Here is a 122,221-nt window from a genome sequence, read left to right on the forward strand (position 1 = left end):
AGGCTTCCTGTAGTTGCAGATCAGACCTGCACAACGATATGGAGTAATTTTTCACAAAACTCTTTCAGTGTAGCAATATTCTTGGGATGTCTGGTGTGAATGGCTCTCTTAAGGTCATGCCACAGCATTTCAATCGGGTTGAGGTCAAGACTCTGACTGGGCCACTCCAGAAGGTGTAATTTGTTCTGTTGAAGCCATTGTTTGTATGCTTTGGATCATTGTCCTGTTGCATCACCCGTCCTCTGTGGAGCTTCAGTTGGCGGACAGGTGGTCTTACATTTTCCTGCAAAATGTCTTGATAAACTGTGGAATTCATTTTTCCATCAACAACAACAATCCGTCCTGGACCTAAGGCAGCAAAGCGGCCCCAAACCATGCTGCTCCCTCTGCCATGTTTTACAGTGGGGATGAGGTTTTGATGCTGGTGTGCTGTGCCTTTTTTTTCTCCACACATAGTGTTGTGTGTTTTTTCCAAACAACTCAATTTTGGTTTCATCTGTCCATAGAACATCCAGGTGCTCTTTTGCAAACTTCAAACGTGCTGCGATATTTTTTTTGGACAGCAATGGCTTCCTCCGTGTTGTCCTCCCATGTACTCCATTATTGTTTGATGTTTTCCTTATTGTAGATGTGTCAACAAAAATGTTAGCATGTGCCAGAGATTTCTGTAAGTCTTTAGCTGACACTCTAGGATGCTTCTTTACCTCATTCAGCATTCTGCGCTGTGCTCTTGTAGTCATCTTTACAGGACGACCACGCCTAGGGAGAATAGCAACAGTGCTGCAACAGTAAACCCAAAACTGGTGTTTGTTTTTAAAGGGCAGGACAGCTTTCAGCAACACGTCCAATATCATCACACTGATTGGACTCAAGGTTGGCTCACTCCTGGCTCCAATTAGTTCTTGAAGAAGTCATTAGGGTAGGGGTTCACATACTTTTTCCACCCTGCTCTGTGAATGTTAACATGTTATGTTCAATAAAAACATGAAAACATATAATGTTTGTGTACTATTATTTTCAGCAGACTGTGTTTTTGTATTGTTGTGAGTTAGATGAAGATCAGAGCACATTTTATGATCGATTCATGCAAAACTCCACGTAATCCCAAAGGGTGCCCATACTTGCTTTTGCCACTGTAAACTAGTAATTTGAACGATGCTGCGTTTATGGTTTCATGAGGAAGACAGAGAAAACCCTTGTAGCATGAGAAGAACATGCAAACTTGATAGGAAAATTCCTGAAATAAGCCTCTCAGGACCACCATGCTGTTTGACTGATCGATCAGAAACAGTTGCTCATACATTAAACGAGATCTTAACTGAAGACAATTTTGAAAGTTGCTCCTGTGGAGTTTTAGAGTTTAAATAGAGTTTTAAAGCGACTCTCTACTGAGTCAGTCCACATTTACTATGCATACAAGAAAGCACACGATTATACTGGACTGATTATAGTAAAATAATTGTACTTATTGTAACAGACTGTTATATTTATATTTGTCTCTGATCACAGATCACATAATTTCTTCCTCAACAGATGATCCACGTATTTTAAAATGTAATGAATAGAAGCAACAACACAAATAAGAAAAAATAAGAGTGACTCAAAACAAATTCAACATGCAAACCCCACACAAAAATGCACTTGGACGACTTGTGGATTTTAACCCAGGTCCTTCTTGCTGGTTTGTGACAGTGCTCACCACTATACCAATGTGATACTCTCCTCATTAATCTGATTATTGCAATAAAAGTCACTCAGTGAGTGATATGCAAACAAATATGTGTTTCTAATGACTTGATGTTGTTGAATATTATTCACAAATATAGATAATAATAATAATATATTATAGAGAAACAGATCACACACAAATGAAAACTAAAATGTAAAAGGAAATAAAAGACTAAGAGTCATGCAACAGACATCAAGTACTGATCACATTATCTAGAGCATGTGTGTCCGGCTGCTGCAAACAGCAAAAAAAAAAAAAAAAAAGCAAAATTACAGATACCATGTTCACCCAAGTTATCACAAACCAAAACATTTATCAGTGTCTATACATGCAGACATCAAAATAAAATCGATGGATAGCATCTACAGCACCAGGGAGACTGACTGAGTATCTGGTCATGATGATACACCATGTAAGTAAATGTTTAAGTACGTAAACACAAGTGGAATTAGTGGTACTAGTGTTGGGCCTACAAATATGAATTATTGAATTATTGAATTATTCTTATTCATATTTTTAAGCTGGCAAAATGGTAGAATGCCAGGGAATCAGAGATAAGAAGACCATACATTGTGTCTGATGGAAACAGAAGGCTCAGGCTTACGCTCAGGCTCAGGCTTGAAGTCTGCAGCTCACACCAGCAGAGAATCTAGAAACCTGCAAGATTAAACAGAACGGCTCCTTAACGGGAAATGAGGTACCCGAGTCTTGGTTAAGAGTTATTCCTTTAAATGCTGTGTCTTTATTTTACTCTCACTCATTACTTCAACAGTGAGAGTAAGATTGTCGCTGTCACGAGAGGTAGACATTGCCAGTTTAAATTTATCCATAGCTGTTAGTAAATGCAACATAGACCCTTTCTCCCTAGAGAGCGGTGATCAAGCGAGCTAAACTGTGAATGAAGAGAGGGAGCAACATTAAGGAGAACACAGAAATTAATCAGGAATGAGACGTTTTAATAGTTGTTATAATCTTAAGCTGAAATAAACATGAGCACAGCTCAGCACAACCCTGCAAGAAGATTTATTTTTGAATGCAAGTGGTGCACAGGCTCCATCCTGCTATCTGCTCTATAGAGGTGTGTGTATGAGCCTCAGGACATGAAACTGGATGCATGTAATATTTATAATTGAAATCACTGAAGGATCACAGACAGTTTTTAAATATATTCAAGAATGATGCTTGTTGCTGCTGTCAAATAATAGTCAAAGTGGTACATTGGCTGTGGTACAGTAATGTATTGGTTTCCAATACTGGTGCTGTGGTTAATCTGGTTTATTGAGAAAGAATTCAAAGAATTGTTTCATCAAACAAACCACAACAGCCAAAAGGTAACAGGTAAAAAGCATTCGAATCTGCTACTTTACTATTAATACGTTGTATATACAGTGAATGAGGTCCGGAAGGTGCAGAATAAACTAACTCAAGAGTCTGAATGTGTCTTAAATTCTTTTTTATTAAGAAAATTGTACTTATTGTGACAGACTGTTATATAATTTCTCTAACTGATAGAATCTAGATACAAACCATATGATGCAGAGATAGTACAAGTTTCAAACTTAACCTGTGCAAAGCTTGTGGTTGAAAGTCAAGATAAGGTTGATGATCATCATATAAAGCAAACAGCTCTATAAAAAGGTTTACTTCACAATCCTAAGAAGACTAAATCATTGTCTTGTCGGCACCATGAAGGCTCTGCACAAACTTCTGCTCCTTCTTGTTCTGACATGTCACGGACAAAATGGTATGATGCAAAAAACACAAATATGTTCTTCTTCCGTCATTTGATGGGAAAAATTACCTACTATTGTATTTTGCTTATTTCTGCAGGACATGGGAGTGAAATCATTAATGGGGAAAAAGTCCCAGAGAACTCGATGCAGTATATGGTCTCAGTGCAGAACGACCAAGGTCATGTTTGTGGAGGATTTCTCATCAGGGAAGACTTTGTGCTCACTGCAGCGCACTGTGACGACAGAGTGAGTTTTCGGTTAATAAATAAATAAATACAAAAAATGTCAATCAATAAAAAAAAAAACTATTTTTGTTGTTTATTTGTTACAGTTATTAAATAACTAACTACATTTATTTAAATACTGAAAAAACGAGTCAAGTACTTTTGCTTTTTTACTTGTATATTGTAGTTGTTAGTATTACTCTGCTACAAAACTGCTTTGCATGATATTTTTCTATTTTTGTTCACTACTAGGACATTTTCTTTGCTGTACTTTTTACCTGTGCATTTTATGTTTAGAGCACAAATGTAAAGGGATTTTTTTTATTTTAAAAAGTTTGGTTTCTAGTGTGTGAGGATTTTCAAGTGGCTCTCTGAGTAGTTAGGTAAAAGTGCATGTTTACTGAAGTATGGACATGTGTGCACATTTTCCTGCACTACTTCTTTGCACAATATTATAAAAGTACTAAAAACCTGTGATTCATTCCTCACTCAGTAAACCTACCAGTGTTGTTCTTGGCACCCACAATCTCAAAGGGGCTGAAAAAACTGCTATTAAAGAGAAGTACAAACCCGATGCTTATGAGAGTGTTGGAAAAGGTTATGACATCATGCTCCTCAAAGTAAGTAAATATTCTCTGGTGTAATGATTAGTTTTTCTCATCAAACATTTAAAAACCACAATGAATTGAAAATATATACATGGCAGAGACGACGTAAGCTGAAAAGGGGGTGGTGTTTCACAAATTCAGATAAATCTTGACTAGCCTGGAAAAACAGTTTAATGATATATAAAAAGCCCTCTGTAAAGCTAGAACCACGTATTATTCTTCATTAATAGAAGCAAATAAGAACAACCCTGGGCTTGTTTTCAGCACTGTAGTCAGGCTGACAAAGAGTCACAGCTCTGTCGAGCCTAGTATTCACTAAACTCTCAGTAGTAATGAGTTCATAAATTTCTTTACTGATAAAATCATAAATATCAGAAATTAAATGGATCAGATTCTCCCTGCAAAACTCATAAATAGATTTGCAAGTACAACTGCTCTAGATTCATTGGTAATTTCCTTCTCTTAAATTCAAGACATAGGTTATTTTGTTTAAGACATGATACAGTATGTAATCATTGTCTTACCCTAAATGACATACCATTGGCCTCACGTAATACTGTGAGGAATTTATATTTGACCAGTATATCTCCTTCTACTTCATAGATAAAACAAGTAGAACTGCCATTTTTTAACTGGAGAATATTGATAAAATTAGAAGCATCCTGTCTCAAAGTGATGCTGAAAAACTAGTCCATGCATTTGTTACTTCCAGACTGGACTAATGTAATTCACTATTAATAGTTTGTCCCAATAACTCCTTAAAAAGCCTCCAGTGAATCCAAAAGAGAGTCCTGACTGGAATTAACAAGAAAGATTATATTTCTGCTTAGTTATCTTATCTCCCTGTAAAATCCAGAATAGAGTTTAAAACACTTCTCCTCACTTATGAAGCACTTAATAATCAAGCTCCATCATATCTCAAAGACCTCATAGCTCCATATTTTACAAGCAGACACTCTTTCTACATTTAAGAAGGCAACTAGGCTTAAAACATTCCTTTATTATAAATCTTATACGTAGAGATGGCTCAGGTGACTCTGAAGTTCTTTTTCTTTTATCTCCTATCCTCTCATATATTCGTTCTGTAAAGTGCCTTGAGATGACTTCTGCTGTGATTTGGTGCTATACAAATTAAATTGAATTGAAAATTGAATTGAATAGAAGCCTGACCTAATGACGTGAGCTAAACATGTGCAACACATATATAAAAACGTCTGTTCCAGAAATTGTTTGTAGACCTGAAGTCTAACACATGGAAAGAAGTATGTTATGAAACTTTTAATTTCTGTGTGTCTCTAGTTGTCTAGAAAGGCTCCACTGAACAACAGAGTCCCAACAATTCAACTTCCAGAATCTGGGATGAACATTCAAGAAAACCAACAATGTCTTGTAGCTGGATGGGGTAAAACTACAACTTCTGGTCACGTTGAGAATGAGCTCAGAATGGTGGATGTGTCGGTCATTGACCTGGATGTCTGTAAAGAGTATTGGCCTGGTCTTCCTGCTAATGTCATCTGTGCCGGTGGATTAACAAACAAAGGATTCTGTCAGGTGGGTTTATGTTTTTTTTGTCCATTCAGAGAAGTGATATAAGACTTTTTAATAAAATAACCAAAAAAAAAAATATGTTTCTTTCTCACAGGGGGATTCTGGTGGTCCTCTGGTGTGCAATGGGACAGCTGCTGGTGTTGTGTCTTACAACAAGGACATGAACTGCAACTACCCAGATGTCCCAAATGTCTACACCGACGTGTCAAAATACCTTGACTGGATCAACAAGATCATCAAACATACAACGGGCTAAAAGTAGAAATCTTGAGCTATGTTCTGCTTCAGCATGCATTTATTGTAGTGTAGATGTATTGTAGTGTCTCAGTTTACTCTTCTAGTGTGACTAAAAAATAAAAAATAAAAATATTTCAAGCACCACGTTGAATTTCTTTCTGCAATGACCATAACAGAGGATCCAGAGTGTTTTCAAGTGTGATATATATAAGCAACAACAATATAACATTTAATAATATTATATTAATATCTATTGTTGCCAACTTTGAATAGAGAGTAATTAAGTAAAAATAATTTTAAAGGAAAAACAAATAATTTGTATCCTTCTCAGACAGCCAGCATTCACTTGCTACCAGGAATTTACATTCACACCATTTATACACGAGTTAAAACACAACAGCACTGAAACAGTCTCACTGAAACAAATAGTCTCTGTGGAGATTCTCAGTAAACCAGGTTATGGTTCCTCCAAAAGTATTACTCACTGCCAACTGGACTTGCTTGAGATTCTTGAAGAAGTTTTAATGTGAAAGGCCTCAAAGTAAAAGTGGGGAATGATCAGAAATCTTAACTCTCTAAAGTGATTAAGTCATTAACAACTTTAGGATTGTCAAGATCACATGTGGATCAAGTACTTCTAGTCACATATGTTCTGCAACATCAGCTTGCAACTGGGTCTTGTATTTTAGTATAATTTACATTATTAGCTATGCTGGTGTCACCACTCTAACCTACTCACAATGACATTAGTAAGAAAGAAATGGTTACCATGTTCATCATCAGGTGTGTTTGTGTTCTCTTACTCAACATGTGACAACATCGGTCGAAAATGTATGTTTAGGTGTGATCCAGGTGGATGTGTCCAGTTCTTCCAAAAAGACAAATCTGAAATCTGGGTTTTTCACAATTTTTATGAAAGGAATAAAACTACAAGCTAACAGAGACAGAAGGTCAGAGAAGATCCAAAAAGAATAAATAGAAACAATATAAAAATAGAAACTAAATTGCAAAATGAAATTAAAGAAGACAAGAGTCATGTAACTGACTGTGTAAAAGTCATCAGCTACTTCTACATCAGATAATTTGAAGTGTGTAGCAGGTTGCTGAGACAGCAAACCACACACAGAGATACGACATTCACTATGCATACATGAAAGTACACGCAACTGACTACATGTATGATTTTATATTGCATTGAGTCTGTTCCACTACCATCCACTACAGTGAAGAAGAAGACTGTAAACTAGTAAAGATAGACATGAAAGATGATGAGTTTATGGTTTTATGAGGAAGACAGTGAAAACCCTCAAGGCACAAGAAGAACATGCAAACTTGATAGGACAATTCTTTAATAAACCTCTCAGGACCACCATCCTGTCTGACTCCTCAATATAAGAATTCAGGTGAACTATCTCACAAGGTCCAAGTCATGATACAAACTTCTGTTCCTTCTTGTTCTGACATGTCACGGACAAAATGGTATGATGCTAAAAAACAGGTATGTTCTTCTTCAGCTATTTAATGGAAAAATGATCTCATATTGTATTTGGCTCATTTCTGCAGGACATGGGAGTGAAATCATTAATGGGGAAAAAAGTCCCAGAGAACTCGATGCTGTATATGGTCTCAGTGCAGAACGACCATGGTCATGTTTGTGGAGGATTTCTCATCAGTGAAGACTTTGTGCTCACTGCGGCGCACTGTGACGGGGGGTGATTTACCTTTTGATCAATGTAATAAGAAATGAGTATAAAAGCTAAATGTAAATTAAATTTTAAATTCTCTTTGTTGTTGCATTTATGGAAAGTAATTAAGTATGTGTGAAATGAAAATTAATATAGTGTAAAAAAGCACTTTTGCTTTATTTGTGTTTTTCCATTTTGTGCAACAATAACTCTGCCACAGTTCAGAGTTACTGTTCTTCCTACTCCATTACAGTTATTTAACAGCTTTTACACATGCAGACTGTTAATGCAAACTATTTTTCTTTTGATAACTCACTTATTTTGTGATTTTCCTAAATGTTTCGTAGTGAACAACTTTTACTGTTGTGAGTTCTAAAACACATTTTACAATATCTACTTAGAAATACAACATGAGTAAAGAATGTGTGTAGAGGTACTTTTGTGCAAATACTTGCACTTTTACTTAAGTTTACTATGTTTCTTTACTTCCGTCTCGTGTTGAGGGAACAGGTTTAGAAAATGTAGTGACAACATCTTAACTTCTGTATGTCCCTTTCAGTAAACCTACAAGTGTTGTTCTCGGCACCCACAATCTCAAAGTGGCCGGAAAAACAGCTATTAAACAGAAGTACAAACACGAGGCTTATAAGGAAGTTTCAAAAGGTCATGACATCATGCTCCTCAAAGTAAGTATACTGTACATATACTACATACATACCTACATATACAACTACAGATGAAAACACACACATAAAAATCTACAGATATTCCAACATCAGCATTTCAGCAATGCTGATGAATGGAAAGAATCACAATATGAAATTATACATAATAAAAATCGACTTTTTTTTGTGTGTCTCCAGTTGTCTATAAACGTTGAACTAGATAACAGAGTACAAACAGTTAAACTTCCAGAATCTGGAATAAACATGAAAGAAAACCAACAGTGCCTCGTAGCTGGATGAGGCAGACACTCTTTCTACATTTAAGAAGGCAACTAGGCTTAAAACATTCCTGTATTATAAACCTCATAGTTAGAGATGGCTCAAGTGACTCTGAACTATCTCTTAGTTATGCTGCTCTGCTGGGAGACCTCTACTGATACACTGAGTTCCTCCTCTCTTCTCTTCTCTTCTCTTCTCTTCTCTTATTGTATCCATTCAAATGTCACCATTGCATATCACTACCTATTTTGGTGCTATACAAATTAAACTGAATTGAAAATTGAATTGAATAGAAGCCTGACCTAATGACATGAGATAAGCATGTGCCTGCAACACATACATAAACATTGCTAAAAAAAATAAAATGCTGTTCCAGAAATTGTTTGTAGACCTGAAGTCTAACACATGTAAAGAAGTATGTTATGAAACTTTTAATTTCTGTGTGTCTCTAGTTGTCTAAAAAGGTTCCACTGAACAAGAAAATCCAAACAATTCAACTTCCAGAATCTGGGACGAACATTCAAGAAAACCAACAATGTCTTGTAGCTGGATGGGGTATGACTAAATCTCGCGGTCAAATTGTGGATGAGCTGAGAATGGTGGATGTGTCGGTCATTAACCTGGACGTCTGTAAATACCGCTGGTCTGGTCTTCCTGCTAATGTCATCTGTGCTGGTGGATATGGTACAAACAAAGGATTCTGTCAGGTGGGTTTATGTTTTTTTTGTCCATTCAGAGTAGTGATATAAGACTTTTTTAATAAAATAACCAATAAGAAATGATGTTTCTGTCTCACAGGGGGATTCTGGTGGTCCTCTGGTGTGCAATGGGACAGCTGTTGGTGTTGTGTCTTTCAACAACTTCAGGAAGTGCAACTACCCAGATGTCCCAAATGTCTACACTGACGTATCAAAATACCTTGACTGGATCAACAAGATCATCAAACAAACAACGGGCTAAAAGTAGAAATTTTGAGCTATGTTCTGCTTCAGCATGCATTTATTGTAGTGTAGATGTACTGTAGTGTCTCAGTTTACTCTTCTAGTGTGACTGAAAAACGAATAAATAATAAATTTCTTTCTGCAATAACCTCAACAGAGGATCCAAAGTGTTTTCAAGTGTAATAAATATAAGCAACAACAATATAACATTTTATAATATTATAATGTTATTAATATCTATCTTTGCCAAACAGAAAACATTCTGTCGGATCAATTAAGGTCAAATGTGGAAACGTGAGGTGAAGATCCTCACATTCACCAGGTCTGATGACAATGCAGACAAGGTAACGTAATAAATAATAATCAAGGGGATGACCAACCTGTGTTAACATTCATTGTAAAATTATCTCTGTCCTGACACACAAACATACAGTAGTCCACAACACTTTTTCTGTTCCCCCTACAGACACATCTGACCAATAAGAGTAGAGAACGTTCTCGCATGATTTGACGTCACTCATTTGAGTTCACTTGGATTTTTCTCAGTGCGAAAAGAAACTGAACCAAAAGGAATCCGCTCCAAGTTAAAAAACTCATCCACTGATTCAGACCAAAGCAAACGCACTAAGGTGTGAAAGCAAACTAAGTCATGCTGCTTTACACTGAGACTTCCAGAGGACCTCTCTTCATGCACTTAGCTCCTCTCCTTATTTATATGCCAACACTACATGTCAAACTTGCGTGTTGGGTCTTTTTCTTTCAGTAGTTGTGCTTCTTCTTCTTCTCTCTATGTATATTTCCAATGTGCAATTACTACCAACCTCACCAGTATTTTGTCTGTTGCTCTTTTTTTCTCTTTCTGTTCTTCGATGTATGATACAGGAAACGTTTTTGTGGTTTCTTTAGCTTGCTGTTGAATTCAAAGAAATGTTTCAGGTGGATGTGTCCAGTTCTTCTACAAAGACAAATCTGAAATCTAGGTTCTTCACTATTTTTATGTAAGAAATAAATCTACAAGCTAACAGAGACAGAAGGTCAGAGAAGATCCAAAAAGATGAAAAATAAAAACAACATAAGAATAGAAACTAAATTGCAAAATGAAATTAAAGAAGAAGACAAGAGTCATGTAACAGACTGTGTAAAAGTCATCAGCTACTTTTACATCAGATAATTTGAAGTGTGTAGCAGGTTGCTGAGACAGCAAACCACACACAGATACAACATTCACTATGCATACATGAAAGTACACGCAACTGACTACATGTATGATTTTATATTGCATTGAGTCTGTTCCACTACCATCCACTACAGTGAAGAAGAAGACTGTAAACTAGTAAAGATAGACATGAAAGATGATGGGTTTATGGTTTTACAAGGAAGACATCGAAAAACCCTTGAAGCACAAGAAGAACATGCAAACTTAATAGGAAAATTCTTTAATAAACCTCTCAGGACTAACATGCTGTCTGACTCCTCAATATAAGAATTCAGGTGAACTATCTCACAAGGTCAAAGTCATGATCACAAGAGTCGCTTCACGTCCTGCAGTCTCATGAGAAAGAAAAATATAAAAGGATAACCCCCTGTTATATGGAAGACACACAGAAAGGCACCCATAGAAATCTGATTCAAACCGAGGTTCTTCTAACTTTGAGGCAACAGAGCTAAATACTACAGCACAGTGCAACCTGCATCAAGAACTAACAAACCTGCAATGTATTAAATTACCACAAACTAACAGCTACAATATAAGGCCTTACTCTTTATATATAAGATGTCAGAATCATCAACAGTTCCTAACTGTATTTATCTATTGCTGTGATGAACAGGCCACATCAAGTTGGCTTTCTTCAAAAGTCTATAACATTACAATTCTGTTGTTTTTCACTCAAACAATAGTCAAAGTATTACTGTAGTGCATTGGCTTCTTAACTGTGACTCTGCAATTTTTCTGTGGTTTATGTATCTGGTTTATTGTGAAATTCAGAATGTGATATATTTGTTGCTGATAACTGATCACAGCACCTGGATGTTGAGAAACTAGATGCCAAACAAGCTGACGCAGAGATAATATATGTTGCAAATTTGTGGTTAAAGTCAAGATGAAGTTGATGATAATCACACTTTGCAATAAAGCAAACAGCTCTATAAAAACGTCTATTTCACCGTCACAAGAAGACACGTTAACTGACTTGTCGGCACCATGCAAGGCTCTGTACAAACTTCTGCTCCTTCTTGTTCTGACATGTCACGGACAAAATGGTATGATGCAAAAAATAACAGATATGTTCTTCTTCAGCTATTTAATGGAAAAATGATCTAATATTGTATATTGCTCATTTCTACAGGACATGGGAGTGAAATCATTAATGGGGAAAAAGTCCCAGAGAACTCGATGCTGTATATGGTCTCAGTGCAGAACGACTATGGTCATGTTTGTGGAGGATTTCTCATCAGTGAAGACTTTGTGCTCACTGCAGCGCACTGTGACGACAGGTGAGTTACCTTTTGATCAATGTAATAAGAAATCAGTATAAAGCTATATGATTATAAAATTTGAAATTGTCTTTGTTGTGGCATTTATGGAAAGTAACTAAGTACGTGAGCAAAGGAAATTAAAATAGTGTAATAAAGCACTTTTGCTTTATTTGTGTTTTTCCATTTTGTGCAACAATTACTCACACAGTTCACAGTTCAGAGGTACTGTTCCTCCTACTCCATTACATTTATTTAACAGCTTTCACACATGCAGACTGTTAATGCAAACTATTTAGTTTTTTATGTCTGACTTATTTTGTGATTTTCTTAAATGTTTCATAGTGAACAACTTCTACTGTTGTGTGTTCTAAAACACATTTTACAATATCGACTTAGAAATTCAACATGAGTAAAGAATGTGTGTAGTGGTACTTCTACTACTAGTATTTGTGTGCAAATACTTTCACTTTTACTTAAGTTCACTAAGTTTCTTTTCTTCCGTCTCGTGTTGAGGGAACAGGTTTAGAAAATGTAGTGACAACATCTTAACTTCTGTATGTCCCATTCAGAAACCCTACAAGTGTTGTTCTCGGCACCCACAATCTCAAAGAGGCTGGAAAAACTGCTGTTGAACAGAAGTACAAACACGAGGCTTTTAAGGAAGTTTCAAAAGGTCATGACATCATGCTCCTCAAAGTAAGTATACTGTATATTCTATAGTAGTGTACTGTTGTTGTTCAGCAGCACTTTTTCATCAGTAGTCACCTAACTACAGATGAAAATACACACGTGAAAAATTACAGATATTCCAACATCAGAATTTTACAAATGGTGATGAATGGAAAGAATCACACTATGAAATTATACATTATACTTATATATTATACTATATTATAAAATTTCCTTTTTTGTGTGTCTCCAGTTGTCTATAAATGTTGAATTACATAACAGAGTACAAACAGTTAAACTTCCAGAATCTGGAATAAACATGAAAGAAAACCAACAGTGCCTCGTAGCTGGATGGGGCAGACACTCTTTCTACATTTAAGTAGGCAACTAGGCTTAAAACATTCCTGTATTATAAACCTTATAGTTAGGTATGGCTCAGGTGACTCTGAACTATCTCTTAGTTATGCTGCTAAAAATTATTCTGCTGGGAGACCTCTACTGATACACTGAACTCCTCCTCTCTCCTCTCATCTATCCATTCAAATGCCACCACTGAAAGCCATTAACTCTGTATCTTCTCTTTTCTGTAGTTATGCTTCCTCTTTTCTGTCTCTCTCTCTCTCCGTTTTCCTCTGAAGGTATCTTTGGCCTTTGAGCTGTATATCTCCAGAGTGCAATTACTGGCCCTACCAACCTACCCAGTGTTTTTCTGCTCGTTGTTGTTGTTTTTTGTTGCTGTTCTTTTCTCTCTCCTCTTTCCACTCACCCCAACCAGTCGAGGCAGATGGCCGCCCGCCATGAGCCTGGTGCTTGCTCCAATGGGATTGTTGGGTTTTCTATATAATGCATTATACAATTATACTTAGGTCTTATACCTTTCACGGTAAAGTGCCTTGAGATGACTTCTGTTGTCACATTTCCAGCTCCTCCTGTCCATCTGTACCTCATTCACACCATATTTGGTCTGTTTCCGAATTTTTCTCCTCCCTGCCACTTGACCTTACTGATTGACTGCACCTGGTTTGCTCTCTGGCTTTATAAGCACGGCCATTTATCACATTTGCCAGGTAGTCTCACACCAATCTGAGAGCAACACTAACCTGCATTAACTTTGGACTGCCATCCTGTTATGGACCCTGCTTTGGCCCAACCTTCCAGTACTGTGAGTGTCATCCCTCCTGATCTGTTCTCTCCCTCTTCCTCTCCCTGCTCGAAGTACCGGACCTGTACTCCCTCTGACCCGTCTCTTCCTCATTCCCCTTACTGGACCTGTACTCCCCCTGGCCCATCTTTTCCTGATCCTCCGTTGCTGTGAGTTTAGTCCCTCACGCTCTGTTCTCTCCCTCATCTTCTCAGTACCTGTCTCAGGGACCTGTCCCTGCCACTATTCCCCTACTCTTTCTCAGTGTTGAATCTACCTGTGTATGATCTCTGTTCCCTCTCACTCTGTCTTTGGATTGTGGACTTTGTGTTTATTACGGATGGCGTATGAGGATTGGATTTTACATGGACTGTACATGACCAAAAACCATATTTATCACCCTGTTTTTGTTTGAGGATTTAGTGTATCACCAGGATTGGTGACAGGAGCTGGACAGCGATGTTGTGTAGTGCTCTTGAGACCCATGGTGCTTCCCCAGCATCTCTCCACAGAGATTAGCCACGTGCACTCTAGCCACCATTAACCACTCCACGTGCTCTCCCTAATAAATACTTAAACTCAGGTTCTGCTTCAGTGCATCTCTGGCAATGAAGTCTTTTATCAACCTTGTGACAATTGTCACTCTTGTGATTTGGTGCTATACAAATTAAATTGAATTGAAAATTGAATTGAATAGAAGCCTTACTAATGACGTGAGATAAACATGTGCCTGCAACACATACATAAAAATGCCTAAAGAAAAATAAAATACTGTTCCAGAAATTGTTTGTAGACCTGAAGTCTAATACATGGAAAAAAGCATGATATGAAATTGGGCATTACCAATCTTAAACTTTTACTTTCTGTGTGTCTCTAGTTGTCTAGGAAGGCTCCACTGAACAACAGAGTCCAAACAATTCAACTTCCAGAATCTGGGATGAACATTCAAGAAAACCAACAATGTCTTGTAGCTGGATGGGGTATGACCAAAACTTATGGTCACATTGAGAATGAGCTGAGAATGGTGGATGTGTCGGTCATTAACCTGGACGTCTGTAAATACAAATGGCCTGGTCTTCCTGCTAATGTCATCTGTGCTGGTGGATATGGTACAAACAAAGGATTCTGTCAGGTGGGTTTATGCTTTTTGTCCATTCAGAGTAGTGATATAAGACTTTTTAATAAAATAACCAATAAAAAATGATGTTTCTGTCTCACAGGGGGATTCTGGTGGTCCTCTGGTGTGCAACGGGACAGCTGCTGGTGTTGTGTCTTTTAACAACAAAATGAAGTGCAACTATCCAAATGCCCCAAATGTCTACACTGACGTATCAAAATACCTTGACTGGATCAACAACATCATCAAACAAACAACGGGCTAAAAGTAGAAATCTTGAGCTATGTTCTCCTTCAGCATGCATTTATTGTAGTGTAGATGTATTGTAGTGTCTCAGTTTACTTTTCTGGTGTGACTGACAAATAGATAAATAATAAATTTCTTCCTGCCAGAACCTCAACAACAACAATATGATATATTATAATATTCTATTCATATCTTAAATCTGTTGTCAAATTTGAAGAGAGTAATTAAGTAAAAGTAATTATGGAAGAAAATGAAATAGTTTGTGTCCTTTTTAAACAGCCGGCATTCACTTGCTACCAGGAATTTACATTCACATAATTTACACACGAGTTAAAACACTAAAGCAAGGTCTCACTGAAACATATTGTCTCTGTGAAAATTCTCAGTAAACCAGGTTATGGTTTCCCCAAAAGTATAACTCACTCACTGCCAACTGGACTTGCTTGAGATTCTTAAAGACAGTTTTTATGTGAAAGGCCTCAAAGTAAAAGTAGGGAATGATCAGAAATTTTAACTCTCTAAAGTGTTTTAGTCATTGACAACTTTAGGATTGTCAAGATCACATGTGGATCAAGTACTTCTAGTCATATATGTACTGCAACATCAGCTTTAACAATAATAGTTTACACTATTAGTTATCCTGGTGTCACCACTCTAGCATGCTCACAATGACATTAGTAAAAAAAAAAATGGTTACCATGTTCATCATAAGGTTAAATTAGTGGATAATTTACAATACAATTGGCTGTTGTGAGCTATACATTACATTGGTTGTATTGTAATGAAGTCAGAGTAGTCTAATTGTGTAAACATAAATGTGAACAATGCTTGGTTTATGGTTTTATGTGGAAGACAAAACCCTTGACGCATGAGAAGAACATGCAAACTTCATAGGTTATATTCTTGAAACAAACCTCTCAGGTCCACCATGCTGTCTGACTCCCTAATATAAGAATTCAGGTGAACTAGCTCACAAGGACAAAGTCCTCTGTTATATGGAAGACTCCACACAGAAAGGCACCCATAGTGATCTCACATCTCCATAGTGATCTCATTCTACATGTTGTAGCTGAGAGGAGGATGCTGTACAAACTCCTTTCCGTCCTGGACAATCTCTCTCACCCACTACGAAGTATGTTGGCTGGACAGATGAGTGCGTTCAACCAAAGACTGATGAACATTAAGTGGGTTGGTGCGGGTGGAGGAAAGTGTCAGGAGTGTTGTGTAACAGAAGAGTGTCAGCAAGACTCAAAGGAAAGGTGTACAACACAGTGGTGAGACCAGCTCTGCTCTATGGGTTAGAGACGGTAGCAGTGAGAAAGAGACAAGAGGCTGAGATGGAGGTAGCAGAGATGAAGATGTTGAGGTTCTCCTTAGGAGTGACCAGGTTAGACAGAATAAGGAACGAGCACATCAGAGGGACGGCTCACGTTGCCTGTGTTAGCGACAAAGTCAGAGAGGCCAGACTGAGATGGTTTGCTCTTTGGCAATCCTCTTGCCCTCCTGCCTGGCAGCTCCATCTCCAACATCCTTCTACCTAGAAGGATGTTGGAGATACCTTCTATCTAGATATATGGATGTTATAACAGAGGACATGAGGTTGGCTAGTGTGAGGGTAGAAGATGTTCATGATAGAGTGAGGTGAAAAAGGATTATTCGCTGTGGCGACCCCTGATGGGAAAAGCCGAAAGAGAAGAATAATTGTTGTTATTCCACTTTGGACTATAAATAGTGACCCATTTTCATTTCTCTCACATATTCTGTATATGTATTGAGTTCTCTGTATTGATGTTGTTGTGTATTTGTGTTGGTGTGGATATTTACTGGTTTTTGGTTTCTATTCTTTCTGTCTGTGTTGAAAACAGCTGTAATGTGGCAAAACAATTTCCCTCTGGGATAAATAAAGTTTTTGAATCTTGATTCAAACCCAGGTCCATTGAGACAACAGTTTCTCCAGAACCATGGTGCTACATAAGACAGTAACAAGACAGAACATGGACCTGAGGACTGATAAGTAGTCCTAGTCACATAAAGTGCATCCTGTGCAACCTAGTGCAAACAGTGCAAGAACACAAAGAGAAAGTGCAGACAGACGTCTGAAGACAGTGTTAAACAGAACACAAAACACAGTAGCTGAAATGTACAACGTACATCTGATGTACTGTAAAAACAATGGTGTAAATTATGTGCAAGAACAGCAAGATCAAATGATTTGAGCAAAATAAAGACATGTAAACATTATAACAGTTAGGCTGTTAGGCAGTTAGGCAGCATCAAATCCAGTGAGTGTGTGTGTGTGTGTGTGTGTGTGTTGAGGAGCCTGATGGCTTGAGGGAAGAAACTGTTCAACAGTCTGGTTGTGAGGGCCCGAATGCTCTGGAACCTCTTCCCTGATGGCAGAAGTGTGAAGATTGGATGTGAGGGGTGGGTGGGTTCGTCCACAATGCAGGTAGCTTTGTGGATGCAGCATGTAGTGTAAATGTCCATGATGGAGGGGAGAGAGACTCCAATGATCTTCTCAGCTGTCCTCACTATCCGCTGTAGGGCCTTGCGATCCAAAACAGTGCAGTTCCCAAACCAGGCACTGATGCAGCCGCTCAGGATGCTCTCAATGGTCCCCCTGTAAAATGTAGTCAGGAAGGGGGACAGCAGATGGCATTTCCTCATCGTCCTCAGGAAGTAGAGACGCTGTTGGGCCTTGTTGCTGTTGGAGCGCTTGTTGAGTGACCAGGTGAGGTTCTCCTCCAGATGAACACCAAGAAATTTGGTGATCTTGACGATCTCCACTGACGGTCCATCGATGATCAGTGGAGAGTGGCCACTATGTGCTCATCTCTTTAGTTTTCCCAACATTCAGAGACAGGTGGTTGGCCTTGCACCAGGCTGAGAGCTGATGTACCTCCTCTCTGTATGCTGACTCGTCGTTCTTGCTGATAAGACCCACCACAGTTGTGTCATCGGCGAACTTGATGATCTGATTCGAGCTGTGCATCGCTACACAGCACGTCAGCAGAGTAAACAGCAATGGACTGAGCACACTGCCCTGAGGGGCCCCAGTGCTCAGTGTGGTGGTGCTGAAGACGCTGTTCCCAATGCGGACTGACTGTGTCTGACTGTCTATGAACGGGATTTGAACATATGTGTCCTTGTTGTCCAGATGGGTGAGGGCCAGGTGGAGAGTAGTGGTGATGGTGTCGTCCGTGGAACAATTTGGACGATATGCAAACTGCAGAGGTGAGAGTGGAGTGAGGATGGAAGCTGGGGCCTGATGTGCCTTATGACCAGCCTCTCGAAGCACTTCATGATGATGGGTGTGAGTGCAGTAGACGTCTTTGTTACCGCCACGATGGTCGTTGACTTGAGGCTGGTAGGAACAACAGCGCTGCTCAGGGAGCGCTGTTCTGCACATTCCCTGAGCACCCTGCCAGGACCGTTGGGCGGGGCTCCGTTCGGTACACGCCGGGGATGTTGGTGTAAACATGAATCAGCGTGTTCTCCCCTCTTGATGCAAGTCCACATGCTGATGGAGTTTAGGGAGCACTAACTTGAGAACATGGTTGAAATATCCGGGAATGATGACCTGGTTGTTGGTTTATCATCAACAGTTACTGGGGGAAATATCTGGCTCTGAAGCTGATAAGTGCTTCAGTATATTCACCAACTAGTCACTAACTGTATTTGTCTGTTGCTGTGATGAACAGCAACATCAAGTTGGCTTTCTTTTCTGTACAATTACAATTCTGTTGTTTTTATTGTCAGTTTTTATTCATTTTCCATTCTTAGTAAACTTGAAAATGAAGCTTGCTGCTGCTGTCAAACAAAAGTCAAAGTATTACTGTAGTGGATTTGTTTCTTAACCATGACGCTGTGGTTTATCTGGTTTATTGTGAAATTCAATATGTGATGTATTCATTTCAAACTGATCACAGCACCTGGATGTTGAGAAACTAGATACTAAGAAAGCTGATGCAGAAACATCATATGCTGCCAATTGTGGTTAAAGTCAAGATGAGGTTGATGATAATCACACTTTGCATTAAACAACACCTCTATATAAAGGGTCTAGCTTACCATCACAAGAAGACACATTAACTGACTTGTTCCCACCATGAAGGCTCTGTACAAACTTCTGTTCCTTCTTGTTCTGACATGTCACGGACAAAATGGTATGATGCAAAAAAACAGGTATGTTCTTCTTCAGCCATTTAATGGAAAAATGATCTAATATTGTATTTTGCTCATTTCTGCAGGACATGGGAGTGAAATCATTAATGGGGAAAAAGTCTCAGAGAACTCGATGCTGTATATGGTCTCAGTGCAGAATGACTATGGTCATGTTTGTGGAGGATTTCTCATCAGTGAAGACTTTGTGGTCACTGCAGCGCACTGTGACAAAGAGTGAGTTACCTTTTGATCAAAGTAATAAGAAATCAGTGTAAAGCTATATGTTTATTAAACTTTCAATTCTCTTTGTTGTTGCATTTATGGAAAGTAATTAAGTATGTGTGCAATGGAAATTAAAATAGCGTAATAAAGCACTTTATTTGTCTAATTTCCATTTTGTGCAACAATAACTCTGCTACAGTTCAGAGGTACTGTTCCTACTACTCCACTACAGTATTTAACAGCTTTTTGCACATGCAGACTGCAGAAATTCAACATGAGTAAAGAATGTGTGTAGTGGTACTACAAAATACTTGCACAATTACTAAAGTTTCCTATGTTTCTTTACTTCCGTCTCATGTCAAGGGAACAGGTTTAATTCAATTTAATTCAGTTTTATTTGTATAGCGCCAATTCACAACAGAAGTTATCTCAAGGCGCATTTCAGTGTAAGGTTTAAGACCTTACAGAGTATAATTACACAAAAAATTATACAGAAAACCCAACAATCCCATTTGAGCAAGCTTTAGGCAACAGTGGAGAGGAAAGCTCCCTTTAGAGGGAGAAACTACACTTAAAAAATGTATTGTAACATCTTAACTTCTGTATGTCCCATTCAGAAACCCTACAAGTGTTGTTCTCGGCACCCACAATCTCAAAGAGGCTGGAAAAACAGCTATTAAACAGACGTACAAACCCGAGGCTTATCAGCAATTTTCAAAAGGTGATGACATCATGCTCCTCGAAGTAAGTATACTGTATATTCTATGGTAGTGTACTGTTGTTGTTCAGCAGCACTGTCACCTAACTACAGATGAAAATACACACATAAAAATATTACAGATATTCCAATATCAGCATTTTAACAATGATGAATAATGAAAGAATCACACTATGAAATTATACATTTTAAAAATAGATTTTGTTTGTGTCTCCAGTTGTCTATAAAAGTTGAACTGAACAACAGAGTACAAACAGTTAAACTTCCAGAATCTGGAATAAACATGAATGAAAACCAACAGTGCCTCGTAGCTGGATGGGGTAAAACTCATGATGGAGCTCTTAGCATTGAGGATGAGCTGAGAATGGTGGATGTGTCGGTCATTGACAAGGAATTCTGTAAGACGAAGTGGAAGGATCTTCCTCCCAATGTCATCTGTGCAGGTGGAAATGGTACAAAAAAAGGAGTCTGTCAGGTTTGTTTTTGTCCATTTATTCAAATTGTCAACACATTCTTAGTCTAGTAGTGATATAAGACTTTTAAATTAAAATAATGAAGAAACAAAATTATATTTCTGTCTCACAGGGAGATTCTGGTGGTCCTCTAGTGTGCAACGAGACAGCTGTTGGTGTTGTGTCTTTCAGCCAAAAACAGTGTAACTATGCAGAAGCCCCCAATGTCTACACTGATGTATCAAAATACCTTGACTGGATCAACAACGTTACCAAACGCCAAAAACATTATGAGTAAAGACCTTAACTTATTTTTTCCTTCAGCATGCATTCAATGGAGACATTGTTGTGTCTCCGACTGTTCTGCCAGAGTAAGCCCAAGTAAATATTTTTTGGTTTGTTTGTATATCAATTTCACCAGAAGACGCAATGAAACTATAACACATTTCGACCAGGAAAGACACAAATATATAAACATTTACTAATCGTCGTTACCAACATAGAAGCAACACTTATTAGACACAACTGTCAACATAGACTCGGTGATGAACTAATTAGTTTTTGGCAGTCATAGGTCAAAGGTCACACTTCAGTCATCTAGTTCTTGCAGCCCATAATGATAAGCATCCATACAACCAGTCACATCAGACATTCTTAATCCACCCCTCTCCAAAAATGGCCAAATGAAAGATGCCAAGTGAACACTTTGCTATAAAACTCAGCGTACTCTGAACCGAGTTTACCCTGTGATTTGCTGACTTTGAAGCCCACTGTTCAGTAATCCATTTGCGGCTGACATGGAAAGTGCAGCAGCCGACCAGTTTCCAGGTTTCCTCCCCGACATATTATCCCAACTCCGTGCCCAAGCTGCTCAAATGCTCTTAATGTTCGGCAGCACATATCTATGTTGATGACGATGAACAAAACACCACTCAGGACTCGACTCAGTGATAAACACCTTCACTTATTTGCTTCATGCCAGAGTATCCTGTCTGACACCCTGAGATAAAAGTCTGGTGCACTATCTCACAAAGGAAAAAGGCAAAGGCAAGTTTCACAAGTGTCGCTTTAAGTTATAACAAATGGCAGTTTCATGAGACAAAACAAATGTAAAAGCGTAACTGTGTGTACAGTTTTTCTAACAAACATCCCCTTGTACAGTGGCAAGAAAAACTTTGTGAACCTTATGGAATTTCATGCTTTTCTGCATTAATTGGTCATAAAATGTACTCCAATCTTCATCTAACTCACAACAATAGAAAAACACAGTCTGCTTAAAATAATACTACACAAACATTATATGTTTTCATGTTTTTATTGAACATAACATGTAAACATTTACAGTGCAGGGTGTGCAAAAGTATCTGAATTTTTGGACTTAATAACTGGTTGACCCTTCTTTGGCAACAATAACCTCAACCAAACGTTTCCTGTAGTTGCAGATCAGACCTGCACAATGATCCAAAGTAATTTTGGACCACTCCTCTTCACAAAACTGTTTCAGTGTAGCAATATTCTTGGAATGTTTGGTGTGAATGGCTCTCTTAATGTCATGCCACAGCATTTCAATCAGGTTGAGGTCAAGACTCTGACTGGGCCACTCCAGAAGTTGTATTTGTTTTGTTGAAGCTATTCTTTTGTTGAATTACTTGTATGCTTTGGATCATTGTCCTGTTGCATCACCCATCCTCTGTGGAGCTTCAGTTTCATCTATCCACAGAATATTTTGCCATTAGTGCTGTGGAACATCCAGGTGATCTTTTGCAAACTTCAAACATGCTGCAATATTTTTTGGGACAGCAATGGCTTCCTCCGTGGTGTCCTCCTATATACTCCATTCTTGTTTAATGTTTTCCTTATTGTAGGTGTGTCAACAAAAAGTCTTTAGCTGACACTCTTTGACACTTTCTTTCTTTCTTTACCTCATTCAGCATTCTGCGCTGTGCCCTTACAGTCATCTTTACAGGACGACCACGCCTAGGGAGAATTAGCAATAGTGCTGAACTCGTCCATTTGTAGACAGTCTGTCTTACCGTGGACACATGAACATCAAGGCTTTTGGAGATACTTTTATAAACCTTTCCAGCTTCATGCAAGTAAACAATTCTTGATCGTAGATCTTCTGAGAGCTCTTTTCTGCGAGGTATGGTTCACATCAGGCAGTGCTTCTTGAAACCAGTAAACCCAAAAATAGTGTGTGTTTTTAAAGGGCAGGACAGCTTTCAGCAACACATCCAATATAATCACACTGATTGGACTCAAGGCTGCCTCACTCCTGGCTCCAATTAGCTCCCTGCACTGTGAATGTTTACATGTTATGTTCAATAAAAACATGAAAACATATAAAGCTTGTGTAGTATTATTTTAAGCTGACTGTGTTTTTCTATTGTTAGTTAGATTAAGATCAGAGCACATTTTATGACAAATTAATGCAGAAAACCATGAACATGTACATTTGATTAAAGCTGCAGTGTGTAACCTTTGCTGAAGTTATAATCTTCTTTTTAATGTGGAGTTCTACTATCAAAGGCTGCTGACAAGACAGCAACAGCTTCTTTGTAAGGCAAGTTTCCAATATCTGAATTTCTCCTGGGTGTTAATGTTCTCCTGCACGTACTAACTATAATGTGAGTGTAGAGTATTGATGTTTGCATCTCGAAACTGTGGTTTCAGTGGTTCACTTCATTTGCTCATAAAATTCACAGAAATCACTCAGTGGGATGTTTATTTCCACACTGAAGAATCTTGGTCACATCTGTGTTCTTCACTAGTTTAAATGCAACCAACGCTCACTTGATAAGGATGAGTTGTATCTCTCTAGAAGCTTGGAGAAGTTACCAAAGAAACAAAATAAAGTGATGCTAATGTATTGTTTATCACGTGTTGCTATTAAAATAAAGTGCCATAGTTATTTACTTTTTCAAGGAACGGAAAGACGAAAAGAGTGTAAATAGAGTAAAATTAAACAGACATTTGCTGAATAACACAAGTAGAAATGTAAATTTAAAAACATCAGAAATAGATAAATGTGACAGTGTAAAGTCATTAAATGCTGATCACATACTCTAGAGTATGTGAGCCAGGCTGCTGAGAAAGCAAAACCACAAGCAAGATACACTAATCAAACACATTATCACAACTTTAACCACTTATGTGACATCTTTCTGGCTGCAGACTTCAGACGAAAATAGATGCTAAATCAATTTGACAGCACCAGGAAAACCTATTCAATAATTTATTGATAATGACAATATTGTCAAATGCAAACCTGCTAATCTGCCTGTAGACAGACAGACTGGAAGATACAGTTAGATGTGTCAATGTTTTGCCAGAATGATGCATGTTGTGTATGTACATTAGTGTTGTGACATGGTTAGGACAAAATAAATAGGTAAACCCAAATCTATGTAGTCTAAGTAGTCTTATTAGTCTACAAGTAGAACATTAACTGCAGAAATTCTTCTAAACCAGTATCAGGACAACAGAAGTCCAACACTCATCAATTAAAACTCTAGTCTCGTCCTCTCCACGTGTGAATGTCATGATCTGACACAACAACATGAAATGTGCACCCCTTTAGATTTTACACTTTGTTCATTCCTCTTTCTGTGTGTTGTGTGGGTATGTAAATCTCAGGCCTTTACTTGGATTTTGAGCCACTTTAATGAGTTTCAGATAATAATGCAAGCATTCAATGTTTCCCTGTGGAGATCTAGAGATACTCTTTGTTGAGTGGATTAGGATGAGACACACAAGCACACCTCTGACTCTATGCATATGCTATCATTACTTTCACTGTACTCTGCTACCACCATAATGAGAAGGAAGACTATAAACCTGTGAATTGTCATTTCAGTTTCTATTGTGCCAAGGTGAGCCTCACGCCTAGTGTGGCTGAATGCAACAAGATGTTCCATAAATATTAAAAGTCAATTAAAGTAAAATATTTAAAAAGCAGAAAAACAGGAAGAACATTTTGTGAAGCAGAATACTGATATATTCACCTCACTTCTCCAGGATGCTGAGACATTAGATACCGTAAAAAAACAAGATGAATTTTTGATAACTTCCTTGCGTAAAGATTGTGGTTATATGTCAAGATAGAGATGACGACAACTCCTCTTCTCAACAAAGCAAACTTCTCTATAAAAGACTCTACTCTACAATCCCAAGAGGACAGGTTCATTGTCTTGCAGGCATCATGCAGGGTCTGCAAAAACTTCTGCTTCTTCATGTTCTGACGTGTCTCGGACAACATGGTAAGAGGCAGACATCAGATTGTTATACTGATTGCTTTAAACAATTTCATGGTACATTAACCTTGTTTTGAATTTAATATTTGCAGGACATGGGAATCAAATCATTCATGGGGAAAAAGTCCCAGAGAACTTGATGCTGTATATGGTCTCACTGCAGAACAACAATGGTCATGTATGTGGAGGATTTCTCATCAGTGAAAAGTTTGTGCTCACTGCTGCAAGCTGTGACGACAAGTGAGTTATCTTTAATTAATGTTATAAAAAGATCTATTTAAAATAATATCTGATATAAAACAAATGTGTATGAAAAATACAAAATAATTAAATAATACTCATTTCAAAAAATATACTGACGTCATCCAAATTATTCTCTGTTTAGGAAACCTGAAATTGTTGTTCTGGGCTCCCACAATCTCAATGAGTTTGAAAGGCATTTATATATCGAAACGACTCACAAACTCCAAAACTTATGTCAGTGCTGAAAGTGGTAATGACATCATGCTCCTTGAAGTACGTATCTAATCTCTGGTTACATCAGGCATTTTTGTAATCAAATTATTTGTGTTAATATTCTGGAAGTGTTTTGTTATCTCTACGTTTTTCATTTATAATTTGCTTTTGTGTCTCATCAGTTGTCGAGAAAAGTTCAACTGGATAACAAAATCCAAAAAATTCGACTTCCAGAACATGGAATAAACGTAAAAGAAAACCAACAGTGCCAGGTAGCTGGATGGGGTAAGACTGCAACTGATGGTAAATTTGTGGATGAGCTGAGAATGGTGGATGTGTCTGTCATTAAGCTGGAGGTCTGTAAATACAAATGGCCTGGTCTTCCTGTCGATGTCATCTGTGCAGGTGGATATGGTACAAACAAAGGATTCTGTCAGGTGGGTTTTCTACTATTCAAATATCAACTAGTTACTTATATATAAGTCATACGGGACTTTTAAATTAAATCATGAATAAACAAAATGATGTTTCTGTCTCACAGGGGGATTTTGGTGGTCCTCTGGTGTGCAACGGGACAGCTTTTGGTGTTGTGTCTTTCAACAACATGAAGTGTGACTACCCAGATGTACCCAATGTCTACACCGACATAACAAAACATCTTGACTGGATCGACCGCACCATCAAACAAACAAAACATTAAAAGTTGCTTTAGCACGCACTCATTGTAGTGTTGAGGTAATATTGTGTTGTGGTGTCTTAGATTAATGTGTAATAAAGATATCATTTTGCACACCATGTTTATTTTCCTTCTGTGTTGACTTACTGTATATGTTCATACTAATATTTATATCTCAGTAAAACAGCTGCAGCGAGGGGGGGCTGTTCACACACGTGTTTGCTTCTCTTTGGCTGTGTTCTGTAACTCAGAGCAGCCCTTGTGCAGCATTTCATCTATCAATTTTTCAAAAACTATGAAGGGTGACCAGAGGGATAAATGTCCATATTACAAGATAGGTTTGCTTCTACTAGAGCATTTGCTACAAGAACATGTAAAATTTTTGATATTAACAAAATCTAAAAGCAACTGAAACCCAAGAATCCACCACTACCCTATTGGTTTAAATAGTATTGTCACAACACAAAAACACTAAAGATGTAAACAGGAAATCTATGTGAGTTATTATGGTTTTGTTTCATTAACATATATATAATTTATTATTATTGTCAAAATGTAAACCTTCTAATCTGCCTGTAGACAGACAGACAGGAACATACAGTTAGAGAGTATGAAAACTAATGAAATAATTCAATTATAAAACAAGGGAACAAAGTCCAAACAGGAAAATGTTGAAATCAAGACAAACAAAATAAAGTGGTAAAAAAATGCGAAGGGGAACAACATATTGATCTGTTAGATTTTTTGCTGCAGACTACTACTATCTGCCCTACCCACCGATTACCTGGATCACGTGTGCTCAACCAATCAGAACCTGGAAGTGCAGGGCTGGTTGCAAAACAAGCCAGACAGCTCTCGAGGACCAGGATTGGACACCCCTGCTCTAGAGTATGTGAGCCAAGCTGCTAAGAAAGCACAACCACAAGCAAAGATACACTATCAAGCAAATTATCACAACTTTAACTTCCTTTATTTGACATGTTTCTGGCTGCAGACTTCAAAATAAAATTGATGCAAAATCGATTTGACAGCACCAGGAAGACTTGTTTAATGATTTACTGATAATGACAATACTGTCAAATGCAAACCTGCTAATCTGCCTGTAGACAGAGAGACTGGTAGATACAGTTAGAGAATATAGTCAAGGGAGACAGATTTACCAAGTATCATGTTATTTACATCACATTTACAGAACTATAGATTTGCTATTATCAAAAACTGTACAGGAAGGCAGCAAGAGAGACTGAACTGCTGGAACCTCAGGAAGATAAGCAGGGGGTGGTGGTAAAGGTCTCACGCTCACCCTAGAGTTGACTAGAGGAGCCGACTCAGGGAGAAAATCCAGAACAGACGGAAACTGGACCAACATTATTGACCCAGGAACAAGGAAGCAGGCTCGAGAAGCAAGTCGTAATACAGGAAATAAACACGTGTTGTGTCAGGGAATCTGCTAATAACATACAATATCACAGAAAGAGGACTACAACAAAATGAGAAGGAGGAGTCAGTAGGAGCTCAAAGCAGCTGGGCAACTGCTGGACAGGCACTACTTGTAACACTTTATCTATAAGCATGAGAGTGTGTTTCAAAAGAACAGAAGACTAACACATTAAAAAACACTGAAGTATTTTGTATTTTTGGATTAATATCATTATTATACCAATTCTGTAAAAAACAATGCCACAAGTAACAAGATATTCCTACAGATAATAGAAGTAACCATCTTGCAACACAGAGAGGCTGGCTCAAATACTAAATACATACTAAACCACATGATGTATAAAATGATCCACTTGATGCATGAAAGATGAGATGACACTGAACTTTCTGCTGAAATGATGCATGATCTGAACAGACAGCTTCTTCAGGTTCTGATATGTCTGAGAGGAATTGGTAAGATCGACAAATATAATGTCATGGTACGTACAATGTAATATCATTAACTCTGGTATTTTTGAAAAACTTTCCAGAGTGTGCCTACGTGTGCCACAGTGTGCCTATCCAAATGCTCCAAATGTCTACACCAGCGTATCAAAATACCTTGACTGGATCAACAGCATTGTCAAACATACAACAAGCTAAAAGTAGAAATCTTAAGCTATGTTCTGCTTCAGCATGCATTTATTGTAGTGTAGATGTATTGTAGTGTCTCAGTTTACTCTTCTAGTGTGACTGAAAAATAAAAAACAATAGTTCAAGCACCACTTAGAATTTCTTTCTGCATAACCTCAACAGAGGATCCAAAGTGATTTCAAGTGTGATGAATATAAGTAACAACAATATGATATTTTATATTATAATATTATTTATTTCTATTATTACCAAACTATAATAGAGAAAAATTCAAAGTAATTATAAAGGAAAAACAAATAATTTGTATCCTTCTCAAACAGCCAGCATTCACTTGCTACCAGGAATTTAAATTCACACCATTTATATACAAGTTAAAACACAACAGCACTGAAACAGTCTCACTGAAACAATTCGTCTCTGTGGAGATTCTCAGTAAACCAGGTTATGGTTCCTCCAAAAGTATTACTCACTGCCAACTGGACTTGTTTGAGATTCTTGAAGAAGTTTTAATGTGAAAGGCCTCAAAGTAAAAGTGGGGAATGATCAGAAATCTTAACTCTCTAAAGTGATTAAGTCATTGACAACTTTAGGTTTGTCAAGATCACATGTGGATCAAGTACTTCTAGTCATATATGTTCTGAAACATCAGCTTGCAACCGGGTCTTGTATTTTAGTATAATTTACATTATTAGCTATGCTGGTGTCACCACTCTAACCTACTCACAATGACAATAGTAAGAAAAATTGGTTTCCATGTTCATCATCAGGTTAAATAAGTGGATAATGTACAATACATTTAGCTGCTGTGAGCTAAACATTACATTGGTTGTATTGGAATGAAGTCAGAGTAGTCTAATTGTGCAGACACACACACAGATACCACATTTACACATACATGAAAGTAAACACAACTGATTACATGTACGGTTTTATATTGTGTTGAGTCTGTTCCACTACAGTGAAGAAGAAGACTGTAAACTAGTAAACATAGATGTGAACAACTGTAATGAGTCAAAACAACTTCCCTCTGGGATTAATAACATTTTTTGAATCTTGAATCTTGATTCAAACCCAGCTCCCTCTAACTTGGAGGCAACAGAGCTAACTACTACAGCACAGTGCAACCTGCATCAAGAACTAACAAACCTGCAACGTATTAAATTACCACAAACTAACAGCTGCACAATATGGTCTTACCTTTTATATCTATGTCAGAATCATCAACAGTTCCTGAGGGAAATATCTGGCTCTGAAACTGATAAATGCTTCAGTATGTTCACTAACTAGTTGCTAACTAGTTTCTAAAATCTATACAATTACAATTCTGTTGATTTTCACTCCGTTTTTATTTATTTTCCATTCTTAATAAACTTGAAAATTATGTTTGTTGCTGCTGTCAATGAATAGTCAGAGTATTACTGTAATGCATTGGTATCTTAACCGTGAATCTGTTTTTTTTGTGAAATTCAATATGTGATATATTCGTTGCTGATAACTGATCACAGCTCCTAGATGTTGAGAAACTAGATACCAAATACGCTGACGCAGACATAATATATGTTGCAAATTTGCGGTATGTTGCAAAGTTGATGATAATCACACTTTGCATTAAAGCAAACAGCTCTATAAAAACGTCTATTTCACCATCACAAGAAGACACGTTAACTGACTTGTTGGCACCATGAAGGCTCTGCACAAACTTCTGCTTCTTTTTGTTCTGACATGTCACGGACAAAATGGTATGATGCAAAAAAAACAGATGTGTTCTTCTTAAGTTATTTAATGGGAAAATTATCTAATATTGTATTTTGCTCATTTCTGCAGGACATGGGAGTGAAATCATTAATGGGGAAAAAGTCCCAGAGGACTCGATGCTGTATATGGTCTCAGTGCAGAACGACCATGGTCATGTTTGTGGAGGATTTCTCATCAGTGAAGACTTTGTGCTCACTGCAGCGCACTGTGACGACAAGTGAGTTACCTTTTGATCAAAGTAATTACAAATAAAATCTATATGTTAATAAAACTTTTGTGGAAAGTAACTAAGTGTTGTGTATTTCCATTTTGTGCAACAGTTCTGAGGTACTGTTCCTACTACTCCACTACATTTATTTAACAGCTTTTGCACATGCAGACTAACAAAAACTAATTTTACAAAATCTACTTAGAAACTCAACATGAGAGAATGTGTGTAGTGGTACTTCTACTTTTGAGTATTTCTTTACTTCTGTCTCGTGTTAAGGGAACAGCTTTAGAAGATGTAGTGACAACATCTTAACTTCTGTATGTCCCATTCAGTAAACCTACAAGTGTTGTTCTCGGCACCCACAATCTCAAAGAGGCTGGAAAAACAGCTATTAAACAGACGTACAAACCCAAGGCTTATAAGAAATTTTCAAAAGGTGATGACATCATGCTCCTCAAAGTAAGTATACTGTATATTCTATGGTAGTGTGCTGTTTTTGTTCAGCAGCACTGTCAACTAACTACAGATGAAAATACACACATAAAAATTTACAGATATTCCAACATCAGCATTTTAACAATGATGAATAATGAAAGAATCACACTATGAAAATATACATTTTAAAAATAGATTTTGGTTTTGTCTCCAGTTGTCTATGAAAGTTGAGCTGAACAACAGAGTACAAACAGTTAAACTTCCAGAATCTGGAATAAACTTAAAAGAAAACCAACAGTGCCTCGTAGCTGGATGGGGTAAAACTCATGATGGAGCTCTTAGCATTGAGAATGAGCTGAGAATGGTGGATGTGTCGGTCATTGACAAGGAATTCTGTAAGACGAAGTGGAAGAATCTTCCTCCCAAAGTCATCTGTGCAGGTGGAAATGGTACAAAAAAAGGATTTTGTGAGGTTTGTTTTTGTCATTCATTCAAATTGTCAACACATTCTTAATCTAGTAATGATATAAGACTTTTAAATTAAAATAATGAAGAAACAAAATGATATTTCTGTCTCACAGGGGGATTCTGGTGGTCCTCTAGTGTGCAACGAGACAGCTGTTGGTGTTGTGTCTTTCAGCCAAAAACAGTGTAACTACGCAGAAGCCCCCGATGTCTACACTGATGTATCAAAATACCTTGACTGGATCTACGACATTACCAAACCCCAAAAACATTATGAGTAAAAACCTTGCATTATGTTTTACTTCAGCATTCTTTGCCAATTTACTGTCGGGGCTGGAGACATTGTTTTCAGACTGTTCTGCTAGTGTAACAAAAAAGCAAGAGTAAATATTTTTTTTGTTTTGTTTGTATATCAATTTTACCAGAAGACCCAATAAACTTATAACACATTTTAACCAAGAGAAACGCAAACAAATAAGAATTCACTAATGTCATTATTAACATGGTGCATGATAGAAGCAACACTTATTGGACACAACTGTCAACTTAGACTCAATGATGATCTAATTAGTTTTTGGCAGCCATAGGTCAAAGGTCACACTTACTTCAGTCATCCAGTTCTTGCAGCCTATTCTTGTGAACATGATATGTGAGGAGCTCTTGGAGGGACTTCCTTTAAATATGGTACAATTATCCAGTTGATTGATTTAATTAGATTATGATAGTCAAAGGTCAAAGGTCAAGTTCACTTGGACCTCATGTATGTCCCATTCTGGTCAATGCTATGTCTCAGACATGGATGGAAGGATTCTCATTACATTTGCCTCAAATATTGAAAAACATTTTCTGTAACAAACTTCCCAGGTAGTAGTTTATTTTCTCTTGAGCAAGGGAGCATGTATACATCAGAACAGAACTGACAGAAACATACTCAAAGAATCTAACACATACAGTACAGTTCTTTCTATGGATTTCAGATGGGAGGGAGATGTTTTTCTGTTTGTAAGACATAACAATGGCAGTTGTGACATTGCAGTTGGTTCTCGTCTCGAGGTGAATTCCATGCCAGAGCATCCTGTCTGACTCCCTAAGTTAAAAGTCTGGTATGCTATCTCAAATAGTCAAAGGCAAGTTTCACAAGGGTCGCTTTAAGTTATATATTTAAGTTAATAAACACTTGTACTCATGCATAAACTTATAAGAATGTGAGTGTGGACAGACATGCATGTCGACTAAACGACAATGGTTAGTGGAGGCACATAACCAAAATTTATATTCCCACCTCATCAAAGTCTGACTTTTTTGCTTTTAATAGTAGAGACAGCAAGACCTGCAGAGAGGTTATATTTACATATATATTATTATATATATTACATTTTTTACATTAATGTGACATTTTTCACTTCTTAACACAACAATAAACTACACAATCACATGTCTTCTTGTAATGCAGCATTTCAACACTTGGGTGTTGCTAAAGTTAGCAAACACATGAGGACGAGCATGGCATTTTTAATCATTTCAGAGATAATAATGTTATTTTACAAATACATTTGAAAGTAATTCTCTAGTCTCATGTAGACTTTGCTGCCATTTACATGTCGTCATCTACCAGACATTTGTATCCAAAGCAACTTACGAGGGACAAGGCAAAGGTGGGGTAATCTAAAGGAGGTCTTGCCTAAGGACCACTACTGGGGATAAATCACTATGTGACCATGGTGGCTTAAAGAAGGGTTAATGAAAAAAGGCACAGCAACATTATTATAATCATATAATGACTTTGATTAAAGCTGCAGTATGTAACCTTTGCTAAAGTTATAATCTTCTTTTTAATGTGGAGTTCTACTATCAAAGGCTGCTGACAAGACAGCAACAGCTTCTATGTAAAGCAAGTTTCCTATATCTGAATTTCTCCTGGGTGTTAATGCTCTCCTGCACGTAATAACTATAATGTGACTGTGGAGTATTGATGTTTGACTCTGAATCTCAAAACTGTGGTTTCTGTGGTTCATTTCATTTGCTCATGAAATTCACAGAAATCACTCAGTGGGATGTTTATTTCCACACTGAAGAATCTTGGTAACATCTGTGTTCTTCACTAGTTTTAATGCAACCAACACTCACTTGATAAGGATGAGTTATATCTGAGAAGCTTTGAGTAGTTACCAAAGAAACAAATTAAAGTGATGCTAATGTATTTTTTACCATGTGTTGCTATTAAAAAAGGAAAGAAGAAAAATTCAACAGATTAGAATGAAACAGATGCTGAATCATACAACCAGTAGAAATGTAAATTTAAAAACATCAGAAATAGATAAATGTGACAGTGTAAAGTCATTAAATGCTGATCACATACCTGTGAGCCAGGCTGCTGAGAAAGCAAAACCACAAGCAAAGATACACTAATCAAACAAATTATCACAACTTTAACCACTTATGTGACATCTTTCTGGCTGCAGACTTCAAAAGAAAATAGATGCTAAATCGATTTGAAAGCACCAGGAAAACATCTTTAATAATTTATTGATAATGACAATATTATCAAATGCAAACCTGCTAATCTGCCTGTAGACAGACAGACTGGAAGATACAGTTAGATGTGTCAATGTTTTGCCAGAATGATGCATGTTGTGTATGTACATTAGGTAAACCCAAATCTATGTAGTCTTATTAGTCTACAAGTAGAACTTAATTGCTGTAATTTTTCTAAACCAGTATCAGGACAACAGAAGTCCAACACTCATCAATTAAAACTCTAGTCTCGTCCTCTCCACACGTGTGAATTTCATGATGTGACATAACAACATGAGATGTGCACCCCTTTAGATTTTACACTATGTTCATTCCTCTTTCTGTGTGTTGTGTGGGTATGTAAATCTCAGGCCTTTACTTGGATTTTGAGCCATTTTAATGAGTTTCAGATAATAATGCAAGCATTCAATGTTTCCCTGTGGAGATCTATAGATACTCTTTGTTGAGTGGATTAGGATGAGACACACAAGCACACCTCTGACTCTACACACATGCTATCATTACTTTCACTGTACTCTGCTACCACCATAATGAGAAGGAAGACTATAAACCTGTGAATTGTCATTTCAGTTTCTATTGTGCCAAGGTGAGCCTCACGCCTAGTGTGGCTGAATGCAACAAGATGTTCCATAAATATTAAAAGTCAATTAAAGTAAAATATTTAAAAAGTAGAAAAACAGGAAGAACATTTTGTGAAGCAGACTGATATATTCACCTCACTTCTCCAGGATGCTGAGACATTAGATACCGTAAAAAAACAAGATGAATTTTTGATAACTTCCTTGCGTAAAGGTTGTGGTTTTACGTCAAGATAAAGATGATGACAACTCCTCTTCTCAACAAAGCAAACTTCTCTATAAAATACTCTACTCTACAATCCCAAGAGGACAGGTTCATTGTCTTGCAGGCATCATGCAGGGTCTGCAAAAACTTCTGCTTCTTCATGTTCTGACGTGTCTCGGACAACATGGTAAGAGGCAGAAATCAGATTGTTATACTGATTGCTTTAAACAATTTCATGGGACCTTAACCTAAGTTTGAATTTAATATTTGCAGGACATGGGAATCAAATCATTCATGGGGAAAAAGTCCCAGAGAACTTGATGCTGTATATGGTCTCACTGCAGAATAACAATGGTCATGTATGTGGAGGATTTCTCATCAGTGAAAAGTTTGTGCTCACTGCTGCAAGCTGTGACGACAAGTGAGTTATCTTTAATTAATGTTATAAAAATAATCTATTTAAAATAATATCTGATATAAAACAAATGTGTATGAAAAATACAAAATAATTAAATAATACTCATTTCAAAAAATATACTGACGTCATCCAAATTATTCTCTGTTTAGGAAACCTGAAATTGTTGTTCTGGGCTCCCACAATCTCAATGAGTTTGAAAGGCATTTATATATCGAAAGGATTTACAAACCCAAAACTTTTGTCAGTGTTGAAAGTCGTAATGACATCATGCTCCTTGAAGTACGTATCTAATCTCTGGTTACATCAGGCATTTTTGTAATCAAATTATTTGTGTTAATATTCTGGAAGTGTTTTGTTATCTCTACGTTTTTCATTTATAATTTGCTTTTGTGTCTCATCAGTTGTCGAGAAAAGTTCAACTGGATAACAAAATCCAAAAAATTCGACTTCCAGAACATGGAATAAACGTAAAAGAAAACCAACAGTGCCAGGTAGCCGGATGGGGTAAGACTGCAACTGATGGTAAATTTGTGGATGAGCTGAGAATGGTGGATGTGTCTGTCATTAAGCTGGAAATCTGTAAAGAGAAATGGCCTGGTCTTCCTGCCGATGTCATCTGTGCAGGTGGATATGGTACAAACAAAGGATTCTGTCAGGTGGGTTTTCTACTATTCAAATATCAACTAGTTACTTATATATAAGTCATATGGGACTTTTAAATGAAATCATGAATAAACAAAATGATGTTTCTGTCTCACAGGGGGATTTTGGTGGTCCTCTGGTGTGCAACGGGACAGCTTTTGGTGTTGCGTCTTTCAACAACATGAAGTGTGACTACCCAGATGTACCCAATGTCTACACCGACATAACAAAACATCTTGACTGGATCAACGACATCATCAAACTCGCAAAACATTAAAAGTTGCTTCAGCACACACTCATTGTAGTGTTGAGGTAATATTGTGTTGTGGTGTCTTAGATTAATGTGTAATAAAGATATCATTTTGCACACCATGTTTATTTTCCTTCTGTGTTGACTTTATTAGAAGACAACAACAGTAACAATAGGGACTAATTAGAGAGCCAGGGTTTACTTTCCAGTGAATGCAGTAATAGCACAATTGGAGTGAACAGCCCACTTATTACTGTATATGTTCATACTAATATTTATATCTCAGTAAAACAGCTGCAGCGAGGGGGGGCTGTTCACACACGTGTTTGCTTCTCTTTGGCTGTGTTCTGTAACTCAGAGCAGCCCTTGTGCAGCATTTCATCGATCAATTTTTCACAAAATATGAAGGGTGACCAGAGGGTTAAATGTCCATATTGCAAGACAGGTTTGCTTCTACTAGAGCATTTGCTACAAGAAAATGTAAAATATTTGATATTAACAAAATCTAAAAGCAACTGAAACCCAAGAATCCACCACTACCCTTTTGGTTTAAATAGTATTGTTAACACAAAAACACTAAAGATGTAAACAGGAAATCTATGTGAGTTATTATGGTTTTGTTTCATTAACATATATATAATTTGTTATTATTGTCAAAATGTAAACCTTCTAATCTGCCTGTAGTCAGACAGACAGGAACATACAGTTAGAAAGTATGAAAACTAATGAAATAATTCAATTATAAAACAAGGGAACAAAGTCCAAACAGGAAAATGTTGAAATCAAGAAAAACAAAATAAAGTGGTAAAAAAATACGAAGGGGAACAACATATTGATCTGTTAGATTTTTTGCTGCAGACTACTACTATCTGCCCTACCCACCGATTACTTGGATCACGTGTGCTCAACCAATCAGAACCTGGAAGTGCAGGGCTGGTTGCAAAACAAGCCAGACAGTGGCTCTCGAGGACCAGGATTGGACACCCCTGCTCTAGAGTATGTGAGCCAAGCTGCTGAGAAAGCACAACCACAAGCAAAGATACACTAATCAAGCAAATTATCACAACTTTAACTTCCTTTATGTGACATCTTTCTGGCTGCAGACTTCAAAATAAAATTGATGCAAAATCGATTTGACAGCACCCGGAAGACCTGTTAATAATTTATTGATAATGACAATATTGTCAAATGCAAACCTGCTAATCCGCCAAATATAGAATATATAAAAACAAATGAAACTAACTAAATTATCAAACAAGGGGCCAAACAGGCAAGTGTTGAAATCCAACAAACAAAGAGGGCAACCAGCCCCAACAGTAAACTGGCAGCCGGATCAATCAGAAACAGGTAAGCTGTCAAAAACAGGAGGGTGGATGGATTCCAGAGAAAGGCTTAAGGCCTCAGTTAATCGTGGGCAGGGACCTTGTGACTGGGGTACAAGGGAGACCTCTAATGGAGAATTCACACATAGAAATACACAAGCATGGGTCATCGATAGCCACCCATTCACTGTAAATAACAAGTCGAGTGAGACAGATTTACCAAGTGTCCAGGTACATGGAAGGGAAAGAAGGAAGTAGAGAAACTTAGGCTTAACTTTTTGCAAAGTCAGGCAAGAGTTGACGGATACAACAGACATCAACATGCTCAGCACAATTACATGCTGAGCTGTGTGTGAGCATGTTATTTACATGACATTTACAGAACTATAGATTTGCCAGAGTTTAGCTATTATCAAAAACTGTACAGGAAGGCAGCAAGAGAGACTGAACTGCTGGAGCCTCTGGAAGATGAGCAGGAGGCGGTGATAAAGGTCTCACACTCACCCTAAAGTTGACTAGAGAAGCCAACTCAGGGAGAAAATCCAGAACAGAAAAAAACTTGACCAACATTACTGACCCAGGAACAAGGAAGCAGGCTGGAGAAGCAAGTCGTAACACAGGAAATAAACACGTGTTGTGTCAGGGAATCTGCTAATAACATACAATATCACAGAAAGAAGACTACAACAAAATGAGAAGGAGGAGTCAGTAGGAGCTCAAAGCAGGTGGGCAACTGCTGGACAGGCACTACTTGTAACACTTTATCTATACGCATGAGAGTGTTTCAAAAGAACAAAACACATTAAAAAAGACTCAAGTATTTTGTATGATTATTATCATTATTATACCAATTCTGTGAACAACAATGCCACAAGTAACAAGATATTCCTACAGATAATAGAAGTAACCATCTTGCAACACAGAGAGGCTGGCTCAAATACTAAATACATACTAAACCACATGATGTATAAAATGATCCACTTGATGCATGAAAGATGAGATGACACTGAACTTTCTGCTGAAATGATGCATGATCTGAACAGGCAGCTTCTTAAGGTTCTGATGTGTCTGAGAGGAATTGGTAAGATCGACAAATATAATGTCATGGTACGTACAATGTAATATCATTAACTCTGGTATTTTTGAAAAACTTTCCAGAGTGTGCCTACGTGTGCCACAGTGTGCCTATCCAAATGCTCCAAATGTCTACACCAACGTATCAAAATACCTTGACTGGATCAACAGCATTGTCAAACATACAACAAGCTAAAAGTAGAAATCTTAAGCTATGTTCTGCTTCAGCATGCATTTATTGTAGTGTAGATGTATTGTAGTGTCTCAGTTTACTCTTTTAGTGTGACTGAAAAATAAAAAACAATAGTTCAAGCACCACTTAGAATTTCTTTCTGCATAACCTTAACAGAGGATCCAAAGTGATTTCAAGTGTGATGAATATAAGTAACAACAATATGATATTTTATAGTATAATATTATTTATTTCCATTATTACCAAACTATAATAGAGAATAATTCAAAGTAATTATATAGGAAAACAAATAATTTGTATCCTTCTCAAACAGCCAGCATTCACTTGCTACCAGGAATTTAAATTCACACCATTTATATACGAGTTAAAACACAACAGCACTGAAACAGTCTGACTGAAACAAATAGTCTCTGTGGAGATTCTCAGTAAACCAGGTTATGGTTCCTCCAAAAGTATTACTCACTGCCAACTGGACTTGCTTGAGATTCTTGAAGAAGTTTTCATTTGAAAGGCCTCAAAGTAAAAGTGGGGAATGATCAGAAATCTTAACTCTCTAAAGTGATTAAGTCATTAACAACTTTAGGATTGTCAAGATCACATGTGGATCAAGTACTTCTAGTCATATATGTTCTGAAACATCAGCTTGCAACTGGGTCTTGTATTTTAGTATAATTTACATTATTAGCTATGTATTAACGTATTAAATTACCACAAACTAACATCTACAAAATAAGGTCTTACTCTTGATATATAAGATCTCAGAATCATCAACAGTTTCTGAGGGAAATATCTGGCTCTCAAGCTGATAAGTGCTTTAGTATGTTCACTAACTAGTTGCTAACTGTATTTATCTGTTACTGTGATGAACAGGCCACATCAAGTTGGCTTTCTTCAAAATTCTGTACAATTACAATTCTGTTGTTTTTCACTCAAACAATAGTCAAAGTATTACTGTAGTACATTGGTATCTTAACTGTGACTCTGCATTTTTACTGTGGTTTATCTTTTTTTCATGAAATTCAATATGTGATATATTCGTTGCTGATAACTGGTCACAGCTCCTGGATGTTGAGAAACTAGATACTAAATACGCTGACGCAGAGATAATATATGTTGCAAATTTGTGGTTAAAGTCAAGATGAAGTTGATGATAATCGCACTTTGCATTAAAGCAAACAGCTCTATAAAAACGTCTATTTCACCATCACAAGAAGACACGTTAACTGACTTGTCTGCACCATGAAGGCTCTGCACAAACTTCTGCTTCTTTTTGTTCTGACATGTCACGGACAAAATGGTATGATGCAAAAAATAACAGATATGTTCTTGTTAAGCCATTTAATGGGAATAAATTTTTATTTATTTTGCTAATTTCTGCAGGACATGGGAGTGAAATCATTAATGGGGAAAAAGTCCCAGAGGACTCGATGCTGTATATGGTCTCAGTGCAGAACGACCATGGTCATGTTTGTGGAGGATTTCTCATCAGTAAAGACTTTGTGCTCACTGCAGCGCACTGTGACGACAAGTGAGTTATCTTTTGATCAAAGTAATTATAAATAAAATCTATATGTTAATAAAACTTTTGTGGAAAGTAACTAAGTGTTGTGTATTTCCATTTTGTGCAACAATAACTCTGCCAGAGTTTAGAGGTACTGTTCCTACTACTCCACTACATTTATTTAACAGCTTTTGCACATGCTAAATTTTTATATTTTACAATATCTACTTCTACTTTTGAGTATTTATCTGCAAATACTTTTTACTTAAGTTTCTTTACTTCAGTCTTGTGTTAAGGGAACAGGTTTAGAAAATATAATGCCAAATCCTAACCACTGTATGTCCCATTCAGAAACCCTACAAGTGTTGTTCTCGGCACCCACAATCTCAAAGAGGCTGAAAAAACAGCTATTAAACAGAAGTACAAACACGAGGCTTATCAGCAATTTTCAAAAGGTGATGACATCATGCTCCTCAAAGTAAGTATACTGTATATTCTATGGTAGTGTACTGTTTTTGTTCAGCAGCACTGTCACCTAACTACAGATGAACATACACACATAAAAATTTGCAGATATTCCAACAGAAAAGAATCACACTATGAAATTATAAATTTAAAAAAATCTTTATTTGTGTCTCCAGTTGTCTATAAAAGTTGAGCTGAACAACAGAGTGCAAACAGTTAAACTTCCAGAATCTGGTATAAACTTAAAAGAAAACCAACAGTGCCTCGTAGCTGGATGGGGTAAAACTCATGATGGAGCTCTTAGCATTGAGAATGAGCTGAGAATGGTGGATGTGTCGGTCATTAACAAGGAATTCTGTAAGACGATGTGGAAGGATCTTCCTCCCAAAGTCATCTGTGCAGGTGGAAATGGTACAAAAAAAGGAGTCTGTGAGGTTTGTTTTTGTCATTCATTCAAATTGTCAACCAATTCTTAGTCTAGTAATGATATAAGACTTTTAAATTAAAATAATGAATAAACAAAATGATATTTCTGTCTCACAGGGGGATTCTGGTGGTCCTCTAGTGTGCAACGAGACAGCTGTTGGTGTTGTGTCTTTCGGCCAAAAAGAGTGTAACTATGCAGAAGCGCCCAATGTCTACACTGATGTATCAAAATACCTTGACTGGATCTATGACATTACCAAACCCCAAAAACATTATGAGTAAAAACCTTGCATTATGTTTTCTTTCATCATGCTTTCAATGGAGACTGTTCTGCCAGTGTAACAAAAAAGCAAGAGTAAATCTTTTTTTTTTTGTTTCTACATCAATTTTTAAGACTCAATAAACTTATAACACATTTTAACCAGGACAGACACAAATAAATAAGAATTCACTAATGTTGTCATTAACATGGTGCATGATAGAAGCAACACTTATTGGACACAACTGTCAACTTAAACTCAATGATGAGCTAATTTTTTTTTTGGTGGTCATAGGTCAAAGGTCACACTTACTTCAGTCATCCAGTTCTTGCAGCCTATTCTTGTGAACATGATATGTGAGGAGCTCTTGGAGGGACTTCCTTTAAATATGGTACAAGTATCCAGTTGATTGATTTAATTAGATTTTGATAGTCAAAGGTCAACGGTCAAGTTCACTTGGACCTCATGTATATCCCATTCTGGTCAGTGCTATGTCTGCTGGAAGGATTCTCATTACATTTGGCTCAAATATCGAAAAAAAATTTCTGTAACAAACTTCTCAGGACCACCCATGAGATTAAGGTAGTAGTTTGTTTTCTCTTGAGCAAGGGAGCATGTATACATCAGCACAGAACTGACAGAAACATACTCAAAGAATCTAACACATACAGTACAGTTCTTTTTTTTTTGGATTTCTGATGGGAGGGAGATGTTTTTCTATTTGTAAGACATAACAATGGCAGTTGTGACATTGCAATTGGTTCTCGTCTCGAGGTGAATTCCATGCCGGAGCACCCTTTCTGACTTCCTAAAATAAAGACTCACAAGGGCATATGCAAGTTTCACTAGGGTTACTTTTCTAGTCTCATGTAGACTTTGCTGCCATTTACATGTCGTCATCTACCAGACGCTTTTATCCAAAGCAACTTACAAAGTACAAGGCAAAGGTGGGGTAATCTAAAGGAGGTCTTGCCTAAGGACCCCTACCGGAGGTAAATAACTATATTCAATTCAATTCAATTTTATTTGTATAGCGCTTTTTACAATTGACATTGTCACAAAGCAGCTTTAGACAACCAAAGAAACTATGGAAGTTTAGATGAACAGCAAATGTGTATGAGTCATAATAATCAGATTGTCCCTGATGAGCAAGCCAAGGGCGACAGTGGCAAGGACACACTCCCTGGGAAGGTAACAGGAAGAAACCTTGAGAGGAACCAGACTCAACAGGGAACCCATGCTCATATGGGTGATTACATGCTATGTGTTAGGCAGCAGGCAGTTCAGTATAACAATTAATGTCTTCAAGTTCATGTGGAGTCCAGTTAGTTATTGCAGGCTCTGTTAGACTTGTTCCAGTCCTGGACTATTGAGCGTTGAGTCAAGACCTCAGAGAAACAGCTTCTGACGTCCGACGAGGCCAGGAACGACTTCATGGTAACGTGTAACCAACCCCAGTCACCCACGCATCGCATAGGGGCCATATGGTAGATCCAAGCGACGAGATCTCCGACCAGAAGTTGGGCACCAGGACGAGTCAGACAGGTCCCAAAGGCAAAGGGTGGAAAAACGTGTAGCTCGACAGAGAGACAGGAAGAGGGAAAGAGAGAGAAGAGGAGAGATAACAGTTAGAATAACTATATGACCATGGTGGCTTAAAGAAGGGTTAATGAAAAAAGGCACAGCAACATTATTATAATCATATAATGACTTTGATTAAAGCTGCAGTATGTAACCTTTGCTAAAGTTATAATCTTATTTTTAATGTGGAGTTCTACTATCAAAGGCTGCTGACAAGACAGCAACAGCTTCTATGTAAAGCAAGTTTCCTATATCTGAATTTCTCCTGGGTGTTAATGCTCTCCTGCACGTAATAACTATAATGTGACTGTGGAGTATTGATGTTTGACTCTGAATCTCAAAACTGTGGTTTCTGTGGTTCATTTCATTTGCTCATGAAATTCATAGAAATCACTCAGTGGGATGTTTATTTCAACACTGAAGAATCTTCTTCACTAGTTTTAATGCAACCAACGCTCACTTGATAAGGATGAGTTGTATCTGAGAAGCTTTGAGAAGTTACCAAAGAAACAAATTAAAGTGATGCTAATGTATTTTTTACCATGTGTTGCTATTAAAAAAGGAAAGAAGAAAATGAATGATTAGAATGAAACAGATGCTGAATCATACAACAAGTAGAAATGTAAATTTAAAAACATCAGAAATAGATAAATGTGACAGTGTAAAGTCATTAAATAATGATCACATACCTGTGAGCCAGGCTGCTGAGAAAGCAAAACCACAAGCAAAGATACACTAATCAAACAAATTATCACAACTTTAACCATTTATGTGACATCTTTCTGGCTGCAGACTTCAAAAGAAAATATATGCAAAATTGATTTGACAGCACCAGGAAAACATCTGTTAATAATTTATTGATAATGACAATATTACCAAATGCAAACCTGCTAATCTGCCTGGAAGAATCAGACTAGAAGATACAGTTAGAGAATATATAAAAACAAATGAAATTAGATAAATTATCAAACAAGGGAAAAAAGTCCAAACAGGTGTGTGTTTGAATTTGCATTTACATTTAGTCATTTAGCAGACGCTTTTATCCAAAGCGACTTACAAGTGAGGAACAAGGCAAGCAAACAAAATCTAAGTCGAGAAGAAACATCAAAGCAGAGTGCTATTGAAAAAGTGTTTCTGTTTAAAGAGATGGGAGAACGAAAGGGTAGAAAAGTTTTTTTTTTGTTTGTTTTTTTTTTAAGTGCAAAGGAAGATGCGGAAGAGTTCTGTTTTCAGCAGTTTTTTAAAGATTGCAAGTGAGGTGGCTGAGCGTACAGAGACAGGCAGCTCATTCCACCATAGTGGGATCACTGAGCTGAACAGTTTTCCTTGGTATCGACTGTGTGGTGCTGGTACCACACGATGACGTTCCCTGGTTGAGCGCAGTGGACGGGACGGGATGTAGACCTGAATGATTGAATTGAGATAAGATGGAGCTGTGGAGTTAACCACTCTGTAGGCAAGAAACAGAGCTTTGAACTTGATCCTTGCAGCCACATGAAGCCAGTACAAAGATCTGAAGAGCGGTGTGACATGAGACCTTTTTGGTTAATTAAAAATGAGGTGTGCTGCTGCATTTTGGATCATCTGGAGGGGTTTGGTCGTGGATGCCGGTAAACCGATCAGTAGTGCATTGCAGTAATCCAGGCGAGATAAGATCAACGCCTGTACAATGAGTTGGGTTGTGTACTCCGTCAGATAGGGTCTGATCTTAAATCCAACAAACAAAGGGGGCAACCAGCCCCAACAGTAAACTGGCAGCCGGATCAAATAAGAAACAGGTAAGCTGTCAAAAACAGGTGAGTGGATGGATTCCTGAGAAAGGCTTAAGGCCTCAGTTAATCGTGGGCAGGGAACTTGTGACTGGGGTACAAGGGAGACCTCTAATGGAGCATTCACACATAGAAATACACAAGCATGGGTCATCGATAGCCACCCATTCACTGTAAATAACAAGTCAAGTCAGACAGATTTATCAAGTGTCCAGGTACCAGAAAGGGGAAAGTAGAGAAACTTAGGCTTAACTTTTTGCAAAGCCAGGCAAGAGTTGACGGATACATCAGACATCAACATCAACAACATGCTCAGCACAATTACACATTCAGTAAGTTCTGCTGAGAATGTTATTTACATGACATTTACAGAACTATAGATTTTGCCAGAGTTTAGCTATTATCACAAACTGCAACATACTGTACTGTAATTTTGTATGATTATTATCATTATTATACCAATTCTGTGAACAACAAAACCACAAGTAACAAGATATTCCTACAGATAATAGAAGTAACCATCTTGCAACACAGAGAGGCTGGCTCAAATACTAAATACATACTAAACCACATGATGTATAAAATGATCCACTTGATGCATGAAAGATGAGATGACACTGAACTTTCTGCCGAAATGATGCATGATCTGAACAGACAGCTTCTTCAGGTTCTGATATGTCTGAGAGGAATTGGTAAGATCGACAAATATAATGTCATGGTACGTACAATGTAATATCATTAACTCTGGTATTTTTGAAAAACTTTCCAGAGTTTGTTGTTGGAATCATTAATGGGGGAAAAGTCCCAGAGAACTTGATGCTGTATATGGTCTCAGTGCAGGACGACTATGGTCATGTTTGTGGAGGAATTCTCATCAGTGAAGACTTTGTGCTCACTGCAGCGCAAAGTGACGGGGTGTGAGTTACCTTTTGACCAAATCATTATAAATCAATATGAACGCTATTATGTAAATAAAATGTTAAATTTTCTGTTGTTGCATTTGTGAAAAGTAACTAAACACACGTGCAATGGAAATTAAAATAGTGTAAAAAGGCACTTTTGCTTTATTTGTATATTTCCATTTTGTGCAACAATAATTCTGCCACAGTTCAGAGGTACTGTTCCTACTACTCCACTACATTTATTTAACAGCTTTCACACATGCAGACTGTTAATGCGAACAACTTATCTTTTTATGACTCACTTTATTTTGTGATTTTCTTAAATGTTTCATAGTGGACAACTTCTACTGTTGTTCTACTGTGTGTTCGAAAACACATTTTACAATATCTACTTAAAAATTCAACATGGGTAAAGAATGTGTGTAGTAATACTTCTACTTATATTGTATTGTATTGTATGTATTTTTGTGCATATACTTGAACTTTTACTTAAGTTTACTGTTTCTTTTCTTCCGTCTCGTGTTAAGGGAACAGTTTTAGGAAATATAATACCAAATCCTAACCACCGTTTGTCCCTTTCAGAAAACTTAAAAGTGTTGTTCTCGGCACCCACAATCTCAAAGAGGGTGTAAAAACAGCTATTAAAAAGAAGTACAAACCTGAGGCTTATGAGAGTTTTGATAAAGGTCATGACATCATGCTCCTCAAAGTAAGTATACTGTACATTCTATGGTAGTGTACTGTTTTTGTTCAGCAGCACTGTCAACTAACTACAGATGAAAATACACACATAAACATTTACAGATATTCCAACATCAGCATTTTAGCAATGATGATGAGTAGAAGAATCACAATATGAAATTATATATTTTAAAAGTTGACTGTTTTCTATAAAAGTTAAACTAGACAAACAGTTAGACTTTTTACATTTAAGGCTAGGCTTAAAACATTCCTGTCTTATAAAGCATATACTTAGAAATGGTGATCCCAGGTGACTCTAAACTATCTCTTCCTATAGGTTAGTCTGCTCTGAAACCTCTACTGATGCACTGAGGTCTTCCTCTCTTCTCTCCTCTCATATATCCATTCAAATGCCACCATTGCATATCATTACCTATTTTCTATATAATGCATTATACAATCATACTTTGTAAGGTCTTAAACCTTTCACTGTAAAGTGCCTTGAGATGACTTCTGTTGTGATTTGGTGAGAATTGAATTGAATAGAAGCCTAACCTACTGACGTGAGCTAAACATGTGCAAGACATATATAAAAATGTCAAAAAAAAAATACTGTTCCAGAAATTGTTTGTAGACCTGAAGTCTAACACATGCAAAGAAGTATGTTATGAAATTAGGCATTACCAATCTTAAACGTTTACTTTCTGTGTATCTCTAGTTGTCTAGAAAGGTTCCACTGAACAACAGAGTCCAAACAATTCGACTTCCAGAATCTGGGATGAACATTAAAGAAAACCAACGATGTTATGTAGCTGGATGGGGTAAAACTTCAACTCAGGGTCTCGGTGTGAATGAGCTGAGAATGGTGGATGTGTCGGTCATTAACCTGGACATCTGTAAAGCGCAATGGTATGATCTTCCTGCTAATGTCATCTGTGCTGGTGGATATGGTACAAACAAAGGATTCTGTCAGGTGGGTTTATGTTTTTTTTTTTTTTTTGTCCATTCAGAGAAGTGATATAAGACTTTTTAATAAAATAACTAATAAAAAATGATGTTTCTGTCTCACAGGGGGATTCTGGCGGTCCTCTGGTGTGCAATGGGATAGCTGTTGGTATTGTGTCTTTCAACAGAAACTTCATGTGCACCTACCCAGATGTCCCAAACGGCTACACCGACGTATCAAAATATCTTTGCTGGATCAACAGCAAAAAGGTTGTTTAATGATTTTCTGTGACAACTTCTTCCAAAGGTAATCATTTTTATGTTAATAAAACAAGGCAGCAGAATGTGCACAGAACATCTTCGTGTACATGCAAGTTTGATGTCACTTATGATTACGTTGGATAATTGTTTCTAATTTTCTACTAAAACTATTTTCCTAACTTTGTTGAACCCTTTGCCGGAGGTAAATAGTAAACAAACTCCACAAATATAGCATGTTTCTACTTTATTAAATAAAGAGACTGACCCAACAACAGCCGTTCTTTTTCCTTCATACTTATCAAAGACAAAACAAACAGTAATATAAACTAATAAAATATAAAACCAAAAATAGGAAGTGTTGACTTCTTTAAAGTAACACACCTAAATCATCACTGCAGTGAATGTGTTTCAGGAGTTGTACAATACATTCCCCTCCAAAAGTATTGGAACAGTGAGACCAGTTCCTCTTTCACTTTTGCTATAGACTAAAAACATACGGGTAAGATCAATATTTCAATATTTCAACTTCGAAGATAGAAAGTTTAGTTTGAACCCATCTATTTTTCATGTGAGCAAAAGTATTGGAACATATTACTGATAGATGTATCTTGTTGCCCTGACGTGTCCTATTATATTAAGTATTAAAACAACAAATGGCACTAAGACCTACGCTCAGTTTCAGATTTGGGTTTTGCCTTTCAGACTAGTTAAAAGGTGTAAACAACATGAAACCAGAGAGCTCTATGAGTAGACAAAGTGTGAACATCAACACTCAAATATGAGGTTGGAAACTGTGGTTTCTGTAGCTTATCGAGTTTGTTACATGTGACTTTTGTTAATATGTATTTTATACTTGCATGCTACAGATGCATAACAGTTAAAAAAAAAAAGCATGTCATGTTATGGATTAGTACAAACACAATTATCAGATTTAAACCAATTTAGCATGATACCTATAAAGCCAAAAATCAACTAAAAAGTAAACATAGTACTAAAAAATAAAGAAGACTGAGTGTACAGTCACGGTTTAAGCTCTGTTGGTACTTAGGAGTATGTCAAACTGAAGAATGGCAGGAATAATATTCATCATCATCATCATTTCAACTATATCTATAACATTAGCACTAAAGTTAAAGAACAGCTGGAGGTGCATGGAGTAAAACTTTTAGTAAAAACAGGGGATCATAAATATTTTCTCATCAAAGATCATAAATCAACACACTAGTATTTATCCAGAGAACACATAGATCTCTGTTCTTCTCTGCTGAGTGTTATGTACTTGATGCTGTTTATAATGTACGTTTGATGGAGAATAGGCAAATTTAAAATACTTTCAGTCCCTCACTGCTAAGAAACTCAGCTGAAGGCTGCGGTTGGTTGCATTACAGGAAACCACATTCTTTCTTAACAACATTTGTGATGAAAACTTGATCAAAAACAGGGAAGTGCAATAACTCATAAGACTCTGCAAGATTTAAATCTAAGCAGCAAATTTTGAAAGTATCTAGCCCAAAAAAACACACAAAATAACGTTTTTAAATCACTTTTCTATATTTTAAAATATTTTGAAATATGTACCTTTGCTTAACAAGTGCATGACTTCCTTCACTGCGAAACTATGATTTTGGTGGATGCACATAAACCTCACCTTTTTGTGTGTCTGTTAAGTTTTGTGTGCCTCTTGAAACAACTCTAATGCCTACGAGAATACTGCTGTTTTTCCTCAACAAATTATGAAACTCTGTTTTGAAAATCTATAACTATGTCTTTTGCAACTCAATGGGTAACTTCACAAACACCCAACACTGTGTTAGCAAATTCACTGATGCAACAATTACTGCAAAATGTTCCTCCAGAAATGATAAAAACAACACTGCACAGTGTGCATCTGAATAGAGACCATGGCAATCAGCATCGTACTCCTGCTTGTCTTTGTCCTAAATGGTAAGCTACACCGCCTTCAGGATGAAACCACAAAAGAGGCATTACAGAGAATTATTTATTACATTTACCTCAAATTTAAATTCATTTTATATTTTGTGTTTCAGGAGCTGATGGTTCTCATATAGTTGGAGGACGAGATGCTGCCCCCCACTCGCGCCCCTACATGGCCTCGTTGCAAGTTCGAGGTCAGCATAACTGTGGAGGAGCACTGGTGAGAGAGGACTTTGTGCTTACAGCGGCACATTGTCAGATACCAGTGTAAGAACAATTTTTTGTTTTGAAACCATTTAAAGGCTGATGTACTGTAAACTTCTCTTGACACAGTTTATTTCTGTACTTTAGTAAAATGAATGAAAACCAATAATCTGAAAATAGGAAATTGATCTAAAAACCTGCGTCATGTTTAGAAACTGTCAGCATGTGTACACGGTCTAAGACTGATGTGGAAAATGATTTCTGTCAACAGATACAATTAGCAGCTTTGACTTTGTCACATCTAATGTTCAGTCACCTTCCTCTGTAATTTCTAGACCTTATAGAGTTGTTCTTGGAGCTGATTCCCTATCAGTTAACGAGCCTACAAACCAGGAATTCACTTCTGTCAAATCATTTCCACACCCAAACTACGATGGACATGCAAATGACATCATGCTCCTAAAGGTGAGAAAGAATTGTAGAATATCTCTAGTTTGCAAAAAACAAACTAAACATAAAATCTCTCCTCGTCTCAGCTCAACCGCAGAGCCGAGCTGAATGAAGCAGTGCAGCTGATCTCTATGAAAGCAGGCAGGCTGAGGACAAGGAGCCTGTGCATCACGGTCGGCTGGGGGGACATAGGGGACAACAACACCTTACCAAGCACACTCCAAGAAGTCAACGTAACCACTCTACCACAGCAGACGTGTCGTAGGAGATGGGGATTAGTACCCATCACCACCTCCATGGTTTGTGGTGTTGGGGCAAGAGTCTTTCAAGGTTTCTGCTCGGTGAGAAACTCCACTAGCTGGACAGCATCCTCTATATGGTATTTTAAATGAAGTACACCTACTGTTAACTGAACTGCATAAACTTTCTTTAAGGGGGATTCGGGTGGTCCGTTGGTGTGTGATGGAGCTGCAGCCGGCGTTGTCTCCTTCTCTGGCCGGCGATGTGGAGACCCCAAGACCCCCGATGTGTACACACGTACGTCGTCCTTCACAGAATGGATTACAACTGTGTTAAGCAACAATTAGGAAAATTATAATAAAAGGCTACATGCTTGATTGGGTTATATTTGTCATAACAAGGATCTTAAAAATGTGGAAACATGCTGCTACTGTATGCTTTTTAATAGCTGTGGTGAATAAGATGAGGTGACAAATAATTTTCGTTGAGCTGGGCTGGCTGTCTCCTTTTTTGTCACATATCTGAAATGGTTTCATGCTGTCTGTACTGTTTCAAATGTACATTTTGGTCAAACAAAACATTTCAGGTAAATTCCCATGTCCCCTTTTTTGCCGTAATATATACATCAGACAGCGACATCAGGTTAACATAATGTATAAAAGCACAATTTCCTTCATTTCTAAATGTCTTGTTGGTGTTTGTATATTTGGGTAGCTTGATTCTTGTAAAGTAAATTACTGCTCATTTAATAAATGCAGTGTGTCTAATTGGGTGTGAATTACATTTTGTAACTTGTGAGATATTGTGTAATATTTGCTAACATAATTAGTAACTTCAAGTAATATAGATTAAAGTTAACAGTGGGTAGTGATAGTATATTGTCAGGTCTGTCATACATTTCTTAGGTAGGCATTGGGACAAAGTGTGAAAGCTTCACTTTGAAACATAAGTGAAGGCAGGAGTCCAACTCATATCGATATGTATTCGCCAAAATAAACATAATTAAGAGGGAGCCAGACATTTCACAAAATGAACAAATACAGTTTTTAAAATATATTTTAAAGACCAGATGCTCTTTGTAAGACATCATCTCATTTTCGTATTATATATTTAATTTTCTGAAATACTGTCAAATCTCTTTAGGCCACCACTTATAATTACATATATCGTCTATGTTATGCCAGCTGCACTCTCTGTGCAGCCTTTACTGTTACTTCACGCATCTTCAATACCGTAATTACGCTAATTCGTCAAATATAAATAAAGTGAAACGCCACCAAAAGCCTGCTGTCGTATCACTATCATTCAAACATCATTTCCCAGTATCCATTGCGCTCGTGTTCGTGTCGTTCTCTACGGTCTTAGCCACCAAAGGCTCTCTGGGAGCTGGAGTCCTATCCCTACAAACTCCCTATTTGTGCTTATATCCACTGTAGTTGTGCTCCTATAACTTAAACAAACAAGATTCTTCTCATCTATCAAATCTTCTATTACTTTATGTTATTGTCAGGTTTGTCACACAACACTCTCCATTTCCAGCCCTTCAATCCCATGAAGCCTAGTTAACACTAACCTCTTATAAAGGTTATAAAAGTTTATGACTACCACACTCTTCTTTCCCATCTACACCCATACCACAACATACTCCATATCAGATCCATTCCCAAAACTCTACACAGACCCCCCTTTTCACAAGTGTTATGGACCCTCCACCTACTCCATCCTTTCTGTCACACTTGACAGTGACGTATCCACCAACAACAAAATCAACAACAATGCAACATCATGCGGATTTATTTAAGATTCAATAATACATATAATATCTGCCGTTTCATTTTTGTCAAAAATAAACTTCTTAAACTCAAGATCGTTTGCAATCAAACTCCTTGCATACACATTTGTTCTTTCATTTTAACTTACTGAATCTCCACCTCACTTCTCATCGCTTCACAGCCCCAATATGCTGCACTACTCCACATCCACAGTTGAAGCACTTGGATTTGGTTCCAACTTCACATTTACCATACTCATGTTCATTCCCACATCTCGTGCACCTCCTTTACGTTTACACACCTTTGCTGTATGCCTAAACTCTTTACAGGTAAAACCTCAGTGGCTTCTGCACATACTCTCTCATGTTGTACTTCATAAATCCAAAAAACTGTTCCTTTGGTAGTTCCTCCTCCTCAAATTCAATTATGACCGATTCGGTTTCCCTCTTCTCAATTCCTCTTGTGAACCTCTGTCCACCTTTAACGCCTCTGTTCCTCACTCTAAGATTGCCAATCAAATCTTTCATGCTAACATTAAGGGGAACTCTAATAATCACACCCTTTCTGCCAACATATCTTCTTTCACCCATTTTCACCATTCTCACAACCTTAACTTTCCCAACAGAATCCAACTTCGTTGCCTTCCCCTTCACTCCTGTACCTTTCCCCTTCGCTGAACTTCATACTATTGAGGTGTTTAGCCCTGGACTTAAGTTCCCCATTGTAGCTGGTACTTAGTAGGAATGAGAATATCATCGGCCACCACTACCCCGACTACTTCTTCGTCTTCTACCCCTCTCTGCTTTTCTGAATTTCAAATATCGGGCTCCTCCTGACTAAAATGTGATGCTTGATCGACATCGAGATAAGGACCATCAATGACCTAGCTAGCCCACTCCAGCATCATCCTTGACTACATGTACAGTTTTATATTGTATGGATTGTATGGTTCCACTACTATGCACTACAGTGAAGAAGAAGACTGTAAACTAGCAAACATAGAAATGAACAATGCTGGGTTTATGGTTTTATGAGGAAGACAGTGAAAAACCCTAAAGGCACGAGAAGAACATGCAAACTTGATAGGAAAATTCTTGAAATAAACCTCTCAGGACCACCATGCTGTCTGACTCCTCAATATAAGAATTCAGGTGAACTATCTCACAAGGATAAGGTCATGCTCACAAGAGTCACTTCAAGTTAGGCAGTCTCATAAGAAAAATATAAAAGAATAACCCTCTGTTATATGGAAGACTCCACACAGAAAGGTAAGGTCCCTATGATGACCTGATTCAAACCCAGCTCCTTGTAACTTTGAGGCAACAGAGCTAACTACTACAGTACCGTCTGCATCAAGAACTAACAAACCTGCAATGTATTAAATTACCACAAACTAAAAGCCACAAGATAAGGTCTTACTTTTTATATCTAAGATCTCAGAATCATCGACAGTTCCTGAGGGAAATATCTGGCTCTGAAGCTGATAAGTTCAGTATGTTCACTAACTAGTTTCTAACTGTATTTGTCTGTTGCTGTGATGAACTGGCAACATCTAGTTGGCTTTCTCTGCAAATTAAAGGCTATTTTCTAAATTCTATACAATCACAATTCTGTTGTTTTTCACTCAGTTTTTATTCATTTTCCCTTCTTAATATACTCGAATGATGCTTGTTGCTGCTGTCAAACAAGTATTACTGTAGTGCATTGGCTTCTTAACTGTGACTCTACACTTTTTCTGTGGTTTATCTGATTTATTGTGAAATTCAATATGTGATATATTTGTTGCTGATAACTGGTCACAGCTCCTGGATGTTGAGAAACTAGATACCAAGCAAGCTGACGCAGAGATAATACATGTTGCAAATTTGTCAAGATGAAGTTGATGATAATCACACTTTGCATTAAAGCAAACATCTCTATAAAAAGGTCTATTTCACCGTCACAGGAACTGACTTGTTGCCACCATGCAGGCTCTGGACAAACTTCTGCTCCTTCTTGTTCTGACATGTCACGGAGAAAATGGTACGATGCAAAAAAACATATGTTCTTCTTCAGCTATTTATTGGGAAAATTATCTAATATTGTATTTTGCTCATTTCTGCAGGACATGGGAGTGAAATCATGGGAAAAGTCCCAGAGGACTCGATGCTGTATATGGTCTCAGTACAGAACAACCGGGGTCATATTTGTGGAGGATTTCTCATCAGTGAAGATTTTGTGGTCACTGCAGCGCACTGTGACAGGGGGTGATTTACCTTTTGACCAAATCATTATAAATCAATATAAACGCTATATGTTAATAAAACTTTTCTCTTTGTTGTTGCATTTGTGGAAAGTAACTAAGTATGTGTGCAATGGAAATTAAAATAGTGTAAAAAGGCGCTTTTGTTTTATTTGTGCCTTTCCATTTTGTGCAACAATATCTCTGCCACAGTTCAGAGTTACTGTTACTACTACTCCACTACATTTATTTAACAGCTTTTACACATGCAGATTGTTAATGCAAACTATTTTTCTTTTTATAACTCACTTATTTTGTGATTTTCTTAAATGTTTCATAGTGAACAACTTCTACTGTTGTGTGTTCTAAAACACATTTTACAACATCGACTTAGAAATTCAACTGAGTAAAGAATGTGTGTAGTGGTACTTCTACTTTTGTTGTAGAGTAGTTTTGTATATATACTTTATTGTATAATACTTGCACTTTTACTTTTACTAAGTTTCTTTACTTTTGTCTTGTGACGAGGGAACAGGTTTAGAAAATGTAGTGACAACATCTTAACTTCTGTATGTCCCATTCAGTAAACCTACAAGTGTTGTTCTCGGCACCCACAATCTCAAAGAGGCTGAAAAAACAGCTATTAAACAGAAGTACAAACCTGAGGCTTATGAGAACGCTGGAAAAGGTGATGACATCATGCTCCTTGAAGTAAGTATACTGTATATTATTTGGTAGTGTACTGTTTTTGTTCAGTAGCACTGTCACCTTAATTCAGATGAAAATACACACATGGAAATTTACAGATTCCAACATTAGCATTTCAGCAATGATGAATAATGGAAAGCATGAATAATAAATTATACATTTTAAAAATAGATTTTGTTTGTGTCTTCAGTTGTCTATAAAAGTTGAACTGAACAACAGAGTACAAACAGTTAAACTTCCAGAATCTAGAATAAACATAAAAGAAAACCAACAGTGCCTCGTAGCTGGATGGGGTAAAACTACAACTTATGGTCACGTTGAGAATGAGCTGAGAATGGTGGATGTGTCGGTCGTTGACAAGGAAATATGTAAGACGGAGTGGAAGAATCTTCCTCCCAATGTCATCTGTGCAGGTGGATATGGTACAGAAGCCGGATTCTGTCAGGTTTGTTTTTTGTCTATTCATTGAAATTGTCAACCAATTCTTAGTCTAGTAGTGATATAAGACTTTTAAATTAAAATATAGAATTAACAAAATGATATTTCTGTCTCACAGGGGGATTGTGGTGGCCCTCTGGTGTGCAGCGGGATAGCTGTTGGTATTGTGTCTTTCAACAAGTACATGAATTGCAACTACCCAGATGTCCCAAATGTCTACACTGATGTATCAAAATATGTTCACTGGATCAACAACATTATCCAAAGTCCAAGGCTTAGAGACTCACAATCTTGCAAGTTTTGTGTCAGAAAACTTTTACTGTGATACAGAGGTATTGTTTGTCTGAAATTGAGAATCCTTTGCTGTTAAAACTAATTTAAAAAAGGAAAAGGAAAAACGTATTCCTCCATGTTTAATGATTTTATATCCACAAATATAGCATTTTTCTACCTTATTAAATAAAGAGACTTACCCAACAACAGCCGTTCTTCTCCCTTCATACTTATCAAAGACAAAACAAATAATATAAACTAATAAAATATAAAACTGAAAATAGGAAGTATTGACTCCTTTAAAGTAACAGACCTAAATCATCACTGCAGTGAATGTGTTTCAGGTGTTGTGTTTACACTCCCCTACAAAAGTATTGGAACAGTGGCGCCACTTCTACTTTTGCTGTAGAAACATGTGGATTTTACATCAAAAGATAAAAAGATCAGCATTTTAGTTTTTATTTCCAGGTGTTTACGCCTGGATCTGATACACAACTTAGACGATAGCAGCTTTTATTTGAACCCACCCATTTTTCATGTGAGCAAAAGTATTGGAACATATGAGTAACAGATGTGTCAACATGAAACCAGAGCGCTGTCTATGGGCCGATAAAGTGTGAACATCAACACTAAAATATGAAGTTGGAAACTGTGGTTTCTGCAGCTTATCAAGTTTGTTACATGTGACTTTACTTTACTTCCCAACAACAGAATGAAATCAGTTAGTAAAATGTGAACCTAACCTATGAAACAGATCACAAAAACAAGTATGTCCCCAAATTATAGCAAAATTCATTATATAAAAGAGAAAATAAATAAAAGTACTTTTGTTGAGCCAAATAAAATATCACCAGATTGCTGTCTATCTTACTTTCTTCAACCTTTGAAAATAGGGTTACAATACTTAATATATCTCACAGTCAAGAAACACAGTATCAAAACTTTGTATTCAAATAAAAGAAAACATTAATTGGTATGACCTTCTCAATTTAGCTCAATTTTGAGGGCCCTCACACGTCAGCTGGCGACCAAATAGAAAACAGATAAGCAAAAATAAAAATACCTTACCCCCTGTTGCAGGCCTGGTCGACGCTTGGGAAGGTGGTGGTAAAAAAGCGTTGAAGTCCTTTTACTCTAGCTGCAGAAATCAAAGTTGGAAACTCACATACAGCCAGTGTCAATATCAATGTCCATGTCCATGCAACTCCACACTGTCGGGACTATCCAGCAGCAGTCCCCAGCTTAGCTCACAGCTAACCACGATAGGGGGTTCAGTTCATCAGTGAGGTGAACCATGCCACAAACCACAAGCACGTTGTACATAGTACATTGCAACCAAACTACAATATACACTTTAACAACAATGTGAATTATTTCTATTGACCTAAACACCAAATGAAGAAATAAAGAAGCTGAACACATCTGTAACATTTTTACAAAACAAAAGAACTGGTTATGCATAGCTTCCTAAACTTCCTAAAGTAATGTGATTTAGGTGCCTAAGGTATTATTCTAGGGGCTACACTTGCAAACAAAAGATGCATAACAGTTAAAAGACAAGCACGTCATGTTATGAATGAGTAAAAACACAAATCATCAGATTTAAACCAATTTAGCATGGTACCTATAAAGCCAAAAAATCAACTAAAATGCAAAAATAGTGCTTAAAGAAAAAATAAAAAAGACTGAGTGTAAAGACATGTGTGTGTTTGTGTGTATGTCAAATTGAAAAAATGGCAGCAATAATATTTATCATGTCATCTCAGCATGCTAATATTAGCACTAAAGTTAAAGAACAGCTGGAGTTGACAGAGGTGATGGAAATACCTTTAGGAAAGAGCACGTATAGTAAAACATTTAGTAAAAACTATCACTTGATCTTTACTCATTTAGCAGCAAAAAAAAAAACATGTATGTTAAAGGTTTTAAGAAATATTTTCTCATCAAAGATCATAAATCAACACATTAGTATTTATCCAGGGAACACATAGATCTCTGTTCTTCTCTGCTGAGTGTTATGTACTTGATGCTGTTTATACTGTACGTTTGATGGAGAATAGGCAAATTTAAAAAATATCCTTTCAGTCCCACAACTAAGAAACTCTGCTGAACGCTGAGGTATGTTGCATTACAGGAAGCCACAAGTGCATGACTTCTGTCACTGTGAACACATGATTTTGGTGGACATAAACATCAGCTTTCTAAGTTTTGTGTGCCTCTTGAAACAACAAGGAGGAACCTGAGGTTTTTCCTCAACAAATTATGAAACTCTTGTTTTCCCAGCACTGTGTTAGCAAATTCACTTATGCAACAATTACTGCAAAATGTTCCTCCAGAAATGGTAAAAATAACACTGCACAGTGTGCATCTGAATAGAGACCATGGCAATCAGCATCGTACTCCTGCTTGTCTTTGTCCTAAATGGTAAGCTACACCGCCTTCAGGATGAAACCACAAAAGAGGCATTACAGAGAATTATTTATTACATTTACCTCAAATTTAAATTCATTTTATATTTTGTGTTTCAGGAGCTGATGGTTCTCATATAGTTGGTGGACGAGATGCTGCCCCCCACTCGCACCCCTACATGGCCTCATTGCAAGTTCGAGGTCAGCATAACTGTGGAGGAGCTCTGGTGAGAGAGGACTTTGTGCTTACAGCGGCACATTGTCAGATATCGGTGTAAGAAAAATTTTTTGTTTTGAAACCATTTAAAGGCTGATGTATTGTAAACCTCTCGTGACACAGTTTATTTCTGTACTTTAGTAAAATGAATGAAAACCAATAATCTGAAAATAGGAAATTGATCTAAAAACCTGCGTCATGTTTAGAAACTGTCAGCATGTGTACATGGTCTAAGACTGATGTGGAAAATTATTCCTGTCAACAGATACAATTGACTTTGTCATCTAATGTCACCTTCCATTGTAATTTCTAGACCTTATAGAGTTGTTCTTGGAGCTGATTCCCTGTCAGGTAATGAGCCTACAAAGCAGGAATTCACTTCTGTCAGATCATTTCCACACCCAAACTACGATGGACATGCAAATGACATCATGCTCCTAAAGGTGAGAAAGAATTGTAGAATATCTCTAGTTTGCAAAAAACAAACTAAACATAAAATCTCTCCTTGTCTTAGCTCAACCGCAGAGCCGAGCTGAATGAAGCAGTGCAGCTGATCTCTCTAAAAGCAGGCAGGCTGAGGACAAGGAGCCTGTGCATCACGGTCGGCTGGGGGGACATAGGGGACAACAACACCTTACCAAGCACACTCCAAGAAGTCAACGTAACCACTCTACCACAGCAGACGTGTCGTAGGAGATGGGGATTAGTACCCATCACCACCTCCATGGTTTGTGGTGTTGGGGCAAGAGTCTTTCAAGGTTTCTGTTCGGTGAGAAACTCCACTAGCTGGACAGCATCCTCTATATGGTATTTTAAATGAAGTACACCTACTGTTAACTGAACTGCATAAACTTTCTTTAAGGGGGATTCGGGTGGTCCGTTGGTGTGTGATGGAGCTGCAGCCGGCGTTGTCTATTTCTCTGGCTGGCGATGTGGAGACATCAAAACCCCCGATGTGTACACACGTACGTCGTCCTTCACAGAATGGATTACAACTGTGTTAAGCAACAATTAGGAAAATTATAATAAAAGGCTACATGCTTGATTGGGTTATATTTGTCATAACAAGGACCTTAATAATGTCGAAACATGCTGCTACTGTATGCTTTTTAATAGCTGTGGTGAATAAGATGAGGTGATAAATAATTTTGGTGGTTTCATGCTGTCTGTATTGTTTCAAATGCACATTTTGGTCAAACAAAACATTTCAGGTAAATTCCCATGCCGTAAAATATACATCAGACAGCGACATCAGGTTAACATAATGTATAAAAGCACAATTTCCTTCATGGCTAAATGTCTTGTTGGTGTTTGCATATTTAGGTAGCTTGATTCTTGTAAAGTAAATTACTGCTCATTTAAGAAATGCAGTGTGTCCATTTGAGTGTGAATTACATTTTGTAACTTGTGAGATATTGTGTAACTTTGATAACATAATTAGTAACTTCAAGTAATATAGATTAAAGTTAACAGTGGGTAGTGATAGTATATTGTCAGGTCTGTCATATATTCCTTAGGTAGGTATTGGGACAAAGTGTTAAAGCTTCACTTTGACACATAAGTGAAGGCAGGAGTCCAACTCATATTGATATGTATTTGCCCAAATAAACATAATTAAGAGGGAGCCAGACATTTTACAAAATGAACAAATACAGTTTTTAAAATATATTGTATAGACCAGATGCACTTTGTAAGACATCATCTCACTTTCGTATTATATATTTAATTTTCTGAAATACTGTCAAATCTCTTTAGGCCACCACCTATAATTACATATATCGTCTATGTTATGCCAGCTGAAGTATTCACACTGTGCAGCCTTTACTTTCACGTTGCGCATCTTCAATACCGTAATTACGCTAATTCATCAAATATAAATAAAGTGAAACGCCACCAAAAGCCTGCTGTCGTATCACTATCATTCAAACATCATTTCCCAGTATCCATTGCGCTCGTGTTCGTGTCGTTCTCTACGGTCTTAGCCACCAAAGGCTCTCTGGGAGCTGGAGTCCTATCCCTACAAACTCCCTATTTGTGCTTATATCCACTGTAGTTGTGCTCCTATAACTTAAACAAACAAGATTCTTCTCATCTATCAAATCTTCTATTACTTTATGTTATTGTCAGGTTTGTCACACAACACTCACCATTTCCAGCCCTTCAATCCCATGAAGCCTAGTTAACACTAACCTCTTATAAAGGTTATAAAAGTTTATGACTACCACACTCTTCTTTCCCATCTACACCCATACCACAACATACTCCATATCAGATCCATTCCCAAAACTCTACACAGACCCCCCTTTTCACAAGTGTTATGGACCCACCACCTACTCCATCCTTTCTGTCACACTTAACAGTGACGTATCCACCAACAACAAAATCAACAACATGCAACAACATGCAGATTTATTTAAGATTCAATAATACATATAATATCTGCCGTTTCATTTTTGTCAAAAATAAACTTGTTAAACTCAAGATAGTTTGCAATCAAACTCCTTGCATACACATTTGTTCTTTCATTTTAACTTACTGAATCTCCACCTCACTTCTCATACTCCACATCCACAGTTGAAGCACTTGGGTTTGGTTCCAAATTCACATTTACCATACTCATGTTCATTCCCACATCTCGTGCACCTCCTTTACCTTTACACACCTTTGCTGTATGCCTAAACTCTTTACAGGTAAAACTTCAGTGGCTTCTGCACATACTCTCTCATGTTGTACTTCATAAATCCAAAAAACAGTTCCTTTGGTAGTTCCTCCTCCTCAAATTCAATTATGACCGATTCGGTTTCCCTCTTCTCAATTCCTCTTGTGAACCTCTGTCCACCTTTAACGCCTCTGTTCCTCACTCTAAGATTGCCAATCAAATCTTTCATGCTAACATTAAGGGGAACTCTAATAATCACACCCTTTCTGCCAACATATCTTCTTTCACCCATTTTCACCACTCTCACAACCTTAACTTTCCCAACAGAATCCAACTTCGTTGCCTTCCCCTGTAGCCGGTACTTAGTAGGAATGAGAATATCATCGGCCAATACCCGCATACACCACTACCCCGACTACTTCTTCGTCTTCTACCCCTCTCTGCTTTTCTGAATTTCAAATATTGCGCTCCTCCTGACTAAAATGTGATGCTTGATCGACATCGAGATAAGGACCATCAATGACCTAGCTAGCCCAATCCAGCATCATCCTTGACTACATGTACAGTTTTATATTGTATGGATTGTATGGTTCCACTACTATGCACTACAGTGAAGAAGAAGACTAAACTAGTAAACTAGTAAAGATAGACATGAACAATGCTGGGTTTATGGTTTTATGAGGAAGACAGTGAAAAACCCTAAAGGCACGAGAAGAACATGCAAACTTGATAGGAAAATTCTTGAAATAAACCTCTCAGGACCACCATGCTGTCTGACTCCTCAATATAAGAATTCAGGTGAACTATCTCACAAGGATAAGGTCATGCTCACAAGAGTCACTTCAAGTTAGGCAGTCTCATAAGAAAAATATAAAAGAATAACCCTCTGTTATATGGAAGACTCCACACAGAAAGGTAAGGTCCCTATGATGACCTGATTCAAACCCAGCTCCTTGTAACTTTGAGGCAACAGAGCTAACTACTACAGTACCGTCTGCATCAAGAACTAACAAACCTGCAATGTATTAAATTACCACAAACTAAAAGCCACAAGATAAGGTCTTACTTTTTATATCTAAGATCTCAGAATCATCGACAGTTCCTGAGGGAAATATCTGGCTCTGAAGCTGATAAGTTCAGTATGTTCACTAACTAGTTTCTAACTGTATTTGTCTGTTGCTGTGATGAACTGGCCACATCTAGTTGGCTTTCTCTGCAAATTAAAGGCTATTTTCTAAATTCTATACAATCACAATTCTGTTGTTTTTCACTCAGTTTTTATTCATTTTCCCTTCTTAATATACTCGAATGATGCTTGTTGCTGCTGTCAAACAAGTATTACTGTAGTGCATTGGCTTCTTAACTGTGACTCTACAATTTTTCTGTGGTTTATCTGATTTATTGTGAAATTCAATATGTGATATATTTGTTGCTGATAACTGATCACAGCTCCTGGATGTTGAGAAACTAGATACCAAGCAAGCTGACGCAGAGATAATACATGTTGCAAATTTGTCAAGATGAAGTTGATGATAATCACACTTTGCATTAAAGCAAACATCTCTATAAAAAGGTCTATTTCACCGTCACAGGAACTGACTTGTTGCCACCATGCAGGCTCTGCAAAAACTTCTGCTCCTTCTTGTTCTGACATGTCACGGAGAAAATGGTACGATGCAAAAAAACATATGTTCTTCTTCAGCTATTTATTGGGAAAATTATCTAATATTGTATTTTGCTCATTTCTGCAGGACATGGGAGTGAAATCATGGGAAAAGTCCCAGAGGACTCGATGCTGTATATGGTCTCAGTACAGAACAACCGGGGTCATATTTGTGGAGGATTTCTCATCAGTGAAGACTTTGTGGTTACTGCAGCGCACTGTGACGACAGGTGAGTTACCTTTTGATCAAAGTAATTATAAATCAATATAAACGCTATATGTTAATAAAACTTTTCTCTTTGTTGTTGCATTTGTGGAAAGTAACTAAGTATGTGTGCAATGGAAATTAAAATAGTGTAAAAAGGCGCTTTTGTTTTATTTGTGTATTTCCATTTTGTGCAACAATATCTCTGCCACAGTTCAGAGTTACTGTTACTACTACTCCACTACATTTATTTAACAGCTTTTACACATGCAGATTGTTAATGCAAACTATTTTTCTTTTTATAACTCACTTATTTTGTGATTTTCTTAAAATGTTTCATAGTGAACAACTTCTACTGTTGTGTGTGTTCTAAAACACATTTTACAACATCAACTTAGAAATTCAACTGAGTAAAGAATGTGTGTAGTGGTACTTCTACTTTTGTTGTAGAGTAGTTTTGTATATATACTTTATTGTATAATACTTGCACTTTTACTTTTACTAAGTTTCTTTACTTTTGTCTTGTGACGAGGGAACAGGTTTAGAAAATGTAGTGACAACATCTTAACTTCTGTATGTCCCATTCAGTAAACCTACAAGTGTTGTTCTCGGCACCCACAATCTCAAAGAGGCTGAAAAAACAGCTATTAAACAGAAGTACAAACCCAAGGCTTATGAGGACGTTGGAAAAGGTGATGACATCATGCTCCTTGAAGTAAGTATACTGTATATTATTTGGTAGTGTACTGTTTTTGTTCAGTAGCACTGTCACCTTAATTCAGATGAAAATACACACATGGAAATTTACAGATTCCAACATTAGCATTTCAGCAATGATGATTAATGGAAAGCATGAATAATAAATTATACATTTTAAAAATAGATTTTGTTTGTGTCTTCAGTTGTCTATAAAAGTTGAACTGAACAACAGAGTACAAACAGTTAAACTTCCAGAATCTGGAATAAACATAAAAGAAAACCAACAGTGCCTCGTAGCTGGATGGGGTAAAACTACAACTTATGGTCACGTTGAGAATGAGCTGAGAATGGTGGATGTGTCGGTCGTTGACAAGGAAATATGTAAGACGGAGTGGAAGAATCTTCCTCCCAATGTCATCTGTGCAGGTGGATATGGTACAGAAGCCGGATTCTGTCAGGTTTGTTTTTGTCTATTTGTTGAAATTGTCAACCAATTCTTAGTCTAGAAGTGATAGAAGACTTTTAAATTAAAATAAAGAATTAAACTAAATGATATTTCTGTCTCACAGGGGGATGGTGGTGGCCCTCTAGTGTGCAACGAGACAGCTGTTGGTATTGTGTCTTTCAACAAAAACATGGCGTGCACCTACCCAGATGCCCCAAATGTCTACACTGACGTATCAAAATATATTCACTGGATCAACAACATTATCCAAAGTCCAAGGCTTAGAGACTCACAATCTTGCAAGTTTTGTGTCAGAAAACTTTTACTGTGATACACAGGTATTGTTTGTCTGAAATTGAGAATCCTTTGCTGTTAAAACTAATTTAAAAAAGGAAAAGGAAAAACGTATTCCTCCATGTTTAATGATTTTATATCCACAAATATAGCATTTTTCTACCTTATTAAATAAAGAGACTTACCCAACAACAGCCGTTCTTCTCCCTTCATACTTATCAAAGACAAAACAAATAATATAAACTAATAAAATATAAAACTGAAAATAGGAAGTATTGACTCCTTTAAAGTAACAGGCCTAAATCATCACTGCAGTGAATGTGTTTCAGGTGTTGTGTTTACACTCCCCTACAAAAGTATTGGAACAGTGGCGCCACTTCTACTTTTGCTGTAGAAACATGTGGATTTTACATCAAAAGATAAAAAGATCAGCATTTTAGTTTTTATTTCCAGGTGTTTACGCCTGGATCTGATACACAACTTAGACGATAGCAGCTTTTTATTTGAACCCACCCATTTTTCATGTGAGCAAAAGTATTGGAACATATGAGTAACAGATGTGTCAACATGAAACCAGAGCGCTGTCTATGGGCAGATAAAGTGTGAACATCAACACTAAAATATGAGGTTGGAAACTGTGGTTTCTGCAGCTTATCAAGTTTGTTACATGTGACTTTTTTAAATGTATATTTTATACTTGTGTAGTGCTTCCTTCAACATCTAAAAGAAGAACAGCGCCATGAGCTCATAAACTTTACTTTCCAACAACAGAATGAAATCAGTTAGTAAAATGTGAAACTAAGTTCCCAAATTATAGCAAAATTCATTATATAAAAAAGAAAATGAGTAAAAGTACTTTTGTTGAGCCAAATAAAATATCACCAGATTGCTGTCTATCTTACTTTGTTCAACCTTTGAAAATAGGGTTACAATACTTAATATATCTCACAGTCAAGAAACACAGTATCAAAACTTTGTATTCAAATAAAAGAAAACATTAATTGGTATGACCTTCTCAATTTAGCTCAATTTTGAGGGCCCACACACGTCAGCTGGCGACCAAATAGAAAACAGATAAGCAAAAATAAAAATACCTTACCCCCTGTTGCAGGCCTGGTCGACGCTTGGGAAGGTGGTGGTAAAAAAGCGTTAACGTCCTTTTACTCTAGCTGCAGAAATCAAAGTTGGAAACTCACATACAGCCAGTGTCAATATCAATGTCCATGTCCATGCACCTCCACACTGTCGGGACTATCCAGCAGCAGTCCCTAGCTTAGCTCACAGCTAACCGCGATAGGGGGTTCAGTTCATCAGTGAGGTGAACTGTGCCCTCCTCTCTTGTTGTCAGAGGAGCTGTCAGGCTTTCTCCTGATCACATGGAGCGATATCTGGGAAGTCTGGAAAAGTCTCTTCTCAGGCTAGCTAGTTGTTAGCCCGCAATGCTAATCAAACAAGCTGACCTCTTCCTAGTTGTTTGCAGAGCCAGTGTAGGTTGGAACGGCTACTCAACGTACTTTAGTCCACTGTACTGTAGCGCGTACAACAGCCGGAGTAACAAGCACAATATTCAAAAACTGTACTTATCCTTTATAATGTCTGTTTCCCTCGTCTACATTGTCTTTTCGAGCGCAGCGTGCCGCTGACCCCTTGACCTCCCTCGCTCCTTCAGTGTCGTCACACTTTATTTTCCAATCACAATAAAAAGAATTAAACATGGTTGGTTGTTCAAACCAGAAGCACATTGTACATAGTACACTGCAACCAAACTACAATATACACTTTAACAACAATGTGAATTATTTCTATTGACCTAAACACCAAATGAAGAAATAAAGAAGCTGAACACATCTGCAACATTTTTACAAAACAAAAGAACTGGTTATGCATAGTTTCCTAAATTTAAGTAATGTGATTTAGGTGCCTAAGGTATTATTCTAGGGGCTACACTTGCAAACAACAGATGCATAACGGTTAAAAGACAAGCACGTCATGTTATGAATCATCAGATTTAAACCAATTTAGCATGGTACCTATAAAGCCAAAAAATCAACTAAAATGCAAAAATAGTACTTAAAGAAAACATAAAAAAAAAAAAAAAAAAAAAGAATGAGTGTAAAGACATGTAGGTGTTTATGTGCATGTCAAACTGAAAAAAATGGCAGCAATAATATTTATCATTTCATCTCAGCATGCTAATATTAGCACTAAAGTTAAAGAACAGCTGGAGTTGAGAGGTGATGGAAATACCTTTAGGGAAGAGCATGTGTAGTAAAACATTTAAAAACTCACATCACTTGATCGTTACTCATTTAGCAGCAAACAAACATGTACGTTAAAGGTTTTCAGAAATATTTTCTCATCAAAAGATGATAAATCAAACTAAACATAAAATCTCTCCTTGTCTCAGCTCAACCGCAGAGCCGAGCTGAATGAAGCAGTGCAGCTGATCTCTATGAAAGCAGGCAGGCTGAGGACAAGGAGCCTGTGCATCACGGTCGGCTGGGGGGACATAGGGGACAACAACACCTTACCAAGCACACTCCAAGAAGTCAACGTAACCACTCTACCACAGCAGACGTGGTGACAGACAGCGACATTAGGTTAACATAATATATAAAAGCACAACTTCCTTCATTGCTAAATGTCTTGTTGGCGTTTGTATATTTAGGTAGCTTGATTCTTGTAAAGTAAATTAATGCTCATTGTTTCATTTAATAAATGAAACAATTACAACAATTATGTGGGTGTTATTCACACCCAATTATTTGGGTGTGAATAACATTTTGAGAGATATTTTGCAACTTTGCTAACATAATTAGTGTCACAAGTTAGGAGGGGGAACGAGGCAGGAATTAACTTAAAACAGGATTTATTAGGCAACACAACAAAAACAGAGAACTAAGGGGGTTGTCAACCGACACTACAAAAACAGACAGGAAAACGCAAAGACAAAGTGACAACGTAAAACCACCAACATGGAGGAGGACAAAGTAACAAAACAAGAAACCAAAGTACAAATCAAAACCACTGCACAATGGCAGGAAAAAACTCACTGGAAATACACAAATAATGGGGGGTAGGAGACAGGGCTGAGGAGGACGAGCAGGAGCAGGCCGGTTTCAGGCATGGGGAAACAGGCTGGAAACAGGTTGAGGGACGACGAACTGACAGAGGGAAAAGGGCTGAGGAGAGTTTTGTAGGGAAAAGTGGAAACAGGTGAGTCCAATGTTCAGCTGACTGCTGGGAGCAGAGGGAGCGAAGTGGCTGGTGGGCGGAGTCCAGAGGGAGAGTGAGAGGAAGAACTGAGGGAAATCCCAGGCTGGCCTGGTGCCAGGCCGAAACCATGACACTTTTTGGATAACCCTGGACTCTCCGTTTGTGTTACGCTGGACTGCTCGTCAATTTGTTGGACCTTGTTCTCATTTGTGTGTTTGTTTGTTTTTTCCTGCCCTTGCAGTGTTCTTTTGGTTGATACTTTGCACGTCTAGTTTGTCTCTTGGTTTCTTGTCCGCAATAGTGCATGGTTTTTCGTTGTTACTTATTATTCCGTTAGTAAATTTGTTCTTGTTTTACTGCCTTCAGTAGTGATTTTTGTTTGTCAGGACCACCATGCTGTCTGACTCCCTAATATAAGAATTATATTAACTGAACTATCTCACAAGGACAAAGTCATGCTCACAGGAGTCGCTTCACGTTCTGCAGTCTCATGAGAAAAATATAAAAGTATGACCTTATGTTATATGGAAGACTCCACACAGAAAGGCCCCTAAGGTGACCTGATTCAAACCCAGCTCCTTCAAATTTTGAGGCAACAGAGCTAAATACTACAGTACAGTGCCGTCTGCATCAAGAAATAACAAACCTGCAATGTATATGTAACTAAAAGCCACAAGATAAGGTCTTAATTTTTATATCAAAGATGTCAGCATCATCAACAGTTCCTGAGGGAAATATTTGGCTCTGAAGCTGATAAATGGTTCAGTATGTTCACAAACTAGTTTCTAACTGTATTTGTCTGTTGCTGTGATGAACAGGCGATCTCAAGTTGGCGTTCTCTGCAAATAAAGGCTATTTTCTAAATTCTATACAATTACAATTCTGTTGTTTTTCACTCATTTTTTATTCATTTTCCATCTTAATAAACTTGAAAAATATGCTTGTTGCTGCTGTCAAACAATAGTCAAAATAGTACTGTAGTGCATTGGCTTCTTAACCATGACTCTACAATTTTTCTGTGGTTTATCTGATTTATTGTGAAATTCAATATGTGATATATTTGTTGCTGATAACTGGTCACAGCTCCTGGATGTTGAGAAACTAGATACCAAGCAAGCTGACGCAGAGATAATACATGTTGCAAATTTGTCAAGATGAAGTTGATGATAATCACACTTTGCATTAAAGCAAACATCTCTATAAAAAGGTCTATTTCACCGTCACAGGAACTGACTTGTTGCCACCATGCAGGCTCTGCAAAAACTTCTGCTCCTTCTTGTTCTGACATGTCACGGAGAAAATGGTACGATGCAAAAAAACATATGTTCTTCTTCAGCTATTTTTTGGGAAAATTATCTAATATTGTATTTTGCTTATTTCTACAGGACATGGAAGGGAAATCATGGGAAAAGTCTCAGAGAACTCGATGCTGTATATGGTCTCAGTGCAGAACGACTATGGTCATGTTTGTGGAGGATTTCTCATCAGTGAAGACTTTGTGGTCACTGCAGCGCACTGTGACGGGGGGTGATTTACCTTTTGACCAAATCATTTTAAATCAGTATAAAAGCTATATGTTAATAAAACTTTTCTCTTTTTTGTTGCATTTGTGGAAAGTAACTAAGTATGTGTGCAAGTCAAGTGAGACAGATTTACCAAGTGTCCAGGTACACGAAGGGGAAAGTAGAGAAACTTAGCTTAACTTTTGCAAAGTCAGGCAAGAGTTGACATATACATCAGATGTCAACATGCTCAGCACAATTACATGCTCAATAAGTTCCGCTGAACTTTTGTTTAAATGACATTTACAGAACTATAGATTTGCCAGAGTTTAGCTATTATCAAAAACTGTACAGGAAGGCAGCAAGAGAGACTGAACTGCTGGAACCTCTGGAAGATGAGCAGGAGGCGGTGATAAAGGTCTCACGCTCACCCTAGAGTTGACTAGAGGAGCCAACTCAGGGAGAAAAGACAAAAACTGGACCAACATTATTGACCCAGGAACAAGGAAACAGGCTGGAGAAGCAAGTCGTAGTACAGGAAATACCCGGACATAAAATATACAAGATATTCCTACAGATAATAGAAGTAACCATCTTGCAACACAGAGAGGCTGGCTCGAATACATCAAAACTGCGTCATACTAAACCACATAATGTATAAAATGATCCACTTGATGCATGAAAGATGAGATGATACTGAACTTTCTGCTGAAATGATGCATGACCTGAACAGGCAGCTTCTTCATGTTCTGATGTGTCTGGGAGGAATTGGTAAGATCGACAAATATAATGTTATGGTACGTACAATGTAATATCATTAACTCAGTGGTATTTTAACTTTCCAGAGTTTGTTGTTGGAATCATTAATGGGCAAAAAGTCCCAGAGAACTCGATGCTGTATATGGTCTCAGTGCAGAATGACTATGGTCATGTTTGTGGAGGATTTCTCATCAGTGAAGACTTGGTGCTCACTGCAGCGCACTGTGACAACAAGTGAGTTACCTTTTGATCAAAGTGATTATAAATCAGTATAAAAGTAAATGTTAAATAAATTTTAAATTCACTTTGTTGTTGCATTTGTGAAAAGTAACTAAGTTTGTGTGCAATAGATATTAAAATAGTGTAATAAAGTACTTTTGTTTTATTTGTGTATTTCCATTCTGTGCAACAAATACTCTGCCACAGTTCAGAGGTACTGTTCTTCCTACTCCATTACATTTATTTAACAGCTTTCACACATGCAGACCGCAAACTATTTTTCTTTTTATGACTCACTTATTTTGTGACTTTCTTAAATGTTTCGTAGTGAACAACTTCTACTGTTGTGTGTGTTCTAAAACACATTTTACAATATCGACTTAGAAATTCAACATAAGTAAAGAATTTGTGTAGTGGTACTTCTACTTTTGTTGTAGAGTATTTTTGCGCAAATATTTTCACTTTTACTTAAGTTTACTAAGTTTTTTTTCTTTTGTCTTGTGACGAGGGAACAGGTTTAGAAAATGTAGTGACAACATCTTAACTTCTGTATGTCCCTTTCAGTGAACCTACAAGTGTTGTTCTCGGCACCCACAATCTCAAAGGGGCTGAAAAAACAGCTATTAAACAGAAGTACAAACACGAGGCTTATGAGGAAGTTTTTAAAGGTGATGACATCATGCTCCTCAAAGTAAGTATACTGTATATTCTATGGTAGCGTACTGTTTTTGTTCAGTAGCACTGTCAACTAACTACAGATGAAAATACACATGTGAAAAATTACAGATATTCCAACATCAGCATTTCAGCAATGATGATGAGTAGAAGAATCACAATATGAAATCATATATTTTAAAAATTGACTGTTTTCTGTGTCTCCAGTTGTCTAAAAAAGTTGAACTGAACAAAAGATTACAAACAGTTAAACTTCCAGAATCTGGAATAAACATAAAAGAAACTCAAAAGTGCCTCGTAGCTGGATGGAGAAGACACCCTTTCTACATTTAAGTAGACAACTAGGCTTAAAACATTCCTGTATCATTAAGCTTATACTTGGAAATGGTGATCTCAGGTGACTCTGAACTATCTCTTGCTATAGGTTAGTCTGCTGGGGGACCTCTACTGATGCACTGAGGTCTTCCTCTCTTCTCTCCTCTCATGTATCTATTCAAATGCCACCATTGCATATCATTACCTATTTTCTATATAATGCATTATGCAATTATACTAACCCTTGAGATGACTGCTGTTGTGATTTGGTGAGAATTGAATTGAATACAAGCCTAACCTACTGACGTGAGCTAAACATGTGCAAGACATATATAAAAATGTCTAAAAAAAATACTGTTCCAGAAATTGTTTGTAGACCTGAAGTCTAACACATGCAAAGAAGTATGTTATGAAATTAGTCATTATCAATCTTAAACATTTACTTTCTGTGTGTTTCTAGTTGTCTAGAAAGGTTCGCCTGAACAACAGAGTCCAAACAATTCAACTTCCAGACTGTGGAATGAACATTAAAGAAAACCAACAATGTCTTGTAGCTGGATGGGGTAAAACTCATGATGGAGCTCTTAGCATTGAGGATGAGCTGAGAATGGTGAATGTGTCGGTCATTAACCTGGACGTCTGTAAATACAAATGGCCTGGTCTTCCTGCTAATGTCATCTGTGCTGGTGGATATGGTACAAACAAAGGATTCTGTCAGGTGGGTTTATGTTTTTTGTCCATTCAGAGTAGTGATATAAGACTTTTTAATAAAATAACCAATAAAAAATGATGTTTCTGTCTCACAGGGGGATACTGGTGGTCCTCTGGTGTGCAACGGGATAGCTGTTGGTTTTGTGTCTTTCAACAACTTCAGGAAGTGCGACTACCCAGATGTCCCAAACGTCTACACCGACATATCAAAACATCTTTACTGGATAAACAACATTGTCCGAAATGCAAGGCTTAGAGACTCACAATCATGCATGTTTTGTGTCAGAAAACTTTTACCGTGATGCACAGGTTTTGTTTGTCTGAAATTGAGAATGCTTTGCTGTTTAGTCTAATTAAAAAAAAAGGAAAAGGAAAAACATTATTCCTCCACATTTATTGATTTTCTGTAACAACTTCATCCAAAGGTAATCATTTTTATGTTAATAAAACAAGGCAGCAGAATGTGCACGGAACATCTTCATGTACATGCAAGTTTGATGTCACATGTGCAACTTATGATTACGTTGGATAATTATTTCAAATTTTCTACAAAAACTATTTTCCTAACTTTGTTGAACCCTTTGCTGGAGGTAAATAGTAAACAAACTCCACAAATATAGCATTTTTTTAACCTTAATAAATAAAAAGACTGGCCCAACAACAGCCGTTCTTTTTCCTTCATACTTATCAAAGACAAAACAAACAGTAATATAAACTAATAAAATATAAAACCAAAAATAGGAAGTGTTGACTTCTTTAAAGTAGCACACCTAAATCATCACTACAGTGAATGTGTTTCAGGAGTTGTACAATACATTCCCCTCCAAAAGTATTGGAAGAGTGAGACCAGTTCCTCTTTCACTTTTGCTATAGACTAAAAACATAGGGGTTTGGCATTGAAAGATAAAAAGATTAATATTTCAATATTTCAACTTCAAAGATAGAAAGTTTTGTTTGAACCCATCTATTTTTCATGTGAGCAAAAGTATTGGAACATATTACTGATAGATGTATCTTGTTGCCCTGACGTGTCCTATTACATTAAGTATTAAAACAACAAATGGCACTAATATCTACGCTCAGTTTCAGATTTGGGTTTTGCCTTTGAGACTAGTTAAAAGGTGTAAACAACATGAAACCAGAGAGCTCTATGAGTAGACAAAGTGTGAACATCAACACTGAAATATGAGGTTGGAAACTGTGGTTTCTGTAGCTTATCGAGTTTGTTACACGTGACTTTTTTTAATATGTATTTTATACTCGCATGCTACAGATGAATAACAGTTAAAAAAAAAAAGCATGTTATGTTATGGATTATTACAAACACAATTATCAGATTTAAACCAATTTAGCATGATACCTATAAAGCCAAAAATCAACTAAAAAGTAAACATAGTACTAAAAAATAAAGAAGACTGAGTGTACAGTCACGCTCTAAGCTCTGTTGGTACTTAGGAGTATGTCAAACTGAAGAATGGCAGGAATAATATTTATCATTTCAACTATATCTATAACATTAGCACTAAAGTTAAAGAACAGCTGGAGGTGCATGGAGTAAAACTTTTAGTAAAAACAGGTGATCATTACGCATTTTGTAGCAAACAAACATGTGTGTTAAAGGTTTTGATAAATATTTTCTCATCAAAGATCATAAATCAACACACTAGTATTTATCCAGAGAACACATAGATCTCTGTTCTTCTCTGCTGAGTGTTATGTACTTGATGCTGTTTATACTGTACGTTTGATGGAGAATAGGCAAATTTAAAATACTTTCAGTCCCTCACTACTAAGAAACTCAGCTGAAGGCTGCGGTATGTTGCATTACAGGAAACCACATTCTTTCTTAACATTTGTGATGAAAACTTGATCAAAAACAGGGAAGTGCAATAACTCATAAGACTCTGCAAGATTTAAATCTAAGCAGCAAATTTTGAAAGTATCTAGCCCAAAAAAACACACAAAATAACATAACGTTTTTTTCTCATAGCCGTTTTAAAATCACTTTTCTATATTTTAAAATATTTTGAAATATGTACCTTTGCTGAACAAGTGCATGACTTCCTTCACTGCGAAACTATGATTTTGGTGGATGCACATAAACCTCACCTTTTTGTGTGTCTGTTAAGTTTTGTGTGCCTCTTGAAACAACTCTAATGCCTACGAGAATACTGCTGTTTTTCCTCAACAAATAATGAAACTCTGTTTTGAAAATCTATAGCTATGTCTTTTGCAACTCAACACCGTGTTAGCAAATTCACTGATGCAACAATTACTGCAAAATGTTCCTCCACAAACGATAAAAACAACACTGCACAGTGTGCATCTGAATAGAGACCATGGCAATCAGCTTCGTACTCCTGCTTGTCTTTGTCCTATATGGTAAGCTAAACCGCCTTCATGATGAAACCACAAAAGAGGCATTAACCAGAATTATTTATTACATTTACCTCAAATTTAAATTCATTTTATATTTTGTGTTTCAGGAGCTGATGGTTCTCATATTGTTGGTGGACGAGATGCTGCCCCCCACTCGCGCCCCTACATGGCCTCATTGCAAGTTCGAGGTCAACATAACTGTGGAGGAGCACTGGTGAGAGAGGACTTTGTGCTTACAGCGGCACATTGTCAGATATCGGTGTAAGAACAATTTTTTTGTTTTGAAACCATTTAAAGGCTGATGTACTGTAAACTTCTCTTGACACAGTTTATTTCTGTACTTTAGTAAAATGAATGAAAACCAATAATCTGAAAATAGGAAATTGATCTAAAAACCTGCATCATGTTTAGAAACTGTCAGCATGTGTACATGGTCTAAGACTGATGTGGAAAATTATTCCTGTCCACAGATACAATTGACTTTGTCATCTAATGTCACCTTCCATTGTAATTTCTAGACCATATAGAGTTGTTCTTGGAGCTGATTCCCTGTCAGGTAATGAGCCTACAAAGCAGGAATTCACTTCTGTCAAATCATTTCCACACCCAAACTACGATGGACATGCAAATGACATCATGCTCCTAAAGGTGAGAAAGAATTGTAGAATATCTCTCCTTACTGCTTCTAGTATGCTAAAAACAAACTAAACATAAAATCTCTCCTTGTCTCAGCTCAACCGCAGAGCCGAGCTGAATGAAGCAGTGCAGCTGATCTCTATGAAAGCAGGCAGGCTGAGGACAAGGAGCCTGTGCATCACGGTCGGCTGGGGGGACATAGGGGACAACAACACCTTACCAAGCACACTCCAAGAAGTCAACGTAACCACTCTACCACAAGAGACGTGGTGACAGACAGCGACATTAGGTTAACATAATATATAAAAGCACAACTTCCTTCATTGCTAAATGTCTTGTTGGCGTTTGTATATTTAGGTAGCTTGATTCTTGTAAAGCAAATTAATGCTCATTGTTTCATTTAATAAATGAAACAATTACAACAATTATTTGGGTGTTATTCACACCCAATTATTTGGGTGTGAATAACATTTTGAGAGATATTTTGCAACTTTGCTAACATAATTAGTGTCACAAGTTAGGAGGGGGAACGAGGCAGGAATTAACTTAAAACAGGATTTATTAGGCAACACAACAAAAACAGAGAACTAAGGGGGTTGTCAACCGACACTACAAAAACAGACAGGAAAACGCAAAGACAAAGTGACAACGTAAAACCACCAACATGGAGGAGGACAAAGTAACAAAACAAGAAACCAAAATACAAATCAAAACCACTGCTCAATGGCAGGAAAACACTCACTGAAAAACAGGTAACAATGTCCAAAGTTCAGAGGGGGGAAACCAAGTCCAGAGAATCCAGGGGGGAAGAAGGGCTGAGGAGGACGAGCAGGAGCAGGCAGGGTTGAGCAGGCATGTTCAGTAACAAGCAGGGAACACAGGCTGCAAACAAGTTGGGGAATGAAGACGATCTGACAGGGGGAGAAGGACTGAGGAGAGTTTTAGCAGCCTTAGGGGAACACAGGTGAGGCCTAATCTGGTGATGGTTGTGGCATGCTCCAGGTTTCCTGGTGTGTTCAGGCATTTAAACAGATATTCAGCTACACTACGCAGGTCTTGGTGTTCCTCCCTCAGAGCGCCAGAAAAAAGCCTGTAGAGCTTGAAACAGGGACAGGGGAGGAGTTTGGGTCGGCCATTAAAGGGATCAGAGAGATCCATGGCTGCGGTCTGGTCAGTTCACTCTGTCATAAGAAAGGAGGGGGACGAGGCAAAGTGACAACAGAAAACTACCAATGTGGCGGAGGACAAAGTAACAAATCCAGAAACCAGAGTACAAATCAAAACCACTGCACAATGGCAGGAAAAAACTCACTGGAAATACACAAATAATGGGGGGTAGGAGACAGGGCTGAGGAGGACGAGCAGGAGCAGGCCGGTTTCAGGCATGGGGAAACAGGTTGAGGGACGACGAACTGACAGAAGGAAAAGGGCTGAGGAGAGTTTTGTAGGGAAAAGTGGAAACAGGTGAGTCCAATGTTCAGCTGACTGCTGGGAGCAGAGGGAGCGAAGTGGCTGGTGGGCGGAGTCCAGAGGGAGAGTGAGAGGAAGAACTGAGGGAAATCCCAGGCTGGCCTGGTGCCAGGCCGAAACCATGACACTTTTTGGATAACCCTGGACTCTCCGTTTGTGTTACGCTGGACTGCTCGTCAATTTGTTGGACCTTGTTCTCATTTGTGTGTTTGTTTGTTTTTTCCTGCCCTTGCAGTGTTCTTTTGGTTGATACTTTGCACGTCTAGTTTGTCTCTTGGTTTCTTGTCCGCAATAGTGCATGGTTTTTCGTTGTTACTTATTATTCCGTTAGTAAATTTGTTCTTGTTTTACTGCCTTCAGTAGTGATTTTTGTTTGTCAGGACCACCATGCTGTCTGACTCCCTAATATAAGAATTCAGGTGAACTATCTCACAAGGACAAAGTCATGCTCACAGGAGTCGCTTCACGTTAGGCAGTCTCATGAGAAAAATATAAAAGTATGACCTTATGTTATATGGAAGACTCCACACAGAAAGGCCCCTAAGGTGACCTGATTCAAACCCAGCTCCTTCAAATTTTGAGGCAACAGAGCTAAATACTACAGTACAGTGCCGTCTGCATCAAGAACTAACAAACCTGCAATGTATATGTAACTAAAAGCCACAAGATAAGGTCTTACTTTTTATATCAAAGATGTCAGCATCATCAACAGTTCCTGAGGGAAATATTTGGCTCTGAAGCTGATAAATGGTTCAGTATGTTCACTAACTAGTTTCTAACTGTATTTGTCTGTTGCTGTGATGAACAGGCGATCTCAAGTTGGCGTTCTCTGCAAATAAAGGCTATTTTCTAAATTCTATACAATTACAATTCTGTTGTTTTTCACTCATTTTTTATTCATTTTCCATCTTAATAAACTTGAAAATTATGCTTGTTGCTGCTGTCAAACAATAGTCAAAATATTACTGTAGTGCATTGGCTTCTTAACCATGACTCTACAATTTTTCTGTGGTTTATCTGATTTATTGTCCATCCATCCATCCATCCATTTTCTTCCGCTTATCCGGGGCCGGGTCGCGGGGGGAGCAGCTTTAGCAGAGATGCCCAGACTTCCCTCTCCCTAGACACCTCCTCCAGCTCTTCCGGGGGGACACCGAGGCGTTCCCAGGCCAGCCGAGAGACATAGTCCCTCCAGCGTGTCCTGGGTCTTCCCCGGGGCCTCCTCCCGGTGGGACAGGACCGGAAAACCTCCCCTACGAGGCGTCCCGGGGGCATCCGAAACAGATACCCAAGCCACCTCAACTGGCCCCTCTCAATGCAGAGGAGCAGCGGCTCTACTCCGAGCTCCTCCCGGGTGACTGAGCTCCTCACCCTATCTCTAAGGGTGCGCCCAGCCACTCTGCGGAGGAAACTCATTTCGGCCGCTTGTATCCGCGACCTTGTCCTTTCGGTCATGACCCAAAGCTCATGACCATAGGTGAGGGTAGGAACGTAGACTGACCGGTAAATCGAGAGCTTTGCCTTTCGGCTCAGCTCCTTTTTCACCACGACGGACCGGTACACCGACCGCATTACTGCTGCCGATGCACCAATCCGTCTGTCAATCTCACGCTCCCTATTTCCCTCACTCGTGAACAAGACCCCAAGATACTTAAACTCCTCCACTTGAGGGAGGATCTCCCCCCCAACCTGGAGGGTGCAAGCCACCTTTTTCCGGTTGAGAACCATGGCCTCGGACTTGGAGGTGCTGATTCTCATCCCAGCCCCTTCACACTCGGCTGCAAACCGCCCCAGTGCCTGCTGGAGGTCCCGGTCTGATGAAGCCAACAGGACAACATCATCTGCAAAAAGCAGAGATGAAATCCTGTGATTCCCAAACCGGATTCCCTCCGACCCCTGGCTGCGCCTAGAAATCCTGTCCATAAAGGTAATGAACAGGATCGGTGACAAAGGGCAGCCCTGTCGGAGTCCAACATGCACCGGGAACAAGTCTGACTTACTACCGGCAATGCGAACCAAGCTCCTACTCCGGTCATACAAGGACCGAATGGCCCTTAACAAAGGGTCCCGAATCCCGTATTCCCGGAGTACCCCCCACAGGATGCCACGAGGGACACGGTCAAACGCCTTCTCCAAGTCTACAAAACACATGTAGACTGGATGGGCGAACTCCCATGAACCCTCGAGCACCCTAGCGAGAGTATGGAGCTGGTCCAGTGTTCCACGGCCAGGACGAAAACCGCATTGTTCCTCCTGGATCCGAGGTTCGACTAGCGGCCTAACTCTCCTCTCCAGCACTCTGGAATAGACTTTCCCAGGGAGGCTGAGGAGTGTGATCCCCCTATAGTTGGAACACACCCTCCGGTCCCCCTTTTTAAAAAGAGGAACCACCACCCCGGTCTGCCAGTCCAGAGGTACTGTCCCCGATCTCCACGCGATGCTGCAAAGGCGTGTCAGCCAAGACAGCCCTACAACATCCAGAGACTTAAGGTACTCGGGGCGAATTTCATCCACCCCTGGTGCCTTGCCACCGAGGAGCTTACTGACTACCTCAGTGACTTCGACCAGGGAAATGGACGAATCAACCTCCGAGTCCCCAGCCTCTGCTTCCTCAACAGAAGCCGTGTCAACGGGGTTGAGGAGATCCTCAAAGTATTCCTTCCACCGTCCTACAACGTCCCCAGTCGAAGTCAGCAACTCCCCACCTCCACTGTAAACAGTGTTGGCGGGAAACTGCTTTCCCCTTCTGAGGCGCCGGACGGTTTGCCAGAATTTCCTTGAGGCAGACCGATAGTCCTCCTCCATGGCCTCGCCGAACTTTTCCCAGGTCCAAGTTTTTGCCTCTGCGACCGCGCGGGCTGCGGCACGTTTGGCCTGCCGATACCCATCAGCTGCATCAGGAGTCCCACAGGCCAACCAGGCCTGATAAGACTCCTTCTTCAGCTTGACGGCTTCCCTTACTTCCGGTGTCCACCACCGGGTTCGGGGATTGCCGCCACGACAGGCACCAGAGACCCTACGGCCACAGCTCCGAACAGCCGCATTGACAATGGAGGTGGAAAACATGGTCCACTCGGACTCAATGTCTCCAGACTCCCTCGGGACCTGATTGTAGCTCTCCCGGAGGTGGGAGTTGAAGACCTCTCTGACAGAGGGTTCCACCAGACGTTCCCAACAGACCCTCACAATACGTTTGGGTCTGCCAGGTCTATCCCGCTCCCTCCTCCGCCATCGGATCCAACTTACCACCAGGTGGTGATCAGTTGACAGCTCAGCCCCTCTCTTCACCCGAGTGTCCAAGACATATGGTCGGAGGTCAGATGACACAACCACAAAGTCGATCATAGACCTCCGACCTAGGGTGTCCTGGTGCCACGTGCACTGATGGACACCCTTATGCTTGAACATGGTGTTCGTTATGGACAAGCTGTGACTAGCACAGAAGTCCAATAACAAAACACCACTCGGGTTCAGATCAGGGAGGCCGTTCCTCCCAATCACGCCCCTCCAGGTATCACTGTCATTGCCCACGTGGGCGTTGAAATCCCCCAGTAGGACGACAGAGTCCCCAGTCGGAGCACCTTCCAGTACCCTTTCCAGAGACCCTATGAAAGCTGGGTACTCTACACCGCTATTTGGCCCGTAGGCACAAACAACGGTGAGAGACCTATCCCCTACCCGAAGGCGCAGGGAAACAACTCTCTCGTCCACCGGGGAAAACTCCAACACATGGCAGCTGAGCTGGGGGGCTATAAGCAAGCCCACCCCTGCCCGCCGCCTCTCACCATGGGCAACTCCAGAGTAGAAGAGAGTCCAACCTCTCTCAAGGAGTTGTGTTCCAGAGCCCAGACTGTGTGTGGAAGTGAGCCCGACTATCTCTAGCCGGTACCGCTCAACCTCCAGCACAAGTTCAGGCTCCTTTCCACCCAGTGAGGTGACATTCCATGTCCCAATTGCCAGATTCTTTGTCCAGGGATTGGGTTGTCGAGGCACCTCCACACGGCTGCCACCCAATCCACACTGCACCGACCCCTTATGCGCCTTCCTGCGGGTGGTGGGCCTACGGGAAGGCGGTCCCACGTCGCTCCTTCGGGCTGCGCCCGGCCGGGTCCCGTGGGAGAGATCCCAGCCACCAGGCGCTCGTCTACGTGCCCCAACCCCAGGCCTGGCTCCAGAGTGGGGCCCCGGTGACGCCAATCCGGGCGACGTATCCGACCTTGATCTTTCACTCGTCATAAGGGGTTTATGAACTGCTCTTAGTCTGGCCCGTCGCCTAGGACCTGTTTGCCTTGGGAGACCCTACCAGGGGCTTAAGCCCCCGGCAACATAGCTCCTAGGGTCATTCGTAGGAGCTATGTTGCCGGGGGCTTAAGGCTGATTTATTGTGAAATTCAATATGTGATATATTCATTGCTGATAACTGGTCACAGCTCCTGGATGTTGAGAAACTAGATATCAAACAAGCTGACGCAGAGATAATACATGTTGCAAATTAGTCAAGATGAAATTTATGATAATCACACTTTGCATTAAAGCAAACATCTCTATAAAAAGGTCTATTTCACCGTCACAGGAACTGACTTGTCGCTACCATGAAGGCTCTGCACAAACTTCTGCTCCTTCTTGTTCTGACATGTCACGGAGAAAATGGTACGATGCAAAAAAACATATGTTCTTCTTCAGCTATTTATTGGGAAAATTATCTAATATTGTATTTTGCTTATTTCTACAGGACATGGGAGGGAAATCATGGGAAAAGTCTCAGAGGACCCGATGCTGTATATGGTCTCAGTGCAGAACGACCATGGTCATGTTTGTGGAGGATTTCTCATCAGTGAAGACTTTGTGGTCACTGCAGCGCACTGTGACGGGGGGTGATTTACCTTTTGACCAAATCATTTTAAATCAGTATAAAAGCTATATGTTAATAAAACTTTTCTCTTTTTTGTTGCATTTGTGGAAAGTAACTAAGTATGCGTGCAAGTAAAGTGAGACAGATTTACCAAGTGTCCAGGTACACGAAGGGGAAAGTAGAGAAACTTAGCTTAACTTTTGCAAAGTCAGGCAAGAGTTGACATATACATCAGATGTCAACATGCTCAGCACAATTACATGCTCAATAAGTTCAGCTGAACTTTTGTTTAAATGACATTTACAGAACTATAGATTTGCCAGAGTTTAGCTATTATCAAAAACTGTACAGGAAGGCAGCAAGAGAGACTGAACTGCTGGAGCCTCTGGAAGATGAGCAGGAGGCGGTGATAAAGGTCTCACGCTCACCCTAGAGTTGACTAGAGGAGCCAACTCAGGGAGAAAAGACAAAAACTGGACCAACATTATTGACCCAGGAACAAGGAAACAGGCTGGAGAAGCAAGTCGTAGTACATAAAATATACAAGATATTCCTACAGATAATAGAAGTAACCATCTTGCAACACAGAGAGGCTGGCTCGAATACATCAAAACTGCGTCATACTAAACCACATAATGTATAAAATGATCCACTTGATGCATGAAAGATGAGATGATACTGAACTTTCTGCTGAAATGATGCATGATCTGAACAGACAGCTTCTTAAGGTTCTGATATGTCTGGGAGGAATTGGTAAGATCGACAAATATAATGTTATGGTACGTACAATGTAAAATCATTAACTCAGTGGTATTTTAACTTTCCAGAGTTTGTTGTTGGAATCATTAATGGGCAAAAAGTCTCAGAGAACTCGATGCTGTATATAGTCTCAGTGCAGAACGACTATGGTCATGTTTGTGGAGGATTTCTCATCAGTGAAGACTTTGTGCTCACTGCAGCGCAATGTGACGACAGGTGAGTTACCTTTTGATCAAAGTGATTATAAATCAGTATAAAAGTAAATGTTAAATAAATTTTAAATTCACTTTGTTGTTGCATTTGTAAAAAGTAACTAAGTTTGTGTGCAATAGATATTAAAATAGTGTAATAAAGTACTTTTGTTTTATTTGTGTATTTCCATTCTGTGCAACAATAACTCTGCCATAGTTCAGAGTTACTGTTCTTCCTACTCCACTACATTTATTTAACAGCTTTCACACATGCAGACTGTTAATGCAAACTATTTTTCTTTTTATGACTCACTTATTTTGTGATTTTCTTAAATGTTTCGTAGTGAACAACTTCTACTGCTGTGTGTGTTCTAAAACACATTTTACAATATCTACTTAGAAATTCAACATAAGTAAAGAATTTGTGTAGTGGTACTTCTACTTTTGTTGTAGAGTATTTTTGCGCAAATATTTTCACTTTTACTTAAGTTTACTAAGTTTTTTTTCTTTTGTCTTGTGACGAGGGAACAGGTTTAGAAAATGTAGTGACAACATCTTAACTTCTGTGTGTCCCTTTCAGTAAACCTACAAGTGTTGTTCTCGGCACCCACTATCTCCATGAGGGTGTAAAAACAGCTATTAAACAGAAGTACAAACCCGAGGCTTATGAGAACGTTGGAAAAGGTGATGACATCATGCTCCTCAAAGTAAGTATACTGTATATTTTATGGTAGTGTACTGTTTTTGTTTAGTAGCACTGTCAACTAACTACAGATGAACATATACACATGACAATTTACAGATATTCCAAAATCAGCATTTCAGCAATGATGATGAGTAGAAGAATCACAATATGAAATTATATATTTTAAAAATTGACTGTTTTCTGTGTCTCCAGTTGTCTAAAAAAGTTGAACTGAACAAAAGATTACAAACAGTTAAACTTCCAGAATCTGGAATAAACATAAAAGAAACTCAAAAGTTCCTCGTAGCTGGATGGAGAAGACACCCTTTCTACATTTAAGTAGACAACTAGGCTTAAAACATTCCTGTATCATAAAGCTTATACTTGGAAATGGTGATCTCAGGTGACTCTGAACTATCTCTTGCTATAGGTTAGTCTGCTGGGGGACCTCTACTGATGCACTGAGGTCTTCCTCTCTTCTCTCCTCTCATGTATCTATTCAAATGCCACCATTGCATATCATTACCTATTTTCTATATAATGCATTATGCAATTATACTAACCCTTGAGATGACTGCTGTTGTGATTTGGTGAGAATTGAATTGAATAGAAGCCTAACCTACGGACGTGAGCTAAACATGTGCAAGACATAAAAATGTCACAAAAGAAAAAAAAATACTGTTCCAGAAATTGTTTGTAGACCCGAGGTCTAACACATGGAAAGGAGGATGTTATGAAATTAGTCATTATCAATCTTAAACATTTACTTTCTGTGTGTTTCTAGTTGTCTAGAAAGGTTCGCCTGAACAACAGAGTCCAAACAATTCAACTTCCAGACTGTGGAATGAACATTAAAGAAAACCAACAATGTCTTGTAGCTGGATGGGGTAAAACTCATGATGGAGCTCTTAGCATTGAGGATGAGCTGAGAATGGTGAATGTGTCGGTCATTAACCTGGACGTCTGTAAATACCACTGGTCTGGTCTTCCTGCTAATGTCATCTGTGCTGGTGGATATGGTACAAACAAAGGATTCTGTCAGGTGGGTTTATGTTTTTTGTCCATTCAGAGTAGTGATATAAGACTTTTTAATAAAATAACCAATAAAAAATGATGTTTCTGTCTCACAGCGGGATTCTGGTGGTCCTCTGGTGTGCAACGGGATAGCTGTTGGTGTTGTGTCTTTCAACAACTTCAGGAAGTGCGACTACCCAGATGTCCCAAACGTCTACACCGACATATCAAAACATCTTTACTGGATAAACAACATTGTCCGAAATGCAAGGCTTAGAGACTCACAATCATGCATGTTTTGTGTCAGAAAACTTTTACCGTGATGCACAGGTTTTGTTTATCTGAAATTGAGAATGCTTTGCTGTTTAGTCTAATTAAAAAAAAAGGAAAAGGAAAAACATTATTCCTCCACATTTATTGATTTTCTGTAACAACTTCATCCAAAGGTAATCATTTTTATGTTAATAAAACAAGGCAGCAGAATGTGCACGGAACATCTTCATGTACATGCAAGTTTGATGTCACATGTGCAACTTATGATTACGTTGGATAATTATTTCAAATTTTCTACAAAAACTATTTTCCTAACTTTGTTGAACCCTTTGCTGGAGGTAAATAGTAAACAAACTCCACAAATATAGCATTTTTTTAACCTTAATAAATAAAAAGACTGGCCCAACAACAGCCGTTCTTTTTCCTTCATACTTATCAAAGACAAAACAAACAGTAATATAAACTAATAAAATATAAAACCAAAAATAGGAAGTGTTGACTTCTTTAAAGTAGCACACCTAAATCATCACTACAGTGAATGTGTTTCAGGAGTTGTACAATACATTCCCCTCCAAAAGTATTGGAACAGTGAGACCAGTTCCTCTTTCACTTTTGCTATAGACTAAAAACATAGGGGTTTGGCATTGAAAGATAAAAAGATTAATATTTCAATATTTCAACTTCAAAGATAGAAAGTTTTGTTTGAACCCATCTATTTTTCATGTGAGCAAAAGTATTGGAACATATTACTGATAGATGTATCTTGTTGCCCTGACGTGTCCTATTACATTAAGTATTAAAACAACAAATGGCACTACTATCTACGCTCAGTTTCAGATTTGGATTTTGCCTTTGAGACTAGTTAAAAGGTGTAAACAACATGAAACCAGAGAGCTCTATGAGTAGACAAAGTGTGAACATCAACACTGAAATATGAGGTTGGAAACTGTGGTTTCTGTAGCTTATCGAGTTTGTTACACGTGACTTTTTTAATATGTATTTTATACTCGCATGCTACAGATGAATAACAGTTAAAAAAAAAAGCATGTTATGTTATGGATTATTACAAACACAATTATCAGATTTAAACCAATTTAGCATGATACCTATAAAGCCAAAAATCAACTAAAAAGTAAACATAGTACTAAAAAATAAAGAAGACTGAGTGTACAGTCACGCTCTAAGCTCTGTTGGTACTTAGGAGTATGTCAAACTGAAGAATGGCAGGAATAATATTTATCATTTCAACTATATCTATAACATTAGCACTAAAGTTAAAGAACAGCTGGAGGTGCATGGAGTAAAACTTTTAGTAAAAACAGGTGATCATTACGCATTTTGTAGCAAACAAACATGTGTGTTAAAGGTTTTGATAAATATTTTCTCATCAAAGATCATAAATCAACACACTAGTATTTATCCAGAGAACACATAGATCTCTGTTCTTCTCTGCTGAGTGTTATGTACTTGATGCTGTTTATACTGTACGTTTGATGGAGAATAGGCAAATTTAAAATACTTTCAGTCCCTCACTACTAAGAAACTCAGCTGAAGGCTGCGGTATGTTGCATTACAGGAAACCACATTCTTTCTTAACATTTGTGATGAAAACTTGATCAAAAACAGGGAAGTGCAATAACTCATAAGACTCTGCAAGATTTAAATCTAAGCAGCAAATTTTGAAAGTATCTAGCCCAAAAAAACACACAAAATAACATAACGTTTTTTTCTCATAGCCGTTTTAAAATCACTTTTCTATATTTTAAAATATTTTGAAATATGTACCTTTGCTGAACAAGTGCATGACTTCCTTCACTGCGAAACTATGATTTTGGTGGATGCACATAAACCTCACCTTTTTGTGTGTCTGTTAAGTTTTGTGTGCCTCTTGAAACAACTCTAATGCCTACGAGAATACTGCTGTTTTTCCTCAACAAATAATGAAACTCTGTTTTGAAAATCTATAGCTATGTCTTTTGCAACTCAACACCGTGTTAGCAAATTCACTGATGCAACAATTACTGCAAAATGTTCCTCCACAAACGATAAAAACAACACTGCACAGTGTGCATCTGAATAGAGACCATGGCAATCAGCATCGTACTCCTGCTTGTCTTTGTCCTAAATGGTAAGCTAAACCGCCTTCATGATGAAACCACAAAAGAGGCATTACACAGAATTATTTATTACATTTACCTCAAATTTAAATTCATTTTATATTTTGTGTTTCAGGAGCTGATGGTTCTCATATTGTTGGTGGACGAGATGCTGCCCCCCACTCGCGCCCCTACATGGCCTCATTGCAAGTTCGAGGTCAACATAACTGTGGAGGAGCTCTGGTGAGAGAGGACTTTGTGCTTACAGCGGCACATTGTCAGATACCGGTGTAAGAACAATTTTTTTGTTTTGAAACCATTTAAAGGCTGATGTGCTGTAAACTTCTCTTGACACAGTTTATTTCTGTACTTTAGTAAAATGAATGAAAACCAATAATCTGAAAATAGGAAATTGATCTAAAAACCTGCATCATGTTTAGAAACTGTCAGCATGTGTACACGGTCTAAGACTGATGTGGAAAATGATTTCTGTAAACAGATACAATTGACTTTGTCATCTAATATCACCTTCCATTGTAATTTCTAGACCATATAGAGTTGTTCTTGGAGCTGATTCCCTGTCAGGTAATGAGCCTACAAAGCAGGAATTCACTTCTGTCAAATCATTTCCACACCCAAACTACGATGGACATGCAAATGACATCATGCTCCTAAAGGTGAGAAAGAATTGTAGAATATCTCTCCTTACTGCTTCTAGTATGCTAAAAACAAACTAAACATAAAATCTCTCCTTGTCTCAGCTCAACCGCAGAGCCGAGCTGAATGAAGCAGTGCAGCTGATCTCTATGAAAGCAGGCAGGCTGAGGACAAGGAGCCTGTGCATCACGGTCGGCTGGGGGGACATAGGGGACAACAACACCTTACCAAGCACACTCCAAGAAGTCAACGTAACCACTCTACCACAAGAGACGTGGTGACAGACAGCGACATTAGGTTAACATAATATATAAAAGCACAACTTCCTTCATTGCTAAATGTCTTGTTGGCGTTTGTATATTTAGGTAGCTTGATTCTTGTAAAGCAAATTAATGCTCATTGTTTCATTTAATAAATGAAACAATTACAACAATTATTTGGGTGTTATTCACACCCAATTATTTGGGTGTGAATAACATTTTGAGAGATATTTTGCAACTTTGCTAACATAATTAGTGTCACAAGTTAGGAGGGGGAACGAGGCAGGAATTAACTTAAAACAGGATTTATTAGGCAACACAACAAAAACAGAGAACTAAGGGGGTTGTCAACCGACACTACAAAAACAGACAGGAAAACGCAAAGACAAAGTGACAACGTAAAACCACCAACATGGAGGAGGACAAAGTAACAAAACAAGAAACCAAAGTACAAATCAAAACCACTGCTCAATGGCAGGAAAACACTCACTGAAAAACAGGTAACAATGTCCAAAGTTCAGAGGGGGGAAACCAAGTCCAGAGAATCCAGGGGGGAAGAAGGGCTGAGGAGGACGAGCAGGAGCAGGCAGGGTTGAGCAGGCATGTTCAGTAACAAGCAGGGAACACAGGCTGCAAACAAGTTGGGGAATGAAGACGATCTGACAGGGGGAGAAGGACTGAGGAGAGTTTTAGCAGCCTTAGGGGAACACAGGTGAGGCCTAATCTGGTGATGGTTGTGGCATGCTCCAGGTTTCCTGGTGTGTTCAGGCATTTAAACAGATATTCAGCTACACTACGCAGGTCTTGGTGTTCCTCCCTCAGAGCGCCAGAAAAAAGCCTGTAGAGCTTGAAACAGGGACAGGGGAGGAGTTTGGGTCGGCCATTAAAGGGATCAGAGAGATCCATGGCTGCGGTCTGGTCAGTTCACTCTGTCATAAGAAAGGAGGGGGACGAGGCAAAGTGACAACAGAAAACTACCAATGTGGCGGAGGACAAAGTAACAAATCCAGAAACCAGAGTACAAATCAAAACCACTGCACAATGGCAGGAAAAAACTCACTGGAAATACACAAATAATGGGGGGTAGGAGACAGGGCTGAGGAGGACGAGCAGGAGCAGGCAGGTTTCAGGCATGGGGAAACAGGTTGAGGGACGACGAACTGACAGAAGGAAAAGGGCTGAGGAGAGTTTTGTAGGGAAAAGTGGAAACAGGTGAGTCCAATGTTCAGCTGACTGCTGGGAGCAGAGGGAGCGAAGTGGCTGGTGGGCGGAGTCCAGAGGGAGAGTGAGAGGAAGAACTGAGGGAAATCCCAGGCTGGCCTGGTGCCAGGCCGAAACCATGACACTTTTTGGATAACCCTGGACTCTCCGTTTGTGTTACGCTGGACTGCTCGTCAATTTGTTGGACCTTGTTCTCATTTGTGTGTTTGTTTGTTTTTTCCTGCCCTTGCAGTGTTCTTTTGGTTGATACTTTGCACGTCTAGTTTGTCTCTTGGTTTCTTGTCCGCAATAGTGCATGGTTTTTCGTTGTTACTTATTATTCCGTTAGTAAATTTGTTCTTGTTTTACTGCCTTCAGTAGTGATTTTTGTTTGTCAGGACCACCATGCTGTCTGACTCCCTAATATAAGAATTCAGCTGAACTATCTCACAAGGACAAAGTCATGCTCACAGGAGTCGCTTCACGTTAGGCAGTCTCATGAGAAAAATATAAAAGTATGACCTTATGTTATATGGAAGACTCCACACAGAAAGGCCCCTAAGGTGACCTGATTCAAACCCAGCTCCTTCAAATTTTGAGGCAACAGAGCTAAATACTACAGTACAGTGCCGTCTGCATCAAGAACTAACAAACCTGCAATGTATATGTAACTAAAAGCCACAAGATAAGGTCTTACTTTTTATATCAAAGATGTCAGCATCATCAACAGTTCCTGAGGGAAATATTTGGCTCTGAAGCTGATAAATGGTTCAGTATGTTCACTAACTAGTTTCTAACTGTATTTGTCTGTTGCTGTGATGAACAGGCGATCTCAAGTTGGCGTTCTCTGCAAATAAAGGCTATTTTCTAAATTCTATACAATTACAATTCTGTTGTTTTTCACTCATTTTTTATTCATTTTCCATCTTAATAAACTTGAAAATTATGCTTGTTGCTGCTGTCAAACAATAGTCAAAATATTACTGTAGTGCATTGGCTTCTTAACCATGACTCTACAATTTTTCTGTGGTTTATCTGATTTATTGTCCATCCATCCATCCATCCATTTTCTTCCGCTTATCCGGGGCCGGGTCGCGGGGGGAGCAGCTTTAGCAGAGATGCCCAGACTTCCCTCTCCCTAGACACCTCCTCCAGCTCTTCCGGGGGACACCGAGGCGTTCCCAGGCCAGCCGAGAGACATAGTCCCTCCAGCGTGTCCTGGGTCTTCCCCGGGGCCTCCTCCCGGTGGGACAGGACCGGAAAACCTCCCCTACGAGGCGTCCCGGGGGCATCCGAAACAGATACCCAAGCCACCTCAACTGGCCCCTCTCAATGCAGAGGAGCAGCGGCTCTACTCCGAGCTCCTCCCGGGTGACTGAGCTCCTCACCCTATCTCTAAGGGTGCGCCCAGCCACTCTGCGGAGGAAACTCATTTCGGCCGCTTGTATCCGCGACCTTGTCCTTTCGGTCATGACCCAAAGCTCATGACCATAGGTGAGGGTAGGAACGTAGACTGACCGGTAAACCGAGAGCTTTGCCTTTCGGCTCAGCTCCTTTTTCACCACGACGGACCGGTACACCGACCGCATTACTGCTGCCGATGCACCAATCCGTCTGTCAATCTCACGCTCCCTATTTCCCTCACTCGTGAACAAGACCCCAAGATACTTAAACTCCTCCACTTGAGGGAGGATCTCCCCCCAACCTGGAGGGTGCAAGCCACCTTTTTCCGGTTGAGAACCATGGCCTCGGACTTGGAGGTGCTGATTCTCATCCCAGCCCCTTCACACTCGGCTGCAAACCGCCCCAGTGCCTGCTGGAGGTCCCGGTCTGATGAAGCCAACAGGACAACATCATCTGCAAAAAGCAGAGATGAAATCCTGTGATTCCCAAACCGGATTCCCTCCGACCCCTGGCTGCGCCTAGAAATCCTGTCCATAAAGGTAATGAACAGGATCGGTGACAAAGGGCAGCCCTGTCGGAGTCCAACATGCACCGGGAACAAGTCTGACTTACTACCGGCAATGCGAACCAAGCTCCTACTCCGGTCATACAAGGACCGAATGGCCCTTAACAAAGGGTCCCGAATCCCGTATTCCCGGAGTACCCCCCACAGGATGCCACGAGGGACACGGTCAAACGCCTTCTCCAAGTCTACAAAACACATGTAGACTGGATGGGCGAACTCCCATGAACCCTCGAGCACCCTAGCGAGAGTATGGAGCTGGTCCAGTGTTCCACGGCCAGGACGAAAACCGCATTGTTCCTCCTGGATCCGAGGTTCGACTAGCGGCCTAACTCTCCTCTCCAGCACTCTGGAATAGACTTTCCCAGGGAGGCTGAGGAGTGTGATCCCCCTATAGTTGGAACACACCCTCCGGTCCCCCTTTTTAAAAAGAGGAACCACCACCCCGGTCTGCCAGTCCAGAGGTACTGTCCCCGATCTCCACGCGATGCTGCAAAGGCGTGTCAGCCAAGACAGCCCTACAACATCCAGAGACTTAAGGTACTCGGGGCGAATTTCATCCACCCCTGGTGCCTTGCCACCGAGGAGCTTACTGACTACCTCAGTGACTTCGACCAGGGAAATGGACGAATCAACCTCCGAGTCCCCAGCCTCTGCTTCCTCAACAGAAGCCGTGTCAACGGGGTTGAGGAGATCCTCAAAGTATTCCTTCCACCGTCCTACAACGTCCCCAGTCGAAGTCAGCAACTCCCCACCTCCACTGTAAACAGTGTTGGCGGGAAACTGCTTTCCCCTTCTGAGGCGCCGGACGGTTTGCCAGAATTTCCTTGAGGCAGACCGATAGTCCTCCTCCATGGCCTCGCCGAACTTTTCCCAGGTCCAAGTTTTTGCCTCTGCGACCGCGCGGGCTGCGGCACGTTTGGCCTGCCGATACCCATCAGCTGCATCAGGAGTCCCACAGGCCAACCAGGCCTGATAAGACTCCTTCTTCAGCTTGACGGCTTCCCTTACTTCCGGTGTCCACCACCGGGTTCGGGGATTGCCGCCACGACAGGCACCAGAGACCCTACGGCCACAGCTCCGAACAGCCGCATTGACAATGGAGGTGGAAAACATGGTCCACTCGGACTCAATGTCTCCAGACTCCCTCGGGACCTGATTGTAGCTCTCCCGGAGGTGGGAGTTGAAGACCTCTCTGACAGAGGGTTCCACCAGACGTTCCCAACAGACCCTCACAATACGTTTGGGTCTGCCAGGTCTATCCCGCTCCCTCCTCCGCCATCGGATCCAACTTACCACCAGGTGGTGATCAGTTGACAGCTCAGCCCCTCTCTTCACCCGAGTGTCCAAGACATATGGTCGGAGGTCAAATGACACAACCACAAAGTCGATCATAGACCTCCGACCTAGGGTGTCCTGGTGCCACGTGCACTGATGGACACCCTTATGCTTGAACATGGTGTTCGTTATGGACAAGCTGTGACTAGCACAGAAGTCCAATAACAAAACACCACTCGGGTTCAGATCAGGGAGGCCGTTCCTCCCAATCACGCCCCTCCAGGTATCACTGTCATTGCCCACGTGGGCGTTGAAATCCCCCAGTAGGACGACAGAGTCCCCAGTCGGAGCACCTTCCAGTACCCTTTCCAGAGACCCTATGAAAGCTGGGTACTCTACACCGCTATTTGGCCCGTAGGCACAAACAACGGTGAGAGACCTATCCCCTACCCGAAGGCGCAGGGAAACAACTCTCTCGTCCACCGGGGAAAACTCCAACACATGGCAGCTGAGCTGGGGGGCTATAAGCAAGCCCACCCCTGCCCGCCGCCTCTCACCATGGGCAACTCCAGAGTAGAAGAGAGTCCAACCTCTCTCAAGGAGTTGTGTTCCAGAGCCCAGACTGTGTGTGGAAGTGAGCCCGACTATCTCTAGCCGGTACCGCTCAACCTCCAGCACAAGTTCAGGCTCCTTTCCACCCAGTGAGGTGACATTCCATGTCCCAATTGCCAGATTCTTTGTCCAGGGATTGGGTTGTCGAGGCACCTCCACACGGCTGCCACCCAATCCACACTGCACCGACCCCTTATGCGCCTTCCTGCGGGTGGTGGGCCTACGGGAAGGCGGTCCCACGTCGCTCCTTCGGGCTGCGCCCGGCCGGGTCCCGTGGGAGAGATCCCAGCCACCAGGCGCTCGTCTACGTGCCCCAACCCCAGGCCTGGCTCCAGAGTGGGGCCCCGGTGACGCCAATCCGGGCGACGTATCCGACCTTGATCTTTCACTCGTCATAAGGGGTTTATGAACTGCTCTTAGTCTGGCCCGTCGCCTAGGACCTGTTTGCCTTGGGAGACCCTACCAGGGGCTTAAGCCCCCGGCAACATAGCTCCTAGGGTCATTCGTAGGAGCTATGTTGCCGGGGGCTTAAGGCTGATTTATTGTGAAATTCAATATGTGATATATTCATTGCTGATAACTGGTCACAGCTCCTGGATGTTGAGAAACTAGATATCAAACAAGCTGACGCAGAGATAATACATGTTGCAAATTAGTCAAGATGAAATTTATGATAATCACACTTTGCATTAAAGCAAACATCTCTATAAAAAGGTCTATTTCACCGTCACAGGAACTGACTTGTCGCTACCATGAAGGCTCTGCACAAACTTCTGCTCCTTCTTGTTCTGACATGTCACGGAGAAAATGGTACGATGCAAAAAAACATATGTTCTTCTTCAGCTATTTATTGGGAAAATTATCTAATATTGTATTTTGCTTATTTCTACAGGACATGGGAGGGAAATCATGGGAAAAGTCTCAGAGGACTCGATGCTGTATATGGTCTCAGTGCAGAACGACCATGGTCATGTTTGTGGAGGATTTCTCATCAGTGAAGACTTTGTGGTCACTGCAGCGCACTGTGACGGGGGGTGATTTACCTTTTGACCAAATCATTTTAAATCAGTATAAAAGCTATATGTTAATAAAACTTTTCTCTTTTTTGTTGCATTTGTGGAAAGTAACTAAGTACGCGTGCAAGTAAAGTGAGACAGATTTACCAAGTGTCCAGGTACACGAAGGGGAAAGTAGAGAAACTTAGCTTAACTTTTGCAAAGTCAGGCAAGAGTTGACATATACATCAGATGTCAACATGCTCAGCACAATTACATGCTCAATAAGTTCAGCTGAACTTTTGTTTAAATGACATTTACAGAACTATAGATTTGCCAGAGTTTAGCTATTATCAAAAACTGTACAGGAAGGCAGCAAGAGAGACTGAACTGCTGGAGCCTCTGGAAGATGAGCAGGAGGCGGTGATAAAGGTCTCACGCTCACCCTAGAGTTGACTAGAGGAGCCAACTCAGGGAGAAAAGACAAAAACTGGACCAACATTATTGACCCAGGAACAAGGAAACAGGCTGGAGAAGCAAGTCGTAGTACATAAAATATACAAGATATTCCTACAGATAATAGAAGTAACCATCTTGCAACACAGAGAGGCTGGCTCGAATACATCAAAACTGCGTCATACTAAACCACATAATGTATAAAATGATCCACTTGATGCATGAAAGATGAGATGATACTGAACTTTCTGCTGAAATGATGCATGATCTGAACAGACAGCTTCTTAAGGTTCTGATATGTCTGGGAGGAATTGGTAAGATCGACAAATATAATGTTATGGTACGTACAATGTAAAATCATTAACTCAGTGGTATTTTAACTTTCCAGAGTTTGTTGTTGGAATCATTAATGGGCAAAAAGTCTCAGAGAACTCGATGCTGTATATGGTCTCAGTGCAGAACGACTATGGTCATGTTTGTGGAGGATTTCTCATCAGTGAAGACTTTGTGCTCACTGCAGTGCAATGTGACGACAGGTGAGTTACCTTTTGATCAAAGTGATTATAAATCAGTATAAAAGTAAATGTTAAATAAATTTTAAATTCACTTTGTTGTTGCATTTGTGAAAAGTAACTAAGTTTGTGTGCAATAGATATTAAAATAGTGTAATAAAGTACTTTTGTTTTATTTGTGTATTTCCATTCTGTGCAACAATAACTCTGCCATAGTTCAGAGTTACTGTTCTTCCTACTCCACTACATTTATTTAACAGCTTTCACACATGCAGACTGTTAATGCAAACTATTTTTCTTTTTATGACTCACTTATTTTGTGATTTTCTTAAATGTTTCGTAGTGAACAACTTCTACTGCTGTGTGTGTTCTAAAACACATTTTACAATATCTACTTAGAAATTCAACATAAGTAAAGAATTTGTGTAGTGGTACTTCTACTTTTGTTGTAGAGTATTTTTGCGCAAATATTTTCACTTTTACTTAAGTTTACTAAGTTTTTTTTCTTTTGTCTTGTGACGAGGGAACAGGTTTAGAAAATGTAGTGACAACATCTTAACTTCTGTGTGTCCCTTTCAGTAAACCTACAAGTGTTGTTCTCGGCACCCACTATCTCCATGAGGGTGTAAAAACAGCTATTAAACAGAAGTACAAACACGAGGCTTATAAGAACGTTGGAAAAGGTGATGACATCATGCTCCTCAAAGTAAGTATACTGTATATTTTATGGTAGTGTACTGTTTTTGTTTAGTAGCACTGTCAACTAACTACAGATGAACATATACACATGACAATTTACAGATATTCCAAAATCAGCATTTCAGCAATGATGATGAGTAGAAGAATCACAATATGAAATTATATATTTTAAAAATTGACTGTTTTCTGTGTCTCCAGTTGTCTAAAAAAGTTGAACTGAACAAAAGATTACAAACAGTTAAACTTCCAGAATCTGGAATAAACATAAAAGAAACTCAAAAGTTCCTCGTAGCTGGATGGAGAAGACACCCTTTCTACATTTAAGTAGACAACTAGGCTTAAAACATTCCTGTATCATAAAGCTTATACTTGGAAATGGTGATCTCAGGTGACTCTGAACTATCTCTTGCTATAGGTTAGTCTGCTGGGGGACCTCTACTGATGCACTGAGGTCTTCCTCTCTTCTCTCCTCTCATGTATCTATTCAAATGCCACCATTGCATATCATTACCTATTTTCTATATAATGGATTATGCAATTATACTAACCCTTGAGATGACTGCTGTTGTGATTTGGTGAGAATTGAATTGAATAGAAGCCTAACCTACTGACGTGAGCTAAACATGTGCAAGACATATATAAAAATGTCTAAAGAAAATACTGTTCCAGAAATTGTTTGTAGACCTGAAGTCTAACACATGCAAAGAAGTATGTTATGAAATTAGTCATTATCAATCTTAAACATTTACTTTCTGTGTGTCTCTAGTTGTCTAGAAAGGTTCGCCTGAACAACAGAGTCCAAACAATTGGACTTCCAGACTGTGGAATGAACATTAAAGAAAACCAACAATGTCTTGTAGCTGGATGGGGTATGACTACAACTCTTGGTCACATTGTGGATGAGCTGAGAATGGTGAATGTGTCGGTCATTAACCTGGACGTCTGTAAATACAAATGGCCTGGTCTTCCTGCTAATGTCATCTGTGCTGGTGGATATGGTACAAACAAAGGATTCTGTCAGGTGGGTTTATGTTTTTTGTCCATTCAGAGTAGTGATATAAGACTTTTTAATAAAATAACCAATAAAAAATGATGTTTCTGTCTCACAGGGGGATTCTGGTGGTCCTCTGGTGTGCAACGGGATAGCTGTTGGTGTTGTGTCTTTCAACAGGCACATGAATTGCAACTACCCTGATGTCCCAAACGTCTACACCAACATATCAAAACATCTTTACTGGATAAACTACATTGTCCGAAATGCAAGGCTTAGAGACTCACAATCATGCATGTTTTGTGTCAAAAAACTTTTACTGTGACACAGAGGTTTTGTTTGTCTGAAATTGAGAATGCTTTGCTGTTTAGTCAAATAAATGATGTTTAATGATTTTCTGTGACAACTTCATCCAAAGGTAATAATTTCTATGTTAATAAAACAAGGCAGCAGAATGTGCACGGAACATCTTCATGTACATGCAAGTTTGATGTCACATGTGCAACTTATGATTACGTTGGATAATTATTTCTAATTTTCTACTAAAACTGTTTTCCTACCTTTCTTGAACCCTTTGCTGGAGGTAAATAGTAAACAAACTCCACAAATATAGCATGTTTCTACTTTATTAAATAAAGAGGCTGACCCAACAACAGCCGTTCTTTTTCCTTCATACTCATCAAAGACAAAACAAACAGTAATATAAACTAATAAAATATAAAACCAAAAATAGGAAGTGTTGACTTCTTTAAAGTAACACAACTAAATCATCACTGCAGTGAATGTGTTTCAGGGGTTGTCGATACACTCCCCTCCAAAAGTATTGGAACAGTGAGACCAGTTCCTCTTTCTCTTTTGCTATAGACTAAAAACATAGGGGTTTGGCATTGAAAGATAAAAAGATTAATATTTCAATATTTCAACTTCAAAGATAGAAAGTTTTGTTTGAACCCATCTATTTTTCATGTGAGCAAAAGTATTGGAACATATTACTGATAGATGTATCTTGTTGCCCTGACGTGTCCTATTACATTAAGTATTAAAACAACAAATGGCACTACTATCTACGCTCAGTTTCAGATTTGGATTTTGCCTTTGAGACTAGTTAAAAGGTGTAAACAACATGAAACCAGAGAGCTCTATGAGTAGACAAAGTGTGAACATCAACACTGAAATATGAGGTTGGAAACTGTGGTTTCTGTAGCTTATCGAGTTTGTTACATGTGACTTTTTTTTTATATATATATATTTTATACTTGTATACTACAGATGAATAACAGTTAAAGAACAAGCATGTTATGTTATGGATTATTACAAACACAAATATAAATAAAGTGAAACGCCACCAAAAGCCTGCTGTCGTATCACTATCATTCAAACATCATTTCCCAGTATCCATTGCGCTCGTGTTCGTGTCGTTCTCGACGGTCTTAGCCACCAAAGGCTCTCTGGGAGCTGGAGTCCTCTCCCTCCAAATCTCCCATTTTCCTCAGGTTTCGCGAGATTTACACAGGCGGATTGGTGTGTGGCAACATTTCTGTGCAAGACAAACTGAACAGTGCTGATGTGAAATCTGCATAAAGGTAATGCGAATATACTGTAAAGGGCGAACTAGGCTGTTAATACTCAGTTGTTTGTGGTGTCTGTTAGCGCCCTCGGAGGATCTGGAGGCGGCTGATGTGGTTAGCTAACCGCCTCCACTCACCTACAGTAACATCTGCAGTGAGGTAGAGCAGTCAGGCGATAACCTACAACCAGAGGAACATGTGTTGGATTTAGTCCAGGTGGAGTACAGCACCACCCACAGCGTGCTTTACTGCATGCTACATGTGACGTTAGCACTGTTGCTAATGGTAATGTTGAAACGAACCGGCTAACGTTTGCATACTGTTATTAGCCAGAGACGGTGACATTGCCTGCGTTTGCTTCTTCAAGTTGTGTGAGCCACGTTTGTATTCGCTTTGAATTTTGTAAGGGACACGACAAGCGGCACGGGGGTCGTCTTCGTATGCTGTCTCCCACAGACGCTGACCTCCATGGCTGTGTGGTTAAAGTAAATAGCCAGGAAGTTGGCCGTCGGGCTAATCCATTGGTCGCTGCAAATGTCGGTCTGTGCTGAGCAAGCTGCAGCCTCTTCATGTTGCAACAGAGTGTACATGTGAAGTTTGACAGCTGTCCTACTCAGTGTCATAAGATCTGAACATTGCCCTGTCTTTCTCTTAACCTGTAGCCTTTGAATTTCTCGAGGCATGTCCAAGAAAAGGGGCAGGTATGTAGAAACAAAGCTATTGTACAGCACATGTCATCATATGATGCCATATATATTCAAGCATTACAAACTATAGGCACATGCAGCTACACAAAACCCTGTTCCTTAACGGCCATTGACCTGATGGTTTTCCAACTACCTCTACCTGACTAGATGCATCAGGTGTATTCAGTCAATCAGACCCTAGAAAGATACCATTTCACTTTATCTTACCTCACTCCAGCCTCATCTAGGATGAAATGCTCTCTAACCTCTAATCAACAGTGTGTAAGACAGGGATAGTAAACAGGTCAGTGTCCCACAAGGACCAGGGTTACCCACCTCAGCTGTGGACTTATGTCTGGAACAAAAATACATTTTGCTTTGTGCTTTAAATAATCATCTGCATTTAAAATTAAGTGGGTTTTGACAGTGGTAATATTTCAAATAGACCATTAAAGGAAATAGGTTATTTCACTATAAGTATTCACATGTGGTTGAGTGTATTTTTCCTAAAAGACAGAGCCTGATATTTTGTATATGTGTTAGGCATAATCGTCATTTTAATCCTTAACCACAGATCTGCATGTTCATCCTGTTTTATCCAGAAAGCGGAGCAGCGGGGAACTGAGTGACACAGTGACCCCAGACCCCAACAGCATTCTGGGAGTCCGTATTCAGCATAACTGGCGTGAGAAGGGGAACCAGAGCAAATGGAAGGGAACAGTTCTGGACAGGCTTAGTGTAAATCCTTCTCTCTTCATGGTGAAGTATGATGGCTTCGACTGCGTCTATGGCATTGAGCTGTTCACGGATGACAGAGTGTCCAACCTGCAAGTGCTGTCGGAAAAAGTCGGTGAGAAACTTCTCCTCACGTGTGGCTGCTGCTTTGACATTTGAGGTGATTTCAGGTTATATATCGCCATGATATATATATATTTCTTTACTTTCATCCTTTGTGCTTCAACAGTAAACAACAAAATCAAGATACCTCCAGGAGCGGAGGAGCTCGTGGGCAAAGCTGTGGAGCATCTGTTTGAAAAAGAGGATGGCGAGAAGAATGAGTGGAGAGGCATGGTCCTCTCCAGAGCTCCGATCATGACCAACTGGTATTATATAACTTATGAAAAGGACCCAGTTCTTTATATGTACCAGCTGTGGGATGACTACGCTGACGGAGACCTCAGGATTCTGCCTGAAGCAGGTACTGATAATTTGTGTTTATCAGACAGATTAATACTTCAGAAAGTTTTATTCTGTCATAATCCTGCCTGAGGCTTTAGAGATGAAATCAAATGCAACCACTATGTGACATAAAACAATTTTCCGCTGTGGAACACAGTTAAATTGTTTTTGGCTTTGACGCCATGTGACTTCACCACAGCAGTCGTGTTGGTCATGGAAGTCTGGATTTTTCAGTCTTCATCAAGGGACTTTCTTGACGTACACTAGCATTGTGAAGTAGTGGAAGTTAAATCAGACAAAGTCCTCTAAAACAGTCTTAATAAGAGCCATGTGTCTTTATCAGACTGTTTCTGGAGCTGTTGCAGATGTTGTGGAAATGTTTAAACATGCTCGATGCACAGGGTTTTTGAGAGTATTTGAATTATTTGTCACACATAAACATTCACAGTAACTCCTAATGAAATATAATGAGAACATTGAGAAGTCTTTGTAAAATATCAGGATATCAAGACATTATCCAAATTATTGAGATATTAGCACAAAATAAAAAGACAGCTCATCAAAAGAATGCACACAGAACCCATCCATCCATTATCTATACCTAGTGATGGAGAAACCAAAGTTTTGTGAAGCATTGAATCATCACAAAGCTATAGTGAGGAAGAGATTTACTGCATAGAAACATTTGACGCAGTCACAAAATGGTGACCTCTGCTGGCCAAATCATTTATTACATTTTAAAAAGTAAAATAAAGGATGAAACAGTAAGTCTGTATGACACAATACAGTCTATATTATGAAATGAAAGACTTTCAAATAGACTCTAAAAGTCTCAATAAGCTGATATTCAGAACCAGCCCAACACCTCTCTGATACGAGCGTGGTGTAAATGTAGTGTAATGTAACTTCATTTTGGATGGACATGATATTTCACGCGGTGAAGTGTGTCGAGCTGTAACATTACTATCTAGACCACTTAATCATGTTAGAGTCACTGCGGATTATGCTGCAAATTCAAGCTGGGGTTAATACAGAAGCCTTGATGTGAATACTTTTCACTGATTTTCAGAAAATAAACCAGACATTACTCGATACCCACTGTGTGACAGTTTACGTAGGTGGTGTTTTGGCACGTTTCAAACTAACTCTTGCCAACATCGCGTATAATACTAATGTTAATGTGACGTTTCACTCCTCAGAAAACAAGCACCTGTTGCCTGCAGACAGGAAGCCAGGAGAAGAGACAGAGAGTCTGGTGGGGAAACAAGTGGAATATGTTACTGACAAGGGTGTGAAGAGAACAGGCCTGGTCATCTACCAGGTCCCAGCCAAGCCCTCTGTCTACTATATCAAATACGATGATGACTTTCATATCCATGTCTATGACCTGGTCAAAACTACCTAGAGATAGTGGACACTTTTATCTCACTTTTCAGCCTCCCTCCATCTGCTTCTGTTCCACTCATTGTTATGACCTGTTGTTCAAAGCCATGGCAGAGTTGAATAGTTGATATGCTTTATTATTCAGAAGAAAGTGCAATCTCTTTTTTTTGTAAGCACAGCAGAACTGTAGCACTGCTATGCTTGGCTATTTTGAGACAAAGGAGTCAACTTGTTTTAATGTTGCTGCTCTACTTTATACTTTTATGTTTGGACAGTCCAAGGCTGCAGTGGCCAACAGCTACAAAGTGCAGTTGATACTGCATTTGCATTGTTATTCCTGAGATACAGACACGGATCTGTCCTTCAAGTGAATATCTTAAATAAATCCCAGTATGACTAAAAAAAAGCTGTTGAAAAAACATTTCTTTGGATAAGAAAAATAGCTAATAAGATGTGGATACACCTCTTCTTCTGCATAGATGCCTTCCACAGACAATTCAATAAGCACATTTACATGTGTACTGTACTTATCTAAGAATAATTTCCTTTATTGTTATCACTGGAAGGGTAACACTTGTTGAGGCCCTTAGATTTTCAAGTGGAATTCAGATGAATTGTGTTCTTGTGGAAATATGCTCCTGCTCCTTTGCACTATATATAATATTGTAACATCTCTGCTTGTATTAATTGGCCACATTTTCATGCTGGGCATCTTTTAACCTTGAGGAAATGTTTCAGCACAGGCCTAACAGAGCAGCACAAGGACCATCAGATCCTTTGTACTGGCAATTTAGACGCTAAATTCCCCTTTTGAATTTGATCCAAGACGAATCATCAAGTGCCTTCCGGCTTGTCATTTTGCAATATTGTACATACTCTCAATGAATTATTGCGTATGCAGACTGCTATTTGGTTTTCATTCAGAAGTGGCAACACTGACAGCTTAAGGAAAGTTATTGCTGTTTTGCTTTAACACAGTATAAAAATGTTCTTTAAATGTAAAACACACCATCATTGGTTGTATAATGTCATTGTTTATATAGCGGGGAGCACTTTAATCGTTTACAGTTTACATGTTGAGCTTACGGTATGCTTTATAGTTTCCCCAAAATGCTTCTGCCTTAAGAGCAAATGTGGCAAAATTATACTTTCTATATCACACGCATGAAGAAAAAAGGAAAAAAAAACATTCAGATGACAGTATTTAACGTGTACAACCTGCCTTGTAATGTTGCCTGTTGTGATTATTCTCATTTTTATGAATATTTAATTAAAACACCACCAGCTTTTAGTGAAAGGGTTATTACTACACATAAATTATAACTAAATGTCTACCCGGTATAACCAGCTGACAAACCAGTAACTAACTCCATCTCTTCCGCTCGCAAACGTGACACAGGCTTGCAGTATGGATTTTGTCTCTATATTGTAGTTGCTGTATTGGTTTCACCTTTCTCACACTATCATTGACTAATCATTGAGTATCGATCAGTAAAAACAGTGAATCAGTAGGTGTATTGCTATTATTATTTTAGTTTGTTAAAACTCTGCATGGATCATCTGAACAGAACGCTCGAATATTTTCAGACATGTTAACAGTGGAGAAGAGACTGTGTGGAAGAATCAGTACCATTTGTTTTATCCACATAAAAACAAACTAAAAAAACTAAACAAAAACAGTTTAACACTGTACATCACCATAAGTGGTGCTGTGGAGTGTTTCTGTTGTGTACAGTTGCAAATGGTTGTGCGCGCTCTTCTTCGTGCTTTCAATGACCTACTACTGTTCTGAAGTTGTAGCGACATCAACACGCAATTTGTGTTATTATTCTGTAATGAGTAATAAAGATTTTTGCACATTTGTCTGGTCTTCAAACACACTGCCATAATCGACATGCAAGATATATATTTTGTCTCAATAAATCAAACTCAAGACTGGACTCGTTTTAAGATTGATGTATTACTTATAGTCACAAAAGGTGTAGCTGCATATATACACTGACATTTTCTTCATAATATTTGGATGGTTTGAGAACGAGGGGGCGTAGAATTTGTCTGTATACACAAATTACCTTTTTAAAAGACATTTTACTTTTCTGTATTACACGCGACAAACGATGCCACTGTCCTTCAGAAAACCACAGTACGCCTTGAGGAGAGTACACTCCTTCCAGATGAATTTCATTTACCAGTTTTCTTACATGTTTCTTCTGTGTCGTGAAGGGATATAACTTTTGAAGAAGTAATGTCAATTCTCAAGTGCAAAAGTCAGAAAGGTGGATAATAAAGTCAGGCTGAGTTCCTATTTACTTGGTGAGGTCTTTCAGGTACTGCACACCCTGACTTGTGTAATCAGTTGCTTTTGTTGGAGCCTCCGAAAGAGCTGAAATTGTCCACCGAACTCCTGCAAAAAAAATACACACAAAAACCCTACAATGTTTTGAATTTGAGACATGAAAAAAAAATACAAACTCTCAACCAAAGCAATAATACTGATCTTTTCTCTCACAAATCTTGTAATGGTAAAGGTTAAATTAATTATTCTCCCATTTAAATGATAACAACAATACTGTTTCTAACTAGGGAATTAGACAACTACATTTTCCCACCTGGCAGTAATAAACAAAAACACATGACATTAGAAAATTTGTACTCTCTTTGACATAAAAGATAAAGAAAGAAAAGAACAAGCTTTTTATTTAGTTCTTACCAGAGTTCCACGCTTGAACAGGTGAAAATTCAACCTTGGGCATAGTCGGAATCTGAGCCTGAGAGAGATTGTTCATTTGAAACAGATCAGTTCAAAGCTTTTCAGTCGTACAGATTATACTGCATTCGCATATATTCCAACAAGATAAGTGAAATATGACATTATGGATGACCACTCTTCGCTCATCATGTTACTCAACACTATGCGGTGACACTCATCAGTCACAACATTGCATTTTATAAAATAACAATAAGACCATTTTTATCTTTAACTAGTGCAACTTTACCGTGATTACTCATCTTTCCATAATTGAGAACGCAGCAGAATGAAAGTAAGTGGATATGTGAACAATAACTATCTTTGTGTCACTTTGCATTGCAGCTGGAGCTGACTGCGTAAAGTGTCTTGTACATCTGACTTGGACAGTGTCATCAGACGAGTCATTCTGTATGTGCTTCTTACAGGATTTGCATGTTCAAATGGACCCATGCAAATGATTGTTTAAAAAAGTAAATGACGTTTAGTTGTTTTAGACGGGGGACTGTGATCGAGGTTGACTGTCGAAAATCTGATTTTGAATTTAACTAAAGCTTTGTCAATAAATAATTAAAGCCAAAGTTTTCATTGACAAAATTAAATTCAATTAGTTCAAGAAGAAAATCGATTACTGCAAGCAGTGGATGATTAGATTGTTGTTACTTTCTGTTATTAAATTATCTGCACTGATTTGTGACTGACATAGCTGAGGGCTGATGACTGGCGTACTGTGAATATTTATGTCATAGGTAAAATGCTGTGAGATGGCAGTTTGTTTAAAAAAAATCCATTAACTGATTGCATGAATCATTAAAAGCATTCTCAAGGGGGCTTACTGCCTACTGTAAGTTGACTGTCTGATATATTATCCTTCTTTGTGTTGTATTGTGATGCCAACTAGCTGTGATTCAGAGCCATCCACTTTGTTAGTGTTAAAGCAGTAAGTGTATTTGTACCTCCACACCAAAGTACTTTGTCCATTCCTCTATAGCAGGGGGTATAACAGCCTTGGCCTTTTCCAGGGCTTTTGATCCCTGCTCACTGCTTCCCAACAGACCAGAGTCACAGGCAACGTAGACAGCTCCTCCTGCAATCGCCACCTTGGTAGCCAGTCTGGAAATGAAAATTAAATGGAGTCAGGCTTATAGCCAGAAATCACCTCATTTGCATCTAGTCAAAAACACCCGACATCGATACGGTTACATGTTTCTATTACGTACACCCCCTAAATGTACAATTTAATGCTAGAAAGTGACAGTATTTATATAGCAGTAACTTCTGATAAAACATAGCCTTAACTAACGTTAGCGACGTAATGAATTAGGTATATTGGACCGTCCAAATTCAATAGATAGGAACAGCATAAAATATTGTTACACGCGATTATTGAACTAATTATTTAAAGTGGCAGAAATGACAGCTGGACAGACTGAATGCTAACTAGCATCATTTAGCTAATATTATCAAGCAGCTAGTACCTAGCTACAATGACGTAAGGACAATTATCAGTGAATTTGTAAATACTTACTTTACCACAGGCAGAATCCTTGCCGCCATGATCTCCAGCCGTGCAGCTTCTCTTTATGCACTTTCACTTTAACTAAGCACAGCAAGAATAAGGAGAAGTGAAGGTTAGCCTGTTAGCTACACTGAAGGACAACCCAGCACACAGAAGCCTTGTCAATAAAGTTTCTTTCTTCTTCATTGTAGCTTTTATTGGCGGTTGGTAAAACAACCAATGTGCGCATTACCGCCACCAACCGGTAAGGAGTGAGGCTCAAGAATAATATGTACAATATTCTAACACAAATAAACAAAACCAATGCAAAACCCACATTAAAAAAAAAAAACATTTCCCTTCAATCATGTAAACTCTAGACCGTAAATGTAAATTAAAATGTGATTACTTGTAAATAAAATTGCTACCCCCCCCTCCACACTCTTATATGGAACCGCCCATTAGCCAATAATCCACTTTATTTTGAGCCCTAAAACTGAGGAGCTTTAATTCCTAAACTAATCTTTTTGTCACTGGTTACTGAGGGTATTGAGTTTAATATAACCTTTGAGGACTGTTGCTGTTCGTTTATTGCCTCACTTCACGAACATGTGTCTTCCTGTTTTCCAGACGCAGAGATGCGGAGCGACTGCTGGAGGCGGTATATCCAGTATTTATAGGAAGAGCTAAAGTTACATAAAGTGCATTGAGCCACTAGTTTCTGAGACGCTGCGACTTGCAAATAAGTTTCCAAGATGAGAGCTTTTACTAAAGTCCTGGTAGCGAGTGTGTGTGTTGCTTACGTAGCTGTGAAGTGGACTGCACCCAGGTTCAACGCAGGTAAGACAGATGCACCTGCAACAGCAAAGTGGTTATGGATTGTTCTTGTTGTTTTAACTTATTCAGAAAGTTAAAATCTAGGCTAATTTAGCTGTAAGTAACACTCCATACATGCTCCTGCATCATCGGACTCATTCTGCAGTATGCAGCCTTGGACCTGGACCTTGTAAACCTCTGTCACTATCCAGGTGGTGGGTGCTATTTATATGTGGTCAGATAGTAAACCTTAATTTAACCTTTAACATGCATGCATGAGAAGTATTGACAAAAATACAGTACACATACAGCATACCCATAATTAATTCACAATCAAAAGATTTATTAGTATCTTGAACTAACCTTCAGGTGTCTGAGACAAATGAATGTGTCTTGTGTAGGTTACAGCTTATTTCAACAGTAAACTGCATTCCCCAGCACAAAGTTAGTATGAGGGACTTTTAAAGTCCGCCTTTCCTGTCACATATTGGATCCGTACTGTAGAGAAGACTTATTCATGGAGATGTATGCTGATGCCTTTGAGATGCCAGTGAAGACCAGCTCACCTTAACTCACAGTGATGAGTTTGGTGTGAGTGACAGAGCGGTAAACAGCCTCCAGGGGTTTAAGAATAGTAACAGCAGCACGAGCACACAGGATATCTCAGGAACGCAGAAACAGGCAGTGTTTCTGTATAATTTGAATTTTTAGTTTTCCATGTTATTTATAATCATGCACTGTATCAAATATATCTCAGTTTACAGTATAGATGGGATTCAGTACTCCACTAGTTTGTGCCCTTGTGAAATGTACACATTTTGGCCTTTTGGAGTTTAGCACAAGCTGTACAAGTACAATTTATGTATTTATGAATCAGTAGTTATTAACGTCACCAGTGTAACCAGTGGAAGCACCTGACCAGTCTTCTATATTGAGGGCATTTTGCCTAAAAGTAGAATTAAAAATGCATATTAGTGCTGTAGTAATAACAGGAGCGCTAAGGTGAAGGAGCCTTAGGGCATCATCTTAGTTGTCACCACAAAGAGACTTTCTTATGTTTAACTTTTTTAAGTTAAACATAGAGAGAGCTACTAAGAAGGCAGAGCTGGAGCAATGACAGTAGCTATGGATCAATTATCAAACATTTTCCATGATGTGAGGCAGTGAATATTAAAAACTTCAACCATGTCACTTTTCTTAACAATAGGCCCATTTTCACATTTAATTGCTGATGGGAGCAGTGTGAGGTAGTGAGGTAAACAGCGATGGCACAGCCCCTCTTCTCTCTGTTAGTCAGTGTCTGTGCCAGACTTTCTTACAATGGATCAAAGTTTACTTCTGTTAGATGTTGGCTAAAGATCAGGTGAAAACCAGCAACTGGATCCTGAATGTTTTGTAGTGTAAGTAAAATATTAGAAACATATAAATGGAATCATGTCTGTGTCTTGGTTGAAGTGTGTTAATCCAGGTGATATAAATCACCTATTACTTATTATAATTAATTGTTTATTCATGAGAATTACATCAATTCATGGAGGACTGGACAAGATTTTTTTCAACTTTGGTGTGGTTAGTTTGGACACCAGCTGACTCAAGACAGGCATCTTTTGGATAACCAATCTAAACTAAAGTTGCCAGTGATAAGTGCCTCAGCTGATGCGTAGGATTACTCCATGTTCTTTCCTGTAGTGTTTCACCAGCTGCAGGTGGGAGCTTACAACAGTGGCCTCACCACTTGTGGGAACATTTTTTTATTGACTTTGTTTTAGTTTGGGTTATCATTCTGATCTTTCATGTATGTATTGAAAACAACCATAAAAATCTCATAGTGCTAGTGGAAAAAGTATGTGAACCCTTGGAATGAATAACTGGTTGTACCCCCCCCCCAGCAGCAGTAAGTTCCACCATGCGCTTCCTGTAGCTGTAGCTTTTTTGTGTGTGATTATTTTAGGCACATCATATTAATACTCCTGACTTAGAAGATCAAAGATCGAATCATGTTTTATGACAAATTAATGCAGAAAACCACAACATTTCAAAAAGTTCACCTACTTTTTCTTCCCACTGTAAATGTTTATATAAAATGAACCTGCACATGTAACTTGTTGTAATTGTCTAATGTTATCAATCACCAGTATTGTTCACACTTATATAAATGAGCCTTTATGTTTGTGCGTTTAGTATATCTATGAATGTGTTTCAAAATAAAACTGTATGAATTTGTTTCAGAATCTCTCAGAGGTGCCAGGGTGTTGGTGACGGGGGCCAGTTCGGGGATTGGAGAACAAATGGCCTATCATTATGCTCGCTTTGGAGCCCAGATAGTTATAACAGCGAGGAGAGAGAAGGTGTTGCAGCAGGTCAGGGAACTTTCATAACATGGACTGTAAATGGTATCAGACCTCATACTTATTTTTTAACTACAAATGTGTCATTTATTTGAGGAGTTTTGTGTTCATCATTTCACATTCACAGAAATTGAGTATGACAGAAAACAGCATTAAAAAAATGGATTTATATTATATTGTATTGATAGCAGTGTTGCAGTATTCATCTTTGGTTGTATTGCAGGTGGCAGAGAAGTGCCTGAGTTTGGGAGCCCAGAAAGCTCTTTACATAGCGGCAAACATGGGCAACGAGTCAGATCCTGATAAAGTGGTAGATTTTGCTGTGGAAAAGCTTGGAGGCCTGGATTATCTGGTTCTCAACCACATTGGCTCAACTTCCTTTGGCATGTGGGATGAAGATGTAGAACACATTAGGTCGCTTTTTAAGGTATGAAGGTTTAATGTAGCGTCCTGGTGGTCTGTCAGTACTTATGATAAGGGCAGTGCACTGATCTCTGTATATCTGTGTCCTTTACAAAGGTCAACTTCTTCAGCTATGTTCAGATGGCTAAAAGAGCTTTGAACGCCCTTGAACAAAGTAAAGGCTCAGTGGTGGTTGTGTCGTCACTTGCAGGTACATTTGTTACAAACTTTTTATTTGATTGTTGTTGACAGCAAACTGTAAAACATATATTTATGTACAGTATGTACACATGTATACATCCACAGATTATTAGAGTAATAGCAGCAATAGTATTAGTTTGGCTTCTTTCCTTTCAGATTTAAAAAATGTAAAGAATACTTGGCTGCAGTTAAGTAGCATTTCTAGGACTCTCCGTCTTATCACATCTGTTACCTTCATTAGCAGTTTTAACACATCAGACAGGATGCTCCTAATTTTAGCAATATTTCTCAGGTGGAAGAAGGCAGTTCTAGAGATTTCTTTTATGTATGAAGTAAGGGTGATAGCCTGGTCAAATATAAATCCAAGATTCTTCACAGTATGACTTGAGGGCAATGTTATGTCGTCTAGGGTGAGAATATGAATAGACATCGTGTCTCTGAAGTTTTTAGGACCAAACAAAATAACCTCTGTCTGAATTTAGGAGTAGAACATCAGAGGACATCCAGGTCCTTGTGTCTTTTAAGCATGCTTCAAGTTTGACTAATTGATTTGTTTCTTCCGGTTTCATAGATACATTTAGCTGGGTGTCAGCTGAGTGATCAGATGAGTTTAATCCTAAAGTATAATCTTGAGAAGTTCCTAGTATGTATGCACACAGTAGTTAAGAAAAGATTTGTGTGAGTGTAGGCATTTTTAAATTAACCCCAAAAAAGTAATAATGGAGTCTTATATTTCACACCTGACAACAATGATCTGGAAGACGTAATAATATAAATTCATTTGTGCTTCACAGGTAAGATGCCCAATCCTTTCACGGCACCGTATACCTCAACAAAATTCGCTTTGAATGGCTTCTTTGGGGTCCTTCAGCATGAGCTATCCATGAAGAAGAGTAATGTGTCCATCTCTATATGCACACTGGGGCTCATTGACACTGAGTCAGCTATGAGGAAAGTCAGGTCTGTGAAGTCGACTGTAAATGCAAAAGCTCAGTTTGATAGGATTTATAGTGTTGGTTTATGATTGATCTTTCTGTGCTACCCACAGTTGTTAAGTATAGTATTTTCCTGCATTCTAGGGGAGTCATTGATGCACCAGCTTACCCTGCCACAGAAGCAGCCTTGAACATTATCATTACAGGAGCAACAAGACAGCCGGAGCTCTACTACCCCTGGTTCACTTACATTATGACTCTCACTAAAGACTGGTTTCCCTCTGTCACAAACTACGTCGTCCAGAGCACCTACAAATATAAGCCCTAAAAAGGTTTAGCTGTAGTACCATGATACAGTACATGTTCCCAATTAATGACATGGATATTGGGCCCCAAGGGATATTATATTTATGTGCAATTCCAATAAAATAAATTACATAAAAACAGAATGCAGTGGTATAATGAGGGGGGATTTATCATCTTTTGTACATGTGGATTGAGAGAGGGGTAAGGGAAGGTTTGCATCTGCAAATAAATACCCCCCTTACACTACAGTGTCACAGTTCTTTTGGCATTGGGGTTGTATAATGTATTGAAACACACTGGGAATGATGTTATTGTAGACAGCCCTGCCTGTAATTTCCTTCATATTATGGTTCACTCGGACCTTTTGAGCTAATCCTTAACTTTTTACTTGGTAAATCATGTTCCTCACAAAAACTGAACCTTGTTCACTTTCCCTCATCTTGCTTTTGGGAGAGGTCCAGTAATAAATTCCACAGGGGAGAAAAGCTCTTCACTTTTATTTGTTTCATTTTTACCGACCTGAAATGGATTCAAGGGTTGAAAGGTGAATAAGAATGACATGCAAGAGTAGTAATCTGACTGGAATGGTAAATGGCACTTATATAGCTCTTTTCTACCTACAGTAACTGTCACTCAAAGTGCTTTTACACTGCGTCTTATTCATCCATTCGCACACACAAGCACTCACACACCGATGGCAGAGCTGCCATGCAGCTGACCTGACTGCAGGGGCAACTTAGGGTTCAGTATCTTGCCCAGGGGACACTTCGACATGTGACCGGAGGAGCTGGGAATCGAACTGCTACGACTACTCTACCTTCTGATCCACAACCACCCCAAGAAGAAGCCTTTATTTGTCATATATTACATGTACATGTTACAATGAAATGTGTCCTCTGCAATTAACCCATCATGCATTTAAGCCACATACAGCACCCACTGCAGTCATATACTCCAACCAGTCATAACCAAAAAACTATTATTACTTACTTAAGTCAAAAGTGTTGGAAATTGTCTCTCTAACCAAATACTTGTGGGCCTGCCTATATCTGTGATCTGTGCATTTCTTATTCACATTAATCATCTAGTCAGCAAATATTATGGAAATTTAACCCAATCAATTATTCTGTGTTTGACTTGTTTAGCAATGTGTCACTCATTCATTTTAATGTTTTCTTGAATTTGCATATTGACATATTGGTAATCATACAAATATATAAATAAAAACTATTTTTAAAGTTCTGCTTTCTAGTATCTAATTGGTATTTAATGAATTTGAATGCTTCTGTTTTGGTGTTTACCACACGCTGGGCGTAGTAGCCGCAAACCGGAAGTATTTGTGTTTGGACTACAAAACGCAGGACGGAGTCAGGAAGGATTAACCTATAATCTATAATCTATATGTTTATGGGAAGGGTTAACCTATAATCTATACATTTATGGTCTATGGGAAGGGTTAACGACTGTTAAATAGCACTTGATCCACTAATCACCTCTCAGTGAGCTTCTAGGTCTGTGTCGCACTTTTATAAAACCACAACTACCGTCAAGTTTCCAAGATGAGAACTTTTACTAAAGTCCTGTTAGCGAGTGTGTGTGTTGCTTACACAGCTGTGAAGTGGACTGCACCCGGTTTTAACCCAGGTAAGAGCTGCAAGACCGAAGTCACGGTGATCTGTGCCGGAGTTAGTGGCTGCTCATAGTCATATGACGACTTATTGTTAAAGAGCCTTTAAAACAGTTCAACCCGGTTTCGTGGGAACTAAGACGCCATATCATATCATAATATATCATATCTTAATATATCATATCATAATATATCATATCATAATATATCATATCTTAATATATAAAATCATTCCAAGATCCATATTGCATTGACGTGTGGCCAGGATTGTGCAACCATGAATGCATGTGGCACTGACACTGTTACACAACTCAGTGTTAGTGTTATAAAATCCACAGCATGTTCATTATCCTGGCAACGACGTTACTGAACATGATCAAATGCAGGCGTCACACCATGGGTTTGAACAGTGAAACGATGATGGACCAAGTGTTGTTTATGCCTTCTGCTCTGTGCTGAACAACATATCTGTGTGTATTAATGGGAGCGATGTGCATTTAGGAAAGAAGGGGCAGAGTGTGCAAAGTATCAGCTGTAATCTGGCATGTTTTCTGCTTGTTACCAGAGAAATTAAAGGATTTGTCCGTGTTGTCAGAGTGGATATAGCCTAGTTTCCACAAGGAATGAATTCACCTAGTTTTAGTCCACTGATTAATCTGCCTGTGCCTGGAGTTCTCCTCATGTCTCGTTATTTCTGCATGTTCGCATGGTTGATCACACCACATTTATGTGAATTCATGAAAAGCAAAAAAAAAAAAAAAGCTGATTTTATGTGTCTCCTGCAATATGCGCCAACTCCTCCAAGGATAAGAGGCTGAGCTGGAAAAGTGTCTTCATGCCCTTTCACCGGAATCAGCCTATGAAGGACTTTGATTGGGTTATCTTTTTATGGTAAAGGTTCTACATGCTGAATGGTTCTTGATAAAATAGGTAGATAACAAGTCCGGTATCCAAGCCTGTATCAGCGCCAAACTAATGTGAATGTTTGACAACTGTGCTGACAGCAAATTTGCCCTTTCAGTACAAAATGAATATACCTTTATGTTTGTGCGTTTAGTTTATCTATGAATGTGTGTCAAAATATAAACTAATAAAACTGTATGCCTTTGTTTCAGAATCGCTCAGAGGTGCCAGGGTGTTGGTGACGGGGGCCAGTACGGGGATTGGGGAACAAATGGCCTATCATTATGCTCGCTTTGGAGCCCAGATAGTTATAACAGCGAGGAGAGAGAAGGTGTTGCAGCAGGTCAGGGAACTTTCATAACATGGACTGTAAATGGTATCAGACCTCATACTGTGATGCTAATGAAACAATAAGTAGCATTTCGACATATGTATTTTCTATTTTGTCACTTAGTTGAGGACTTATTATTTCATAGAAATCTGGTAAAACAGAAAACAGCATCCGCTATTAAATGTAAAAAGTTTTTTTTTTGTGTTGAAGTAGCAGTATGAGGTTAAAAGTGCTTGTTTGTATTGCAGGTGGCAGAGAAGTGCCTGAGTTTGGGAGCCCAGAAAGCTCTTTACATAGCGGCAGACATGGGCAACGAGTCAGATCCTGATAAAGTGGTAGATTTTGCTGTGGAAAAGCTTGGAGGCCTGGATTATCTGGTTCTCAACCACATTGGCCCAACTCCTTTCAGTATGTGGGATGGAGATCTAGAACACACCAGGTGGCTGTTCAAGGTATGAAGGTTTAATGTAGCGTCCTGGTGGTCTGTCAGTACTTATGATAAGGGCAGTGCACTGATCTCTGTATATCTGTGTCCTTTACAAAGGTCAACTTCTTCAGCTATGTTCAGATGGCTAAAAGAGCTTTGAACGCCCTTGAACAAAGTAAAGGCTCACTGGTGGCTGTGTCGTCACTTTTAGGTAACTTTCTCTAAATGCCAATAATGTGTAGTTAGCCATCTTTATTTTCTGTTTTAATAAAAAAAAAAAAAGAATAATTGATTGTACAAAACATTTTTAACAATGATAAAAAGTAGTGGAATCTGTTCTGGGACTTTCAATCATATCACATTTCTTATCCTAACTAGTTTCCTTTTAAGGACTAGTGGAGTTTTTACTATTGTCTAAGTCCTCAGACTGAATTGACTCAACATTAAGTTAAGCCTCCATCTGCTACGGATCACATTGTGTGATTGGAAGCTCCAGAATAGCTATTTAATGGACCTCTAGGCAAGTCTATTTTTTTTTCAAATGGAGTCTGACAAAGATGATCTGCAAAACCTGACTGTTAATATGTATTTGTGCTTCACAGGTAAGATGCCCACTCCCTTTACGGCACCGTATACCTCAACAAAATTCGCTTTGAATGGCTTCTTTGGGGTCCTTCAGCATGAGCTATCCATGAAGAAGAGTAATGTGTCCATCTCTATATGCACACTGGGGCTCATTGATACTGAGTCAGCTATGGAGAAAGTCAGGTCTGTGAAGTCTACTGTAAATGCAAAAACTCCGTTTGATAGGATTTATAGTGTTGGTTTAGATTCTACAATGTATGTATTTTTCTGTATTTCAGGGGAGTCATTGATGCACCCGCATATCCTGCAGCAGAAGCAGGTTTGAACATTATCATTACAGGAGCAACAAGACAGCCGGAGCTCTACTACCCCTGGTTCACTTACATTCTGACTCTCACTAAAGACTGGTTTCCCTCTGTCACAAACTACATCATCCAGAACACCTACAAATATGTCCCATGATATCAGCCACTATGCACTATGATAAATTCGTTTATTACATGGGTATGTAATAGGGTCAGCGCGTTATAATGTATAGAAATACACAGGCCCATGAAGATTCATATTTTAGAGAACTCTATAATTGATGTAGTCTTTTATCTTCATATTGTGATTTACACAGACATTGTTGATCAGGTCTTAAACATTCCAGGTTGAAAATCATGTCTTTAACTAAACTCGACCTTGTTCTCTTATTGCCATCTTGCTTTTGGGAAAGGTCCAGTTATAAAAGTTTACAGGGGAGAAAAGCTCATCACTTGGGTTTGTTTCATTTTTACCTACCTCAAAGAGATTTAAAAGGGGGCTGTATACGTTACACATTGTTGGAACTGTGTGGTAGGAATGACAGCCTTTGTAAAGGTGAGAATTAAATATTTTTCCCTAGTCATAAAGTTTTTTTTGTTCTTTCTTTACTGTAAATATAACAAGAAATAACAGGTACAGAACAATTATGAACTCATTTAATCTTGCATTTACCGATTACTGCAGAATTATTTGAAGTATCTTATTATTCATTACTAAATCTTTTTGATACATGCGATTTATTTCAAATCCTCGTCCATCCAAACTTCCTGTACATATTTAGTTCTGTTGAAGATGCATTAATCTGAATAGAACAGTAGCCTTAATACTCGTACTCATAGTAGTAGAATAGTAATGTCCACTTGAGGGCAACAGTGCCGAAGCTGCCGAGTGAGATTACTCCATCAGATCTACAGGATACAAACCGACACAAATACAAATATAGAAAACTTTAAGTAGAGAGATTTAAATATACAAACAAACAAACATGGTTAAATAAAACCAGATCCTCCAGGTGAAGAAATCTTCTCTAATTTTGAACACAACGCTGGATTTAACTACAAAACTGACATTTAGTAGTAACTGACGTAATTTTAATTTGAAATAAATTATTCCTCTCATACAACTATAGCATGCTTTAGAGTGTTGGCCCCCGCATTTATAGATAGGATAGCCAAAAAACACCCAATATGGTGCAATATGACTCCACCCCCCACTATGATCCCCATAATAAACATATAGTAAAATTATCTTTTTGACAGTTGATGAAATACGTCGACCTGGAACACACAAGAAGCTGTGTTCTGTGTTCATGTGAAGTGTTAAATATCTCAGGCCAATCATAAACAACTTTATGGTAATAAAAATGTCATATCATAAATTTCCAATATGATCAAGATCTTTTGCATTGATGTTTGGCCAGAATTATACAACAATGAATTGCTGCAATGTGTCATAGAAAATGTTACAAAACTTGTTACAGCTTTCTGTCATTGCAGAGTGAAGCTTGATGATTTGTTTCAGATCCATTCTGCATCTTTAGATCTACAAAGTGGCATGATCCTGGAAGGATGGCTGATGTGGGGGCAGGGAATAGTTATTACATTTGTATCCTACTGAAATCTCAATGACAGAAGGCAGCAAGTTAAAGCACCAAATACTAAAAAACCTCAAGAACAATTCAGATATGATAATCAAAATACACTAAAACAAATAGATGATAACTGATAAGCAGATAACTGCTTTATTATAGGTATATGAATAAGTAACAGTATATGAATATGCATTTGTTTGCATCCATTTATGTATTCCAATTTAGTTTCTCTCACAGGTTGGGTTGTATTAGTGACTGGAAATGGTGGAAATAGAGAGGACAAATTACATATTATATTTCCCTTGGAGCCCAGATAGTATCTACATTAAATTTTTTTTTTTTTTTACTTTAAGTCATGCAGACTTCAACTATACACATTCAACACCATATAGTTGGAGAAAAAGCAGGACTCTGAATGGATTAGTACTTTGAATGTCCACTTGAGGGCACTGGTGCCAAAGTTGGGAAGTGAGATTGCTCTTTTCTCATTTCACAGGAACCAAAGAAGTCCATTTCTGGTTTGGAAAAAAATATATATATTTGCAGGGCATCATATATGTGACAGTGAAGTAGCAAACTGCATTGAAAGTTTTTGTAGACTACGAGCTGGAGTAGGTTGTTCAACAACTGCAGGGTCAGTGGTTCTGTCCCTGACTGTTCTCCATTTTGATGTGTCCATGGGAAGATACTGAGCCTACATGAGACCCAATGACTAAATGCATTGTCTAAAAGAATGAAGCCTATCCTGGAACAAATGAAATAACTGGGTTGTGTGTATTCACAGATCAAATTATATTATTTAAAAAAAAAAAAATCTCCATTACTGCATCAATCCTTGGCCTCTTTGTTCCTTTCCCTGTCTTCACTGTCTTCCACCCCTGGATTCCTCCCCATCTCCATTCTCCCCTATTTCATTTACTTTCGTCTTTGCAAAGCTGGCCACAGTAGGTGTTGCAGACTTCCTACAGAGCAGGACTTTCTCAGTGGGTTTCTTTGTGTCTTTGTTCATCACCACCAAAAGCACCACAGGCTTCCTGTGAAGCCGTTGGCTCAATCCATACTGGTGGATCTTTTCTTTATTGTAATACACCCCATAGGTTGTATCCTTCCTGCTGATAGAGTGGTTTGCCACTGTATACCCGGAGTGAGTTGTCTTGAAAAGTAAGTCTCACTAAAACTTATAGTGTGGTTTGAAAGACTGAGAAATGAAAAAAGGGAAGCTATTTCTCCAGGATGCATATAAATGACTCTCCAAAAGCCACATAAAGTGTCCTTGAATATGTAATCTAAAAGTTTTATCAGGGGGACTGCACAGTTCTCTTGTACTTTGCTGTCTTCTTGTGGTCTTTTAGCTGATGTGACTGATAGGGAGACCATCCACTGGACTACACGTTGTTTTTGTCCTTATCTCGACACTCTTGATGATTTGAGAGGATCGTCGTGATGGCATAATCTCCCTGAAGATGCCAGGGAAAGACGAAAAGCCGCTCTCTCTTCCTCTTACTCCTGTCTCTTTCTCTGTCACACGCACACAATTATTGTGGGGCCTCCCAGGGAGGAAAGCAGGCATAGCAGAGGAGAACACCAGAAACACCTGCAACAGATTAGTGCTCCTAATGCTAAGTAATAAATCCTCTCACCCTTCTCCAGCATCTCCATCTCCACCGAGCTTGGCTCCTATAGGCTGGGGAGCATCCACCCACACGGAACAACACTGAAACCTTGGTGCATCTATGGATACGTTTATATTGTTCTTCTCATTAAATACTGCCATGCATGCTGGAAATTAAAGTACACGCTACTTACATAATAGCTATCATATTCTTTAGTGGTGTGTTGTCCCCAGGGTTTAGACTGAGCTCTATATCAAGATCAAACATTTTCATTATGACTGCAAACAGTCAAGGCCAAGACCAAAGCTGGGGCTGGCTGCTTTACTGACTACACATAAAACTTGAAAGGTGGTAGACTGATTGGCCATTTGGACTCACGGAGGTTTGAAATGGACGTTGAATTCTGTTTTAATATCCGTGATACAACACATTATTTAATCTCAGCGCTGACAGATGAAGACAATCTGTATGCGTGCTACAGTGGTAAAAATCAAACGGCATGCAAACAGAAGTGTGTAACCTTTTCTCCACACATATTAATAACGTGTGTCCTCGGTTTTATTTTGGGCCACGAGATTTGCTGACGCTGCAGAAATGTCATTTTCAGACCATAAACAGTCACCTAGCCATTGAAGTAATACAGGGCACATGGATCCCAATTTATGATTCTCACCTGTGCTGCTTCTTTGAGCAAAAAGGACACTGCTCCACAGATCTCTGTTCAGCTTCATCCATCAGTTACTCTGAGGGCTATGGAAAGGATGGCCTTGGTGTACGTACACGTCATGCATGTTCACTTGCTGCACGTGTGTGTGTGTGTGTGTGTGTGTGACATTTATCATCGACTGGCGAGAGAATTTGTTGCCAACTCTTTTGAATGACCGACTTGAACGCTTAGAGGCCTGTGTAAAGGTGGAAGTTAGAATTAAACCTCATCTCCACATTAAAACTTGAAAGAATACATTTGAAGTAAGGGTTGAAAAATACTTCACACACATATGATACAATTACTATATTTATTTAAAATTTGCTATGATTGTGTACGTATCAGTTGTACCACTAAATGTGTTCAAAAAAAAATTGCCCATAATAAGAATAGTTTTGAATTTTGGGGAAAATATTTTTTATGTCTGTGCAGTGTATATGTTACTGGGGGCATCCATCAGTTAGCTTAGCTTAGCATAAAGATCAACAACTTCATAGTGCCAACCCCCCTGAATAGTGCACAGTACCAGGCTAACTGTTTCACCCAGCCTGCAGTGTTTATGCTTAGTGTAGATAATCTAACTTCTGGTTCGAGCTACATATTTCAATGTATATATGTATTTTATAAATGTATATATAAATATTTTGTATGTTCCACTAATGTCAAAACTTTTTCTTTAGGTACTGTCACAATATTTTGAAGTACGGAGTAGAAGTATTGAAGCATGTAATTGCATATTTTTAAATGCACTCTATCAGCTTCCAGCATGTTAAAGACAAAAGCAGAGCAAGCTATAAATAAGACCAAACAAACAAGAAAAGACAGAAAGCAACCTAGAATTAAGACCAGTAAATAAATGTGTGAAGATATGATGCAGCTAAAGACCCAAATATTTAGTAATTTGTCAGTGGTGATAATCTTACCCAAAGTTCCTTTGAAATCGGCCGTTAGTTGTGTGAGCCGATTAATTTAGAAAAGAATGTTAATCTGAGCTTGTCCATGATGTCTGAAGTTTTGACAAAACACTGAGCTATGATAACAAAAGGAGCGAGAAAAGGGGGAGACTGGGGTGTAGGAGGGAGCACCAGTGTGAATAAAAACTGTGGGTGTGAGCGGAGGCTGAGGTGGCCCTCTGACCCCTGACCTCTTTCCCCCAGGACCATTCAGAGCAGTACAATAGTTGACACCTGTGTCCTTTCAGTACTGGCACTATTATTATTTACATCAGTCAGTGGGAGAGAGAGGGAAAGACAGAAAGAGGCCAGAGGTGCTGCAAAGAAGAGTGCGCCAGCCTCATGCCAACAACCCCCTCTCAAAGACAGGTGCCTTCCTATCTTTTTCTCTCTTTGCCAAACCCTTCCTCTCTAATTATTTCAGATAACTGCAAACACATCGGCGGAAGGAGAGGATCCAAGAGGAGGAGGACAGAGACTGTGTTTTTACATCCTGTGTTCCTGCTCTTCTGTATCACCATTAACACAGGGGGCATCAGATTAGTTGGAGGGGAAAAGCTGAAAGTCTTTATGCACGCTTGTGTTCACAGGAATACACGTTTTAGCTTCTAACGGCGGATGCAGGGGACTTCTGACTTGGATCTTTTTTAGCACCTATTTTAGCAAAAAAAGCACACCAGCCCGCTGCGATATCCGTCACCAAAAACAATTCCTGCTTATATGCATGTGTTTTTCCAAATTCAGCACGTCAACAGCAGAGCTTGCATCTCATGTGATGGGAAACGGAGTGTTTATGCAGACATTTGAATGGGTTCGCAGGACACTCCTTTTGTTATGTACTTGTCATTTATCCCTCTCTCTCTCGCGCGCTGATCAGGCTGGTGGGGAGAGTCACAGGGAACATGGGTGGCAGGCTGGGGGTTACATGAATTCTTCTTTTTTTTTTTTTTCGCTGGTGGAGAGAAAGCCCAATTAACAAAGGATAAGAAGTGAACCGTAAACACCCTCAACAAGGCCCAACAAACCTACAGGAACAAGAGCTATCTCTCTCTCTCTCTCGCTCTCTCTCACCCCCTTTGGTTGACCACCCTCCCTCCTCCCCTTTGCTCACTCACTCTCTCTTCCACTTCCCTCACAAAAGGAAGGCTCAGAACTTACAAAGTGCCAATTAACACTGAATGTTTGTCCCTCGCACCTCCCTCTCTGAACTGCTGACAGCTCTGGTGTTTGGGTTAATACCAAAGGCCTGCAAAGAATTATAATTCTCCTCCTTGCCCCATCCCCCCTTCTTTCCCTCTCCTATCCTTTTATTTTGTTTCCAATGGGGTGGTTTTACAGTTCAATGCACAGTCAAAGGGTGATATAAAATGACTTTCCAAAGAATTTCATTTAGGGAGAAGAGGGCCTGTGTTGCTTAGGGGCAGCCAGGGGCAGGACCAGGGATAGGGGGACCCTGGTGAGACAGAGAAAAAGAGACAACATTAAATTCATTATAAAAGACAGTGAAAAGCTTTTCATCAGAACATTTACGTCACGTGTTTACTGCTTTTTATTTATGTCTATTTTTTTTTTTTTTTTTACAATTTTCATGACATTATCATTCACTCTAATTTCAATCGGTATTTATATGAGCTCTCCTTTTAGGCTTTGGTTTCTTCCTTTATCATCAGCAAACTATGCAAAAAGTAATGCAAATATGTCCCCCAGTTCACACACACACATCCTTTCTCACCCATTGGAACTTAAGGTCCCACTTGAGATGAAGATAGCAGTGTGGGTCATTTATCACAGGCAAGGTTGATGGCTATGCTATGCTCATTTTTCTCCCTTGTGAACTCCAATAAATCAGCCTACTGAATAAAAGTGCAGCCAATGAGAAGAGGTGAGAGGGTTAAACCCTGGGAGAAACGGAGACCACTAGACTCTTTAAGGAAGCTTCTGCCTACACTCTATTCCCTGCCCGAACTGGGTCTGCTTCAACAATTTATGACCTCTTGGGACCAGGTCTATACTCTCCTCTTTCTTTACATTGCAATGAGGTCCCCAGTTATAATGGATTATTGCTAGGGATGGAACAAAGCTTGAAATGGATTTTGTTTGTGTCAAGAGAAGACCTCATAGATCCTACTGGATGGCAATGTCGTGTGGAAACAATATGTACTTACATGTAAAGTAATAGTTCAACATGGGGGAAATACAGTTATTATTGGAGAGGGACATGATACGATGGGCTGCACTGCTGTGTCTTTACATTTAATAAAAGGCTACACCCAGTTAGTTGGTTCACTTACAAACCTCATAAAGGCCAGAAGCAGAGGGAAATCACATCAAACAAATAGGATATAGGATGTGAGGTCTAGAGGTCCTGTGGACGTTTTGTAACCCTTTCGAAACGAGAAGCAAATACTTTCCTTTTGGGATGTCACCTATTAGGCCTGACAAAAGAGGCTGAGTAGTACTGGTGGTGTGGAACCAAGCCGATCTGGCTTTATTTACATTCAAGTAGGGGATATCTGAGCACACAACTGACGTGACCTGACACGGTTCATGGTTTCACCAGTGAGGGCCGGCTGGGCCTCCACCTCAACCTTGGGACCCTGGAGTCAAAATGCGTGCAGCCTCTTTTGGCATGAAGAAACATGTGACTCTGGCTTCTTCTGCTTTAAATCCTGAATTCTAGGATTTAATCTAGATAAGGGGAGCACAAAATGGGAACTAGGTGAAGAATTCACGTGGGAGTTAAAAAAAAAAAACAGTATGCATGCGGAAGGAATCAGATTTCCACATTTCAGACATATGATCGAGCTACAGTATATCATTTTTATCTAAAGATTTATTCGGAAACAGGTGCTCCTCCTCTGGCTGAGCTGCAAGGCAATGAAAGACCACTCAGTCTCCTCTCTGTAACATCTGATTCACATGAACGATAATTTCTGCTTGCCAAATGACAGATGCAAAGGTCAGTGATGTAGCTGTGTCAAATCAGGGTCATGAGAAAAACCGAAAGAAGCACGTGCTTAAAATTAGATGAATGTCAAAAATGGCTTCTTTCTCAAGAACAGACACATGTGAGAGGAGACGGGTTGGCCTGCATGCAACTGCAGGGCCCTCTCAGTGCCTCCTTTTCGACATTCTTCTGTCTTTATTCCTTCTGAACCCATAGGAATTTCCTTCGATGGGACTGTGATCTGAGTGGTGTGTGCATGTCTGGAGTTTGTTTGACCCCCATCAACAGAGCTGAGCAGAACAGAGCAGACCAGCCACAGGGACCAGAAGCCCTGTGGGACCCAGATTCTGGCCAAGGATCGAGGGCCATTCTGCACCCCATTGGATGTCAGGCTGTAACTCACCCACTGTCTGTGCTTCAGGATGGTGTGGAAGCAGGGGTGAATTGCAGGTCAGCCATGGAAAAGCTTGCTTTATTGTCTGTCTCAAAGAATGAAGGATAGAGGGAAGAGAGAGAGAGAGAGAGAGAGGGATGGTCGGAGATGAGGGTGGGAGGCTGGTTGGTTGAGCGATGGGGAAGAGGAGCCAGGAGAAAAGGGAATGAATCTAAAAAATAGGATGGACAATGAGATTTTAACATGAGGGGAGATGGAGGAAAAAATAGATGCCGTCTGAAGGTAAAGAGATGTGTCTGTGTCTCTGATGCTATATGTCAGTCTCCCTCATCTGGGATTTTCAGTTTTTCCATATGGCAGACTGAAAGACAGT

At 39.0% G+C, this 122,221-nt stretch overlaps 17 protein-coding genes and 1 pseudogene across 23 annotated transcripts; 17 read left to right on the top strand and 1 right to left on the bottom strand.

The window, feature by feature from the left end:
• Nucleotides 1–3,396: 3,396 nt before the first annotated feature.
• On the top strand, nucleotides 3,397–16,518 carry LOC113152001 (chymotrypsin-like elastase family member 1). 2 transcript variants are annotated; one of them, XM_026344890.2, is made up of 5 exons: nucleotides 3,397–3,473; nucleotides 11,998–12,145; nucleotides 12,697–12,823; nucleotides 14,815–15,069; nucleotides 15,158–16,518. In XM_026344890.2, the coding sequence occupies exons 1-5, from the start codon at nucleotides 3,416–3,418 to the stop codon at nucleotides 15,317–15,319; spliced, it is 750 nt and encodes a 249-aa protein (XP_026200675.1). In that variant the 5' UTR covers nucleotides 3,397–3,415; the 3' UTR covers nucleotides 15,320–16,518. The 2 variants fall into 2 exon arrangements, with proteins under 2 accessions (XP_026200675.1, XP_026200676.1); XM_026344891.2 differs by lacking the exon at nucleotides 3,397–3,473 and adding an exon at nucleotides 11,863–11,911.
• A 2,869-nt stretch (nucleotides 16,519–19,387) lies between these two features.
• LOC113151996 (duodenase-1-like) lies at nucleotides 19,388–22,936 on the top strand. Of its 2 annotated transcripts, none has more exons than XM_026344882.1 (6): nucleotides 19,388–19,466; nucleotides 19,551–19,698; nucleotides 20,304–20,430; nucleotides 20,622–20,879; nucleotides 20,990–21,150; nucleotides 22,788–22,936. In XM_026344882.1, the coding sequence occupies exons 1-6, from the start codon at nucleotides 19,409–19,411 to the stop codon at nucleotides 22,873–22,875; spliced, it is 840 nt and encodes a 279-aa protein (XP_026200667.1). In that variant the 5' UTR covers nucleotides 19,388–19,408; the 3' UTR covers nucleotides 22,876–22,936. The 2 variants fall into 2 exon arrangements, with proteins under 2 accessions (XP_026200667.1, XP_026200668.1); XM_026344883.1 differs by having other exon boundaries at nucleotides 20,706–20,879.
• Nucleotides 22,937–24,858: 1,922 nt separating this feature from the next.
• On the top strand, nucleotides 24,859–26,315 carry LOC113152003 (annotated as a pseudogene).
• Nucleotides 26,316–29,963: 3,648 nt separating this feature from the next.
• LOC113152000 (duodenase-1-like) lies at nucleotides 29,964–31,640 on the top strand. Its single transcript, XM_026344889.1, has 5 exons — nucleotides 29,964–30,053; nucleotides 30,139–30,286; nucleotides 30,613–30,739; nucleotides 30,930–31,187; nucleotides 31,297–31,640. The coding sequence occupies exons 1-5, from the start codon at nucleotides 29,996–29,998 to the stop codon at nucleotides 31,459–31,461; spliced, it is 756 nt and encodes a 251-aa protein (XP_026200674.1). The 5' UTR covers nucleotides 29,964–29,995; the 3' UTR covers nucleotides 31,462–31,640.
• A 2,952-nt stretch (nucleotides 31,641–34,592) lies between these two features.
• Nucleotides 34,593–35,835, top strand: LOC113152445 (duodenase-1-like). Its single transcript, XM_026345703.1, has 5 exons — nucleotides 34,593–34,685; nucleotides 34,772–34,919; nucleotides 35,066–35,195; nucleotides 35,318–35,572; nucleotides 35,677–35,835. Exons 1-5 carry the CDS (start codon nucleotides 34,628–34,630, stop codon nucleotides 35,833–35,835), a joined length of 750 nt encoding a protein of 249 aa, XP_026201488.1. The 5' UTR covers nucleotides 34,593–34,627.
• A 3,769-nt stretch (nucleotides 35,836–39,604) lies between these two features.
• On the top strand, nucleotides 39,605–41,244 carry LOC113151999 (duodenase-1-like). The gene is made up of 5 exons (XM_026344888.1): nucleotides 39,605–39,694; nucleotides 39,778–39,925; nucleotides 40,250–40,376; nucleotides 40,540–40,797; nucleotides 40,907–41,244. The coding sequence occupies exons 1-5, from the start codon at nucleotides 39,637–39,639 to the stop codon at nucleotides 41,069–41,071; spliced, it is 756 nt and encodes a 251-aa protein (XP_026200673.1). The 5' UTR covers nucleotides 39,605–39,636; the 3' UTR covers nucleotides 41,072–41,244.
• Nucleotides 41,245–44,938: 3,694 nt separating this feature from the next.
• LOC113152005 (duodenase-1-like) lies at nucleotides 44,939–48,257 on the top strand. Its single transcript, XM_026344895.1, has 5 exons — nucleotides 44,939–45,091; nucleotides 45,169–45,316; nucleotides 45,884–46,010; nucleotides 46,701–46,955; nucleotides 47,054–48,257. Exons 1-5 carry the CDS (start codon nucleotides 45,034–45,036, stop codon nucleotides 47,204–47,206), a joined length of 741 nt encoding a protein of 246 aa, XP_026200680.1. The 5' UTR covers nucleotides 44,939–45,033; the 3' UTR covers nucleotides 47,207–48,257.
• A 496-nt stretch (nucleotides 48,258–48,753) lies between these two features.
• Nucleotides 48,754–55,496, top strand: LOC113152446 (transmembrane protease serine 9-like). The gene is made up of 10 exons (XM_026345704.1): nucleotides 48,754–49,132; nucleotides 49,237–49,390; nucleotides 49,663–49,792; nucleotides 49,864–50,118; nucleotides 50,212–50,361; nucleotides 53,745–53,811; nucleotides 53,894–54,035; nucleotides 54,595–54,721; nucleotides 54,909–55,163; nucleotides 55,275–55,496. Exons 1-10 carry the CDS (start codon nucleotides 49,090–49,092, stop codon nucleotides 55,479–55,481), a joined length of 1,530 nt encoding a protein of 509 aa, XP_026201489.1. The 5' UTR covers nucleotides 48,754–49,089; the 3' UTR covers nucleotides 55,482–55,496.
• A 2,211-nt stretch (nucleotides 55,497–57,707) lies between these two features.
• Nucleotides 57,708–59,431, top strand: LOC113152006 (serine protease 57-like). Its single transcript, XM_026344896.1, has 5 exons — nucleotides 57,708–57,853; nucleotides 57,958–58,111; nucleotides 58,368–58,497; nucleotides 58,569–58,823; nucleotides 58,917–59,431. The coding sequence occupies exons 1-5, from the start codon at nucleotides 57,811–57,813 to the stop codon at nucleotides 59,067–59,069; spliced, it is 735 nt and encodes a 244-aa protein (XP_026200681.1). The 5' UTR covers nucleotides 57,708–57,810; the 3' UTR covers nucleotides 59,070–59,431.
• Nucleotides 59,432–62,289: 2,858 nt separating this feature from the next.
• On the top strand, nucleotides 62,290–64,387 carry LOC113151998 (granzyme-like protein 1). The gene is made up of 5 exons (XM_026344887.1): nucleotides 62,290–62,382; nucleotides 62,465–62,606; nucleotides 63,170–63,296; nucleotides 63,484–63,738; nucleotides 63,850–64,387. The coding sequence occupies exons 1-5, from the start codon at nucleotides 62,325–62,327 to the stop codon at nucleotides 64,054–64,056; spliced, it is 789 nt and encodes a 262-aa protein (XP_026200672.1). The 5' UTR covers nucleotides 62,290–62,324; the 3' UTR covers nucleotides 64,057–64,387.
• Nucleotides 64,388–66,479: 2,092 nt separating this feature from the next.
• LOC113151994 (granzyme A-like) lies at nucleotides 66,480–71,995 on the top strand. The gene is made up of 7 exons (XM_026344881.2): nucleotides 66,480–66,619; nucleotides 68,462–68,538; nucleotides 68,621–68,762; nucleotides 69,583–69,730; nucleotides 70,280–70,406; nucleotides 71,166–71,423; nucleotides 71,512–71,995. Exons 2-7 carry the CDS (start codon nucleotides 68,536–68,538, stop codon nucleotides 71,716–71,718), a joined length of 885 nt encoding a protein of 294 aa, XP_026200666.1. The 5' UTR covers nucleotides 66,480–66,619; nucleotides 68,462–68,535; the 3' UTR covers nucleotides 71,719–71,995.
• Nucleotides 71,996–73,752: 1,757 nt separating this feature from the next.
• Nucleotides 73,753–75,171, top strand: LOC113152011 (mast cell protease 3-like). Its single transcript, XM_026344903.2, has 4 exons — nucleotides 73,753–73,798; nucleotides 73,903–74,056; nucleotides 74,314–74,443; nucleotides 74,528–75,171. The coding sequence occupies exons 1-4, from the start codon at nucleotides 73,756–73,758 to the stop codon at nucleotides 74,702–74,704; spliced, it is 504 nt and encodes a 167-aa protein (XP_026200688.1). The 5' UTR covers nucleotides 73,753–73,755; the 3' UTR covers nucleotides 74,705–75,171.
• LOC113151997 (granzyme A-like) lies at nucleotides 74,634–84,002 on the top strand. 2 transcript variants are annotated; one of them, XM_026344884.2, is made up of 6 exons: nucleotides 74,634–74,720; nucleotides 80,475–80,551; nucleotides 80,634–80,775; nucleotides 82,284–82,410; nucleotides 83,173–83,430; nucleotides 83,519–84,002. In XM_026344884.2, exons 2-6 carry the CDS (start codon nucleotides 80,494–80,496, stop codon nucleotides 83,723–83,725), a joined length of 792 nt encoding a protein of 263 aa, XP_026200669.1. In that variant the 5' UTR covers nucleotides 74,634–74,720; nucleotides 80,475–80,493; the 3' UTR covers nucleotides 83,726–84,002. The 2 variants fall into 2 exon arrangements, with proteins under 2 accessions (XP_026200669.1, XP_026200671.1); XM_026344886.2 differs by lacking the exons at nucleotides 74,634–74,720; nucleotides 80,475–80,551; nucleotides 80,634–80,775 and adding an exon at nucleotides 80,896–81,728.
• A 1,698-nt stretch (nucleotides 84,003–85,700) lies between these two features.
• LOC113152449 (granzyme-like protein 1) lies at nucleotides 85,701–95,777 on the top strand. Its single transcript, XM_026345707.1, has 10 exons — nucleotides 85,701–85,803; nucleotides 85,908–86,061; nucleotides 86,319–86,448; nucleotides 86,533–86,705; nucleotides 87,477–87,606; nucleotides 92,485–92,554; nucleotides 92,637–92,778; nucleotides 94,287–94,413; nucleotides 95,173–95,427; nucleotides 95,516–95,777. The coding sequence occupies exons 1-10, from the start codon at nucleotides 85,761–85,763 to the stop codon at nucleotides 95,720–95,722; spliced, it is 1,431 nt and encodes a 476-aa protein (XP_026201492.1). The 5' UTR covers nucleotides 85,701–85,760; the 3' UTR covers nucleotides 95,723–95,777.
• Nucleotides 95,778–96,829: 1,052 nt separating this feature from the next.
• On the top strand, nucleotides 96,830–102,074 carry LOC113152007 (spindlin-1-like). Of its 4 annotated transcripts, none has more exons than XM_026344900.1 (5): nucleotides 96,830–96,980; nucleotides 97,628–97,666; nucleotides 98,254–98,501; nucleotides 98,616–98,849; nucleotides 100,030–102,074. In XM_026344900.1, exons 2-5 carry the CDS (start codon nucleotides 97,647–97,649, stop codon nucleotides 100,233–100,235), a joined length of 708 nt encoding a protein of 235 aa, XP_026200685.1. In that variant the 5' UTR covers nucleotides 96,830–96,980; nucleotides 97,628–97,646; the 3' UTR covers nucleotides 100,236–102,074. The 4 variants fall into 4 exon arrangements, with proteins under 4 accessions (XP_026200685.1, XP_026200682.1, XP_026200683.1 ...); XM_026344897.1 differs by lacking the exon at nucleotides 96,830–96,980 and adding an exon at nucleotides 96,993–97,181 and having other exon boundaries at nucleotides 100,030–100,235; XM_026344898.1 differs by lacking the exon at nucleotides 96,830–96,980 and adding an exon at nucleotides 96,993–97,124 and having other exon boundaries at nucleotides 100,030–100,235.
• An 80-nt stretch (nucleotides 102,075–102,154) lies between these two features.
• Nucleotides 102,155–104,652, bottom strand: micos13 (mitochondrial contact site and cristae organizing system subunit 13). The gene is made up of 4 exons (XM_026344902.1): nucleotides 104,488–104,652; nucleotides 103,916–104,072; nucleotides 102,924–102,981; nucleotides 102,155–102,617 (listed from the first exon to the last, which is right to left on the bottom strand). Exons 1-4 carry the CDS (start codon nucleotides 104,514–104,516, stop codon nucleotides 102,520–102,522), a joined length of 342 nt encoding a protein of 113 aa, XP_026200687.1. The 5' UTR covers nucleotides 104,517–104,652; the 3' UTR covers nucleotides 102,155–102,519.
• A 281-nt stretch (nucleotides 104,653–104,933) lies between these two features.
• On the top strand, nucleotides 104,934–110,166 carry LOC113151847 (hydroxysteroid 11-beta-dehydrogenase 1-like protein). Its single transcript, XM_026344733.1, has 6 exons — nucleotides 104,934–105,297; nucleotides 107,503–107,633; nucleotides 107,845–108,048; nucleotides 108,141–108,234; nucleotides 109,019–109,184; nucleotides 109,304–110,166. The coding sequence occupies exons 1-6, from the start codon at nucleotides 105,213–105,215 to the stop codon at nucleotides 109,485–109,487; spliced, it is 864 nt and encodes a 287-aa protein (XP_026200518.1). The 5' UTR covers nucleotides 104,934–105,212; the 3' UTR covers nucleotides 109,488–110,166.
• A 626-nt stretch (nucleotides 110,167–110,792) lies between these two features.
• Nucleotides 110,793–114,227, top strand: LOC113150652 (hydroxysteroid 11-beta-dehydrogenase 1-like protein). The gene is made up of 6 exons (XM_026343264.1): nucleotides 110,793–111,109; nucleotides 112,208–112,338; nucleotides 112,575–112,778; nucleotides 112,871–112,964; nucleotides 113,356–113,521; nucleotides 113,617–114,227. The coding sequence occupies exons 1-6, from the start codon at nucleotides 111,025–111,027 to the stop codon at nucleotides 113,798–113,800; spliced, it is 864 nt and encodes a 287-aa protein (XP_026199049.1). The 5' UTR covers nucleotides 110,793–111,024; the 3' UTR covers nucleotides 113,801–114,227.
• Nucleotides 114,228–122,221: the final 7,994 nt, after the last annotated feature.

This window comes from Anabas testudineus, chromosome 4 (assembly GCF_900324465.2).
Source record: "Anabas testudineus chromosome 4, fAnaTes1.2, whole genome shotgun sequence".
NCBI lineage: Eukaryota > Metazoa > Chordata > Actinopteri > Anabantiformes > Anabantidae > Anabas > Anabas testudineus.

Bases quoted from the DNA above. Each gene is read 5' to 3' on its own strand.
- LOC113152000 (XM_026344889.1), top strand. From the start codon at position 29,996: ATGAAGGCTCTGCACAAACTTCTGCTTCTTTTTGTTCTGACATGTCAC. The intron at 30,740-30,929 runs GTAAGTATACTG...TTTTGTCTCCAG, and splicing joins ATGACATCATGCTCCTCAAA to TTGTCTATGAAAGTTGAGCT. The intron at 31,188-31,296 runs GTTTGTTTTTGT...TCTGTCTCACAG, and splicing joins CAAAAAAAGGATTTTGTGAG to GGGGATTCTGGTGGTCCTCT.
- LOC113152011 (XM_026344903.2), top strand. From the start codon at position 73,756: ATGGCAATCAGCTTCGTACTCCTGCTTGTCTTTGTCCTATATG. The intron at 74,057-74,313 runs GTAAGAACAATT...TGTAATTTCTAG, and splicing joins GCACATTGTCAGATATCGGT to ACCATATAGAGTTGTTCTTG. The intron at 74,444-74,527 runs GTGAGAAAGAAT...TCCTTGTCTCAG, and splicing joins ATGACATCATGCTCCTAAAG to CTCAACCGCAGAGCCGAGCT.
- LOC113152445 (XM_026345703.1), top strand. From the start codon at position 34,628: ATGCAGGGTCTGCAAAAACTTCTGCTTCTTCATGTTCTGACGTGTCTC. The intron at 34,686-34,771 runs GTAAGAGGCAGA...TAATATTTGCAG, and splicing joins GACGTGTCTCGGACAACATG to GACATGGGAATCAAATCATT. The intron at 34,920-35,065 runs GTGAGTTATCTT...TTCTCTGTTTAG, and splicing joins GCTGCAAGCTGTGACGACAA to GAAACCTGAAATTGTTGTTC.
- LOC113152446 (XM_026345704.1), top strand. From the start codon at position 49,090: ATGGCAATCAGCATCGTACTCCTGCTTGTCTTTGTCCTAAATG. The intron at 49,793-49,863 runs GTGAGAAAGAAT...TCCTCGTCTCAG, and splicing joins ATGACATCATGCTCCTAAAG to CTCAACCGCAGAGCCGAGCT. The intron at 53,812-53,893 runs GTACGATGCAAA...TCATTTCTGCAG, and splicing joins GACATGTCACGGAGAAAATG to GACATGGGAGTGAAATCATG.
- LOC113151999 (XM_026344888.1), top strand. From the start codon at position 39,637: ATGAAGGCTCTGCACAAACTTCTGCTTCTTTTTGTTCTGACATGTCAC. The intron at 39,695-39,777 runs GTATGATGCAAA...TAATTTCTGCAG, and splicing joins GACATGTCACGGACAAAATG to GACATGGGAGTGAAATCATT. The intron at 39,926-40,249 runs GTGAGTTATCTT...TGTCCCATTCAG, and splicing joins GCAGCGCACTGTGACGACAA to AAACCCTACAAGTGTTGTTC.
- LOC113151998 (XM_026344887.1), top strand. From the start codon at position 62,325: ATGCAGGCTCTGCAAAAACTTCTGCTCCTTCTTGTTCTGACATGTCAC. The intron at 63,297-63,483 runs GTAAGTATACTG...TTGTGTCTTCAG, and splicing joins ATGACATCATGCTCCTTGAA to TTGTCTATAAAAGTTGAACT. The intron at 63,739-63,849 runs GTTTGTTTTTGT...TCTGTCTCACAG, and splicing joins CAGAAGCCGGATTCTGTCAG to GGGGATGGTGGTGGCCCTCT.
- LOC113150652 (XM_026343264.1), top strand. From the start codon at position 111,025: ATGAGAACTTTTACTAAAGTCCTGTTAGCGAGTGTGTGTGTTGCTTAC. The intron at 112,779-112,870 runs GTATGAAGGTTT...TCCTTTACAAAG, and splicing joins ACACCAGGTGGCTGTTCAAG to GTCAACTTCTTCAGCTATGT. The intron at 113,522-113,616 runs GTCTGTGAAGTC...TCTGTATTTCAG, and splicing joins TCAGCTATGGAGAAAGTCAG to GGGAGTCATTGATGCACCCG.
- LOC113152005 (XM_026344895.1), top strand. From the start codon at position 45,034: ATGATGCATGATCTGAACAGACAGCTTCTTCAGGTTCTGATATGTCTG. The intron at 45,317-45,883 runs GTGAGTTACCTT...TGTCCCTTTCAG, and splicing joins GCAGCGCAAAGTGACGGGGT to AAAACTTAAAAGTGTTGTTC. The intron at 46,011-46,700 runs GTAAGTATACTG...GTGTATCTCTAG, and splicing joins ATGACATCATGCTCCTCAAA to TTGTCTAGAAAGGTTCCACT.
- micos13 (XM_026344902.1), bottom strand. From the start codon at position 104,516: ATGGCGGCAAGGATTCTGCCTGTGGTAAA. The intron at 102,982-103,915 runs GTACAAATACAC...AATCTCTCTCAG, and splicing joins CAAAGTACTTTGGTGTGGAG to GCTCAGATTCCGACTATGCC. The intron at 102,618-102,923 runs GTAAGAACTAAA...TTTTTTTTGCAG, and splicing joins TGTTCAAGCGTGGAACTCTG to GAGTTCGGTGGACAATTTCA.
- LOC113152001 (XM_026344890.2), top strand. From the start codon at position 3,416: ATGAAGGCTCTGCACAAACTTCTGCTCCTTCTTGTTCTGACATGTCAC. The intron at 3,474-11,997 runs GTATGATGCAAA...TCATTTCTACAG, and splicing joins GACATGTCACGGACAAAATG to GACATGGGAGTGAAATCATT. The intron at 12,146-12,696 runs GTGAGTTACCTT...TGTCCCATTCAG, and splicing joins GCAGCGCACTGTGACGACAG to AAACCCTACAAGTGTTGTTC.
- LOC113151994 (XM_026344881.2), top strand. The intron at 69,731-70,279 runs GTGAGTTACCTT...TGTCCCTTTCAG, and splicing joins GCAGCGCACTGTGACAACAA to TGAACCTACAAGTGTTGTTC. The intron at 71,424-71,511 runs GTGGGTTTATGT...TCTGTCTCACAG, and splicing joins CAAACAAAGGATTCTGTCAG to GGGGATACTGGTGGTCCTCT.
- LOC113152006 (XM_026344896.1), top strand. From the start codon at position 57,811: ATGGCAATCAGCATCGTACTCCTGCTTGTCTTTGTCCTAAATG. The intron at 58,498-58,568 runs GTGAGAAAGAAT...TCCTTGTCTTAG, and splicing joins ATGACATCATGCTCCTAAAG to CTCAACCGCAGAGCCGAGCT. The intron at 58,824-58,916 runs GTGAGAAACTCC...ACTTTCTTTAAG, and splicing joins TCTTTCAAGGTTTCTGTTCG to GGGGATTCGGGTGGTCCGTT.
- LOC113151997 (XM_026344884.2), top strand. From the start codon at position 80,494: ATGAAGGCTCTGCACAAACTTCTGCTCCTTCTTGTTCTGACATGTCAC. The intron at 80,552-80,633 runs GTACGATGCAAA...TTATTTCTACAG, and splicing joins GACATGTCACGGAGAAAATG to GACATGGGAGGGAAATCATG. The intron at 80,776-82,283 runs GTGATTTACCTT...TGTCCCTTTCAG, and splicing joins GCAGCGCACTGTGACGGGGG to TAAACCTACAAGTGTTGTTC.
- LOC113151847 (XM_026344733.1), top strand. From the start codon at position 105,213: ATGAGAGCTTTTACTAAAGTCCTGGTAGCGAGTGTGTGTGTTGCTTAC. The intron at 105,298-107,502 runs GTAAGACAGATG...AATTTGTTTCAG, and splicing joins TGCACCCAGGTTCAACGCAG to AATCTCTCAGAGGTGCCAGG. The intron at 108,235-109,018 runs GTACATTTGTTA...TGTGCTTCACAG, and splicing joins GGTTGTGTCGTCACTTGCAG to GTAAGATGCCCAATCCTTTC.
- LOC113152449 (XM_026345707.1), top strand. From the start codon at position 85,761: ATGGCAATCAGCATCGTACTCCTGCTTGTCTTTGTCCTAAATG. The intron at 86,062-86,318 runs GTAAGAACAATT...TGTAATTTCTAG, and splicing joins GCACATTGTCAGATACCGGT to ACCATATAGAGTTGTTCTTG. The intron at 87,607-92,484 runs GTCAGTTCACTC...CACAGGAACTGA, and splicing joins AGATCCATGGCTGCGGTCTG to CTTGTCGCTACCATGAAGGC.
- LOC113151996 (XM_026344882.1), top strand. From the start codon at position 19,409: ATGAAGGCTCTGTACAAACTTCTGTTCCTTCTTGTTCTGACATGTCAC. The intron at 19,467-19,550 runs GTATGATGCAAA...TCATTTCTGCAG, and splicing joins GACATGTCACGGACAAAATG to GACATGGGAGTGAAATCATT. The intron at 19,699-20,303 runs GTGAGTTACCTT...TGTCCCATTCAG, and splicing joins GCAGCGCACTGTGACAAAGA to AAACCCTACAAGTGTTGTTC.
- LOC113152007 (XM_026344900.1), top strand. From the start codon at position 97,647: ATGTCCAAGAAAAGGGGCAG. The intron at 97,667-98,253 runs GTATGTAGAAAC...TGTTTTATCCAG, and splicing joins ATGTCCAAGAAAAGGGGCAG to AAAGCGGAGCAGCGGGGAAC. The intron at 98,502-98,615 runs GTGAGAAACTTC...GTGCTTCAACAG, and splicing joins AGTGCTGTCGGAAAAAGTCG to TAAACAACAAAATCAAGATA.